This window comes from Dicentrarchus labrax, unplaced genomic scaffold (assembly GCF_905237075.1).
Source record: "Dicentrarchus labrax unplaced genomic scaffold, dlabrax2021, whole genome shotgun sequence".
NCBI lineage: Eukaryota > Metazoa > Chordata > Actinopteri > Moronidae > Dicentrarchus > Dicentrarchus labrax.
Genome location: NW_026136722.1, coordinates 2,179,394 through 2,323,572, shown reverse-complemented (window position 1 = coordinate 2,323,572; position 144,179 = coordinate 2,179,394). Strand labels below are relative to the sequence as shown.

Sequence of the window (144,179 nt, the reverse complement as noted above, 5' to 3'; positions counted from 1 at the left end):
TCCAGTGCCCAGGTTGAGCTCATCAGAAGTCCACTCCTCATTACAGGTTCTCTTCATCCTCCTCCACCAACACCAACAGTGCCTAGACTCCATTGAGGGAGTTTCCTACATAAATCACAGATTCACCAACCCCTTCCAATACAATGACATCATGATGGGGTCTAATTGCCAAAGACTTTTCACATTACCCATCTTTATTGTGCACGTGACGATTAAATATATACGTTGATTTAAATGAAGTCTCTCCTGATTGAAATATAAATGATTCAACGTACAGAGTGGTGACACAGTGGTCAGACACTCACAGATCGTTTTGTATTCCAGAGGAAAGTAAGAAACAAATTATATAAAGGCTAAACCAGTGAGTGCTATAAATAGCTTGGGTTAGAGGGGGGTTTCCTCAGTTGTAACAAATGTTTGTGTGTTTGAGAGAGTGTGCATGTGTACATGAATGTGTGAACATGTGAATATGAGACAGTGATAATGTCAGTGCCAACAAGGTGCCAGCTGTTACTCTGCACCAACCAGAGCAGAGGGGCACAATGAAACCATCATCACACACAAATCCCAATCTATACCACCCCTCTCCCTGCAGAGATAACACTCACTGGAGCTCCTCAGACATCCAGGGCAGAGAGAATAAAACGTGGTTTGTGTGTGTGTGTGTGTGTGTATGTGAAGGTTTATCATCATGTGTAAGACATATGAGCAGGTGTGCTGAACAGTAGAGCGTGAGCAAAATCAGAAAGGCATGAAACATATGGTCACATAATGTGTCCATGTGCACAGTTGACGATTTATGGATTCACTGACAGGACCGTGTGTTATTTGCGTCAGTGCAGAGGCTGCTGGCGCATGATTGATTCACAGGAGCTGTTGTTTATCAGGCCACCACTGAAACCAGTACAGATTTGAGCACGCAGATCATAAGATCGTAAGAAAATTGTCACATTTACAAAGCGTTCCCACCAATTAACATAAGTGTCAAAACAACACTTTGAAAAACACAGCGAGACATCCACATGTTGCGAATCACTGTCTTCTCATAAGCAACCAGCACAAAAGCGTGACTCATGCCGATTAGTTACCAAGGACATGGTGTTTTCAGTCCTGCTGCTTTGTCTATTTGTCTTAGTTATCAAAAAAGTCAAAGATATTGAAAGATTTATAACAAATTTGGTGGAAAGTTACAAGTAATTAGTTATTGGAGCAGGCACACATTTATTTAACTGCTTTTTAAAAATTACATGATGGGGCCATTTCTCCATGCACTTACAAGGATGACTATATTGTGTCATATGTATCCAATGATTGTATTTCACTGGTATGTGTATTTTGATGCAGTGATAGTGTCTTCTGTGTTACTAAAACAGTACACTTTGGTTGGGGTAGGCATAAAGATACTATAATTTAATAAAAAAATAGATAAAAAAATAAAACTACTAACTGTCCCTGTCAACTGCTGCTTAACTGGCTTTCTAAACTTTTTTATCCTAATCAGAATACTTTTCATGACATTACTTTTTGGTAAGTAATGTAATAAAATAGAATTTCTTTAAAAGTAAAGTTTTCCGTTACTGTTCAACCCCGCTTGCCCCCAAGAAAGAGAGAAACTATCATGATGGTTTTAGATTATTTTCTGTAGGCTAGGATTTGTCATACCTTGTGATTCTGTAATGAAATTGAGACTCCAGTGGAAGGCTCTATTGTGAGCTGAATAATGCATGTGGGCTCACTGTGTCACCCTGTGTTTTTAAAACAAACCGAGGACTGCTTGCCCTCCCCCCCTTTGCCCAACTGAGTATAAACACTGTTAGAGCAGACCTGAGGATGAATCATCCAAATCTCGGTCCATTCACTGCAGAGAGAGCACCAAAGGCCTAATGGATTCCTAGTGTCTCTGTCAAGAAGTCGTCATCTTGCTTTACCCAACAGCTGTAGGATTACATGAAAGCTTGCCCCAACAGTTTGTAAAAATAATTTAATTCTATAGGACTGATATTTAATCAGATATACTTTAATAATCCCGTGGGGAAATTACTTGTCAGTGGAACTATGAAATACTTTATTTCTTTGTTTAAAAACACTTTATAAAGGCGTTTACTTCATTATAGCTACAGTAAAGGCCATCCTACATCGCTATATTTATTGTTTATTATAAATACAGATATTGACACATTTTACTCAGATGATACTAGTAAAAAGTACATTGTCCATACTGGATACCCGCTTCAGCCGAGCACTCACTCAACCCTACTATTTACACACATTCACACAAGAGACAGTCTCTTGTACTGTTGATCAATGAACAGTTTAACCGAAAATGTCCAATCTTTTACAAGTTCTCAGCTACACAACAGCACCCACGTTGCCAGTTCCCCTTCCAGGCCTTGCTCAAGAGCACTTCAGCAGTGCAGACTCTTTCCGTCAAGAGGAATTAAGCTCAAACCATCTGGTTGAAGGACTGTCTTCATAATTACTATGCCATTCTGCTGCTGCTGCTGTTACCGTTTTACATTTCACTGTTAATATCACAGTATCGGTTGGACCATCAAACTGTTAAAAAGCTTTTTGTCAGCAGTTTCTGGAGGTTGCAGGACGGTTACGAAGCCCACACAGTCTGGACAGAGGAGCTGAATAATACAGTTACATAAATGCTTCCATATGTACATACTGTGCAGTACACATAATTTAGGGAAATGTTTCTTTCTACATGCTGAAAGCTACTGGACCATTTCACGACATAGAGAAAACACACACACACACACACACACACACACACACACACACCTTTCACTGTAGGTAGCTACAGTAATGGCACATGGCAAAATCAGAGTTTTAAAAAAAAGGGTCAAACTGGTACCAATTTGGCGTATTTTGGTATTTATAGTAACAGGCGAGTTCATTGTTGACAAGATTATCTTTCAGTTCCGATGGGTTGTGTGGTAATCTGACAAACAAAAGATTGTTTTTTCTCTCTCTTTCCTTGCCTCAACTCTGCAGCATCACTGTGGGATTTTTAGGGAGAGCAAATGGGCAGAAGAGGAGAAAAACGGGCAGATGAAGTAAAAGCAATGAAGGGGGGGGAGTATATTGAGAGAAGACACGGCCAACTAAAAGAAGAAGAAACAGAGACAGAGAGCATCCCCGGCCAAATCGGATTGGGGCAGTTTGTCGTCACACAAAGGCTACCGTTTCTTGGCACCACAACAGTAAATGATGTTTGGCAGGCACATCCATACTACTGGCTATCGTTCACACACACACACACACACACACACACACACACACACACACACACACACACACACACACACACACACACAGGCGCCCCTCTTTCCTACCTCACACCAGGCATAAAACCTAAATACTCTCTGCATATGTGCAAATTCATATAAAGTCTAATATCACTTACTCAGTGAATGAGAAAGTGAAATACAATATAGGTGTCATTCATTTCCCTTTTCAGAAAATGAGAAACACACTCTACACACACAAGTAGTGAAATATCTCTCTTGCAATGCCATTACCGCGATTTCCACAAAGCTTCACCGCCACAAAGCCAGCATTTCTGGTGCACACACAACTAGGTTTCACATGCATCAATAATTCAGCCGCATTATCTTTACATGATGATTAATATGATTACATTTACCGCCGCGGTCACATTCGTTCTTCCTTCTATCTTCCTAAATGGCATTAAAATTAGATTATCATACTGAACACACTCTATGGATATGATTTATTTACAGGGTCTGGGCCAGAATGATACCGAAGACAATAAGTGTATGCTTTACTGTGCCACAGCCCAGAGGACGCGTGTGTGTGTGTACACTTTCTGGTTTGTGGAAGACTACCCTTAACATTGTATGTTTTTTTCCATCCTGCATTGGTTCCTCCATTACTCTACATTCAGTCTTCACCCATTCATCCGTCCTTCCCTTCATTTTTCATACTGTTTTCATTCCTCTATATTTACACAACCTTCATCCACTTTCTTACCACCGCAGTGACTTATGCAAGTTGTTTACATTAGCTACCATTTTTTCTCTTTATATTACAAACTTGATACTCCTCCATGGTCTCTCGCCAAGGGTTTTGTTCAATCCCATAGCCACACCTTACTATCTGCCAACTAGATTATTCTTTTTATTTCATCCCATCAAATGTCCTTACCTTTCATCAGTCGATCCCTCCATTTTAGTATTTTTCTTCCACTGTTGTTGTTAAATTGTAAAAAAAAACCTTCCAGAAAATAGCAGCATGTTAATTTGTCTGGTTTTTGAATGACGGAGTGTCTGTATTTGGGTTCTGCTTCCTGTTGCCTGATGTCTCTCCCTCTGTTTCAGTGCCCTTTCTCTAACAAGTAACAGAAAATGAGGGAGGGATAGATGCACAAAGGCCCCCACCCTGATTCACATTGAGATGTTGAGGTCCATGGAACACAGGGCCAAAAGGTGCACACGCCTTTTCTCCATCTTTGAGCCTTTTCCCTCTTTCTCTGGTTTTGGTCTCATCAATCTATCCCGTACTATACTGTCTCACTGCTGTATGTCTGCCCAGTTATACAAAGACTCATTCTAAAATTACTCAATTCTAAAATAACTCAGCTTTGTTTCTGTCCCAAAACATTTCCCCTCTGCCATCATTCCCCCTCTCTTATTCCTATTTCTCTCAGCTAGTTTCATTCCTTCAGGTTCTGTATCCTCCCATCCCTTTCTATTTCAAGACTTTCATTCTGAAATGAGATTCTGCCATCTGAAGAAAACCGACACCAAGAAAAAGAAATTGCATGAATGCAAATGCGCTGCTGAAGTTAGGTGCTGTCTACAAGCATTTGCATATAAAGTAACAACAATGTGGGATTATACTTTTTTTTTAAGAATATTAGACAGTTTTCCGCTGTTGTCATTTTTTCTTCCCAAAATGACACAATTGAAGGCCTCTGCTTGCCCTGTTTTGTAATGTTCAACATTTGTGTTTCCTGGGAGGACACATTTTGCATTGCCAGCATCAGCAACTTATTTCAGTTTGTTCAAAAATAAAACACAGAAAACTGATATTTCTAAGGAGCAGTGATATACACCGCGGCTGCACCACCTACAGAATCTAAGGAACATCGACAGAAAATCTGCATCATAAAGCCCCGGGAATTACTTCACATTAGCACCCACACTGTCTGACTGACAGTTGGTCTATAGGAAGCGCAGTTCAATCCACTGATTCTGTACAGCCAAATCAGTTTACCACACAGCCTGTGAAAACCGTAAGATCTTTGACAGCACTGGAGGAAGTCTCAGGAAGCTATGTTAAAAACTAATATTGTGGCATTTAAAAGACATGGACATTCATCAAGCAGAGGGAGGTTCTAACAAAAGACGGCATCAAGGTTCATTATAGGAAGCAAATGGTCCAGTGTTTTTTGGAGCTTATAAGCTGAACCAAAAGTTAGGATATCTCAAGCTCGGCTGCTCCCACGCTTTGCCAGAGCGCCCCTCGAAGTAACCCACAAACTATTCCCCATCTCTTCTGACATTCTTCTCCTTTGTCAGCTCATTCCTCTGTCCGTTTTCTCCTTCATTCAATCTCTCTCTCCCCCTCTCTCTCCCAGGCCCCAGCCATCTGCTCTGTGTGCCCTGACGTGTGCATGAGCACCCATGAGAAGCCCAGTGGAAGTAATCATCTGTTACCACTCAGGCTTCAACATGTTGTCTGCCCACTGCACATACCTCTTTAGCTCCCTACAAACCCACTGTGTGTGTGTGTGTGTGTGTGTGTGTGTGTGTGTGTGTGTGAGTGTGTATGTGTGTGTGAGAGAGAAAAAGGCCGACCAAGGAAGAAGTTAGACGACTACTATTCTCTTATATAATGGGTATGAACAGTGTTTTTCTCTTTCTTTCTCTGCACCTGATGCCCAACACACACCTATGCTTCCCTGCTGTACCGGAAGGTTACACTCTCTGCTACACTACGTCTCCCACTCATTTATTTTCAGTTCTTTTAGGGCTAATTGCATCAGTCGGATTCTGCTTCATTAGCATGCAGGAGGCCCTTATTAGACCGTTGTCTCCCTTTCTTAATTTCAATTTGCGTCACCGCCATGACTTACAAATGCATTCATCTTGTGTGTAAAGGAACATGGTGGATAAAAAAGAAAGTAACGGTTATTATAATGCAGACAGATGCTGTCATTCAGGGTGGTTAGATGTAGGTTGACAGGTTATTTGTTATCCGTCTGTGTTACTTTGTGGCCTTTAGTCCTGCAGTGTTTCCATCTTTGCCCAACAGGAGAGGAATCTTTTCTCTGAGGACTCGTCTGAAGGCCAGAGTCAGAGGTGATTTCAGATTTTATTCAGACATGAACAATGCTGATGAATTTGAAGCACAGCGGTGCTGCTTTGCAGGAGGGTTCTGCTCGGTACTTGATGGCAACGTGGTTTTAACCCTTATGTGTTTTTAAAAGAGGTAACTTCTGACTGAACTTGAAACTTTGTTTGTTGACAGCTCATTCGTCTGTATGTTAATAAAAGGTGTACTAAAAAATCTATCACATCCATCTCTCCCTTGCTCTCCATCACACACACACACAATCTCACTCACTTTCCTTATACAATCTTTTCCCTTGCCTATTATAACAGGTAATAATGAATGCAACAATAGTAAAAAACAACACATGCACTCTGGCTGAAAGGTAAAAGCAGGAAACCCATAATTTACAGTAGGGCCTCAATCTTCTTATTTCCTTTTGCTGTCATTAAAATATGGATTGCCCCTCCATGGACTGCAGCTGTGGGCGCCTTTACATACAGAGAGAGAGAGAGAGAGAGAGAGAGAGAGAGAGAGAGAGAGCTTCTCTGTGATAGGAGAACTGCGCTCCAACAACGTGACTGCATCCCGAGAACAGGAGAGAGAGAGAGAGGAGGGCGGGGGGTTGAGAAGAGATGTAAATTCATTCGGATCCCCCCGTTACGTTCAATGGAACCAAACAAAATACAAGTGCGACCCCTACCGGTAAAACCGTCGGCCTGATTCCTCCACTCCTGGCCGAGACGCTCCTTACACAGTCAAAGATTTTTTTTAGGGCAAATCCCGTGTTCACTTTCTGTGTCACGTTTCGGGAGGGCGCATACGCAAAGATTTAGCCACGAAAATCTCATTACAACTTTAAAAAAAAAAAAAAAAACACGCATTGTGCTCGCAGAGATCTTCCCTAATGTAACGGGGACTGTTCGTCCTGGTGTGGGATGGAGGAGAGCTGGAGAAGTTGTGGCAACCAGTGGCACCACCAAAAAAAACAAAAAACGCCGCAATATTGTTATCCAAACCCCCCCGGATAAAATCACCAGAAAGCACAACCATCTGATACATTTGCGTGGCGTGGGCTCTGCGTTAAACTCGTCTTCTTTTGGTGGAACCGGCTCCACTACTGCGCGATAACCGAGGGGTGTTTGGCGCATGTGTCCAACTACCAAAGGAGGGCACGTTTCTTTGATTCACCTGTACAGTCAGGTTTATAGGTGTATGGGAATGTATGGCAAAAACGAATGCTAGACGTGTTCAGCTTATTTTCTGAGAGATGTACACAGATGCGCTCTGAAGCAGCCTGCGCTCGGCTCACTGCGCCAGCGTTATAAATTATGAGGGAAATTCTGGTATTTGACGTAAGAGCTGAGAGAAGAGGGGTTTTTCTTTTTGTTTGCTGTCTCTTTTACTGCCTGCTACACGTCGTTTAAATCCCAGTTCGTGTTTTAGAGGTACAGCTGAGCTCTCCGCGGTGTAGGTGCCGCACTTCGGATAAGGGACGCCTGTGGGTAAAAAAAAAAAAAAAAAACCGCACGAGAGAGAGAAAGAGAGAGGGGAGAGAGAGAGAGAGAGGGGGCAGTGACAGAGGCTGTGTGCACGATCATCGCAACCCGAATTCAGACAAAAAATAACAGACACGGCAAAGTACTTACAGCATCTCCCTTGCACAGAGCTCCGAAACAGTGGTGTGAGATGACATTGCAACAGTCCCCTCTCTCCTCTGAGAAACCATACAGCCTTCTGATGGTGATCACACTCACAAACCACGCACAACAGGAGGGGAGAGAAAAAAAAAAAAAAAGAAGAAAGAAAATCACCGAATCTCTGGCGATGAATTATTTCCACCGTGTCCCAAAAAAATAATTAAAAAAAGCTGAATGATATCCCCCGTTTTTTTTTTTTCTTTCACTTCACAGGCGCGCAGCTGCGAATAAAATCACTGTAGTTATAATCCAATCTTCATTGTGTGTGCGCCTACCGCTGCCTCTCCACTGCAATCTCTGCTGGCCCCGCGCATTGTGGGGGCTCAAACCTGCCTCTGTGTGATCACAGCTCCCGGTATCCCGTTATTCCTGTCCCGGGCGAGGAGAGGAAGAGAGGCAGGTGAGCAGCCGCCGGACGCACACATAGACGCACACGCACATTGACTACTACAGTAGAGGCACCGACAGCCTGCAGACCGTGCATGGGACCCGCTCCCAACGTCTCTCTCTCTCTCTCTCTCTCTCTCTCCTCGTCGTGCACGTGTAGGGCTATGTGAGTGTGAGCTACAGTGTCTACGCGTGTGCTGAATGTGCACGCGTGCATGTGATTTCGCGTTTTTGCCTGCGCGCTTCTGCAGAGGCAGGGGCAGCTGGATAGATAGACGGACTGTCGGTCCGTCGGTCTGTCTCTCTCTCTCTCTCTCTCTCTCTCTCTCTCCTGCTCTCTGCGCTATAGCTCCTTCAGGAAGTAGCTCAGTCAAAGAGACACTAATAGGCCTACAGGCAGAGTTGGGCTAAATCACAAATGATTCAGACAACATTTTTTTTTTTTTACTCTCCTTCGTCAGACATTTCACCATCTCCATTCTTCATTTTTTTTGTCAAGAATAACCCTTTCTCTGCCAACAACTGTCTCCCTCCATTCATGCCTTTTGGGATTTGTATAGTCTATCCATCCGGAAAACTGGAGCACAACAGAGCAGATAAGGGGATATAAAAAATATACACCAAGCAGTGGTGCAAGGAAGAATACAATATTAATACCTCCCTCATCCACCACTGTCGAGTTAAAAAAGGAAAATTGGAACACTCACGTACACACGCGGAGGAAACTTTTGGATGTGAATGCATGCAAACTAATGGGTCCATAAAACCAGTCCAACAGTGTTTGGTTATCTAACTGAAATAAACACACAGGGATTGGTGGAGACAAAGGAAATCCTCGTTTCACTGTGCCCTGAAATCCTCAGTCACCTAGACCTGAAGTTTTCTGCGTTGTTGCCCTATAGAAGTTTCTGCCCATTAGTCAAGTGTCAGTCGCAAAGTTACTGATGTAACTTTGGGCACAATGGGTTAACTTGGACTGCTTCCGACCTGGAAACAGGTAGCCTTTAGTTCGCTGCAATTCTCCCTGACTCCTCCTAAATCCCACCATCCTGCTATCATCATTGTGAAATCTCAGAATTCTGAATAACATGCTTTACATATCCGTCCAATGCCTGGCGTGCATGCTAAAGAAGAACTCCAGCGGTTTAGTATGCTTGAGTAACTTTCTCAGACTTTACAGCCCAACCCCCACCCCCTTTTCCCCCAATATAGTAAACTGACATTAATATGTAAGATTAGAGTTCCCCATGAAGTCAATAAAGGGGCAGGGACAGTATTTAAATACATAAGTTAATGAGAAGGAGGAGCTTAGGGTCCCACCTATAGATGTTTGATGGGAGGGGCTTCGTGAAAATATCAGGCCAAATGCCAGATGCCACTTCCACTCAACTTCCCCATTAGAGAAGGTCAGGACCTGTGACACAGATCTATCTATATACCTACCTACCTATCATTCTGCATCTATCCGTTTACTGCATGTAGCATCTCAGCAGGTTCAGCAGTAGTGGATCCCTACTCCTCCATGACTTAGAAGCTGTCATGTGAATTTCCACATCTCTCCCCAGTACAATCTCTCTCCTCCGTGCACTCTCTTCTTCTCTCTGCCCCCCCCCCGCCTCTCTGACGACAGGAGCGCAGAGGAGAGAAAGCATCAGAGAGAGGCAGAGTGAGGAGATGCGAGAGAAAGAGAGAGAGAAAGAGAGGGAGGGGGTGTTACATGCAGTTATACGGGCTTCACAAATGGGTATATAGTCACAATTCACACCTGACTGAGCAAACGACTACCAAGCGACTGGAGAGGCTCAAAGAAAGCAGCGTGTGTCCGTGTGTGAGTGTGTGTGTGTGTGTGCGCTGGACACTGATTCTTTTTCAGTGCAGATGCACTAGAAATCCATGCTATTCACGCGTCTGCGGCTTAAAAAAAAATGCTATTTTAGGATTCGTGATGGAGCGTTGATGCACCACGCAGTCACAATTGCATTTAAGGGGAGTAAACATAACTTTCGGTCTGCCGCCAACCCCAGTTACTGTACAAGAAAGAAATCCAGTGTTCCCTACAAATACAGGCTACATGCACCAACAAATACCACAGCAAACCTGTAAGTAGCAAGGATGTGATAAAATGTCACAGAATGCCATTGTGACATTAAAAATTCCAAAAGGCTCAGTCAGGTTATATGAACTCATTATTGGGTATCAGAAACACGTAACTATTGTGTGATACCACTAAAGATAAGATTACAGTGAAGTGCCGTAGGTTACATAATCTGAATATTAAACAGTCTAGAGCATATATAGGAAAACTTGAAGGATATTAAAATGGGGGATTAGAAATGCTATGTTTTATGAAAGTACTATAAAGCTCAGCAGCAAATACAAATGAAGAACCATACAGTCACTAAAACTCCAATATCACTGCGCATCACAGATATACCGCCCCTCCCCAACAAGAATATAACAACAATATTGTTATGGCATGGCTTAATGTTATGGTATAGATTACTATTCACTGTCATTGTAGTTTATTGTGCAACCTTACCACAGTGCATTGCAGTCTGCATGGTCAGATAATCTACTGCATCCTCTTTCAATATTGATTTGACACATAAATGGAGATGCAATAGCCTACATTTGACCAGTGACCTCTTTGTCATTTTCAGTTATTTGTCAGTAAGCTCGGGGGTGTACAGAATGCAGACTTACTCAAGGGTCACTAGGAGGGACATTTGTAGTTTGTTTTCTTGCAGTGAATTGAGTCTACCACAGTGCACCATTTTAGTTGGTTTATTCTACTGTTTTTGTTCAGTGCCGTGAAAAAAGTTTTAAGGACAATCTAGTCTCTTCTTTGCCGTTTGAACACATTCAGTGAACTTTATCTTCTTTAAAAGATAATGTTAATGACATTTCTGTTTCAGGAGATAACAGGTAGAGTGACAGATAGTAAGCAAAGTGGCAAAGTCAAAAGTCAGATTTTAATCTACAAAGACAGCAGCAAGTGTGTGAAATAGAATATTCAACCACAGATGGTTTGATACAATCAGTGTACACCAACTTCATAATTTTTGCATCCATTTTGTGGTTGCTTGTCCAGGCCAGGGTTGCAGAGGTCAAGAAGAAAAAACCCATAAACACCCTGTAACTTCTACCATAGGTGGAACTGGAAGAGGTCAGGGTGTAGACTTACCAAGACGAGTCAGAAACCGATTTTAACATTATAGATGCAACTTCATCTGTATGCAGACCCCTGGATCGATCTACATTTACCATGAACCAGTTGATGGTCCGAAAGTTATGTAAAGTTTCGAATCAATCAGTTGGCTGAAGCTTTGCTGCTTCGTCTCCACTCTTGTGAAAGCTAAAAGGTCAACGCGAGGGTCTTGCAACAATGTTTGTGAGGTCGGCACATAAACATGTCTGACCACGCTGACGCGATTGACAGTGCACTGTCAATTTTATAAGAAGGAAGGAAAGTTAGACAAATGTCTAGCCATTTGTAAGATCTGTCAGACACCAGTTAAGTGAGATTGCCCACCTCGTGAGACGGCATGGTGACACCTATGCAGGCGATGAGGAGTCTGTAGATACTAACACAGCTAGCTCAAGCAGGAAAACCGCAGACAGATATTAAACACTTTCCAGCTACAACTTAGCCACAACAAAGTATAAGTTAATCTGTCTATTGGAAATGCAATAAACACAAGGACATGTAATTATGAAATGATACATTGTCTTCCTTTTTTTCTCCCATGCCATAAAGAAAAATAAATACTTGGGATTCCCAGGTAATTTATAAAATATCTGTATTTGAATGTTAGAAATGTCACTTTTATAGAACTGGCATATTTGAATTTGAAATGGAAAATTAGTGTCTATATTAAACAAATGTTAAGAAGTGTATCAGATCAAATCTTATCGCATTGAATCACACCTGTATCTAGATACGTATTGGATCATCGTAGCAGGGAGAGATCCACACCCCTAGGAGGAGGGTATGTGAACATCAGCAGATCTGGTCTTTGTACCTGATGTGAAGGTGCTTTCTCCCTCTGACTGTGTTAGCCTCTGCTGTAAACTGCTCCTGTGCAAATCAACGACCATGGTCCACTGAAGCCAGAAGGACAATGTCATATGGCACCCGACGCCTTCATGTTGGACACTTTCCAGACAGTTTGGCTGCACCTTCATGTATATGAATATCACAGACAGGAATAGGGCAGGGCACATCCTTATTTGAGTACATTGCCGAACATACAGTAAATCCATTTGACTGAATGTCAATAAGGCTAATTCAGCTCTCATAATTCCTGCAGCAAGTCCCTCAGGATTACTGCGTTAACACTGTCACACGCTTTGCCACAATTCACAAAACTAACATAGAGGATTGGCTAAATCCCATAAAACCTTAATTAACTGCAAAATTATCAATAACAATTTTAGGAACATAGGAATCTAGCTCAAGTTTAATTATTTTGGTAACTAAAAAAGTCCCTACTCCTTTGGTAGCACTTCCCAGGAGGTTGTTAATGCAGTACACTCCATCAGAGCTGCATGTCAGATTTAAATAGCTTCAGAAACCGCCTTCTCCCAAACTGTTCCAGTGTCGGGGGGGGGGTGCAACACTATGAAGGTCTTTTAGGAGAGACTGTCTGAACATGTACGCTGTTATCCTCATATTCAAACAATATTGCGTCTCCCCTGCCCGTCCTTTGCCTAAAGCACAGGTAAATTCTCAGTGCTGTCTGAATTTCGGTGTGTTTTATTTGGGCTGTTCCAGGCTGAGTTATCGGGGTTGACCGGCAAATGTTCAACCCTCAGTAGAGCGGTTGGCCCTGGTGTCCTCATGCAAGGTACATTTGGTAAGAGGGGGCTTCATGAGCCATCAAAATCTGTGTGCTATTCATAGTGTTGATCTTAAAAAAACAAAACAATTCACCAAGTTTGTGTGAAAAAACGTCCTGTTCTGACTCCTGAATAGACTAAGCTGAATGATCAGAGCAGAGAGTGGGTGGGACTGAAGGTGTCTGCATGTGATTGTGTTTGTGTGTGTGTGTGTATGTGCGTGATGGCTTGGGGATACCATTGGCGGCAGACATGCTGGGCTGGCATGTGTGTCGGAGAGTGTGTCGGGGAGAGTGTGTGTGTGTGTGTGTGTGTGTGTGTGTGTGTGTGACATGCTGGAGGAGGGAGAAGAGGGGTGTTACCAGGTCACCAAACAGCTGTCTGGGAGACAGAATGGCCGCAAGGGGTGTGCAACACACACACACACGCTCACACTAACACTAACACACACACACACACACACACACACACACACACACACACACACACACACACACACACACACACAGGGAGGGAGGGAGGGTAACTCAACCACAAATATGAGACAGACAGACAAGGAAACAGATGCTACAGTATCTAGCGCCCCCAAAGACACACTAATGCAATGTAACATATGGAGATCAATTAGTTATCTTTATACTTCCTGATCTTTTTATTTATAGTATAATTCAGCTTTCCTGTGGTTTTCCAGATGCAGTAATCTGATAATTGAAATCAATTCCTCATTTCTTTCTTTCTTTCTTTCTTTCTTTCTTTCTTTCTTCCCTCTCTCTCTCTCTCTCTCTCTCACTCACTCACTCACTCACTCACTCATTCTCACACACACACACACACACACAGATCTATACAAGTACAGTTATTATCTATGCTTGTACGGTACACATGGCCAAGAGCTTTCCTTGAGCAAACACACACTTGCAATAAGTAGAATCTCACTCTTACGTTGAAGGGTCAAGAGAGAAAAAGAAAAGACAAGGAGGTGACAGAAATTGAGTTCATAGGACTGCAGATAAATTAAGTCAGGGAGTTGTCAGTTGTCAGAGAGAAAAAAACGTAACATGTAGTAAAGAATACATCAGGACACTTGAGTATTTCCTGTTCTAATAACATCTGAAAGCTACGGAAGTGTATTCACTTAAAAAAAAAAAAAACCCTATTTTTTTCTGTTTTTAGTACTTTTTTCCCCCCGTTTTTCAGAGTAATTTTTTTTCTAAATTATCGAGATACTTCGAACTCCCCTGAGAACCTCCAACCTGCAAGTGACTCCCATGGACTTATGGTGACTCCTGCCCGCACATACATGCCCCATCTTCAACTATCTACCGTACCGGGTCAATTTTGCTATGTATATATTGCTATGGCTAGCAGATCTGAATGGGCTTTCCTTCTGAACCGCAAAGTCCTCAGGGGCCTGCGTAGAGTCGACAAACTAATGATAATACCATCTATATGACTTAAAGACAGGACTATCTCCCAGTGTCTTAATCCCAGATCAAAGTATAACTTGATTGAACTAAACAAGCCAGCTATGTTTGTTTCCATTAAATCGAGCTCACAATAAAGGAATGAATGCATCTATCGTTTCAAAGGCTCTCTAAACTCAGAAAAAAATAAGTCCAAAAAACAGAAAAAAAAAATTTATTCAGAAAATCTGAAAAAAATTACTCCGAAAAACAGACAAAAAAAAAAGTTACTCAGAAAAAACACAAATAATTACTCCGAAAAACAAACCAAAAAATAAATTTTCAAGTGAATGCAATACGCTTCCGTAGAAAGCAGCTTTCTCTTTTTGGCATTTTCTATTCCTAAGACTAGAGTTTTCGCCTACAATGTATTGTGATATAAAGTAAATGACTATAAAACCAAAATGAAAAAAGGTTCTTGGATGACAAACCTCCACATTTCAAAATGTGAAATTAACTTAATGTCCCCTTAAATTGATATACAATACTCTGGAAATGAACTCCTGAAATGAACTCCTGAAATAATCAGACTCAGCTACTCATTAGGAATCTCATTACAATGTAATCATTGAAGTGAAACAACTGTTCTTATTCGTTTCATTCAGTAGTGCAAGATGTCAGGTATTCAGCATCCACCCACACCATTCTCTGAACATTTCCAGACTGAGCACCTATAAGCCTCATTAGCTAGCAATAGAATAATATGATGAGATCAGAAATTATTCCGCTTCTCTAAGCGGCATGACTTCATCTTTGCTTGTTACCGCGCCACTGGTTGCATCACGAAATACCACAACTCTTGACCTTTTTCCTGCATTCCAGCATATTCTATGAACTCTGAATATAAAGCCTCTACAAGCCACCTAGCACAAGATTTTGCTATACTAAAAAAATAGGGATGTATAATAATTTTTGGGATGGATACATTATTGGCCGATAATGGAAAATCTATTATTTAAAATAATTGTGATAATTATAGCCGATACATTTTCAGTTAATATTAATAATCATTTATTTGGAATTCTTATGGAAAACAATCGATAGACTTTACGTTCAATGAAAGCCAAAGAATGTTTACAAAAAAAATAAATGAACATTTGTGGCGTTAACAATAATGATGTCAGTTAGAACAGAGCTATGGAATATTAAACCATCCATCTTTGCTCACTACATCTCAGCCTTTCTTACACTCAGGTGTGTCAAAACTTCGAGTTATGAAGTGCTTTTTAAAATGTAAAAATGTAAAATTATCGGTTATCTTATCGGTATCGGACACAGGAAAAAGTTATTCAAACTCACCCAAAACCATCATGGTTAGTCTTTCCACTTTCCCCACAATCACCAACTCTGGTTTGGTCAAAATAAAACCTTAATTCACAGAGTTAAATGTGAAAATATTCTGGTTCTACATGCTGTAGCTGCCTCTCTGATGGCCAACCTCTCATTCCTCTCCCGCTTCACGCCTCTTACACTCCCCCGGTGGCCTGAGCTCCCAGTCAGGACTCAAGAGTTTGCTGCAGAGTTAACTGAGCTGACTAAGGGCCTGTCCTGACGAATACACGGCCTCACCCAATACGATGTTGTTTCGAAAAAAATCTCCGTAAACACGACTTCGTTTCCAGAAATGTCGGCATCCACACGGATTCACTGACAACGACCCAACACGCTGTAGTACATATGCCAGGCCTGTATGTGGCGCTGTGACGCCGCCACACCAATACACTGAAACCGGAAAAGAAGCCATGGAGCATGCGCTGTTTACAAACAAGTAATAGTAGTCCGCCATTGTTGTTGTTGTTATGATGCATGTAGCGGCGGCGGCTGAGGTTAAAGGCTTGAGAGGCGGGGGTAATACGTCATCGTTTCGGAAAAAAATCCGTTTCGCCATCCTGACGACTCCAGGAAATCCGGCGTTTTCAGATTTCCCCCATTTCCAAAAAATACAGTTTTCACACCCCGAAAACGCCGTATCCGTCTGGACGCAAGGCCGATACGATAAAGTATTTATCCGGAATCGAGAAAAAGGTATTCGTGTGGTCAGGCCCTAAGAAAGCAGCTGTTATGACCTGATGTGTGAGTATGAATTTGACAGTTGGAGAGTATTGTGTGAGAAACCCTGCAGAGTTCTTTATATATATATATATATATATATATATATATATATATACCTTTCCTTAATCTCTTAGTGTATAATGTTTATGTGGTTCACAATATTGTGCACCAAGGGCCATAGGTCATGCAGTCCTGAACACAAAGAAAATGCGTCATTTTTTTAAAAGGGTGCTCTGATTGCTCAGCCACCGAAAGGAAAAGAGAGAGAGAGGGACAGATTACCTGGTGAGCACAGTGAATATTTTACAAGCAAGGAGCAGGTAAAACAACAGTTAAGTTTTTGATTGGCGCCATCGTTAACAAGCCTCCTCCACATGTGGTTCACCTGCTGCTGTGAAAACAAAATTGCAGTAAGTGTTTCTTGGGTGTCTTTAGAAAACATGCTGACCAAAAACAGAGCAGACACAGCCAATATTATACATGCAGAGAGTATTTTGAGTTAACATTAAAACACCAAAATATGGTAGAGAATTAAGTAGAATTAAATGGTGAGGTAAAAAATTACCTATAGAAATAAAAATAAATGACCCCCCCCCGCTACAGTTACATGTTACAGTTGCTGTCATTCTGTGGGAAACACTGTATATGTGTTAAGCTCTAAGCTGCTCCCACTAACCAGCGTAGGCTGCAATGGTTTAAGTTGTGTCTCTAAGAGGGAGAGGAATATGTTGCACATGTTGCCTGCCAATAAATAAACAGTTGTCAGTTTATAATTAAATTATCTATTAATCTGAATACTTAATATACAATGTTGTTAACAATAATTAAATAAATAAGGCTACACTATAAACATGAGGCTTCAAATAGACCCAGGGTTCAAAACCCTGATTGGCACATGGATATGGCCAGCACAAGGCTTACCCACCCAACTCTTCACCTGGCCTCCATAGGGGCAGGAGTGCTAAAGCGATCGCTTAAGGAAATTCACTGTCAAGTCAGGGAAGGTGTGGGTGCTGATTTGGAGTGCAGTTTAAAGCAAAAGCCCAGGAGGCACGGCCAAGTCTCTCAGCAGAACTCGCAGAATGATTCATCTCAATGGTACAAGGAGAAGATGACACTACCCTCTGATAGAGCAGCCACAACAGACTGTTACAGTCATACAGTCTCTTGACCAGCCAAGAACCATCACACCAAAACCAAATGTACGCTCTGTAAAGTACGGCCTCATATAGTTGTGTAGTTGTGAGTTATGTACAGCAACACCTTCTCATAGCCCTGTCTTGATGTGAAGCGCATACTAAACATCCAAATGAATGAAAAAAAGCCAGAGAGCATCATGCAATCATAATTCCAATGACATAATTGCAATGACCATAAACTAGATTTCCTAAGAGAGCATTAAGCCAAGTGTCTTTCTGAGCAGGTAAGTGGCTACTCAATTATTTCTATTTTGTATGTGGGAGACCATCTGAAACTGATCACTCAGGGCTGAGAGAAGATATTCTGCAACAAGGGATCACCTTGAACAATGTCCCTGTGGAATATTTTAATTAGTCGTTTCTCTAGGTTTGACTCTTGCATGTATGTGGTTATAAAATAAGGTTTCTGGTTAGTTTCATCACAGAGGATTGTTCAAGAAAAGTTTCCTGTCTCAGACATCAGAACCTCCATATAAGTGTGCAATTTGTAACTGTTAAAATATTGCTGATGCTTATTGTGAGTCTTCATTAAAAGCTACTTTCCACCTTAAAAACTTGCCTAAATGAACTAGTGATGTCCAGCTAAGGGAGGTAAGTCAGAAGTCCAAAAGAATTTATTACTGTGGTACTGAAATATGACCCAAAATGTTCCACATTATCAAAAATAAAACAGAACATGTCTTATACCTTCACAATCTTTTTCAGATGTCCCACAATTGTCCAATTTTTAAATGTTTAAAAGAAAAAATTTAAATAAGCCCTACCAGGGGCACTATAGCACAAAGAGTTTCTCTGTGGCTATCAAATATTCCATGTAGCTGGTCCTATGTAAGCACCAGGTCCTAGCCCCATACTGCAAGCTCAGGTTGCAGTATAATACTCACTGAAAGGCAGTGTATTGTGTTTGCTGCCACACGTTACTACGGCATCTTCAGCAGAGTTAGTCCAGACTGAGAAAAGCTACGTAGTTAGCAGCTAACGCTAACATTTGAGTCAATGTGATTTTCTTCTCGGTGGCGGAAAGAAAATCAAAAGAGAAATCATGTGATCAGGTTTATTACTCTACCTGCGGCTTCCAAAGGTTAAATTATTACAACAATATATACGTAAAATATACTTATTGTGCGGTAAAATGCATTGATGTGTATTTTACATTTTGCGTCTGTAGATGTTTATGGTTAAATTTTACTTTCTATTTTTGACTAATCTACAGCAATGCATCATATTCTACACGCTATTCTGTTTGCACTATTTGAGAATTTACGGTATTATTATTATTTTAGATAATTGTCTATATAATAACATATACCAAGATATATACTAAATAGTGCTATCAGTGCTTAAAAATATTAGCGTCTATGCCTGCCTCCTCCATTCAGCTTTCCTTAACCCATAGTCGATTTTTGTTATATTTCATTGAGTCTTATTTTCCTTTCACTTACCCCCTTCAAGGGGTCAGCGTGAGCTACACAGCACCTTCCCTAGGGCTTCTTCTACTTCAGCAGAGTAGTTGCTTACTACCCAGGACATTCTGGATGCCAAGTTTCTTTTACAGGTTTATAAATGCTGTCCCAACATACAAAGCTGTCATATTACCACCTGACAAAGCTGCCTCACACTGAATCTAAGCAGGTGCTGAAGGAGGAAACTTTTTGAAGAGTGGTATGACCAATCTTGTGGGGCGTTCTGCTGAACAGCCAAATGTGGAGATCCAATTAAAAGCTGATAGCGGATGTTTCATGACACCATAAAGATGGAAAACCTGGCTGGGCTGACAGCAGACTGTTACCAGGTGACTGACTTGTTTGAAGAGTAGATAAGTGAAGGGACATATGGAGATGGGTGTGAGTCTATCTGCAAGGCTGTCTTTTTAAACCAGACTTCAGAGAGAGTATAAGCCAAAAAGAGGGATGTTTCTTTAATGGTCGCAGGCAAAGTCAGTCTTTGAATGCAGCTTTGACCGACTAATTTCAATCGTGCAGGCGCTGTGTTCAAACCAAGAATCTGTCTGTTACAACATCAAAAGGCAGGGTTGTCTGAAATTAACAAAAAGCCTATACTACTGATTTTATTACAAATGGGCAATAAATTCAAATTGAATTTGCAACACAAAATCCATTAACCAGACAAAGACATTAATAAATATTGGCATTTTAAAAGAAAAGCTATTAGCAGGCACTGTGGCGTGTGTCAGAGGAGGAGGGGTGGGAGGCTTTTTGTTTTTTTTTCTGGGAATCTGTCATCTTGACCTTTATTTCTCACAGGAACATATTACAACTGACACTGCTTCACTAACAAACACACATGCGCGCGCGCACACACACACACACACACACACACACACACACACACACACACACACACACACACACACACACACAGCACTTCAGCACCAGAGGTTGGTCAGATTGTTCGACTGTGTATATCATGTTGAGCAGCACCATCTAGTGTTGCATTGAATAAATATGCTGTCATGGATTTACAGTCCTGAGGAAAGATGGTGCAGTAAAACAGGGCTGCAGTTGCTCCTCTCTGTCCAACCACTTCTGTTATAGATACTTATCTTTTCTTATGAAAAATGACTTGACTGATTTTGGTTGCTTTGGGAAAAGCTATTAGAATACAGCTCATGTAATCCCATTGCATTAATGAGAAAAACTGAAGAAACCTGATTGGAGAAAAAGACTCCATATTAAAGACAGATATTAAACTATTCCACTGCAAATTCAGTTGCCCTTGACTTAATACTTTGCATTTTGATGATAAGTAACATCACTGATTTAAAATGATTTATATTCTTCATGGGGCTTTCACCAACTCACAGAATTAACCAGACATTGCCACCTAGTGGTTGTGATATGTTGTTGCAGAACAAAGGCAAGTTTATTTTACATAGGCCAAAAAAACTTAGGGTGCTTAAACTAATTAGGGTGAATATCAGTCGATTACAATCGGTGACCGATTAATTAAGAAACTAAAGGCAATCTTTTCAATCTGTATACGGATGATCTTTCTAAAAAACTAAAAGAGAATAAGACTGGCTGTATGGTGGAGGGTCGTATTATTAACCATCTGATGATAACGGTCCACCTTTCATGCTGTGTTGAGGAACTTTATGTTCAAATGTATGTGTCGGTTAATTGAGTCAAAAAATGCAATCATAACGGCCTACACAAAGTGACACAAGGTACTCTCCTTGTCTTTGGAAGCACTGGAAGAAATGTCTGTATGTGTTCAAATCCCTTTGGACTGGATATTGTTGTCCATGTATTGTATTTTGTTCTTTTTATTTTAATATGGACATATGTGTCTGAAATAAAGTTAAATTGAATTGATAAGCATATGTTGTGGACAGTGATGGAATGTAACTTTCTACATTACTCAAGTACTATAATTAAGTACTGGTACTTGTACTTGAGTATTTTCTTCTGATGCCACTTTCTCCTTCTGCTCCACTGCATTGAAATAAATATGATGTTTTGTTGTAAATGAACTAACTACTGTACCTAACAATATATATTAGAGCTGAAATGATTGGTTGACCAGATGACTGACAGAAAGATGATGAATTATATGTAAAATAGACTTAATTTCATGGTTCTAGTTTCTCAAATGTGAGGATTTACTTTTACTAAATTAATGTTAATAATTATATTTTTAATTTACTCTTAATGTATTCAGCTCAACCAAATACAACAGTGTTTACATTAATGTAATGTTAGTAATAATTTAATATATAGTCATACAAGGACATTTTTCTTGCATTAAGTACTTTTATTTTAATAGGTCTACTTTAAATACATTTTCTTGATTATACTTTTACTTTATTCAATGTGACTTTTAGTAAAGTCACCTTTTAAAAACAGGACATTTACTTCTAATGGGATACTTTATACTAGTTTGCTATTGTTGACAGCCATTTTTTGCATACGAATATGCATGATACTATCCTAAACACATTCAACACAGTATGAGCAAACATAACAAGCGAGTATTGTCAAGTTAGCTAAAAACTCACCCTTTGCGTTGTCTTGGCCAAAGTTAGGTCAGGGTTAACATTAAAACATCCACAAGCCTAAACTGCAGCAACTTATACTTTATGACTCACTGTATTTACAAAGAAAATGCGACTAGTATGATTTACATATACTAAACACTGTGCCATAAAATTAGCAATAACGTGGTTGCTGTGTCTGAGCTTATTTGCTAGCCAACTACCGCTAAAGAAAAACCCAGCACATAGACTGCACCTTACTTTGACGAAACATGTGATTCACCCATTGACAGTATTCACCGAGCGTTTTTATTTGCAATTAACAACAAAACTGTGACAGCATAAGTTGTGCTTTGAGGGGAAATGACAACGTTTTTGGTGTTGGCTTTCATATACTATGCTATTACATACCCACCGAGCTGGAAGCGACGCTCCACCGGAGAGTCGAGGTCTCGCCTATTTTTTACCGCGAACCGCGCGCGTCTCCCCGCATAAGAGCACAGCAATATAACCTGTTAGTAGTTTCACTACAGTTTAAACTTCCGTTTCAAAATAAAAGCACTGCAGTAATATTTTATTTAACACGACTTCACCTGTCAGAGTATTTCCGGAAGTGAGCCGGATGAAGGTCAGCATCTTTCCGCAACACACACACACACTCAGAGGTCAGGGTGCTGATATTGTGCATCCTGTCACAGTGGAAAGGCTCTGCAGCACTAAACGGAATGGAACCTTAATTTAGTGCCATTAGTAACACCTGTGTTTACCCACTATTTCCTGTCAGATGGCTGCTCTGAAATGGGTCTTTTATGACACTGTTATATACAAATATAATGCACATTATGTTGTTTAATTACTGCCTAGCGAATAGCTTAAGTTTCATTGCAATTGTTTTATTAAATTATTTTAATTTAGTATTTGTTATACTGTATTATTTATTATTAAAAAATCAGCTGAGGGTACAAATTGAAGCTTGGGATAAGTTGAAACTTCTATAAGCACTTAATGCACACACATATCAGTTTGTCCTGTAGGTCCTTTTTCCAACCATGAAATCATCATATATATCAAAACATGTAAACCAGAACAGTTTAAGTTTAGTCCTGTCCTTTAGGTCATTTCATTCTTTCTGGTTTCCCATTGGTGGATTTTGTCCCTTGCTGACAAAACATCAGTGTAGAATATCTGATGCTTTTCTGTCATCATCGCCGTTTATCATGCACCTTTTAAAAAAAAAAAAAAAAAAAGATTTCCATACTTGACATCTGCCTTTAAAACTATACTGTGATCTACCCAGTGACACCCAAACACCTCTGTGTGTCTTGTACAACAAGATCAATTAACTTTCATATGTTGTTGTCTAAGATAAAGACAAAATATGATGTGGTTATGCTCACTAATCTATATCTGATATATCATTGGTGTTTCTTTTCCACTGTAGCCTAACCAGTAGTGTATTTTTTGAAGGCAGCACAGATATTGATATTTGAGAGTTTAAAGAATCTGATTTTTTCCAATTCCAGTTTCTTTTTTAGTTATCAACTTATCAGCTGACATACATCAACATATACATACACTTAATATATCTGTAATAACTTAATATTGGCAGATACATGGCCCTGGACTATTTTTTATTGGTCAGGCTCTATAAACAGTAGGTAATAATCATTAAGGGTTAAATGCACAAAACATGGACATAAGAAACAAAGCAGACAACGTGCCAGGAATAAAAAAATCTTGTATTTTTTAATTGACAGGGAAACATCCTTCAGGACAACGGTTGGTCATCACACAATAATCAGCAACAATACAATGTAGAGAGTCCGACTGTGTGTCGAGCCTTTAAACACCTCCCATGTCCCCTCCCTTCTCCCTCTGTTACAGGGAATAATGGGGGGCTTATTATTGCAGACACATTGGCTCTCCTCTGACAGACAGAACACACCTCCTCCCCTCCTTGTAAGGCTTGGGGGGTTTGGGGGTGGGGGTGCCTGGGCCAATCACTGAAGGGTTATAAAAAAAGAAAGAAAGAAAGAAAACACAAGGCTTCCGATTCATCCAAGTTAAGTTCTATCACAGTTTGAACTTTCTGGAGCCTGCTGTTGTGGCGACACTTGTGTTGTGTGAGGAGCATGATCAGCTTCACTGCGAAGCTGGACCAGCTCAGTGTCAAACCATTTTTACTATCCTTGTCCTCTGTTATAGAGCATCAGGGCTGAGGCTACTCCTACATAAAATATACATCAGTTAATTAGTTTCACCAATACCAGAGTTCTACCATGTTTAGAGTATCAGGAGGAAAAGTGAAAAAAGGTTCACCTCAACATTAAATAATGTTGGTTCTGAACAAAATAGAACCAACTAGGTTTCCATTTCTCTCTATAAAACTGTATAAAGAGGATCTCAGTCCTCATACAGTAAATAACCACCCAATATCGCATTGGACAATAAAGAATAGGGTCGTTTAATCAGTATTTTATCAGATACCAATTAATCAGAGCCCAGTGCAATTAGGTAGTCAATCTACAAATGGAAACATCTGAAAATTCAAATATCAAAATCTCTAAAACATCCAGATGATTCTTTCCCAAAAGATTTTTTTTTTTTTCTTAAATCAGAACATGCAATAGTCAAAACTGTTTCCTCAAAAACATGATTTAAATACTGAGATCCAAAGATCTGTAAATCGTAAGAACAATTATGCAGTCACTCTACCAAACTGTGTCGATTAATATGGCAATATGCTGTAGATTGGGGTTGTCTGCACTAAGAGTGAGACAGAAAGAGGCTGTCTTCAGACAACTTAAAACCTCCCATTGCGAACAATCTGTGCAGGAAGAGGACATGAAACAGGACAAAGCAGTTGCACAATGACAGTGTGTTTGAGCACATACTGTATTCAAATGGTTTTAAATCAGGGGGGGCGACCAACTGTGCCATGTACAGGAGGGAGGACAACATCTCAGAACCAAACAGATGTGCTTCTGTATGTCAGAACTGGAAGAAGAGTGCTATCAAAAGATGAACAAGCAGCAACATTTAGAAATTGTAATCTCGTTGTCCAAGAGCTTTTCATTCTGTCTTGCAACCTTCATCGAACTTTGTCTGTCATTTTTTGCCTCACTCTCACCAATCACAGGGTTGCACTGTTGTACACAAAAGGTCAAAAGTGCTGACCGTGTAGAAAAAACAAAGCTAACAGACAAGTTTCTTTCTTTTCTTATGTTTGCCCCCTACATGCATACTGCTTGGGAGATGTAAAGCTGATGAGAATGATAATCTGGATCTCCTTCTTTTCATCACCGACCTCATGTTTAAAAGGGTTTCTGCAGGTATCGGCACTCTCTTACAGCCTTTTAATGCGAGTTTAAGCATGATGTAAGACCGTGTTTTATTTGAAAAATCAGCATAAAAATGATCTGTTCTCTGTGAACGTTTTCTTTTTTATTTAATGCCCACATATTAATAAAATTCAAGCTGGTTGGTTTAATACCATTTCAGAGTTTCACCGACCTCCAGAGAGCCTTTGTCACCTAGTTAATCAATCACAAATGAAAATACCTGTCAAGATAGATACAATTTTCCATTGCACATAAGAATACTGGGCCTGTGGTGACAGCATCAAAGCACTTTGGTTTTCACTCATATCACTGAGGAGTTGTGCATGTTACATGCTGATCAGAAAAAATAAAGACGCCGTCCCAGCCAGCTGCCTTTAAAAGGGGAATAAGTAGTAGCTTACAAGCATGCTTCTTGTGTACCTGTGCCAAACCAGACTGTGCACAAAACAGAATAGAATACATATTGTGCTGTGTCGAAATAAAGGTATATGGCTTGGTAAGAAAACATTCAGCCACTGGAAGGAAAATGCTTGTCATTCTTTGTCATTCACACCTTGGGGGGGGGTTACATGAATCCATCTGTGAATAGGTTAATTTTACATAACTGATATGTAGGCGTGTTGTCTCATGCTTATCTAATATCCAATGCGGTGGGTTAAAAAGAAAATTGAGGAGTGATAAACGGGTTATTGAGTCCTCAGCAGAGATGCATGTCACTCTTTTGCTTACAGTTAACACCATCAGCGGGTGGGCCTGAGCTTTTAGAGAAATCTACACTACCTAACACTGCTTCCAGCCACACCCATGCCACTGCAGCCACACACAGGAGGCAAGTACCTATAGTAGCATGAACACTAGAGATAGAAATACTCTCAATCATCATATAAAAATGGATTTATATCATATATAGTAGTTCTACAGTATGTACGAACACAAGAATGTGGTTGTTTTATGTAGTGTGGATGTTAACTATATTTTTCACAAGTATATATTATTATTGCACTCTGGCTACACATATTTAGTAAGTTAGTTAGTTTGGTTGTCTTTAGATGTACAGAACATTAAGTGGTGTCGGAGCTGATCCAGCTTGAAAACAGCTGTAGAAGGCGGGCTCAGTGATGCCAGGTCATACTTTCTTTTTCAAGAGGATAATACTGAATTTTGTTCATATTGTATATTTTACCATGGCCAGCAGCCCGCAGAAATATTTAGCTGCTGGTTGTTATTTGATAATTTATTTGGACAAATTCATAAACAGTTGCATATAATTTACTCACTACAAGGGCAAACCCCATTTTGTTTCTTTTGGAATAACAGCCACATTTAGATTTGAATTTGTAGAGAGACAGCACACAGGTTTAGCCAGTAGTCTCAGCATATTTACACAAAATCATCAACTGTACTCTCTGCAGAGACATCGCGTGGAAAAACATCTTAAGATGAATTCGGCTTGCATGACTGAGCCCACTTCTTAAGACTGTTATTTAGACATCAAATACATAGAAATCTGAGACTAAGCTACAGAAACACATCACACCCCTGTTCTCGTCTTCCTCTTTTTCAAAATAGAAAAATAAAATCCAACTCCTCAACCTCAGCTAGCCTGTTGAGAGGAGGGTTGATCTCCTTCACTGCTCTCTCTCTCTCTCTCTCGCTCTCTCTCTCTCTCTTTGCATTTTGAAAAGAAACATACATTCACAAGAGGACAACAGAGGAAAAACAAGCAACTTGAAATTCAAATTTGTGTGCAAAAAACATTTTAGATCTCTATAAAAATATGTGCATATGGATAGAGCTATTTTTAATCTCACCAAATACAGTATTTTCCTTTATTTACACTGCACAGATACACAGATAAACATACACTACAGCTCTGCCCTGCTCCCCCTCTCTGTCGATGCAGGCGTAAGAATAACATGGCCGACTTCCATGACAACAGATTTGACAAAACTCGCACATAGGAAAACGCAGACACGCTCACTCACACACACACACTTCTGCTCTGATCAATGTGATCGAGGAGCAGAGGAGGGGCAAGCAGAACTTCTGTAGAAAACCTGAAGTTGCATATCCCACAATTCCCCCCACGCTCGCATTTCACAAACCACTTCCTGTAAAGGTCAGAGGTTATCAGCCAGACGCTGCTTCCTGATTGGCTCGCGTGGGTAGGGACAGTGTGTCAAAAAAACTTTGGCTACGGAGTTAGGTGGCTTTAGTCCTGGTGTGTTATTAGTATAAGTCCCAAACACACCATGTACAGTGGGTACTGTTTGACTGGTACAGCCTCAATGGATCTGCTGTCCCCAAGCTGGGTTTAGGAAAATTGATCCATTGTCTATTATTCTAGGATGGGACTGTACCAGTGTCTCTCTGGAAAGAATAATTAATGTCTGTTCAGTATTCATCTTAACAAAAGCAAAAAATAAAACATAAAAATCCCTCTCCCAGTAAACTTCTTTCTCTCACTTTCTCCCCAGCACCAATCTCTGCTGAGGTCAGCCGAAGCCCCTCTAATCCAACTTCAGAGATTTTGGACCAATTAATTAACTTCCTGAAGGCAATGCTCGATGCTCATTGGGCGGTCCTCCGATTCTTTGCACTGAATCCTGCACTGCTTCCCAGTCTGTTGTCGAAAGGGGATGAGCAGGTGGCTGAATCAGGGTCTGATAGGCCAGCTGACAGGCCGCTCATGTATCTGGACTGTGGTTGGTCAAAGGTGAACTGGGGGAGGGGGATGTAGTCCCCTGTGAGAGGAGAGTGCCTCGCAGCGGGGGAGAGGGAGTGTGTCTGTGAGAAAGGCATTGTGTTTGGGACAAGAGGTGCATGAGGCTGGATAAAGATGTTTGGGCTGATGGGGATGTGTGGGTGTGTAGGTGTGGATGCATGTGGTGGAGTGTATGTCTGCGTGTGCGTTGGAGTAGATGCCCGCGAGGGCGTCAGCGTGTGTGTTGGCGAGTGTGCTTGTAGTGGTACGTGGATAGGTGTGAGCACGGTGTACATCGGGGAGTGCATCTGTGAATCTGCAGAGACGTCTGGTGTGTGTGTGTTTGACTGTATGTGTGCGGTCAAGTCGTAGGACGGTGTCCTGCGTCTCAGCATCATGCTGCAGTCAGCCAGTTTTGGCGGTGAGGCATTTTGGGGGTGTTCCCTCTCTGAGGGCGGGTGGATGGATATACAAGGAGGACTCATCTTCTTCTTTCTGTGGCCGCCCCCGACTGACTGCACCCTCATGGGAAATGCCTGACCACTTTTTTCCGACCGGTGGGCCTCACGTGTGGAGTGTTGGCTGTCACTGGCGTTGACATCCTGTGGAAGGCAGACCTCGATCGAGTGGCGCCGCTGGTCGTCAGGGTGACCTGCAAACAATGATGACGGCTTGTCCAGGAAGCCCTTGTTGTCAACGCTAAAACCCTTCCTGAAGTCACGGTCTTTCAATCCCACCCCAAGCAGACTGAGTGCGCTCCTCGAGGAGGAAGGCGGCAATGGGGGAGGAAGAGGGGAGGAGTCGAGAGAGTGCGGGGTGGTGTACGGGGAGAGGGAGTGGCTGCGGCCGGCCTTCCCTCTGCTCTCCTGCCCGACCCCCTCCTCGTTTCTCCACCTTTGGGCCGAGCTGGTGATGTGATACACCTCCTCATCTGCTGGGTCACAGAAGGAGGCAGCAGAGGGTGGTCTAGGTCTCCGAAGGCTGGGAGGGCGCAGGGGGAGACGGGGGGAGGGAGGTGGAGGGAGAAGAAGCGAGGGGGAAGATGGTGGTGGAGGGAGGGGAGAGGGCGAAGACAGTAGAGGGAACAGAGGAGAGGGAGGAGGGAGTGGGAAGGCAGAAGGGGAGCTGGGTGGAAGAGAGAGGGCTGAGGGAGAGGAGGGAGGAGGAGGAGGCAGGGGAGATGGGGATGAGGTATGAGGAGAGAGGGGAGAAGGGGAGGGGGAAGGCAGTTGGATAGGGTTTGGCCTCTCCTGTTGCTCACAACCCTGAAACTCCACAGAATCCACTTTAACTGCCACCTGCAACATTAAAACACACCATGACACCTTTCATCAGTAAATCTGAATGGATGCTGACATTATAACATGTGAATGTCTGTGTAAGTATGTAGCCAGCTGAAACAGGGTCTCTCACCTGTCTGCGCAGGGCCCGTGGGGAGGGGCTAGGGGTTGGCGGGGCGATGCGGGGAAGGGTGAGGGTGGGAGGTGACCGGGGGTGAACAGGGGAAACGTCTGGTACCTGAAGCAGTGCGCGACTGTCACATGGCTGGGAGTGGACCGATGTCACTGAGCCTGAAGGTACGGATGTAAAGCGTTAAATCACACACATGATACAGTCACGTCGCTCTCATTGCAAACACGTGCATTTTTTCAGAAAACACATGCATATTCAAACACATACACACATACTGACTAATTCCTATCACTTTGGCATGATTACACTTATTATATTTGAGCAGTGTGAAAGTATACTTTCGATAACACTTTATTTTGATAGAATATTTGGATTTGGGACATTCAGTATTCATTCAAGTATTCAACGTTTTTGTTTAGTTTAGTTTTCAAATTTGCTGTCAAAATAAAGTGTTTTCTAAATGAAAAACCATTAGCACATACAGTAGGTTGCTCATCAAAACAGAATAAAGTAAGATAGCAGCTCTGAGCTGACTGTCAGGGATAGTATAGTAGGGATAGGATCATATAAGGCCAGTTGGCTGGATGTAACATTCTGCGTTAGATCCTGGTTACATTAACAGTTCCATGTGACTATATTCAGATAGTCAGGGAGTGCTAAGGTCGTGATAACAAACAGCACTCTAACGTGTGGGGTCCAAAGCAGACACCAAATACAAGTGCGATTGCAAAGAAATGAGGAGAAAGCAACTCCATCATAAATTCAATCTGTGTTTGATAACTGTTTGTGAGACTGTCTGTAACCAGGGTCTTAGGCATTCTGCACACACAGGTCCAGTTCACCTGTGAGTTCAGACGTAATCACAGTAAAACAGGTTAAAACAATGCAGCAAAGTCAGAGTTAGAGTTCATTTTCAGGTGGTACTTTCAGGCCAAGCTGTAAAGCCACACATTATAAATCAGCAACTTTTAATCTTAAAAAGTGAACAATAGACAATGGACCACAGCTGTGTTGACGACATTTTTTATGTATATCGTTTTCTGACTTTGCAGCTTGGCCTTTAAGTTAACCGTCATTCTTTTCAAGTATTCAGCCATTGCAGAGCTGAGCAGATGAGCCTGTGTGAAGGTTGCAGAGATTCACAAGGATCAGCTCATCCACTACAGTCAGTACCTTGGGACAGAGCTGGGCCTGTCCACAGCGTGGCCACAACATGCCATTAGAATCTGACTGCAGATAAAACAGTGCTTGTCAGTGCTTAAAGTCCTCAGCATGTTCATTCTGCTGCTAGCTTGTCTTGTATCTGTCTTTTTTTCTCCTTGTGTTTAAAGACCCAAGCCGGAACTGGAAGGAAAAGCACCACAAATGTCATGCAGTATGAAATTGGTGTGCATTTCCCATTGAACTGAAAATGTTACCTTACAAAGGATGATTTAAAGATGTCGACAAGATCTGTCAACAAAAGAATATTCTAAACTGTGACAAGGTTAATTTTGCCAGTGTGGTAAAGGTTACAAGATCTGTCAGATTGACATGGATCCTTCTCTGCTGACAAACTATGCTGTTGCTCTGAACCAAGTTCGCTCTTGTTCTACCTTCCACTTGATCAGCACTCCTTCAGCTTCCCTGCAGCACTGTGTTCAGTGACCATTTCTCACTGCCAGAGCCTGCACCTGTTCCCTTTCTCTGTCTAAGCTTGAATCTGTGTCTCTGCTGGAGCCCAAATCTGTTTGTCTTTCAGGTTTCTGTCCAGCTTCTATATCTACTGTACTGAATAGTCAAGTTTGAAACCATGTAATGTTAACATTAAAGATAAAAATGTACTTTGTTAGCATTCAACAGCTCTTATGATGTTTCAAATGGCTGAGACTCATGGACTATGATGTAGTTGAATGCTAGCAAAACACACATTTGGTAACTGTGCCTTTAACACTTGATTGGCATAATTAGCATCCTAAAGAGGATTTTGTAGACTTGCATTGAACTGATTGGTTGGCCTCTACCACCATAGTCAGCCTACTTGCGATGCCGTTTTCATATTTTGATCATCTTATGAATCCCAAAGGTGTAATGTATTTTGCAATAAGCTGTGATTCAGTCCCATCTTTTCCAATTTGGAAGTGCAAAGTAAGTAAAAGTAAAAAAAAATTCCGGATTGGGCCTTTAAAAGCACTGTAAACCTCAATTATTTTAACACACATTTGTCTCACATGTACAACTACAACTAAGAACTACTGGGGGACCCAAGAATCCATATAAAGTTCATTAAATCATAGCATTAGCCGACCGTAAGGATTGGTTTTAGTCTGGCACTAGAGACATGCATGCATCAAGAAACAATGTTAGTCCATGTGAAGTTTATTGAAGAGGATTAGCAAACAGTGTTAGAACAATAACAGAGGCTGTCTAATATGTAGAAAGATATAGAAAGAGATAGAGCATCAAAACTCAGTGCTGATCTCATGTACCAATATTCAAATCCTAAACAGATGAGTTACCTGAATGCTGGTGCTGGGGACTGAGATCTACCTCCTCCAAAGGGTTGGGGGCGCTGGCGGGCCGTACAGGTCGGAACATGTAGCTGTCGTTAGGCAGAGAGTGCATCCTGGATACAGACATCTTCCTTGGCGACAGCAGGTCCTGGTCACCGTACTGCACCTCTTCTTCCTATGGGGGGAGACAAAGACCGCACAGATCTAGCACTGACTGTGTCTTTATGCAGTAATCCCACTATTCCAATACACACTGTTATACAATTAATTGATTAAATGAAAAGACATGTTGAGAAACACATGTAGTGAATGCTTCTTTCTTCCATTACATATTGACTAATGAGTACAGTAAAGTTCTTCCTACCTGTCCAGGTGAATGTGGACATGGACCAACATAGGTCCCGCCCACTGAACTGTTGTTAGACGTTGTGCTTAACTTGCGCTGCCTCTCCATAGCCATTTCCAAGGCGATCTCTGCATCCATTTCTGCATCCTCTTTAGCCTCCTGCAAAAGCAGATGAGTTTTTACTTAATGACTACATTTCATAGTATATGTCGATATGCATCAAGTGTAAAAATACACAAATCATGTGGATGTACATATGTCTATATTTTTGCAAGACCATCTTTTGTGGTCTTAGCCCTTCTAGTTACTGTACCTTGTTGCTTTCCTCAAGATGTTTCATCAAAACAGCCACCACCACATTGACCAGCACAAACTGGGCCATGAGCACAAAGGTGACAAAGTAAATCGGAGAGACCAAGGGCAGGTAGGTGAGACACTGACGGTCCTCTTTACGACACTCCCTTAACGTGTCCTTAAAAGACACAGAGAAAGATTCAAAAGGGAAGAGGGACAGAATGGAGATAAATAGAAACAGTAATCACCAGTTATTATAGGTGGATATGCTCAATTGGACAACTACCTGTCCAATACATCACAGGCTACATTAAAAAAAGAAGGAGAAAAAAAAGGACAGTGGGAGTGAACTAGGGTAACAGAGCGTGTGCTGAAAGTGCAGCTGCCGTAACACTTTATACAGTGCAGGTGTAGAACTGATATAACAATAACTGAACAGCTCTCCCCTGTGCACTTGACACAAATAGCCAAATACATAAATGTGAGTTTTTTCCTTGCACAAAGACACATGTTTATGTGTATATGTATGAAAGAAAGAGACATAAATAAATAGATAAGAGAAAAGCAGTAATTCTAAAATGTTGTTTTTTTTAAAGGAACAAAGAAAGGAAAAGGAAGAGAGAGTAAAAAATGGTGGAGGTTGTTTTGCCTTTGAGGACAGCACTGATGGCAACCCTGAACAGTAATCATTGCAGCTAGTGTGGTAAGGGCACACTAGATTAGTTTGTTTAAATAATGATGTCCTTTACAAGCAGCAACATCCTCCCGCTGCTGCCAGTGGCTGAGCCAGGGGTGCAGCTTTATCCCCATCTCAGGATGGGTTTGTGACAAACATTACAGTTTAACATATTCTGAAAAGATTCTATCCCCGATGAATCCACAGAAATTCAGCATTATATCATGACGAATCTGCAAGAAATTAACAACAGTATGCTTGTAATTCATATTATTGTTTTTTTTAACACCAATAAGCAAACAAGGAAAAGTTATTCTTAATATTGTCCCTGTTTACCTGTTTATATCAATTGTATGAAAATGTTAAGGGTGATTATAGCATAGATCACATTTTTTTAATAAAGTACAAGCCAAGATGTGAAAGTGTTGACATTGTTCAGCTCTAAGCCACTTTACTATTTCATAATTGGTTTTGGAGGTCATTGCTCTCTCTGTGCTTATGAGATAATACAGTCATCATTTGTGTGTGTGTGTGTGTGTGTGTGTGTGTGTGTGTGTGTGTGTGTGTGTGTGTGTGTGTGTGTGTGTGTTCATACTTTCATAATCCCATTCCAGTTGTCTCCAGTGGACACTCGAAACAGTGTGAGGAAGGCCATCCCAAAGTTCTCAAAGGTCGCGTGACGACTCAGACCCTCGCATGGGTTGCTGTCATTGCACTCTATTCAACACACAAACACAGAAAGACATTAATTACAATACACTATAGACATGGAATATAATAATAATAATAATAATAATAATAATAATAATACAGGGATAAAAGTGAGTGTAAATTATCATATAAGTGCCTAATGTAGTGAAAGCAGTGTGCACTGAACCCACAAACAGCTGCTAAGCAGTGTGTCCCTATGGACATGACAGAGGAGAGGCGAGGAGATAGCCGTCTTCTGGAGGACAGGGAAAGTCTCTATCAGTCTCAGGGTCAATTTGACAGAAAGCCCTCAGGAGCCTGTTAACAGAATCATAACAGCCACCAGAAGATAGCCTCCTTTGTTTGGAAGCCCAGGTCACATTAGCAGGAAGCTTGAGAGGAACTAGACAGTCCTTGGAGTATTATGTACCTTGTTTCTTATTCTAAGGATTACCAACCAGCAGGAGAAAAATGAGAGGTTTTCAGAACGCCAGTATGGCTCAGAGGAACTGAATAGCATCACTTTCTATAATCATAAATCTAACATACAAGCAGTAGCCATTTTATTAAGAGACAAAACAATAATGCCATAGATTTTTATAAGATATAAAAAGGACAGAGAGAAGGCGCAGGAATATGGGACAGCTTGATATATAGCTAAAAATGTATGTGCTATCATCAGTTCCTTCTTCTCTCCAAGTCTGAGTCATGGCCTACTGGCAAGAGGATGGGGGTGGAAACGAGCATTCATCTGGGCTTTAGGTTTCAAGAGATCAGTAATTTGATTTAGATTCAAACTGAAATAGATACAGTATCAACATGCTCAAACACCTGCTATTGCAACAGTATTAACATTCAAATGCTCATTCCAGCCTCCTTTTTATATTTCCCTTGCCTATGACCTTCTCTTATCTGTTCAGCCTTCTGCAGACTCCATGGTCACAGAGTTCAGACTCCCGGAGTGCCAACATAGAGTGTCACAGAGACTGGGCGAGGTGCAAGGGAAGAAAGGCACAACACACTGTACCCTCCAGTTGTGACAAAGCAAACATTTGTCCAACACAATATGACAATAATAAACATGTGGATGTGAAATAATCTTCCCCAAGCTGTAATGCAATATTCTCACCAATTTTATTTCATCTACCAGCCTGTACCTTAAAAAAGCAATTCACTCCTCCAGCTTTGAAACAGCTTTTAAAGTGAGGCACCGACAGGGAAAAGAAGGCGTTCGGCACATCTAAAATCTTTTGTCAGGAGCTTGACAAAAGCAAAAAATCATAGCGGTAAATGGAGAGGGATTTGTACTTTATAAAACAGGAAAACAGACATCCATTCGTTTCCCCAATGTGTCGAGCAGAAGCATAACAACATTTCACAGAAAGCAACCTCTTCATCACCAAGTTGTTTTCATTCTGTCCTCCCGGATGCTTTCTTTTTTGCTAATCCTCTCCCCTCACACATTGTTGCGGTCTCAGAGAAAATGAGTTAGATGGAGCCGGCCTATTGAGGAAGCAATTCGTAAATAAATGTGATCATGCAAATGTGATCTTTTCTTGTTAGAAACGGGCATCTGATGTGATGTGAGCGGTGGGAGAAAGAGAGACAGCGAGACAGATGGGGGTACAGAGTGAGGAATCAGCAGAGACAGTTCAGGCAGGGAAATTTGCTGTAAGTCGTGACTGTGGTAATAATGAGTAAATTCAAAAACCTTTTCTGCTGCAGCTTGTAGACCGCATGTGTGTGTGTGTGTGTGTGTGTGTGTGTGTGCTTTCTGACAGCACTGTGACTGACCCAGTTTGCCAAAGAGCTCCACTCCCAGCGCAGCGTAGATGAAGAACAGCAGCATGAAGAGGAGACCAAGATTTCCCACCTGGAAGCAATGTGTGTAAATATTACTTGTTTAAAGCTGCAGGCAATAGAAGACATTAAGATTCATTGCATCGTATTCATTCCATTTGACACTAACCTAACCATGCGTTATGATTTCATTCATAATAGAACATATTTACAAAAATGTCTTGCATTGAAGTAAACTTTTTGCTATTGACATATTCTCTAAATAGGCTGACACACATTAACCTAAGACACGTGCATTTATATACAGCACCATGCTTAATTAATTAATTCAGTTTACTCAGCAACTAAACTGATAGACTGTTATTACCTTAGCTGAAATGAACAGGCAGGCATGTTTTCTGTGTTACTTTTTGCCAGTTTTTTTTGCCAGCTTTGACATTTTCTATCAAAAGTCTGACCTGAGTTACTGACAGCAGCTTTCTACTCAGTTCACTAAAAAAGTGAACCTGAAGTGCTCCAGTATTTCTGGGCAGATCCTGTGAACTTCCCTGCACTTCCTATAACTACGTCTGCTTCATACCATCGGAAAGTTCCCAGCATGTTGTCGCTTATCCAGTTCCTTAAAACCTGTTCTTGTGCACTCTGTGCCCTGACGGTTATATGTGCACTCTTGACATTTAGAAAATAGCAGAACAATGGAGTCTGTCACTGCATGTGCATCATAATCTTTGGTGCAGCTGCTCTTTGCCTCCAAGAACTATGCCAGGCAGCAGGAGAGAGACCTGAGGTACTCCCACAACATCCGTGCACATGCACATAAAAGGAGCGTGTTGACTGAATAGAAAAAGCGCATAGAGTAACATCAGGCTGGAAGTCGGCCATCTAGTCTGACTCAGCGCAGCTCTGCGTTTAAGGTCCAATCCATGCAAAAATGCTGTATGAAGTGACCCTCTCTTAGAATCGTTAATTCAACTGACATCTTTGAGGCCACCATGTCCTCAGCTGCACCGTCTACTTTTATTGTGCCTTTAGAGATTAGTAACAAAGCAGATGAGTATTGCTTGTTTGTTGCTGTCAGATGTTCAATGTTAAGACATTGCTAAATAATGCTGTTATTTGTGACGTTTCACCTTTATTATCATGCACATTTAATGATAAAATCATGCACAATGCCGAGCTGTAGAGAGGTAGGAGAGGGCATGTACACAATGAGACGTTTGAGGTTCAGCAAACAAATTTTGTAACATGGACGGATATGACTTGAGTTAAATATTCATCAGCAAGCATAAATCTTTCAGAGAGCTGTCTATTCCAAACAAAACCTTCATATTTAACCCATATTCATAAAAAAGAAAAATCATAAATAAAACAAAATCACTCTTTCGTATCTCGCATTGTGTGTTTACCTGTGGCAGAGCTTGCATGACAGTATCTAGAAGAGCTCTCATCCCTGTGGCCATCTTCAGAAGTTTCAGTACTGCAGAAAGAGAGTGGAGGAGCTAGTTGTTGTTGCTGGTTTCGGTTGGACCTATTTGCTGCAGAATTTACAGTGACATGGCGGAATATGGTACAGCAGGGAGGCACTCAGATTTGTACTGTATCTATTTCTAGAAGCCAGGAAGCATCTGAAAACAATATACAATTTAAAAAATAGGGATATAAAGTGTGTGTGTGTGTGTGTGTGTGTGTGTGTGTGTGTGTGTGTGTGTGTGTGTGTGTGTGTGTTTCTACCTCGTGCTATTCTGAGTACCCTCATGATTCTGATGATGGTAGGATTTATAGGCAGTGCTGCGCTCATTTTCAGCTCCTCCAGGGTGATGCCCATGATGGACAATGCAACTATAGCTATGTCCAGCTGATTCCACCTAAACACACATAAAAACATTGTTCAACATTACCTCGCGTTACCCCAGTTTATTATTGCGAAGTACATGTGCAGCCTGAGTTAACTCAGAGCTGCGGCAGGGCACCCTGAGACAAGGAGCCATCCAAGTATAAAGCTAGGGGGCTAATACACGTACTCATGGAGCAGGAGTTATAATTTCACGCCACATATATTGCAATTAGGAAATAATGGCATTATAGTCCATAAATAACTAGTTCATTTTACAGCATTAGTTTTTGTGCATAATCACATCCCACTGTGGTACCTGTCTTTGAAGAACCTGTGTATGCCGAATGCCGCAAGTTTGAGAATGGCCTCGATGACAAAGATGCAGGTAAACACGTAGTTGCAGTACTTCAGAACCTCCTCTAAATACTGAACATACAGACAGAATTATTTTATAGCATCTCTCATAGCTTTAATTTTGTAAATAAAACAAGGAACATGTTCTGAAAGCTGTGAATAATGAAAATAAATGTAAAAAAAAATCAATCTAAATTCAAGTTTATTTGCAAACAAAGTAAATTCTTATTAGACTATGGGAGTGCTGTGTTAAAAATGAAAGGAGCTTATGGGTACCTTGGTTCCTTCTTCCTCCAGCGAACTATAATATGTGTCTCTGTGTGCAGAAACGTTACCTGCGGCTGATTGTAGTGCTCAATGCTCATGGTGAAGACATTGATGCAGATGATGAAGGTGATGAAGAGGTCCAGGTAGTGGCTGGTACACAGTGTGTGGATGGACAGACGCAGGGGAGAGTAGTCCGCATAGTAAGGTCTCTGCTTGGCCTCTGGAGCACACAAACAAACAAATATATACAAAGACGACAATTTTTCAAACAAAGACAGACAGAGACAGTGCAACTGTGAGTAACTGTGCTCTGAAATTGAAATATTACATGTGTCCAGTGGTGTGCACAGGAAGGTGCAGGGCCAAGGGAGGGGAATTTGCCACTACTGAGGCTACAAAAGTTCCCTTCTTATACTCTTATTCAGCTAATATATGCTTTGCCTTAATGAGATTCTACTATTTTTGGCATCTCAAGCACTACTCTACTAACCCTGGTCACAGTGGCGGTGTCATGTTTTCATTATCACCCCTGCCCCGCAGACAGTCTGTGCACATCACTGCCTGTGTGGTATGTTCAAATAAGAGAGGACATGAGAGTCACGGTGGGCTATATCATTCTTTTCATAATAATCCTTTTCATGATATAAATGGATCACAATTTAAGGCCGTTTATTAGCTCAAATGACTCATTCTTGGATACATATTACTATAACATCTCCTCACCTAGAAGTCACCTGGTTTTGTGTTTGTGTAAGTTATGTCAAGTGCAGCTTGAGGACAGAATGTTTAAGATGCTACACACTGCAACTGAACAGTGCTCACGTAAAAAACACTGTCTTTTTTATAATTTTTTCCCCCCCTGTTGTGGTAACACAAGAAGAAACCAGGTGTAACTAAGAAAGTCTGGTCTGGTATTTGTTGCCAGACAACTACTGCCTTGCGTAACCCTGTATAAGACTAAAAGAAGTGGCAAAATTGTGTATTTCTGGAAAAATCACAATGCTCCTTTAATAGAAGAATTTTTACAAGATTCTTTGCCTCTCCAATAGTTATATTCTTGTCATGGTAGAGAAGTCTCTGCTATGTATCAATAGAGGAGTAAAGGTTTCTATTAAAACCCAGACTACACTCTATACTTTTTGACAGGTGCGTTGCTCCTCCTTAGAAGGGAACGGTGAGACTGCCTTTGAATAGTAAACAGACTTTAAGAGTAGCTGTTATCATGAATAAAGCTCAGCGGTGGACAAAGCTGAGTAATATCCGAGTAATACCTCATTAAGAGGTGCTCGTGTGAATGTTTGGAACTATGTCTGTGCACTCGCATGTCCATATTTGACAACTGATGATTGTATTTGTGTGTGTGCGTGCATTTTAATGTCACCCTCCCAAGTACATCATGCTTACATGCCTTCGATGTAAAGGGTAATGTTTGTGGTTTACAGGGGCTGTGCAGAGTGTGTTCAACAACACATATTTTCCCAAACAGGGTCATTAATGAGTGAAATGTTGAAATGTTTCTAAGTAAGTATTCATTGAATCAATACTTATCTATTTATTAAATCTATCCATATTGCTTTAATTAGTCAATAGTTGCAGAACGTGACTGTGATGTTGAACACACGCTGCAGCCACTCTTCTTTTCAATGACATCAATAGTCATTTTAACCCATCAGATGTCAATAGTCTAAAACTTTTTGCCATTTTTTTTTTTCTTTTTTGATCGATGAGTAGACTCATTGCAAGGCCAAACACTGGAGTTTTTTTTTCTGATTAGATGACATTTGTCTGGACATTTACAGTTTTAGACTATTGAGACGTGTTACAAAGACAGGATGAAAAGAGCGGCGCTCTGCTCACACCATATACTGCCTTCTGGTGTCATTCTGTGATTGATGTGTTTGGTCGTTGGATATAATTTTGTGCTGTGGCCAGATCACGGTGCTCTTACATGTTTCTGTGTCTGCCAATGAAAACCGTGTGCTTCTACTCATTTCTTTTTATCTTTACTTCAGCTCAACATGTTACCACAATAAAAGAACAAGTCCTCACAAAACACTGATTTGTAATGTGAGCATTTGGACTTGTTTTTTGCAATAGGTGGTGTGTTAGAATGTGATTGTATTTTCTACAATCTGTTACTAGGTAACTACCTAAACATTGTCTAAAAGCTCAAGATATTACCCAAGATATTTGCAGATATAGCAGCCAAAACGTCTGCTATGTTTCTGAGTCTGCCAGTCAAAGCATGTTTAGAGGAAATGTCCTTCTTCTACCCGTGTCGAGAGACGCCTCAGGGTGTACATGCACTCGAGGGGAAGGGGGGCACTGGAATTTCACCGATCAAAATTTTGCTAGCAAAATTTCTCGAGACACATGGAGGAAAGGATCAACCTCGATCAGCTTCACATGCAGGAGGTGCTGCGAAAGTTTTTTTCAATAGTACTGAAGCCTACAAAAAAATTTAACATTTAATCTTTCTCATTGTGCATTATGAATGGTAATAAAACAGGGTTTGATATGAAAGAATATAATATAAGCATTTGAAGGAGGAAAAAGAGACTAGTGAGTACTGTATTATTGCTATAGTGATTTTGTACACTACAATGGTGGCAGTTCTGTTTTTAAAAGAGTGAGCAATCTAATTTTTTGATGGATTCATACTAATGTAGAGTTAAGAGGTTGGTTAGGTTGGCCCGGTTTCAGAAGTTTTCCATGCACTGTTAGGCGAGGGTCGGGAAAGGGCTGCAGTCATGCAGTTACATGCGTCAGACTGGCGTAGCCTACGCCTTCTGTCAGTGATCAATCACTGTTTGCGTGAGCTAGCCAGTCTTTCAAACTCTCCCTATTTTTTATGTTAAAGTCTGAATATATTTCCCTGTTTTCTCTCTCTCTCTCTCATTCTCTTTCTCTTTTTTTCAGGCTCTGAAAGCAGGCAGTGCTCAGAAAAATAGACTACCGACCAGCCCCTCCATTCTCCTTACTCCTGCGCTTTTTCTCTATCATTTTGAGCCTCTTCTCTTCTCGTAAGCGGGCCTCCTCCTCTTCCTGGTCTTGCCGGCACTTGTGGAAGTTCTCCACCACCACGCCGACAAACATATTGAGGACGAAGAAGCTGACGATGAGTAGGAAGGAGATGAAGTAGAGCAGCATCCAGGGGTTGTGGTTCCGTACAGGCTGAGAAGAGAGGAGCAGAGTAAAGAGGATTAAGCTTTTTAATAGTTTTTGTCCATGTCTGTATTGCTTAGTAAAGACACAAAACAGCCAGCTCTGACAACTATGTTTAACTCCTTGTGCTTTTGACCTGGTTCGAGCAGGCAAGTGACACAAATCCCGAATGCCAAGCTGCCAGTGCAATGCTTCACAGTCTGTAATCACATACAGTAAGTAGAACAATGTGAATTCTCTGAAAATACTTGGATAACTTTGTGTCAACTTTCCAGAATTCAAAAGGATATTTTCATTGTCTTGATGATATCACAATTAAAAATTTCTAGACACTTGATTTATTATGCAAATTTGACTTTCAGCACATTACACCACAGGCAGTCCTGGATCTGAGGAGAGCCTCATCAACTCGAAGCTTTGAAGTTCCTGCTCTAATCTTCTCTTTCAAGCCTTGCTTTTGCTTGGAATCTGTTATAAAGCCCCACTGTCATTTAACTTTGCTCATTCTTAAACATTAATTTGATTGTTCACTCCCGCTCTGTGGCATTTTAACTCAATGTGTGTTTGACAATTCTACCACTAAGGCAACTTTTAAGGCAGGTATTTGCACACGCTGATGTCTAAGCTTCCAATAGAGATTACAATGTTCCATAACATGCATTATCTATACACAGTAAAAAAGGCCACAGTACACCCATGATTGGAAATGGATCAGGCTTCATGTAGCTCATACCGAGCCATGCACAACTGTTTGAAACCAGTTCGGGATGGCTCGGTACATTCCTCACATCATTACCTGTTGGTCCACTCCCACCGCATCCAGCCCGTCATACATGATGTTGACCCAGCCATCCTTACAGGACAGCACAAACAAAGACATCAGAGCCTAGAAGGGAAACACAGAAAAATAAGTCAAAACACAGGAATTTTCCTGGTCCTAATATTATTACACTAGGAGACTGGTCACAGTATGAACATAGCATCTTGTGCAATGTTAGCCTGTAAGTATCCCTCCCAATGATAATCAGCGGCTGACAGTACAAAATAGATATTATATTTAGTCTTGATAGTAGATTTGATATTGGTTTGAAAATAATGCTTCTAATTATAATATGACTTTTTACTTTTTATAAAATACAGTAAGGAACAGTGATTTTTCAAATTGTCTAAATGTAAAGTAAATAATCACATTCTTAAAGTGATATATGTGTGTATATATCACCTTATAGGTGGATGAACATTTTATACATAAAAACACACATTTCCTACTGTATTTTATTTTCTGTTTCATACTGTACCACTCCTGTCACCATAGACCCCTTCGAGGAGCCTAAGCCACTAATGTATTTACCGCAATCAATACAAAGTTTACTGCTGCTCTGACTCTTGAATTACTTTAAATGAGGCAAAACAAACTTTTTATTAGTAGTGTTCTGCTAGCTAATGTTTTTTCTTAGATTGTGTTTGCCTGGACACTAATCTCCTTCCCTACATCCCACTCCTCCCCTTTCTTACCCTCGGTCCATTAATTCGCACCTGAATAAGGTTGTCAAAGTTGTACTTCCTTCGTATCCAGCGGTAGCTGGCCTGCAGACAGTCAGACTTGTTGGTGATGTTTTTGGTGTCCAGACCCTCACAGTGGTAGAACTTCCCTTTGAACAGCTAGAGAGACAGAGAGAGAGAGGCAGAGATAGAGAGCGAGGTCTGCGGGGCTATTTGGCTGCCATTTACACATTATCTCGATTGCACTGGAGCTTGGGGCTTTTTAAACAACAGACTATTAATGCCAGGAATAAAAGGACGTTTCATGGAGCACATTCTTATCAGAGCTAAAAGCTGACCTGGGGGTCATGTTGTCCCTTTTCACACTTAATCTAATTGTCATTCTTTCAAAACTCACGCTCTTTAGCAACAAAAGCAAACTGTCTTTTGTATGTGCAAGACACATCCCCCCTCAAGAAACAATCACAGATGCAGCCGCTCAACAAGACTGACATTTAAGCTACGAAGGGTAAAAGGCTTTGTCCTCAAGCTTAGAAAAAGCAAATGACTGCAAATACTGCTTTGAGTATCATCAGTGCAGCGTGTGCATTGAATCCTTTCCTACATGTAATGAAATTGTGACTTGTTTAAAGCGAGCACCAGTTTGTGTGTGTTACGCAGTGTGAATGCAAATTACCTGCACTCCCAAGATGCCAAAGACGATAAAGAAGGCGCAGCAGATAAGGACAATATTCCCAATGGGTCTGAGAGAGGTGATGAGTGTCTCCACAACCAGCTTTAGTCCTGGGGCTCGGCTGATCACCCTGGAAGACAGAGTTTGTTAGTACGAGCACATATAGTCCAGTCTACTACAGACACAAATACAAGCAATAGAAATATGAAATAAGATGGGATGCTTCCTGTATGTGTGGTGCTTACATACAGACATACAGTATATATGTCTCCACAGAAACTAATAACCAACACCTACACACACACACACACACACACACACACACACACACACACACACACACACACACACACAAATACTCTATGTACCTTAGTGGGCGTAGTGTCCGTAACAGGCGTAGGACTCTGAGGATCCCCAGGATCCTGTTTCCGCCAGTATAGGCCAGAGAGACCAGAATATCGACCAGAGACACAAACACCAACAAACCATCCAGAACGTTCCAGCTGGACTGGAGGTAGGTCTGCTTCCCAAAGCAGAAACCGAGAGCTACAACCTGTCGAATCCAACCCGAAATTATCAAAACATAACTTAAGCTATAACTACAGAGTTACTGATGCAGAATTAACATTAAAAACATTTACTTAGCGCATACTATAAACCAGTGTTTCCCTAATATCAGTCATGCACAATTCCTAAAATAATTATACTATAAGTTAAGTACTATAAGTCCATAGTGGACAACGCAGAGGAGTGTGTCAGTGGCAGACTGCTGTCCCAATCGAGCTCCACCAACAGACTCCAAAACTCTTTCGTCCCCCTGGCCATCAGACTGTACAACAGCTCTTAGTCAAGGCAGGGAGGACAATAAACAATAGATAATGGACAATTTCTACCTCCATTTGCACTCCATTGCACTCCACTCCATTTGCAGTGTTTACTGTTTGCACTGTTTCCTGTAGCTACTGTGTTATAAGTTTATTATATTTTATTTTTATTTTTAGTTTAATGTACGTTTAATGTATTGAATATGTTTTGTTTTGTATGCTACTGGATACTTGAATTTCCCTCGGGATAAATAAAGTATCTATCTATCTATCTATCTATCTATCTATCTATCTATCTATCTATCTATCTATCTATCTATCTATCTATCTATCTATCTAAGTTAAAAATAAACCACATTTTAGATTCAATATACCTTTTTCCCATGCAATCATAAACCGCTGTAAACTCTCAACAGCAGTAAAAGCTCTGGATGATTCACCACACTGATGGAAATAAAACTGTGATGTTTACCTTAATGGCCATCTCTGCCAGGAAGATCACAGTGAAAACGTAGTTGGACACACTCAGAAACACTCGCTCCTAAAGAAGAGAGTGAAACAAGAATATATATGTATATATATATATATATATATATATATATATATATATATATATATATATAAATGTAACTGTTGCGTACTAGACATTTTGTATTCATAACAGAACATGTTCTCTCTAAACGGAGCAAGTACCAGCTGCTTTATACAATTAGCCTGTTATTTTAAGGGAGTCATGTATTGTATCTGTGTGCCTACAGTTTGCCCACTGAGGTAAATCAGCCCCAAAAGCCTCCAGTCAGTTTTATGTGCAGGGAACTTTTCTATTGGGTCTTGTTTCACATTTCAGCACTAAGTAACCAGTGTAAATCAGTGAAAGGTTTCTCTAGATATTTCTGTGAAATGGACAGGACAAAAAGATCTTTCAGGCAACCAAAACAGTTTCACATGGTGAGCCTATAAAAGCAGGTATTCATTTGAAAGCTCAGTAAATTATGAAATAACTGAATCCACTGGTTACAACTGAATAAAAGATTCTGTTTTGGGTTTACTGTTTTATATTTACCTGTAAATAACTCCACTTCAGTGTAGAAAGTTGCATTCAGGAATAAGGAAGTGTTTTAAGACTGAAAAGCATTTAGACACCTTGTACAGTAAGGGTGTGTGTGTGTGTGTGTGTGTGTGTGTGTGTGTGTGTGTGTGTGTGTGTGTGTGTGTGTGTGTGTGTGCGTGTGTGCGTGTGTGTCTGTCTGTCTTACCGTGCTGTGAGGCTGTATATCAGGTCTTTCCAGGGCAATGGTGATGCAGTTGAGGAAGATGAAAACCAGAACCACATGGTCGAACAATTTGTGAGAGATCACACTTTGGCACCACACACGGCACCTAAACACACAAAAGCGCAGAGTCATCTATTACATGTCTACGGTTGGTTAAAGGTATTGACCAAACAATTAGTGGTGAGAAAGCAGTAAAGATAAGAAAGATAAATGGGAAAGGGGAACCACGATAATTATGTAAAAAAGAGGAAAGAGGGAGTAAGAAATCCAACTGAAACTAGAACCATACAGATTAATGTTGACATTTTAAATATATGTGTGCATATGTGTGTGTGTGTGTATGTGTGTGTGTGTGTGTGAGACTCACATGTTGTCTGGAGAGAACAAATACAGCGTCCAGTCTTCATGCTCTTTGCACCAGTGGGGTTTCATGTTACGGAGCCGTTTTTTGATCCAGTGGCACATAGAACTCTGCAGAGGTGAGAGATCAAACATGCACATTATCGCCAATGGCAACTGTGGAAATCATCAATATATATTGTTACCAACATTTTTATTGTCAGCGGTGAAATCATTACCTTTATTACACCATCAGCACCAAAGCTACAGTCATTACCATCATAATCATGCTGTCATTGGTCTACTCGAGGTAAAACACAGTATTACTGTGTAATGGGTCATTTTTACCCATTTTAGGCTGGCGGTTCTAGTGTTAAACACCTTTTTAAAAACTACTTAGATATTACATACACAATATGGAAGCCTCAGCTGTGTGGAGTACATGTGTTTCCCTATTTTTAAAAACAGATTTTATTAAATATTATCAAATGCATTTTGCATTTAAAACAACAGCCGTACTATGAGAAATTTACTTTCCCAATTAACAATAACACCACAAAAAGCGTTCAAAAACAATACTTAGTTTAATCTGAGTTTCCACAGAGTTGCTGATGTTAGCACTTTAAATCTATGGGGGCACAATAAACAAGCGTTTTCTTGCATAAGTAGAGATGGTGGTAACTGGACCACAACAGGCAGACTCCCAGCTTAGCTAGTAGAAAGTGTTTGTGAAACTCATTAAAGTTTCTAATAAAACAAACATTAGAGAGCTTAGGTGTGCAGCTTCTGTACTTCAGGATTCTAATTAAAAACAGCCCAAAGTCAAGCCTCTCAAACATCGCTTATTTGGCAGACTGCCGCTGGTGCGATTGTGTGCGCATCCCTGCGTGTCTTTCCGTGTGTGTGTGTGTGTGTGTATGTGAGTGTCCAAGTGTGAGTGTGTGTTTAAACTGGATAAAAAGAACCTGCTGCTCATGGATATCCTTGTTGCTGAAATCCATAATCCTTGACATAGACACACATGGAGAACCACGTGGATATACACGTCTCAGCTGGCATGTCACACGCACACACCGATGCATGCTCTTGCTTGTGCACATGCAACACACACATCCACGTACGTGCATACACTGGTAGAGGGTCTGTTTTGCCTCCCATATTCAGTGTGTCCAGGGAGAGGCCTTTTGTTCTGGAGAATTTCATGGCTGTATAAACTCAACTGGAAGGCAATAAAACCATCAAGACCGTCGCAGCAGAGGTCATCCAAAACCACCGTGAAGTACACCCTTCTCCACTTCAAACACTCTTAATGTACAACCACACTGACTGCACATACACCAGTTGTTTTGTACCCACTGAGAAAACAATTACTGGCCCTAGCAAATCAATTACAGCATGACAATTAGTGTCTCTCTAGGTCTTGCAGTGTGAACACAAGAGGAAAAAGGGCAAAGAAAACAAAAACAAATTGGCTAAGTACAAAAAAGAGAAAAAAGAGAAAAAAGTGAAATAAACTGTGTAAACAGAGTCACAGAGGGCAGATTAGGAGATTAAGAATGTACACAAGAGAGCTAAACCACGGAGGCTCAAATGCTTAGCAAACGTGTCACCAGGCTTATAAAACCCTACCCAATTTCTCTCTCAGGTTATTTTGAAAGTTACGACTCATGACAACTTACGTCATCATCCATGTCGTCCTCAGGCGAGGAGTCGTCCTTGGGGTCAGAGTTCACGTTCGGATCATAGGTCTGGGTCCTCCCGTTACAGTCGCCATACTCCATCACTATGGAAGGGCAGAGCGTGGACGCCTGCAGCAGCTCCAGGGTCTCCGGCCGTAGTCTGTTGTTCCCCCCGGCCTCGTCCCTGTCCTCACCACTATCTTCCTCTTCCCCACCCTCCCCAGACAACAGGCTCTCTCTCTCCCCGCTCGTGTCTCGCCTTTTGAGGCTCGGCGCCCTTCCCAGGCTGTTCCAGCTGGAGCGTCGGCTTCCCCATGAGCGGGGAGGAAGAGGGGAGCGCCGTCCGGGACTTGAGAGGCTCTTCAGAGACAGGAAACAGAGGGAGAGCAAAGTGTAAGGCTATGACAGTATGTGTGTCTGTGCAAGAGTTGCTTCGAAAGTGCTACCTGGCGATGGTAAAAAAGTAATTATCAAAAGTTAGTGATGATATTATGATGATGTGAGTTTGATAGAAAGTTTCAGGATTGTTCCTAGAATCAGAGACAAAGGGCTTCTGTCTTGAGATATTTTCCCCAGGGGTGGAGTTATTTTCCATAATTCCAAAATGTTCTTACTATTCACATGCTAGTTGACTACAGGATAAAATGTTATGCCCATATGCTCACCTTCATTGAATATTTCAGGTTCAAAAGATCGTTCCTTCCCTCTGAGCTAACACCAACTAATGATTGTCTATATATTACCAGATATTGCTTCAGGCATCCATGATTTCCTTGTAGAATAAACTCTACCTGGGATTTAGCACCTTGACTCTATCTCTGTGTCTTAAACATAGGCCTACTCTATAAATAAAACTGCCTTAGCTTGCTTTGCATTGGGCGTCCCACTATAGACAGTTATGTAGACTGGAAACTGAATTAATATGGTATGGTGAAGCTGCAAAATTTGGATTACTACTCAAAAAAATATGATAAAAAGTCGTTTAAAAATAGGACTGTGAAATGTGCTGCTTCTCAGTCCTCTGAGCAGAATTTAGGGAATTAAGAAGTCCTTCATGGTAGCGGATCTGACTGATTTCTGGGTCACCCGTAGATTGAAACATTTAAAGCCTGTGATTAACTCCAATGTTACCTCCTGGGAAATGAGTCATTGGTTCTTCAGGCCCTTTGTGGTCCTCCATTTGGGACCACTGGGTCTGTTTATTGTCTCATATGCGTTATATCCAAGCTTTGTATTTGCCTCCTTCTTATAGTAAATCTTTCCTAACTTAACCTTTAACTTTTCTAATAGAAGTTCATTTTGGAATGTTACACTTCTCACACTGTGCATATTATTAAAATACCTTAAATATACTGTTTATGGCACCTGCATTTATTAATGACTACTTGCTGGTTTGTGAATGGACAGTTTTAGGATCCCTTTCGTATGATAAAGTGTTTGATATAACTCACCAGGGAATGCTGGTCATAGGCTAAGGGTTCCATGGAGGTGGAGCTTCCACGGCGAGACTCTGTATGACCAGTTCCTGCCTCACAGAAGCCCAGTCCCCCTTCGCCATATTGAGGCACACCCTCTCTGTATATGAGCTCCTCTCCAAGGATGGACTCAGGTCCCAGAGAGCTCTTCGGAGTGGGCATGGGTGTGGCTGCAGTGCGCATGATTATAGGAGGAGCCATCGAGCCACGAGGGTCAACGTGACCGTTGGCTGTCATCATGAGAGAGTACATTTTTAGCTCTGTGGAGGAGAAATAAAGTCGTTATTATCATTTACTCATTTAGTTATTTATTCACACAATTTGAACTGAAGGTCATTTAACCTACCAGTGTCTCTGAGCTGCTCAACCTTCTCGTCCTCCTCAAAGTTGTCTGATTTCTTCTCATCATCTGACTCCGACCGATTAGCATCGCCCTACAACACACATGCAAATAAGCATTTTTTTTTCTATATTTATTTCCCTTTTTTTCCAATTACGGCACAGAGTGCAAGCACATCAGCACGCTGCATTTACTGCACAGAGAATATTTTTGTGGTTGAAGGCTCACTGTGCTCTTGGGGTGCACATGATAACAGGGTTGGATGGAGAAGAATTGATGGTCTAAAATAATCAATGGGCGTGTTCGGGACTGGTTATAATCTTCATTCTCTCGTCCCCTTTAAAAAGCAGTGGTGCCTTGCATGATTGTGACAGTTTGGTAATTGAGAGTCCGAACCTGCTCCATTGGGAGTTAATTAACAGCAAGAGAAGGCCCTCATGCGGCGTTCACACAGTTGTGCATGAGAGATGCTGTTACAAATTAGACATCTTTACTCTGTTCCCCTGGCATTAGTGCCCAAATTGTAATAAAAAAAATGATGTGCAGTTACATGTGTCTACCAGCTGGAGAATGTATAACTAAACACAAATGATGAGTTTTGGAGAGCTTTGTTTATTGTAATTTTGGAAAAGTCTATGAGGGAGTGCTTTCATCAACTTGTGTGATGACTAAAGCACAATAAATGAGTGCACCATATGCAGTGTTGACCAGATGCCAGCCGGGACGCGGTGATAGATCCAAACACTGTGAATCTTGACAGCCGAATTGCACTGCGCCACTACAGTCCCTCCCCGAAGTACCAAAAAGGTTAGAACATGCTTTGCGCAGTACAACCACAAAACCTAGAGCCCTGTATCTCAAAGAACACTTTATTTGAAAGAAAAAATTAAAAATAAGACAATAAAAGAAGTCTTTTTTTATTCATATTCTGCATTCAGCACTATAAAGTTTAATAATTATCATTAATTAAAAGGCACTAATTAAATATTGTATAAAAACAGTTGTTCTCACCTCAGCCTGGAAGCCCTCAACCAAGATGGCCACAAGTAAATTGAAGAGCACATAGTTGCCAAATGTCATGAGAGCAACAAAGTAGAGAGCCGCCCATGGAGAGGTGGAGGCCATGCCATTATACAACACCACATTCCAGTCCTCCTGTGTAAGAATCTAAAGATTGAATGAAACACAGACAGATTTAGGCATAAATAAGGAAGGAGTGGAGGGGAAGAGATGGGTGGAGGCGAAAATAGACAAGGATGGAGGTCACGTTTAGAGATGTAGATTTGAAAAACAAGAAAAAGAGTAAAGGTCCATAGACATGAAGACTTGGAGAAAAGGAAGGAAAAGGCTCTGAGGTTAAAGAAAAGAAGACACAGAAAGAGAGAGGAAGAAAGACACAGATGGAAAGGCAGGACAGGAAATGGAACAATATTAGCCGATCCAGGTTCAACATGCTTTATAAAACCCAGTAGTGAGCTACTTTTATTGCCATCCTGCCACAATACTTCAACTTCATACACATAGGATTACTATGAGTTGATGTGCAAAGTGTATGTGGGCGTGTGTAAGTGTGTGTGTGTGTTTGTGTTCGCCTAAATCAATGTGAGGGATGAAAGCATTTAAAAGTAGGACGGTGTTCATGATGCAGCATGAAAGCTCACTCCGTCTCCACCCACTCATAAAACGCTGTGGCAGGAAGGGAATTCACTGTGCTGTCTGTATGAATGCACACATGCATGTGTGCACAGATTTGTGTGTACTGTAGCTACTCCCCAGAACACTATAGTAAGTATATAGTGTGTGTAATGCCTTCACATGACAGTCAGTTCTGGGTAAAATGCTTTTTCAGCATCTTACTCCTACACACACACACACACACACACACACACATCGAAGGGAGACAGTCCACTGCATTCTGTGTTCTACCTTTCTGCTGACGCATCCAGTATAGAAAAGAGGACAATCTATCTGGAGCGATTGAACAATATCTCCACATAAGGAGAGCAAAAAATAGAAATAATAGTGAAAGGTATGGTGTGGATAAGCAGAATTTCTCATTTCCCAGCTTTTGACTAATGAGCAGGACTTGGCAGTTACACGCACACAACTACACACATACACATCAGAGTTTTACATTTTGATTTGGGATGGCCAAGAAGCACACACAAAATGTACACTAACAAACTGCCCAGCTTAGCTTCCACAAATATACTGTGTGAAGGATGGACATTTTTGTCTGTCTATCATACATTTCCACCTACGCCAGTACGTCACTCTGTGGTGATAAGAACCATGTCTGAGCTCTTGTTTTGAAAAGAAGCAAGTAACATATCTGTCTCACTGCAGGAACGTTTTTCAGATGACGCGTGCATGACTGGCAGCCTAATAGTTAAGCTGTACAGGTTTACGTACAAGCAACACCTGTCAACTGTAACAAGTCTTAATTACCATGTTTCATTTAGGGCTGCAGAATATGGTAAAAAAAAAAAAAAAAGTGATATTGCAATTACTTTGACAGATATTATGATGCGCTATGATTAACGATTAATGGGAATGATCATTTTTGATTGCAATTTTCATTTTCACTGAAAAAAACTGTGAAAGTCACGATGACGTGACATTGCTATGTTTTGTCACCCAATTTATCTTTATAAAAAGGTAAAATGTGTATAATTAACTATTTTCATGAACAAATCAGAAGCTTTATATCATCAATAAGAATACAAAAAGCAGTTGAACCTGCTGTTAGACAGACCAAAAATTAATAAAGCAATTATTATTGATAACATGTGTATAGCTGAGTGAAATCTTATATTAAGTCAGCATCAGTACAGTCTTGGAAAAGTAAGAAAACTAAGAAAAAGCTGAAGAAGCAAGAGTCAATCTGTTGAAAACTCACCTGGAATACAGTGACGATGGCCCAGAGTAGAGAGTCAAAGTTTTTACGGTCGGGGATGGTGTCTCCATTCTCTGTCTGAAGGCTGAATTTACAGCCAAACAGATGCATACCCAGTATACTGTAGAAAATAAAAGAATGCAGTCATGATCATTTCAACGTATGCATTGTGTGTGTGTGTGTGTGTGTGTGTGTGTGTGTGTGTGTGTGTGTGTGTGTGTTTGTGCATGTGGTGTGTGTGCATACCTGAAGGTGAAGATGAAAAGCATCAGCAGCATGCAGAATGTGGCCACATTGTCCATGGTCTTCATCAGCACCACCAGTTGTCTCCTCAGGGCAGGCAGGAAGCGAACCAGCTTCAGAACCCGCAGCAGTCGAAATGTTCGCAGGACTGACAACCCGCCGTCTGCTTGACCGATTATCTCCCACACACTGAGAACCACAAACAACCAAATTTGTATTAAAACACTATTAAACCGAGTAACATAACCTCGCATATCAAAAAGTCCCCTGATCCAATCTGAGCTTTATAGAACTCAGTGACAGCCACACAGCAAACTTCGACTATGACAGGAACAAGAATCTGCTGTGGCAGCAAGCAAAGCTCCTCCTGTGTGATCCATAACAAGTGTGTCAATCTTAGCTATTGTAAAGATAGATGCAGCGGCTGTGAACATTTGACACTTGAAACCCAATGACTGACAAGCTGGAGAAAAAAATAAGAAAAGGGAGCGGCTCAAAATCTGGGTTTAGCAGTTGTCTAGTTTGTGAAATCTGCATTGATTGGAGGCATGTCTTTACATTGGGTTTTTGCTTTGTAATAAAATGGATTGATTACCTGATAATAACAATGATGCTATCGAATATGTTGTATGGGTTCCTGATGTATCCAAACAAGCCAAAGGCCAGCAGCATGAAGCCCATCTCCAGGACAAACATGCTGGTGAAAACGATGTTACTGATCTCCAACACATCGGTCAACTCCTCAGGCTGGGGGGGAGAGAAAAGGGAGACAGAAAAGAAGAGGTAGAGTAGAAAGGAAAGAAGGAAGGAATGAAGAAAGAAAAAAAGAAAGAACAAGTCAGTTAATATCTCCACTCTATTATGCTACAGTTGTAAAACCCTTTTGGTATTAGTGCCCTGAGCCGAGACATGATCAATCAAGTTCAGAGCTGCAGTCAGGCCCAATCAATCAAATGGGACCAACAGCACCAATCCATCACTGCTGATCTACTCCACTTACCTCACAGTACAGTCACTGATCCAGCAAGATGTAAACCAAGGCCCCCTCATAAAGCATGTACTCAAGTTTTGCGCTCTGGTAAACACATTATGGGGCCAAATATTTAACTTTGCTTTATGGAAACGGTTTGCTGGAGCTGCATCAGGGAGCTAAAGGTGCTGATTCGGATCAAAAGTTGTGACTTGGGGTTCTAGCCTATAGCTTGCTTTAATGAAACTTGTTATTTCAGGCACACTTGAGTTTATATAGTGTGTTTCTCACCTGGTCATGTAATTTATTTAATGGTCCATGGTCCATTAAACGGCAATAAAGGAAGTTTGATGCTTGTCTACAAGGCTAAAAAAACAATCAAATTTGCAAAAGCTTTTTAATCGGATGATCTCCTGTAATAAACACAATGCTCTCTGATATTCCCCTCTTTCACTTTTTCTAGCTTGTATCATGATTCAGTGCTGACAAGCTTTGCACATTCACAATTAATTAATAATTATGATCCCCAGACAACTGAATCACTCTAAACCATAAATTCTCAGCTCTATAGTGAGCCTTGTAGTTTGCAAACCCCTTCAGCTTGTGACTTTTATTCTCATGTTACGCATGGCAGGCTCATTAAAACTAATTGTGATTCTTTTCATGTGGGGATCAACAAGCAACAGCCCCAAAAGCCCCCGGCGTATAAAAGCAGGCGGACCATAATGTGGACTAATAAACACACTGACAAGATTTATAAAATCCCAGATGTCCTGCTCCTACCGGAGAGAGGAGTTAACCTTCAGCCTGGGTTACTCTGCACTATCAGCACCCTGCAGAAACATCCAGTGTTGTTTGTGTGTTTCATGTTGTTGGAAATTTTAGAAAATGTTGTTGCATATAAATATTTTTAGTATATCTTTGATGAAGCTGGAATCAAGGAGACAGATATATAATAGCATTTCTTTCATTAAAATCACAGCTATTACAACCAATTCAAGCTAAGTGATCACAGATAGAGGGCGCCATACTACACAGCACTCATCACCTCACCTCACTCCACCCCAAGCACATAGAAACGGAACACAGATCCTCCTGAGAATAAGTAAACTACAAACTTTTTACCGCCACCTTTCAAGACGAGATGGGGGGGGTGGGGGGTTCCTATTGAAAAGATCAATGATGCAAAGCACGTACATTCATTTAAGTACAGCGCTTAAGTACATTTTTGATGTTCTTTACTTGAGTATTTCAAATTCAAGCTATTTTACACTTCTACTCTTATATATTACTTTTACTTTTTAAATTACAATTTTCTATACAAAACATAGTTTCTATAATGTATAACCTACCCGACTGGTTATATACCACTACTTCTGTACATTTACTTTGATAACATTTTGCTTGCAGAACCTATACTAGTATTTTAATAGTGTAATACTTTTTCTACCACTGGAAAAGATGCATTTTGAGTGTCACTTTCAGGATCCTGGATCTCACTGCAAGAGAAAGATAGGGCACATGGCTTTTTCTATCTTTTTCAATTTCAAGCATATTTGAGCATTTGTTGTTAGCATAATATATCACTGTATGATTAGCTGCAATGATAAGTGGTTCCATTTTATGCTGTAATTGCTGCAGACAAAACACAAACAGCCATTTGGACATTCTGAAACAGAGCCTGTCTAATCCATTTCTTTACTGACCTTAGCAACTGCAGGAGAAGTGTGTCTGGTTGATTGCCAATCCACTGATCCATTACTCACATTACAGCACTAGTTTGACGCTAGCTGAAATGTTTACTGCTACAGCTTATATAACCTTGACCTCACTGTCAATATGAACTGGGTTGCTGTATGCGGAGTACACCTACAGTGCCGTACACGGTTGTCTAATCTAAAGCACACAACATCTCTCTTTTTGTATCTTTACTATTTTCGGCTGATGAGCTTTTGAGTTAATTGGGACAGTCGTGAAGCTTGAAAACTGAAGCAGAAACGCCTATGCAAAAATAAAAGGACGCAGAAGTAATGTCAGGGGACTCAAGTACAGCTTTTGGTGTGCTGCATGGTGTTGAAAACAATGCCATATTTTCTTTTAAAAGAGCTGGGCAGACAATAGAAAGACTATAGCTGTTAGTAGACCTGGCTGTTTGTTCAAAATGTCTTTCACTGTCCAGCCAGCACATAAAAACTTTAAAGTACTTCAACAAAGCTTTGAAAGAGTTTTCAGCCAGCTATTCTATCGTAAGCAGTGACAATAGAGTAGACTCACATACATTATTATTTAACAGAGGACTACTGGCATTTTTCATTACCTTTTGGCCCACTGTCTACACACCAGCCAAATGAAAGAGCATACTGCAGACTTGCAGGGTAATCATTTCCATCCAATGCTGCAAGGCAGTTTTTGTGCCTGATAGGATTACAAATGTATCTTCACTTACTGCTTTACAGTGTGTTGAGTGGGGAGAGTATAGTATGACATTGTAAGATAAAACAATACAAAGTTAAATATGGTAATAGCTGAAGGTATGGTGGCTCTGAGAGCTCAACTCATTGCAACTTTAAGTTATATATACAAAATGGACTTGCCACCAGGATGTGGCACTAGAGCAACAGCATCTCAGACCAAAAGAATGGGACAGAAACACACTAAAATTCACCAAAACTGACTTTATTATTCTTTCCACAGTCTTTGTAACAATCACCAATACCGGTTTTGTCAAAATAAATGATACAATTAATTGAGTTAGATGTAATGGCCCTAACGTAAGCTAACATTATTGCTTGGGAACAAATGTGTCCGTGCACTTAAAGTGCTTGTTTTTGCCATTGACAGGCACAGGTTGTCATTCTAAGTGTCTTTTGTGACAGACTTTTTGCTTCATCAGAAACAGTCGCTCACCACTAGAATCTATAGACAAAAATGGTAACTAATTTTTCTTGCATATCATTATAACATCATAACTTCATTCAAAGTGGATGGAAACAAAATAAAGAATTGCCTTTTAATTGTTCCAACAATTACCAACTTTAGTTTGGACTAGATAAATCCTTAATACACCAAAGTAGATGAGAGTCGCTCTACACAGCTGCACATGGAGTAGACCAGCTTTGAAAACAAACCACAGATCGGCCTCAAAAGCAGCACAGGGGGAGGGAATATGACGTAATTTTCTGCTCAGGATGCCATGACTCCACTCCATCCTCACCAATTGTACAACACCTATGCAGCATTTAGAAAACAACACTGCAAATAAAACACAACCAAATACAAAAATGCTGCAAGTAGCAAAGGCAACAACAGAAAGTGTTTCCAGAGGACACGATAAAGTGTTGAACAGGGCCAGGACATGCTTGTCGTTACCATGGTTTGTAACACATGAAGTTACTGAAGTTGGCTATCCATACATGGTGTTGGAAAATGAGCTAAGAGGTTTTTTTTTTGGTGGGACAAGAAGTGCACCCCAGCAGTGTCCTGGCATGTTCATTACATTTCAGTGTCTCCTGGAAATAGTTTCATTGACGTTGTTGTCTTTTCTCTATTTGCAGCATTTTTTCTAACTGCTCTGCATGTGTTGTCAAATTGGTGAAGATATTTTCTTAATTTGCTTGTGTTTTGTCTATTTGCTCTCTGGGCCACCGTATGAACAGCTCAAAGCAGAGAGCTAAAAAGGTCAATGAGCTTGCAAAAGCATACATCGGTGTCTCCTCTGGTTCTGTGTTTTTATGTTTGATGTAATTCTGGTGTCCGTTCTATCTGATGGCAACATTGTGGACAACAAGATGGAGGGAAGAAAAAGTTGAAGAGCTGGTAAAATTTAAAGATTAGAGAGAGGCAGGTTTTTTTTAACGTTAATCCTACCGACTGGGGAACCTGCAGACCCAGAGGTATATTTTTGTCCTATAACACAGGTGCTTTATTCTATCATTCCAATTTTTTCATAACTCAAGTCAATTCGTTCTCAATTACTTCATATCAATGTTGTTTCTTTCTAAAAGTCAATTAGTGCCTTTTGAAAAAACTAATGTACTGGGATCCTAATGTATTGCACGTCTGTTTTTAGGGAGACGGACAGATTTCCTAATGTGCTCTCACATACACAGTATGCAAAATAACTGCCACTTTTTCTAAAATAATCCAGATTGACACGAATTACATAACTAACTATGTTTTGAGAAGAAATAAGTTAACATTTTCCTATGATGGTTGTTTCTTATGGTAGTTTATTATTGGGGTCTCCAGGGACCCCAGTCAGTAGTATTTGTATGTTAAATATGTTGGTAGGAAGAGGTCTTGCAGCCAGCAATACAAATGCTGGTGGGAAAACTGAAAAGAAAAACTCTTCCATCTATTAATAAATCCCAACGAAGTGCCCTTGAGCTGTCAACTTTAGCCTGTGACGCATTTTATTTTATAGTAGCAGTTCTAGATTGCCACGATCATTAGTAACTAAGTGGTTTGAAATAATTAGAAGCTCTTAACCATATGTCAATATATTTTATGTATTCTACTATAGTCCCATGAGCATTCTGAACTATTACTTTAGACGTTGCTTTCCACTACCATCATTATGTTTGACTGACCAGGTGATCAATCAGAATGAAATACTGTGTCAGTGCCTGCAAGAAGACATTTCCAGTGAGTGTTTACGTATTTGAATACAGCTCTGCATATGACCTTGGCCTTAAGAATATGAGAAACAAAAGCACAACAGAGAATGTAGCTTCTCTGGCAGAGCAGGGTAGAGGAATGGCCTAGACTATAAAGCAGGACACTCACATCAATAAAAACAATCCTGAAAAACACAGAATCTAATAATGTGGACCAAATCATACTGTGTATGTATATATTTATATATATAAATATATAATCAATATACAATACATATATAAAAGGGGCATTAATCGTAGTATAGTTGGAGCAATGAACCATTAAACAAAAACCAAAGGAAAGTTATGCATAAATCATGCATAACACAAAATCTACCTTTAAGCTTATCTACACTGTGCATTCCTTTATGTTTGGGGGTTTAGCGTCCGTGCTGTCATTTGTGAGTGATTACGTTTGTGTCACTCATTATTAAATTACGAAACATCATATATATATATAAAAAAGTCATACATCCTTTCATATCATTATGTTTAGACTACCGTAACTATCTTTTTGCTTAGACTCCCACTCAGCAACTCATAGTTTATCACCCCAATTTAGCATCATTACATCCTTTCATATCATTATGTTAATAGATTACTAGGCCATCAAGGGTTTCAGATTACATTAAAAACATATAACACTTACCAGGCCCTTAGACTCAACCAACTCAGAGTAAAACAAATGTGGCTTTGTGTTTACTATACATTTTTTTTTTTTTTTTTTTTTTTTTTTTTTATTTCCCTTTTCAAAAGTCAGAGTCAAGCTTTTATGTTGTAGTTAAGGCCAACTAATGACACTAAAGGACAGTTACAATCAGATCTGAGTTGCCAGACAATGTGGTTATATTCACGTATCAGTTCACATGTGGGCTTCCTTCCATGCATATTCGATTCCAGCAATCGATTTCCAATCTAGAATTAGTATAAACAACATAGCTAAAACAATCATCAAACATCTCCCAATTTCTCTAAACCTCTCTCTACACACACACACACACACACACACACACACACACACACACACACACCCAACACACACACACACTGTCTACACTATGCCTCCCACGTTCGTACACCTCTTCACACGCACATATACACTCATAGTCTCATAAAGTTTGGCTAGGTGTCACATAAGGGGGATGATGAGTACTGAAGGGAGGAGGAACTCTTACATAACACTGTGTGTGTGTGTGTGTGTGTGTGTGTGTGTGTGTGTGTGTGTGTGTGTGTGTGTGTGTGTGTGTGTGTGTGTGTGTGCTATTGGCCCAATAAGGCCATGGCTCTCCCAGTTGCTCCTTATGTTTATACCACAAAGATAGAAACACACACACATCCCCTGGAGAGGGAATTAGAGATGGAGAATGGGAAAGGAGGGAATGGACTGTGTGCATGCACCAGAATCTTCTCTTTGGGTTATTCATCCATTTGCTGTACTGCTGGGAAAGGCAAAGGTTGTGTGCGTGTGTGTGCATAGAAAATACACTAACTTGGGTGTAACGATGAATGTGTGTATGCAGCCACACACATTTTGAGTGTGTGACAGTGGAGCAAGGGAACGGGGAGCTATATTATTAGGCGGATACTTCCCAGATGTTGGCCACACAGGGTAAACTAGAAACATAATCCTGGAGTGTGTGTGATAGTGCCTTCAAGTGTATTTGTGTCTAAGAAAAGAGGGAAAGAGAGGGTACTGCTCCTCCTCCTCCAACCCCCCCAGTCTACCCCGCCTCCTCCCGTCACTATAGTCTCATTTCCTCTCATTTGGACTCTCTAGACAACCAAATGCCATTTATTTTTGCACACAAATGTCGTGTCTGACAGCCAGCAGTTCTCATCAAACTACTTGTTTCTTTTTGAAGGTCAGTCAGAGCCCTTTTAGTTTTTTGAGCCATCGATCTGAGCTGTTCAGGGCTTTCATTTTCCCTACATCTTATTATTCTTACCTGCTCGTGGTACTCTATCCCCATGCTGAGAGTATTGATGAGGATAGCGATCATGATCCCTCGGTTGAAGTATTTACTTTCTACAATCCTCTTCAGTTTTTCCCTGAAGCCTACCCAGGCCCGAACCACTCCGTTTTTGTACTCCACGACCCCCCGCCGTCTGCTGCGACCTCGCCTACATCTCAGATCCCCACTCTAGAGGAAAGATGGGTTTCATTCAGTAATGACTGTAGAAAATCTACAAAATAATCAGTAAAAACAGCTATAAATGATAGTATTTTTATATCAACAGTGTTAAGACTTTTGTCATGTGTCAAGACTTTCAAATGCAAATCATAAAAAATATAATTAGACAATATAAAAATATATATTGTCTTGTTTTTAACTGATATAACACTTTCACCAGTGATGAGTTTTTATTTAATCATCACCACCATCATTTATGCAATTTCACCACTTCCACAACCTGTCAGCCTCACTGTTTACCATCATCATTAGTGCACCCCCGTTCATTCTGACCTGGGGGAAGTCTTGCAGTCCGTCAGCCTCTCCCCTGCCTCCCTCCAGGTCTCCCAGTTCCAGCTCCAAGGTCTCCAGGCTGCGGGCACACAGAGGGCAGCTAAGCAGCTCCAAGAGCAGAGGGCTGGGCACCACGCCTGCCAGCTGGTACAGCAGCCGCTGGCGTCCTAAACGGGGGAAACGGGCGGAGACGGTCAGACATTGCAAAGGGTGTTCTTTCCAGTTGTCCTTGTGTGCTGTCTCTTTAGCTTTACTGAGCAAGACAAACACGTAAGAGGTTAGCCATTGACCTGCTGAACAATTTTACAACCTGAAAGCAAACATTCAATTGGGCTATGGTGTCATATCGTCATAGTATTTATAATTATATTTCAATATATAATATTATTTTTCAAGTTTTAGCACATCAAAGATTATATTTATATCTTTACTACAGAAGAGCACTGTCCTTTACTACACCATTGTTGATTGATCTGCAGTTCTAGTGTCTTTTTAGGAAACTGTAAATATTAAGTGTAGTGTATGTCTTCTTCAACAACCTCCACCAACAAGGTACTGTAAGTAAGAAAGACAAAATACAAAGTCTGCAAAGCACTGGCTGCTGCTTGTTTAGCATATTGCTGTGAGCACCGGATAATTGAAGGTGACTCAGATGTGTGGATCAACATTTTTATCAGCTTCTCCCCACTCTCATTTCAATTATGGTGGCCGCACAGTCAGAACGCAATATTCAGAGAGATTTTAGCAGACAAAATCAACCCAAGGGAATAATAGAGATGGGTGTGGTTGGGGGTAGGATTTTGAAAAGAAAGAAGGACATGTCTTCCTTATTCCCAGCAGAAATGGGACATACACACCTTGGGTGTATGTTCTTGGTTGAACAAATTTCTCCCACAATGTAGTTTTATGTCAACTAAAAATATTTGTGTTTGCATCAAAGTAAGACAGCCCCATACCAACAAACAGCAATGCACTGTGTTCTGACACCTTTCTATCAGAACCAGTATTAATTGTTTGAGCAGTTTGAGCTACAGTAGCTCGTCTGTTGGATAGGACCACACGGGCCAGCCTTCACTCCCCACGTGCATCAATGAGCCTTGGCCCCCCCCCATGACCCTGTTTCTGGTTCTTTTCCTTCCTTGGACCACTTTTGATCAGTACTGACCTCTTCAGACTGGGAACACCCCACAAGAGCTGCAGTTTTGGAGATGCTCTGACCCAGTCGTCTAGCCATCACAATTTGGCCCTTGTCAAAGTCGCTCAAATCCTCACACTGCCTATTTTTCCTGCTTCTAAAACATCAACTTTGAGGACAAAATGTTCACTTGCTGCCTGATATATCCCACTCACTGACAGGTGTCATGATAATGACATAATCAGTGTTGTTCATTTTATGGCTGATCTGTGTATAAAAAAAAAAGTTATTTAAAAAATAATTAAAAGACAGAAACAAATACAGTGAGACATTATGATATAATACAAAAAGATGAAGCTGGAAAAATGTAACGCAAGCAAAATTTTGCAAGCACCGCTGCATGGATGTCCTATCTCAGTTGAGAGCCAAAACAAGCTGGTTTCTGCAGTGAGTACTGTGAGCTCACCCACAGTACTGTACGAGTTCCTGGCTGACTCCTCTCACCCTCTGTTCTCTGTCTACATCCTCTTTAAATCAGTATGCAGCAACTGCAAAGCTTAGCTGAAAACTAACAGAAGCAAAACCTTATTCCTGGAAACATCAGCACCTCAAAAGCAGCTTCAACAGCACAGGATTTTGTTTACAACTCTATCTAATACATCAAGCTATGAAAAAGGGTTATCAGAGCTGTCATCATCGTCTTCTCTAATCTCCTGAATTTCGCTGTGTCTTTTATTCTTTTGACTCTCGACAGACTGTTTGAATATCTGTCTGGCAAAAAGTTTCATATCAGTACCTTATTTTACATTAGGTTGGAGTAGATTACAGATTTGAGAGCCCCAAACTTTTAAATATTTCCAAAGACACTGGTGTATAAAGTATTTTTAAACCAAAAACATTGTTCAGTAATCCCATTAAGTAAAACAGTCTAGCCGAGATTAAGTCATCTGGCAAAATTGAAAGCAAACATTTAGAAACTACAGATCTAGAAATGTTTGACAGCGACTGCAGACGTGTACTCGTTGACATTGTAACTTTCAGTCAACTGCAAGCTATTAAATCACCGTCCATTAAAGTCAATCTGAAACATGTGATCTTCAACACACGTTAGTAGTTGAGGCAAAGTGTTACTCTCACTCTCTGAAGGAATCATTTCAACTGTGAGCAGATCTTTTTTGTATTTATCACGTGTCACACAGTAACTCTTCACTCCAGCAAGGAGCTAATTCATGTGCGCTTAATTATGTTTGGAGTGTCAGCAGTCATTAAGTGTGTAAATGTGCGTGCGTCCTAACGCAGTTTTGTGTTATCTCCTCTTTCTCTCTGCCTCGTGTGCTCCCCCCAGTATATCCCTCCTTTTTTCCCTCCCTCTCCCTCCGCTCATTTCTCTCTTTTAACTAATTTATTTTTCTCTCTGTCTCCCTCTCCCAGCCTTTCCCTCTGGATCTGAGTCTTTCATAATTCATTCCTCTCTTCCTAACTCTACCCATTTCTTCTCTCATCTTCCGCCTTTTTTAAAATAACATTGTATACCTGTGCTTTTCTTTGTTACTGTACACTGCCTACTTTTCCTCACTCTGCCACTCCCTCCCCACACCATGTTGATTCCCTCAATCCTCCCCTTTATCCACCTCTCTGCACTGATGACTGTAACACTTGAGACATGGATTTCCTGTCAAGACTCTCTAAGTGCTGCTTGAGACGCACACACACATAGCAGATGTAGCCAGAGGCTACTTCAGGTCAAACTTGGGAAGGGTACAGAGGTATTTGCTAAGAGAAAGAGCAAGAAATGAAGATGAAAACAGGAGACGAATGTGTGACGACAAAAACATAATGGAGCCCAAGGGAGATCCAGAGCATCAAGCACAGATTGTCAAGGGGAATTAAAGGACAGTGAAACACATTAGAAACAGAAATATAGTAAAGGGAAATGGCAAAAAATAAAAAAATAAATCATAATTACTGTTCCACTATGAAGATTAACAGGATAATTAAGTTAGTTAAGCATTTAAACAAAGGGCATGTTTGATGGCTTATTCGTTTGGTTGTTATGTGACCCAGGCTGTTATACAACTCCTTATGTAGACTCAGGCTCCACTTGGTAGCCTAAATTGCAATTTTCTGGGTGGAAAAAAATCTTGTTAACCAGTAAACCCAAACTCCAGATTTAAAAAAAGTCCCATAGAAGCCTACATCATCTACATCCATGTGTCTGTGGTATCTGGATGTAACGAGTGTATGTGTGTGTGTCCTCTTACTGTGCTGTCCCATGAGCTGGTAGAGCTTGTTCAATGTCTCTGTGTGTTCAGATGTTGGGTGGTTGGGTGGGTGCTGCTCTGGACTGTGCCCACACTGCTGGGAGTGGGGGGGTGGCGTCTTACTGCTGTAGCTGCACACAAACGACGGTAGAATGGTCGGATAGTTCATCCCCCCATTCAGTCGCCCCAGCAATGCCCCCATGCCCTGAGTGACAACGGACGGGTTGCCGCCGCTCCCACTATTTCCGGTTGTGCTTCCTCTCCGGACAGGAAGCGACTTCATCTCCAGCTCCTCCCCTCCTCCGACCCCATCTTCTCCGTCCATGTGCTCGCCGGTTGCCACGCTGATGGTGTGCTGTCCCCCGTTGCTGAGGCGACAGTGCTGGTGCTGATGGTGCTGCAGGAGGTTATGGATCGGTCTCAACCACAATGCGCTACCCGGGCCTAAGCCTCCGCAGCCCCTGCTGGAACCGTGGCCATGTCCATTACCCCCTCCGTTACTGCCTCCCCCACTGCCATTAGGATTCACCTTTTTACGCCTTTTACTGAAAGGACCAGAGACATGAATTATGATAAATAACTGAAATGGATAGAGAAGGTATTATTGCCAGGTTTATATAAAGATGCATCCCTAGGATCAATTTTGGGGGCTGTGTGCAATGTAATTCTGTGTGATCCAAAATTACCAAAGCACACTCACACCATTATTAAGTGCTCGTAACAAAACACATTTTAGTTTCCCCAAATGACTCATACAGTGTTGCAAATAGACACAGGAGGACCAGCGAGGAATATGAACTTCTAGGGATCGCCATGATTAATTTAACTTGGGGGAAAAGTGTGATTATAATCTCAATAAAGGGAATATTTCCAGATATTTTTTCATCCTCATTATATTACAGAAAATCTGTGACTCCAACACAGGTCCTTAATGTTTAACATCTCAGGGACTAATGCGTTTGGTTGTTTTTCCTGTTATTACTGAACAATATTGCAAAATGTTATGTCTACAGAGAAATCCTAAGTCTTTGTAGCCCTTGGTAATATGTTGACTTAATTTAATATCATCGATATTTGACAGGATATCCCTGGACAAAAAAAGTCATATCTAACCTGTGCCATCCAGAGTATATCCTCTGCAGCCTGCGTGTTAGCTTTCGATAAAGGTGACTGATGTAGCGTAGCATCTCCTCGTAGCATGAGCCCGGTTCGCTGTAACTGGCGAGCGTGGAGTCGTTGGACATGTAGCGAGCGCGCTGCTCCCTCATCAGGGCATTCTCCCGTTGCTTTGTCTCAGAAAACTGGGTGGCGATGACCACGAGGCACAAGTTGATCATGAAGAAAGAGCCCACCTGGTTGGGAAGGTAAAGGACAGCTAGAGTTATAAAATGGCAGCGATGCAGCTTTATAATGATACACTGGAGGAGCAGTTGTGTTAACAGTCATTCCACAAACCTTCTCTGTTATGCACAAGTGAAATCTTTCACCTTGCTGTTAAGACAGAAAATCAACACCGTGGCTACTTCATCAATATTTTATCCCTCTTCATCCCACCTCAATGTGTTAAAAGTGTAATAAAACACTGTGTCAACAAGAAGCTGTATTAGGTGTTATATATTATTAAGATGCAGCCAGTTTGGTTAGATCCTCGGATGATAAAACTGACTTTGTTTTTATCATTACTTACAAATTCTGATTTAAATTGGCAGGAAGTTAGAAATATCTGTCAAATCTATAAAGAAATGTCTATTTAACATGCCATAACTGTGTGTTACTGAAAGAGTAAGAGGAAACTAAATGAGCACTTTCTCCATCTTTTCTTTTTATTCTCATCTTAATTTCTGTCTCATTCACTTTCTATACGAATAATTTTGTTTTTCTTTCTCTTGTTCCTTCTCTCTCTCACCCTTTCTTCTCCTTCCCCATTTTTTTTCTCTCTCCCACTGAAAACATAATAAGCACTTCTACATCAAACAACAGGCAGGGAGCTCATACAGCATTGTAAAAGATAGTCGAATCTAGGGCCTTTGAAAACCCCGCAACAGCATGATAAGAGTGAAATTATACACAATAAGAAGTCTGCGAGGTTCAGACAGTTATTCTTTAAGCAGAGTTCAGTGGTTTACTTCAGAAAGGTTATTCTGGGTTTTCCAAAGCAGGACTGAAATTCAAGTACACAAAAATATCTTTCAGGAGCAACACGTCATACATATGCATATCTGTTGAGCATTCAAACCACAGACTGCAGTCTGTGTAGAGCATATGAAGCAGGGCAGGATTAAAGAAATGTGTGTTTTGCAGCTATTTTGGTGCTTGCTTTTTGAGTCCTAGCAACACATTCAAATATCAGGAAAGGTTAATTAAAGCAAAAATACAAGGAAGTACTTACGATAATGAGCAGTATAAAATATATAAAATTGTAGAAGGAGTGAGCATCCATGACATAGTACATGATATCTACCCATCCTTCCAGTGTGATGACCTGGTGGTGGAGAGAAAAAGACAGAGAGGGAGACACTGTATTATAATGAACTGGGAAGTAGAAAAACATTCCTCCATTGCTTTTTCTTCAAAAACATATGACAAACACACCCACGCATGCACGCACAAAACTGTGCACACAGACGCACACAGACACCCAATGAACACAGCAGTCAGACGCAGTACATTTCCAATTCTGTTTTTAATGGCTGCTCCTCAGAAGAAGGCCTGTGGTGTCCCTCAAACTTCTTATACATGTGCGGGTGTGTGAGTGTGTGTGAGTGTGTCAGGGGACTGACACAGCTCTTTCATGTGGCCACTATGCTAATGAGCAGTTGAGAAGCAGAGGCCTGAAAGCGGTGGCTCAGCTCAGCCAAGCTGATAATACACTCACACCTCAACATTTACACCTCAGCTGGCATAACACATTACAGCTGCCAGCGCACACGCAACAATGGCACGAGCAAACACACTCAGAGCAACCGTCCAAACACACATGCCAACAGGCACGTGCATGCATACTTGTGTATTCATAAAGAATCCTACACAAACCTCCCATAAACAGACACCACAAATGTATATTTATGCACACACACCCAGAGGAGACTAATTTGCTCTCTGCTTGAATGCTCTCCTTGCACCAGATTAACAAAATAGCTGAGGATTCTCATTTCTGAGCTAAAACATACCTGTACTTTCTTTCTACAGAGTGCAGCCATCCAACCAAACACTAGCCAAACTAATAAAACTGTCCCTCAGACATACAATTAATCAAGACTAGGAATTTTGGTGTATATCAACAATAAAAGTACATAGTTTCTTTATCAAAACGGAAGAAAGGACCATCAACTCTTGAGCAGCATGTGCTGACACTGAGCCCCTCTATAGGAAAGGACAGGACAGGCTGTTCTTTCTGAGGAGGCTCAGGTCCTTCATGACGGGACATCACAGAACTTGTGGTGCAAACAAGCTGGTGAGGAAGGCCAGATCGGTGGTGGGGATGGATCTGGACAGTGAGGAGGCTGTGACTGAGAAGAGGATGAGAGGGAAGCTGAAAGCCATCATGGACAACCCCTCTCATCCTCTCTACACTGAGCTGAGGCAGCTCAGGAGCACTTTCAGCCACAGACTGATCCAGCCTCGAGCCTCTTAGCAATTTGGAGGCTCATTTGTACCATCAGCCATCAGACTCCACAACGCCACAGCCCCCAGTACCTCCCAGCTCCACTGATTAAGACTGCTTAACCTTAACCTGCTATGCACAACTTTTTGCACAAACTTTACCTCGTAATAATTGCACATGTACAGTTAGTTAGACACTGTTTTGCACACCATTCTACCGCATACTGCATATAGTGTATATTATAGTCTTTATATTTTCTATCATATCTTTATAATATTTTTCTTTTACTACTCTCTCTTTGTATTTTTACACTTCTTTACTTTGTGCACTACATTTCCCCTGTGCTGCTGTGTCAACTTCAATTTCTCCCACAGGGTATCAATAAAGGGACATCTTATCTTATCTTATCTTATGCGTTCCTATAAATCTTCATCTTGTGTCAAGCCATGTTGTGAAAGTCAATGATATGCATTGCAGTAAAGAGAAGTGTTTCAGCTGACGTAGGTGATTTAAGACCTGAGCAAATCACTCGCTGACCCCCTGGTCACCCCCAGCTTCTGCTCCCGACCCACCTTGAAGATCAGAGATAGCTAACAAAGCATTGAGTCCTGTAATTGATGATAATGACATATATGTGGAGCAAAGAGCACGTCCTCAGCTGTCACTGGGGAATGACTTAACCAGCACATTGTTCTTGCACCCTAATGGAAAGTGTGGGAGAACAGCTCTCTCTCTCTCTCTCTCTCTCTCTCTCTCTCTGTGTGTGTGTGTGTGTGTGTGTGTGTGTGTACATGGTCAATAGTCATTAACCTGTAGGTAGCTGTTAACATTGGCTTGATAACCTTAAGATGACTTCACTTCTCCAGTCATTCTTATCTCTCCACTCTACCTCTTTATGTGCATCTTCCCTTCTTCTCTCTCACTTTTTCCTCTCTTCTTTTTACCTGTTTTATCATTCCTTCACTCTAAGCTCTTATCTTCTCTTTTTGCGCTCCTTGCAGCATTGACAAAGGTCAGTCCATTCCCGTGTTCTTAAACCATGGGTCACAACTGGGTTTGAGTGACGTCCTGCCATTCTATCGACCCTTTTTGCTCTATATTCCAATAAAAGTTGAGCAAGCCTCAGTCAGAACCTCGGTCAACTTTCCCCTTTCCTCTACTTAGATATGCTATGTGCTAGGCTTGATACTGAAAAGACACTCAGATCAAACTGTCAAACTAGGAAGTGCTGATCATATGAATCAACTACTGTTTAGCTGTAATACAAGAATGTGTGTGACCAGGCGAGACGCCATTGTTTCCTGCTATGGATGAGTTGAAACTGCACAGCCAATGAGAGCAGCTCAACTCACAGTACGTCACCTCCGCTGGCTCCAGACCATAATGACAACCATAATGCCAAACTCAAGGCTTCAGAATGGTCCTCCACAAACCAATGGGTAACATCATGATAGGTTCACAATTGGTTGTTACTATTAAATTCTAGTAAGAGGCCTGAAGTCAAGAAAAAACAAACAAATAAACTAGTATTAAATGACCCAAAACAAATTTGGTATTTCCGTTTCCAAACTTGAAGATACTTGAATCAATGAGTAGGCCTAACCAAGACGGGAAGCCTTCATGCTATATTTGGTGCATGGCCAAACCCTGGGTGGGAACCAATCAAGCCACAGGCATGGCTGTGGTGAGTACTCAATGTGACATGTTAACAGCTTGTTGTACTCTGCAGGAGTCCCTGGGTAACCCTGAATTAACTCAATTTGGAACCATGGGCTGAAATGTTTTCAAAACCCTGCGCTGAGATGTATAATTCATATTCTTTAGATTTACAGATACTGAGGGAATACAGCTGTAGACTGGGATAACAAGCTAAGAAAGAATTTAACATTCAACATAGTGGGTTTTTTTTCAACATACCACTTTTTTTTTCTGTCACACTTTATTTTACTCAATGTCTTATTCTGTTTCCATTCACCTGTCAGCAAATAGGCTATAAAATGTTTAGAGGTTTAGGCAAGGTGATAAATGAGTTGTCTATGTGATCACTGTATGCATGTGAATAAACCAATGACTAATGCCTACAACTTTTCAAGAGTCAAGGAAATGTATTCATCATTATACAACACAAGGCTGTATATTGAAATGAAAGTTTGTAGTTCCTTCATGCTTGCACACATACACACACACACACACAGATCATAAAAGAAAAAAATGAACATAATCACATTTTTAAAGCCTCTGACTGAAAACTGAGACCAAACACACACACACACACACACACACACACACACACACACACACACACACACACACACACACACGACAGTTGTGTGTACTTAAGAGGGATTAGTATGTGTGTTTTTTTGTATGTGTGTGTTTGGGTATGTGTATCTGGGGTAATTCATAGGTAAGACCCTCTTTGAGAAAGTCATGTTGTGCAAGTCAAAGTCTATTAGACACAGAGTCAGATCTATCAGCAGGTTCTGGACAGATCTATTAAAAGGCCTGGAATTCATATCACAACAGCACAGACAGTGTTAGCACAAAGACTGTGATGGGGAAAAGCCTGCTGCGGCTCCTGGGGGAGCAGGAATCAGCAAGAGGGGAAAAGAAAAATATATTTTCACAACCTGTGAGTAGAGAGAAATGGCTTTCAGGTCATGATACATGCACTCTGATGGCTCCAGTGGAGGAATTTCTTAAAGGATGACTTTGAAATGTCAACACACCTTGCTGATTTTGTGCATACAAAAAGCCAATTTTTCACCACACTCCACTCAATTCAACTCTTTAAACTAAAATCTCCCACAAACAGTAATACATTCTCTGTGTTTTAGCTTCCTCATTCAAATCAGCACATATATCCCTTCTTACCTGGAATATGGCTATCCAGGCATAGCCAATGTTGTCAAAGTTGACAGCTCCCTTGTGAGGGTTGATGTCTCCGGGGCGACACACATTATAGTACTGATTCCAGTTAACACAGCCGTTAACACCCACCACAGGGGCCGATCCAATCAGAGCTGAATTTTGGTGGGAAGCAGCCAATGAGCACTCTGCACCGCCCTCGGTGTAGGCCGGCACATCGTGGCAGCGCAGCATCCCATTCTCGCGGGCAGCCGAGCAGATAAATGGGCTGTCTTCACCTTCCTCGGACATGTAGTAAAGACTTATGGACAAGTTGTACATCCTGGATGGAAAAGGAATAACAAAAACAAATAGCTATTTAGTTATATTACACTGTTTATGGATACATTTAGCTTCAGGATATATCATGACCTTTTTTTGTGTTTGTTTTAAAGATGTTTTGCTTGTATGTTTTTGCTGCAAGTTCTATAGTAGGTTATATTAGCAATATACTGTAGATACACTAAAAACGCACTGATGTCCAACTGTGACGAATGAATCAGTCTCCCACTACAGGAAAATAGAATTTACAGTAATTTGTGATCATAAGCAGGACAGTGGTTTATTCTTTAAGTTATACTGATTTGTAATCATTCAGAAATGGTTTAGTGTGTGCCTAAGGGTTTGAAAGTGCTTTTATAGAAAAGAGAAATACACATATCCTCCCTAGGACCTTGACTGCAACAGATACAAATCATTTGGCTTTCCGGGAAAATAACAAAATATTGCTTGCACCTCTTGCACTGACTTTCTATTGATTGTATTGTACCCATATGCAGAATCAGATTATCCTTTGTGCTATAGGTGAGCTCCCACAACAGTGTTATCAATGAGGGTGGACATATCATTGATCTTATGAAATCGGCACACATCCAATCACAGATGTTATCTTTGAATTTGCCACAAAACACCTCCAGCAACAACGACCAACTACTCCCACACTATTTTCACACTGTATCAAGACTGTGTGTTCTCTTCTTCCACAGCATCTCAATGATTTCCACTCTAATCATAAATCCTCTGAACAACAGACTAATGGGGTAGATTAACCTTCTGTCTTTAAATTGCTCAGTTGCTCAAAAATCAAAATGAAGCTTCAACCATTAAGGCAAAATGTGTTAAACATCTTCAGTGGAAGCTGTGGACAGTGTAACTGCTCACTTCTATCTTAGCTTACATGAAGTTACTACTTAGGTATGGCTGATTTCCTTTCGTCCTCATTGTAGCCAAAACTGCAGTTTGTTAAGGGCTTGGGAAGTAGCTTTTGCAGCTTGTAATCCCCAGAAACAAATCTCTAACATCTAATCTTTTAATTTTAATCTTTTTGTTTTGATCAAAACCGTCACTACCCAGTTAATTCTCTTCACACATTCACTTCACAGAGGGGAATTCACAGTTACGCTCAATCTCATTTTGGCCACAACATCCACTCCTCCTCCATTTGTGCATTCACATGTAGGCTTTGCCAAATCAAGAGCTATCCCAGAGTGGAAGTGGACTACCAATCCCTCCAACAATGAGTCTGCATTGGTGTTTATTGCTGGAAACCAAAACTAGAGGAATAGAAACTCTCTCTTGCTACTTAGTGAAATATGATTTTGTTCATACAACATTCTCCCTATACTGTCTTTTCATGGTGAGTTTAGACTTAGAATATCTATGAATATGTAGGAAGTAGAATGAAAAAAGCCACTTTGTCCCTTAATTTATTCAACTAATAAATACAGTTTACACACTTTAATTAAAAAATGAAAATATTATACACTTAATAGCACATCTGTATGCGTACTATTTTGCATTTAAAGTGAAACAGCACATAATAACTCAAAAAATGAGTGAGCAAGGCATCTATCTGTATCCATGGTGACAGCTGTTTCATGGTAGAAAATGCTGAGTGCATCCCACAGTTTACCTGCTTATTTATACCCTCCTCTTTAAAGTGGAGAGTCCTCCATAACAGTGAGTGGGCCTTTATGCGGAGTGACATTCACTCTTGAACTACTAGTGGGGAGGGACCAGTTTGGGAAAGGATCATCTTACTCTCTGCCAGAGTGTCTAGTGGTTGACTCCCATTATGTTCCAGCCATTCCTGTCCTTTTTTCCCCTGTAATCTGAGTCATACTGTATAAAACATGTTAGTGTCCTTATGATGTCTAAAAACTAACGGTAGAAAGAGATAATGCATGAGGCTGAGTGTGTGCACATAGTATACTGCAGTATAGTCAGGATTCATATTGTACTGGAGGTCAGACAGTCATTTGTTCTGTGAGAGAAAACACAGCATCCTTGGCTATGAAATATTAAGTCGCTGTTCTCTTTCTGTCTTTCTCTCTTACACACAGCAAGGATTCAGCAACATGAACTCTGGTACAATTTGTACCATTACATCAAAAACAGAATTAGTTCAAGGATGTTGAAGGGACATTTTTGGCTTCCTGCGGTTGTGGACATTGAAGCAGTCTTTCTTTCTCTTTCGTATAATTTCAGGGCCCGCGGCTGAATTGGTGACTCTGATGCCTGTTCATGTGTTTGTCTTCTTAGGGAGATAGTGGTTGTTTGTCTGTTGCTCTTGTCTTGTAAGACATATCTTGTCCTATTTACCACAAATAAGATACATCTGGGAGAACAGGCTTATTTAATGTTTTCATAATGTGCGCATTGTAAAAGGAAATGCAGCTTTGTCATGTCATGTTTACCAAGTTTGCACCTTGTCAGAGTTTTTGGGTCAGTCACAATGTAATTTGCCAATTTGTCAACCAGGATACATGTTAAATCTATTTTGTAATGTTAACATTTCATTCCCAAGAGAGAGAGTGAAATGTTTCCTTCCGTTTAGTAATTTTCATGGATTTTACATCCAAGGTAGTTATCATGTTTGGCCTGTTCAATTATCCTGTCCACAAATTTAAATTATTTTTTCTGTGTTTGCCTTTTCTGGACATTTATAATTTAGTTTTCTTTGGGTTCACAGTCACATCCCACAAGCCTACGTTTGAAAAAATGTACTGTAATCTGTTCAACCTTTACTTTATCTTCATCTTACGACAGGAGAATCACATCATCTGCAAAGAGGAAGAGCTTAATTTTTTCATGTAGGTGTTTTAGAACTGGTGCATTGGAATGTACTCATTACTAAGTTAATAACTTATATAATTTTAGTTTATGTTAAATAACAACCTCATCCCCCTTCACATTTCTATCTTTTTCTTCCTCTCATTGCTTCTCCTTGTATGTGTGTGAGGCCATACGGTGGTTTTTATCCTGAGGGCGTGATGCAGTTTGCGTACTCGAGCAAGTAACATTCTGTATTCTTGCTACAGGCAACAGCTGACTGTTACACCCTATGACAACTCAACACAAACTCTAACAAGAGAGAGCAAAAGAGAGAAGCAGAGAGAGAGAAAATTGAAGAAACAGAAGGAGAGGGAAGAAAGAAAGATCATTTTTGAGTTAAGTGAGCTGAGCATATTTGAAGATTTCATGTGTGAATGCTGGAGGCAGTGCTGGTCACCATATGTATGTGGAAAACAGCACTTGCAAAGCATGGTGGATTTTTTCTGTTTGGGGGAAATTAAAAATTGACTGCAACTTCTAATTCTACAGATGGAGCTTGTATTTTCCACTTATCTCTGTTTTGTTTCTACTCAAGTAAAGAGACCTTGAATCAGATCCTATTCTCGCCAAAGTGCTTCTTCCCTCAAATCTAATATAGATTTGACCACAGTCTTGAAGAGGCAATTTCTTGGAGCCATTTGTGCTACTTTCAGCCCAGAAGAAAAGGATCGAATGCAAATACTTTTTCACAAGACCAAATTCCTTACGTTCTGATGTCCTCTCCCAGGAAGCAGCGGTTGCGCAGTAGCCCCGCCCACAGCTGGACTCCAACAATGCCGAAGATGAAAAACACAAAGAAACAGAGGAGGAGGACATTACCCAGCATGGGTAGGGTGTCCAACAGCAGTGTCACCAAGATGCGCATACCTAAATAGTGGGACACAAAAAGAAATTAGAAGTCAGAAAGTTTTACTCAACAGTTTTTTTATGCGTAAGCATATACATACACGTTTAAAGTTCACATACATGATTGACAGATGAGTTTTGCATGCGGTGCAGCAGCTAGCCTTTTACTGACCCCCTAGTTATAGTACACCCTGACCACCTCTATTGATCTTGTGAGCATGGAACCCACAACTTCTTCCCCACAGCCAATATAATTACAAGTGATGACAATACTGAAAGTGACAGTTTGACGTTATTTTATCCTCTGGGAATTTGAACTCACAGCTTCCCCGTGGCTAGTATTATCTAACCACACACATTCAGCATCCATCTCCAGTTGTCAGATGTGTTTAGCGTCAGCAGAGTTAGGGATCTACTCCCTGAGGTCCTCACAATGTGTTCTGGCCCCTTTTCACTTTTATCGCAGCCTTGTCACATTGACCACACATACGGTATGGCAATTCCATACTTTTTCTGCTGCTTTTGACAGTGGCAATGATATTTAAACTCTCGGTCTGTTTTTTGTAAAGTATGTGACAGCCAGGCAGGTCTAATGAGATGTGATCATGGTTTAGGGGTGGAATAGAAACCAGAAAATCATACTTCTGGTCTGTTAACTAATTTAATATCCATTTTCAATCATTGTCTGATCACCGATCTGTCTCTTACTATCTTGTGTTGTGACTGAGATGTTCAACTTTTAACATACCAGCCTTTTTATATCTCTCAACTGGGTATTCTCTTTTGCTCTTTACAGTTTCTCACAAAATAGAGGTTACACAGAGGGGCAAAATAAGAAAACCTTACACAGACTCTAATGATGCACAATTTTCATCATAAAACTGAAGAAGAGCAGAGTATGTCTGTGTGCATGCTTGAGGTAGACAGCAATACTCTAGAGACACTACAACATTGTTGTCTATTAAACTCACTGAGTAAACAGCACACAGATGCCTTACTATAGAGGCATCTGTGTGCAGTGAAATCTGCTCATCAAACACAAACATTTGACAGCATCGACATCCCCTAAGCAGAATACTAATGGTTTCTCCATACACCATTTTGGGCATGCAGGCATGATTTATTATATATGCAATATGCTAAATTCTTTGGTTAGAACAGTACAGAAAGAGGTTAAAAAAAACACAAATACATTTAAAACTAGATTGGCGTTGCGTTCACTCCCAGAGTATAACGCTCTTTGTTAAAGGTAGGTTTAATTAAACTAATGCAATCGAATGGGGCACAAGTGGCAGAGCATTAGAAAAAAGAATGGCCATATATCTAGCAAGTCATGCCACTGGGATAAGTTATGTTTCCTCAGGCCGGAATGTCTGAAAAAAAAGAAGAAAAAAAAAAGCTTTCATACTGCCAGGCAATACACCTTACTTTAGCCAGCAGGAAATTGATTGGAATTGAATGTTGTTGAGAACAGACAAAGAAAAAGATTTTAAATATAAGAAAACTGAATAATCCTCAAATATGTCAAAATGTTTTTTACCCTTTGAGATGTTGTGGAGGATTGTTGACTGAGGTCTTAATCTATGATAAGATCTTGTAATAAATTGCTTATTAGATTAGATCTGAGAGTAATTAAATATTTTTATGTAAATTGTCATTGGTACTGCAGGAATTTAATCCAGTTATAGCAGAATATGTGCAATGAACCTTTGGGGTGGTATCTGTGAATAAGCATGGGAGCTGTAGCTGTAGTTGTATGCTGAGTATATTTTAATTGCACAAGTGCAACAACATGTGCAATGTGTAAGGTCTTGGGCGCACAGTGTGTGTGGGCGTCTCCAAGCACACCTGCTATTCTGCTTCCTGTGTAACAGCGCAGGGTGAAGTGGAATATAGATCAGAGGGTGTGGTGAGTAATAAGAACACTCTCCTTTACACCACTGACCTCTTCCCCCTGAAACAGCTGTGCCAATCACATGACAACAGCAGCTCAACAAATGGAAAGACATTTCTTCAGGAAATCAAATTGTTGTCATATTATTATCATATTCTACAATGATGATAGAGATAAAAAGCAAAAAGTGTTGATGAAGACGTTTATATGACCACCTCAATCCAGCATTGTTTCACTTTTATTTATACTGTATAAATGGTCAAATAATATCAGAAAATGTGACATAGCAGCATCCGCACTGTTTCTTATTTCCAAAATAAAACATGAAATGCTACTTTTAGTTAAAAGAACATTGAACAGGAGGCAATGACACACAGGATTACTGAGCCCCTGTAATCAGAGTTATAGCTGATGTTTGTAGAGGTGTGTGGGGTTAGTTTGTAGCAGCCTGGTGGCACTTCCCAAATCGCATGACGCAGATTCATCAACATATCCGTCCTGCTGCCTTCGTATGTCTGCAGGGATTTAATGAACTAAAGGAGGAGCTTTTCGTACAGTGCAAAGCAGCTGTGCACAGCTGTACTGTTAGAATAATTGATATTCATTATAAATGCAGACTGACTTACCAGTGTTTCCACTTTAAATTGTTGGTGTAGATTTAAACTTATCTACTAGTTGGAGAGAACTTAATTAAAATGGTTTATTTACATTTTAAGAATTATTCCTCATTTCTGTGCATTCGCTCTGTGCTGGTTGCTGCACCGCCATAAAAATAGGACCCAGGGAGTGCTGCTCACTGTATCTAGGCTACAGCACAAAAACACATTTAACATCTGTCTAACAATGGATACTTCCCATCCACTTAAGCAGCAAGACAAACAGAGAGACAGAGTAATAGCAGAATGGTTAGAGACAAACAGAGACACTGAGTAATAACTGTTTAACCTGGCTATTAGCCTGGCTTACAAACACTCAAAAGAGAAGAAAAGATGAGATGGACTGGAAGAGATTAAAAAAACAGAGAGGAAAAATTAAGTAAGCTGGTGTTAAACATCTTCATGGTGCCTCTGACTGTGTATACATGTGAGTATATGAGTCTGTGGGCTTTGGAGTATGTTTGTATCTGTCTGTTTCTACACTGACCTTCAGTTTCCAGCCCCAAGTAATACCTCTCACTGTCACCCTCATTGCAATTCTCTCCCTCTTTCTTCTCTCCATCTTCCTCCCTATGTCAGGCCCTCCAGGGAGCAACTGGAAACTTGTTACAATAATATAAGTTTCACTTCACCTTATCCATTGCTGTAAAGATTGTTTCTCAGGGCTACTGTTAGCTTAGCGATAAGGTTAATGTTACATTTTCAGTCCTCACAGAGGTAGAACAAAACGATAAATGTGTGTGCGTGTGTGTCCCTGTGTATGAGACAGTTTGTGATGATAGCTTGAGAGAAACAGACAACCTGCCATGCTTTATGATTGTGTTTGGGTTTTCTGCAGTGCCCACAGCACCCACACACACCCACACACACACACACACACACACACACACACACACACACACACACACACACACGCACACACACACACACACACTCACACAAACTGAAACCCACCCACACACACTTGTACAAACGTCTAAGGTCATCATTTACATAGGAGAATGTTAGGTCAACGTCTGTCACATGCTAAAAACTGTCTTATTCTGGGACAATGGGGTCACCATTCAAATAGACACAGACACAGTCTTTACAATGCAGCCAGACAGCAAGCAGACATCTATTACCCTTACAATATACTTAGTCAATATAGTGCAAATGCCATCCATGCACCAATAATACTCCCATGGGTTCTCCAATGTCGTAAGAATAGATTTTTTTAAAAATAAATTGTGTTCTATGAACAATAACATCAGTTTAACCAGTAAAACAAATTCAACAGGTTGATATGAGACTGTAACAGCTGTGTGTGTACCACAAGAAAGAAAGAAATGTTTAAAACACCGCCTATAAACCTTTTTAAGAGAGGTGTATTGATCAAAACGGCTACCGATACTGGCAGCCTGAACCTGAAAAACAGCTTGGCCGTCTGCCTAATGTACGCTGGTTAATAATCTTGTACGTTGTTATGACACCATTGTCTAGTGATCTTCTTTAACTGCAGATTCATGGCCACTTCTGTCATAGAGCTTTTAGGAAAATGACAAACTATGTGTAAGGTCTCACATTTAGCACTGGCGCGGTACTGTACAACCTCTGGAAATGAGATCAAAGCAAACATCAAGTCCTCGATCACTGGTCAACTTACAGACACCAAAATATTACGTTTTGTGCATGTACTTTTGCTTTTCTACCACTCAGTGCAAACTTGTTGAATGATAACAGGTGGCTAACATTACACAGCACGCTTTCACAGTAATCTTAGTGGAAGTGCTTCTAACATAGAGAGTTTTGTCTAGAACAGTGGAAAAATCGTGCAATATTTCTTTTCAAAACCTTTTCTGTATGGCTATAAATGAATGTATGCAGGGGCGGATCTAGAGAAATATTCATGGGATAGCAGAAGGTCGCATGGACACTTTAAGGCGTAGCAGAAATATATGCTGATTTCATTGTAAATAATCACATATATATATATTTTCTTATAAAAATATTACAAATACAAATGTATTACAATACAATTATAATAAATATTACATTATTGTAGCACATTGGTAAGCATTGAACAGACATATCTAAAAGTGGCATTTGAAATTTTTTTTTCTCCAAAAAAAGAACTTAAGCCTATCACTTTCTCTGTCTTAAATTTCAAAGCATTTGCCACCAAACTGGGGTGGCAGGGCATTTTCTAGCCACCCATCTAGATCCGCCCCTCCATTGGCAGCTAGAATACTAGAATAAAACCACCAAGGCTTTGGGTAACAAGTTCAATGAACCACTGTGGTGTTATCATTGAGCAAAAGAGCATTTTGCTGTGGGTGGATAAATTGTGCTCCTCGCTAATTGAGGAAGGTAAACCACCATGGCATTTACGAAATAAGCATCGCTGTAAAGGTTAAAACGTGGACTTACTTGGTACTCTGTTGATGGCCCGGAGTGGCCTGAGTACTCGGACGGTGCGGATGGCTGACAGACTGGCATTATGGCCATCCAAAGAATACTCCATCACCCTGAAGACACAGACAGAGAAAGACAGGAGGAGAGAGTTTTCCTTCATATTCTGTACATACACACACACACACACACACAGATTGATCTACACGAAGCAACAACAAGAAAACTAACACCAAAAATATAATAATGCTCATAATGGCAGCTACCCACATAATTACCGTACATGTGACATTTAATTACATAGAGTCAGAAGCTCTTTTTCCTCTGTACAGTCTATATAGCAGCACCCAAACATCATTAATGTGACAAGTAGGCAGAGAGAGACAGTTATGGTCTGTGATTGTGCTGGCTGTGTGGAGGAAGTGTGTGTGGTCATACTGGTTCAGCCCTTGGAGCGTGGGAGCATCTAAAGGAATGTCTACTGCTGATTGGGTCCTGCCCTCGCCTCAACTTACAGAATATAGTGTTTCCAGCCTTTTAGTCTGGGTGTGTAGCTGACAGCAAGAGACGCTCCAGTCTCCAAATTATAAGTCTTGGGTACCTACAAGTGCATTTTGAGGCAGCTCAGGTTGCTAAATATTGCACTGAATATCTCTTATCTTGAAAGAAGTGGAGGTTAACTTTTTAACTCTTTCATGTTCTCCCCTCCTGTCTTTGTTTACTTTCAGTAGGATCAGTTCAGAGGCTTTTTATCAACCTAAAGGCGTTCTATAAGGTGCCATTAAACACACAACAAATGGTTCGACTGCAGCATTGTAGAGTGGCGAGGCCTGGATGCTGCACATATCCACACTAGGGCTGAAACAGAGACATAGAGAAAAGGCAGCACGTCTACGTAAAGGACACTTCTATTTTGAGCATGACAGGACATTGTGAGGACACACAAACAGACACGGAAACACACCCACAGGCACCAACACATGCACCTGTATCATGTTAACCAAATTCCCTCCTGAGGCAGAAACCGGTGTGTGTCAAGTCAAGCTTATTCATGTAGCCCTTTTAATACGACAGGCATAGACTCAATGTGCTTCAAAATAAAAAGCAATTAAATTTATTCATTAATTTAAAAAATGGCAAATATCATACTTGACAAAAACATATAGGATAAGAACATAAGGTGGTATTATTGTATTATTATTATTATTATTAAAAACGGAATAATGATAATAATACTTCCAAAATAAAAATGTTACTCATTATCCACACACTTTAAACCTAAACTAAAAGCTTGTGAAAAATATATATTTTTTAAACTATTTGTGCATGCTTGTTTATGTGAGACTGCATTTGTGCTTGTCTGAGTGTTATTTCAAATGAAATGTTATTTTATTGTAAGCAGACTGCTATTGTCTAGCATGAGTGAAAAAGCATTGTGGGATACTAACCCTGCCATGACGATGACAAAGTCAAGCTGGTTCCATTTGTCACCAAGGTAACAATTGGGGCCAAAAATTCCCAGAGCCACCATCTTGATGGCCATTTCCACAGCGAAGAAAGCAAAGATACAGTCGTCCAATACCTGAGGAAACATGTTTAAAAATACAAACATACACACAGAAAATTAATGTTTAACACTGACAACAATAACAACAAGAGGAAATTGACTTCTTGTCAAGAGAAAAAGGTCAGGTTCTTGTTAAGTTTCCTCATCAATATGGAGACACACTTTGAAAGAAGCTGCAGAAGTGCCAGTGGAGGTTGTCTGAAAAGAAAGTCTTGTCTCCATTAGTTAGTTTCATCCCAGCAGGGAATAGCTCTGGCTTGGCATGGTTATGGCTGTGTCGCAATTAATTAGACATCTACCGCGGTAAAAAGAACGTCTGTATTTGAATATAATGAGCACATCTCGCTGCGCCAAGAATCAACATTACTCCATGTTGAAACAAATGAGACAAGAGAATGAATGAAAGACATTTTCATTACCATTTATTTTAGAATTGGGTTTCTTCATTATTGTTATTTCTCTTCCAGTCTCTTCACAACAACTTAAAGCAGAATGTGAAAGCAATCTCTGGTGTAAAATAATCATTTTATTTACAAGTTTTGAGCAGAAGTCTTTTACATCTCTTAAAAATGGCCCTATGAGTAATGTTACTTATTCACTAGCACCCTGACTTAGATGGTTAAGTAAAAATCAAAACATGGCACATGACTTTACAGTGACAGGTGCTTATGTAAAAAGAACCTCAAACACGTCACCAAGGTAATTAACACATTTTCCCATGCCATTACTAACAAATAAAAACATATTTAGTGCCCACTTTACCCATGCCCCGGCACAGTTAACTAGCCTTATTTAAATCTGGTGTTACAAACAGTACTGAGGCAAAAAACTGAGAATGTTAGTCATGTGTTTTCATGGAGGAAACACAGATGCTCATGGACCCAGTTACAAGGGTGAGGGCGTTACACTCACCTGAAGGATGCGGCACCACTCTGACTGGCAGGCGACGTCTTCACAGGGCTGGAACATCCCCAGAGTCACACAGTTGAGCAGGATCACCAGCATGGACACATGCTCGAACCACGTGCAGGAAGAGGTTAAGGCCAAAACAAACGCGATTTCATTTTTAGGTCACTCCAACACAGGGTGTAGGATTACATACTTAACATGCTAAAAAGAACAAACAGCTTATTGTGTATATAGCACTGTTCATTCAAGGGGAGATACAGTGTGCTTCACAGATGACGACTATATTCTGTCTGCTTTTAAATTACATTATTGTTGCATCCTCATAGCAGGGGACAGTTTTTCCTGTAACACTTGTAACCACAGGTGCATTCGTGGCAGACATGATCAGGTCCAAACCACACGCAGGAGCAACATTGGTCCAAATAGACCTGTCGGGGGACCTGGCCGTCAGAGAGTCGACACAAGGAACAGAACGCTTCCTTTCCTGCACATCTACATCATATCTACATCACCTAGTGGACTGAAAAAGAAAAGCCATAGTGTTAGTTTTCACTATTTCTGCCTGAAATGTGTATCCATCTTGAGTCCCTAATTGTTCCTCTGAATGAGCAGGCTCTAGGCACGCTTGAGGGCAACTGGACGGAGGTCATTCACTAGACTCGACTTAAAATTGGTTATGGCTCAACAATCAGGAAAGACAGTCCAGAGATTCCAGAGTTCCAGTCAATAAAAGACCAAGATATAATATAAGATTCTAAGATATAGAAGCATACGTAAGAGGCAATGAATCCTAGACAGAAATCAACCATGATCCAGTATGTGAGTAAACAAACACCCCGCCAACACACTGGAACCGGATGCCAATAAGAGTTTTGTGTGAGCCTAATGCACATAATAGCTTTAATAATGACCCAGTGGGCCTGGCTGTTAATCTGCTTAAAGGCCTTTTCACAATTCTTCAATAAACATTTTAATGGGTCCATGTCTACTGCACATCCTGTTGCATCATTTCCTAATATATATCAGTGACAGGATGAAGTTCTACACGTTTGTTCAGTATATTTTTTATTTGTGTGTGTGTCTCAAGATTTGTTTTGTGAAAAACCTCGGAGTCCTACTTTCTTGTGACAGGGAGGAAGCACAATTTCAAGGGTACACAAATGTCACCTCTGACCTGCCTGAAATAGCACTTGTGAGTAATCCTTTGTTGATTTCCTTTTTCTTGTGTTATCCTTTCTTTGTGCTTTTTTGACTAGCATTGAGCTTATCTATTTAGGACAAAACAGTGCAGAGGGCACATTCAACAGAGGATTTTATTTCTTTCTTTCGCTTATTTTAGTTCCTTTTCCATCCACATCATAAGCGCTCCAAATGTAATCTATCTATAAAGAATGGAGTCTTAAAAGTGTGGCCCATTGGTGCCTCGACAGACATTTGATGGAGATTTCTTTTTTATCTTTCCGGGTTTGTTTAGGAATTCCTTTGACATAGACGTAGAGCGTAGCGACAGGAACTAAAATTACACCCTCGTTTGACAAATCTGAAAAAGCCTTGGTTGGCACGAAAATCCTAACTTTCACCTTATTTGATTATTTTGCCACCAAAACAGAAAGAAATCTGGTAGAGATGTACAGGGGTACTGCCATGTATAACAAAGAGATACTCATTACTGACACCAGCTACACATGGGATGCTAACAAATTCATAAACCCATCATTGTAGCACTGACAACATGCTGCAGCATTAGGCGATGCCATAAATCAAACCAGTCTACGTAAACTAATGAATGTTAACTAATGAAATATATATGGAAAGTATATCACAGTGCTTCTGCAGTTGCAATATCAACACAAGAAAAAATAAAAGACCAAGTAATCAAAGAGTACAAAGAGAGCATGAGTGAGAGACAGAGATTGGAAGAGGGAAAATGACAAAGAGAACAAGAGCAGGGAATACTGTAGCTTTAAATCATGTCTCCTCAGGTAGAAAAAAAAAAGACACTGATGCTGCTGTTTCTCTACTTCAGTTTGGCTTTTGTCCCACACACATGCAGTGTTTTGGTGTGTGCACTGAGTTGTGGTATTGAAGTATTCCCAGGGTGAAGTACTGTTCTAATTAGGAAGGGAGTAAAAGCGGAAAACAAATGGTGACCACTGCCTTCTCCATTACACACACACAGACTTACATACAAACTTACAAAGTACACACGAAGGCAGGCAAATTACATGAAGTATACATCACACACACACACACACACACACACACACACACACACACACACACACACACACACACGCACACACACAATAGAGCAATTGGCACTCAATGCTGTGACCAGGGGCCAAGATAGAAGTTTGTATCAGCAACTTAGAACTTGTTTTCTCTCTAGTTTCCTATAGCAATGGGTACAACCTATAACTTAGCCTATACTGTACTAATAACTGCAAGTTTTCCGGTGAGCTAAATGCCCACAAGGCTCATCACCATGGTGCATAATGCATAGCACACAATGTTAATATTGAACTTCTTAGAACATGTCTTTAGCAAGAAACCCACGAGAAAACCATAAGACTGTGCTTCTGGAGGCAATACTTCCCTTGTGATCAGTAATGGAGATAAAAAGGGTCTGTATACAGTACAATGCCATACAACTATACACTGAGAATACAATTCAACAGTCTGTAGTTCCTGTAGATATGAATAGAAACATCTGTAAGGGAAGGGAACATTGAACACACAATTCTCAGGGTAATGAAGAGTCATGTGTAGATCTAAGGGGGATATAACAAAAAAACTATATCTCAATGCATAAGGCTTCCTACATCCTGTGGGTTCAACAGCAAATGTTGAAATGATCATCAGGTTATGCATGGAGTGGGTTTGATGGTATCTGACCTTTTATTTCATGTCAACTACTGACTAGAGACCAACATCAAGTGTTTAAGTCCATCTCAAGACATTTTAAGAATATTTGGACAGGGAATAACAACAGCAAACACTCCTTTGAAAATGAATTGGTTAAATTGAAGCAGTCTGCAGCAGCAATCCACTGGCAATTTCCTGCATTTTAGAACAAATATGTATTAAAAATAGCCTACTCTCTTTGCTCTGCTCCCGCCAACACATCATCTGTATGCCGGCCCATTTGCACGTCTGACAGAGGATTTCCTGAGCCCTGGCTAACACTACTCACCTATGTCAGGCCGCTTAATTAACCAAACCTGACAAGTCTGCAATGAGCTCTGCCAAAATGCCACATGTCTTTATTCTCCCTGCTGAGAAATGCTTCCCTTTTGTCCACCGTGAGGGAAGTGAAAGATCTTGACCTCCTAAAATATACTATTACATATCTAGATCAATTAAAGCTTAACTATGTTATTTTAAATGCATCTTATGTCTGTCCAGGGCTGCATAAACCTCACAATGCTCATGCTTCTTGTGTGTATATCTCCTGTTTCTCACAAGTTGGTGCGATGATATTGTGATACTAAGAGAAACTGTCTGCTATATTTCCAAAGAAAAATGGTGTCTGCCAAGCTCCCATTGCTACAGCACGCAGCAGCTGGATATTACAGTCAACAGAAGCAGTCCTACTGTGGGAGGCAGGAAGAATGCAAACCCTGCCGCTTATCCTCTGGAGACACATTGAAAAAGAATGAGAGGGAGAAATAAACCAGGGGCAACTGAGATGTTAACATTTTGGAGGGTACAACATGTGTGAGTTATGAGTGGTATGTTAAAGGGGAAGTCCAGTTCAGAGGCCATGTTCACACAGGGAGCGTTGCATTATAGGCAGTAATTCTGCAGAAGCAATAACAGCTCTGAGGCATTATGGCTGTCGCCTGTGTTGTATCTACCCAGTCGACAAATGAGTTAGATGTGTATTTAGCTATTATATCAGTGTAAAACATGTATTGAAGTGCCCTCAGGGGAGTAGCAGCAAAACAATGTCAATATAATTGTGTTAAGTTACAATGTGTTGTGGGTATTAATGCCAAACAAAAAACAAATTTTTCAATCACATAGGAAATGCCTCGGGCCAGTCTGTCACTATACATGCTTCAAACAGACACACACACTAAGCCAACAACCTAAGGTTGATCCTTCCTTCAAAGATGAAAGATTCAGTAATCTGCAGCAGAATTAAAATGAGAGATCTGAATATTCAGAGAATTTCTCTCTCTCCTTCTCTTGTTGCTCTGTGCCTCCCTCTGCTCGGCTCTCTCTAATTCCACTTTAATCTCCACAGTCAACACCTCCTGAGCCCCCTTCTGTCTTCAGCTCTCCCACACACACGTACACACAAACACACAGTTGCATGCATGCATAGGCACACACACACAAGTCCTCCAAGTCAAGCCTGACTGTCGCTGCATAGAGAGCACGGCGTACACACTGGTTTGCGGTAAACAGAAAAACGACAAAGATCACAGTGTTTTTCAAAAATTTGTTTGGCTTCTGCCTCTCTCATACACACACACACACAACCACACACACACACACACAAGCTTGAATTCAGAAGTATAGTTATGTTTTCCCTATGTTGCTATGAGCAAGATCAAATATAGTGTACATTGGCAGAGACAAATCCAGCCTTGGCACACAACGCTGCTGGGTTCACTTCTTAAAGTCGACCTATGCCTCAGCAATAAAAGGTCTGTGTCTTGTCACACTGGATTTGGTGAATTATGAGTATTCATAAGTCTATCATGGGCGATAGTTCCATGTTACCATTTATCACCATCATCATTATCATTATTATTAATTTTTTCATAGTCCCCATGAGTTTTTTACCCAGTATGGTTATTTTGACCCAGTGTTAGACACAACATGATTAAGTTTTACCTTAAAACTTGTAAATTTAAAAAGAGCTAACCATACCATGTTTGTGTAAGTAACCCCACAGTAGGGTCACAACAATCTATTGCCTTGGATAGGGTAAAGTTGGGTAAAGTTAAAAGTTATTCGTAATTCGATAAATTTTGACCCAGTGACTTTTAGCGTGTACTAACTTTTTTGACTGGACAAAGCCTTGTTGTATGTTATTTTCTCAGGATGATTTTCCTCCACACACGGTAGTTTACTCTTATTTTCAGCATTAGCATTTTCTGTTGGCTGCTTACTGTGTAACATAAAAAAATGGCCTACACAGCAAGAGATAGATTCATTTACAAAACAAAGCACCCTTCAATCAGAACAAGGGTGCCCAAACTACTTTTTATTGACTTAGTTTAGGGTTCTATAAATTATCTTTACACCTATAAGCAGAGTGTTCTATCAGTGAGCACAAAATCTTTCACTAGATCAATTTGCTGTCTTGCTCAAGGGCAAGAGTAAATTACTTTATATTGTGTGCATTCAGACGAGCGAGATCGAAAGAGACGTCAGATTGCAAAGGTACTGCTAGAGACAAAGGAGAAACAAAGTATGGAAGATACATGGAGATCAGTTACATTCATCTGTTACTGTATAATGGGTGCTGGATGAGTCAGTGTTTATCTTTAGCATCTGCTGTACAAATATGTAACAATACGAGCCTTCCAAGGTAAACAAGACACAAATATCACAATGCAATATGAAGCATTTGTAAAAGCCTGTTAAATTTGTACCACACTCTGTCATAGCAAAGTCTCACACCTACAGCGACTGTGATAACACTTACACACATTCATTAAGTGAATATACACACACATACAAATGCATAGTACTTGTATACACATGTACACTCATGGTGAAGCATGGTTTTGCAGGTCGTGTTTTTCCTTCTTTTTCAACTGGACATGAAAAGCACAGCAGCACTGCACCTTGACATGCTCAATAGGGGCTTTAGTAGCATTGTGCTCACACACACACACACACACACACACACACACACACATATATTTAGACACAAGAAATGGCTGCTGATGCAAGACGACAACAATTCCTCAACACAACCTTTTAGGCATACATGGATGCACAAAAGCATGAATACACTGGAGAGGCCTCACAGCACACACACACACACACACACAATGTCAAGCCCACTCCAGTTGAGCTGTCAGGTCGGTGCCAGTGCATGCAGAGAGAGCAGAGAGGGGAGGAAGGAGGGTGCAGTAAACAATAACGGAGCACTGGAGCACTAGAGACCAAGAATTGTCCACTTGTCTCCTATCAGAGCAGTTTTCCCACAGTCACTGATAGAAAATGAGAAAAACTAATTTCATGAAATCAAGACCATGTCATTGGATGTTTTGTCTCTTTACATGTCCCCCCCCGCCTCTCAGGGTTAAAGAGGAGCTATACAGTCTCAGCTCAGTAGCAGAACTGATCCCTATCTGCTCCACGGCTTAGTGCACTTTGTTCTGCGATAAACTACAATATCTCTTTTGCTTCAACATCAGCACAGTTTGGATGAGCACAGATTGGCATTTAATGGCAGCACCTTTGCGTCTCTCCTTTTATTTTATTTTTTCGCACTACAGAAGCCAGTAAAACCAGCAGCTTCTCTGGAGGAATCAAGCTTTAAAAAATTTCCTGTGCAGATGTCATTGGTCACAGTTAGTGGTCACGATTCACAGCCTCATGGCTCCCGCCTGAAGCTTATCGGCTGTCGCTCTCTCGTGTCAGGTGAAATCTCTCAGCCAAGCAGATGAATTTCAACCTGTCTGTTTTGCTTCATACGCCTCAGTTCCCTGAATTCTGAGCTAAAGGAGGTAATTAGTGTGAGTGTGAGAGGTTCAGATCACTGACCAGTCACACAGCGCTAAACTCTGCCATGGAGACAGATGGTTTGGGGGAAGCAAATCTATGCATCCATACACACAAAGACAGAGAAATGGAGACTGAAATGTCCGCAGCACTGAAGCACATTCTTGGTTTGCGAGTTAATGGAGCTCTCAGAGTAACTCTTAATAGATCTCAGTGGAAGAGAAAGCAGGAAATGGAGAGATGAGAAGAAACCGCATCCGTATGTGAGAGAGTTGAAATCGGTAACATATTTGGATGTAAACAGCTTTTCCAGTAAGTTTTCAGCGAGTGAGTCATGTGACTTAAGCTTGTATAAATGCTTGTATTACTCCCAATACAAGCAGCTATACTTTCTGACAATTTTTAGGTACAGTTGTTAAGAGCAATTCTTTTCTTGTTTGGTCTTCATACAAACAGTTGACTCGCACACATGCTCATACTTTAAGTCCCACACGTGCTAAACAGTGATTCATCAATGAAACTGAGCCCAACTTTGTCTTTTGCCTGTTTATGTCTATGCAGTCAAGTGTTAACAGACATTACTTTTAATTACTCCAATGTGTATGATTTATTTCGTTTTCAAGTATAACATCTGCAAGATTTTTAATCTCAAAAGAGTGCAAGAATATTCATCTCAATCCTGCAGAAAACAAGGTTAACTCTGCCTTTCCCCCTCCCTGTTCCCCTCCTCAATACCGTTTTCACCCCACCCCTCCCTGCTCACTTCCTTGACTCTCACCTTCACCCCTTCTCTCTCTCTTTTCCCTCACTGCCACCTTCATTTCTCCACATAATCCACCCTTTTAGCCTTTCACCTCCCTCTTTATATCTCAGCCTCCCCCTCCATGTAGGTTTTCTTCCATCCTCTTTTGCAATCCATTTCTTTGACCCCCCCCCCCCTTCTTCATGCTCCAGTCCATCCCTCTTTCATTAGAGGAGAGCAAACTCAATCCCATCACATGTAATAACCTAATCACACTCTCTACTCAGGTCGATCAGTAGGGCAGTGTGTGTGTGTGTGTGTGTGTGTCGTCAGTATGACAACAAGCGCATCTGTGTATGTATTTGTGTTGCCTGTTATGATGAGCATATATACCAATTTAAGCTGCAGTGTCCTTTGTCCTTTCTATATCTGCTTCGTATATTATTACTTTGTACCAGCTGGTTTTAGATGTAATTTACTTACTGCCAAAGGCCAAAATACTGCACATAGGGAGGAGGATGGTGAAGGGTTGGGTGCACAAAGCACAGGATTTTAACACAACAGTGGCCGGGATTCATGCCCTGCCTGTTCGGTTTAGGCTACCTGGTTACGGTTAGGAAAAGATAGTGTTTTTTTGTCAAATATAAGAAAAATCGATATATAAATCAGCATTTACCTGTTCAATATTCATCCACGGTCTTTCTCTAACCATAACCAAGTGCTTTTAACTGTCCCAACCATAAAAACATAAACCATGCTCTAGGAGTGGATATTGTAGGGAAAATACATCTTTCTTTGCAGATAAGTTCAGCATTAGCATTTTCTGTTGGCATTGAACAGTGTGCAGATGTTTTCTATATAAATGTTGATGCAGTTGTATATGACAAAGTAGGAACAAAATGATCTCTATATGGTTTGAAATTGCTGTCAAACCCGACCCTCTTGGATAAATGACTTATTACAGTCAGTCAATCTGTATCATCACTTCTTTTAGATTTTGGGTAATGCTGCTTTTCCAATACGGCTTGTAAAGTAGTATTAAAGTCAATTGTATTCATGTAGCACACAAAATGACAATATTGCCTCAAAGGGCTTTGAAATTTGCACAGCATATTACACCCTCTATCCTTCAATTCAGATACAAAAAACTTAAAAAAAAACTCAGGAAGAGTGGGGGGATGCCATATGTACAGAGCACATACATACAGAGAACACAAACAGTAAAACAAATAAACTATTGAGATATAAAATGACAATATATGGTAGATTCACACCTGAAATATATCACGTTATCACACTATGATACAAATAATCACATTAAAGCTGCAGGGGGTAAATAAAAATAAACAAAAATTCTAAAAGTTACCTACATTATTTCAATTTCCTAGTCTTACATAGTCTTATTTTGGCCATATGTTCTATCTCCAACATGCTGCTCTAATGTTTTGGTTTTAATTGAATTGTCAAAGAAAATGTATATCTTGATATTACCTTGATTTTATATTTAAAAAATCCTTATTTGCCTATAATTCAAATGTGCTTCTGCATTAGAAGCGTCACGTATGACAATATCTAAACACCTTTCACTGATTTGTTGGTGAGCACATCTCAGAGGAACTCATTTCTGCTCCAACCGAGCAGCAGCTCTGAAGAGCACTGCTGGGTTCAGAGCTTCTCCAACTGCTGGCATTGCCCTACAGACCATCAGAGGCTGTTTGTCCTCCTTTGTTCATCACTCCATTCACCGTTAATGAGCTCTGTTCCCCCTCTGCTGTCCTTCCTTCCTTTTTTACCCTCTATCGCTCATCTCCAAACTTTTGCTGTGAATCTCTGCTCTTCTCCCCCCGTCATGTTTGTCTTTTCCGCCCTTTTTCTCTCATCGCTCTTTCCATCTCTTTTTCTCTTTCTCTTCGCCTCCTAGTGATCCGTCTCACTCTGTCGATGTGGCAGTGGAGTGCTTCCAATCCAGATTCTGAGCCGTGTTTGATTGGGATAATTGTTCATTTATTTCACCATCTGTCACAGAAGACAGACACGTGCACACACACACACACACACTCGCCCGCTACCATTATCTCAAACATAAAAAAACCCAGCTCCCCCGTGCTGTGATCACTGCTTTAAGGATTTTGCCAACAGAATGACTACTTGCAGAGTCGCATGCGTCCAGTGTGTCTCCTGTGTGAGTGTGTTGTGTGTGTGTGTGTGTGTGTGTGTGTGTGTGTATGTGTGAACTCCAGATCGGCTCATCTCAGTGAAGTCCCTGAAGACGTCACGATTCGAAAACAGAAACTCATAAATCAGCCTGTGCCTGAACTCGCTCCTCTCTCCCTTGTCTCCTCGTTCCCCCTTTCATCTCTCTGTCCCTGCATCCCTCCATCCCTCCATCCCTCCATCCCTCCTCCTACTCCTCCGACACCCCTGAGAGGAGGCTGAGGCAGCAGTGACGCAGTTACACCAGGATTCCCTCTGTCTTTCTGTTATAGTCTCTCTGCTGCATGCACTGTCATCTCCCACTTACTTTCATTGCCTTTTTAATCATCTGTGCTGATGGCACTCCATTGTGAGATGTTTTCTAAGCAACTTTACATCAACCATCAGCATCTACTATATTAAATTCTGTTCTATTTCTATTTTAAACAGTCCAGTGTGACAAAACAGAAACACTTCAGACTGTTCAGTGTTTATTCTCTGCAGTACTGCAACATTCACATGATGTACTGGACTGAAACACTTTAACATACATCACACCTAAACAAAAGGCATCCCAAGGTGAGATTCTCTCTCCTATGGCATCCATCCCATCATGTGCATGTGTAGTGTGTGTGTCCACGCAGCTGTATGTATGTGAGTGCGTGTCACAGTGTGTCAAAGAGGAAAAAGGGAGAAGAGAAAGAGAGAGGGAGAGAGACAGGGAGCCCTAAATAGAGCAGCTGCATCTGGTGGGGCCTGGCCTTAAACCTCAACTCACACACACACACACACACACACACACACACACACACACACACACACAGACACACACCAACTAATGTGCCTGAAGTGGTTCAACCGTTCAGCTCGACCTTGAGGTATTGGCTTCTCTACATGTATTAGCACAGTACCACACAGGCAGTCGCACACAAACATTGGCAAGCTGATATCACATCAGGATAACACGGGTAATATTCTATATTTTTCCAGACCAAAACTAACAATGGTTCGACCCAACCAACACGTATTGTTTGTGTAACCTGAGGGCCTGACTTATTCCTCTGTGCCATGGAGCGGTATTTTTCTCCAAAAACAATTAAAAACACATCAGTGAGCTTCATTAGAATAAACATGGGCACTGTTCAATGCAAGATTTCCAACACATATTAGCCCACAGCTGAAAAAAAATCCCCAATAAATGCACTATTTATTCCAGTTTGAGTAACGTTTGCAAAAAAGTACGGCCCCATAGTGTTTGGGAAATTACTTAAAGAGACACTCCAGCAATTTACTACTGTACTTCCATGAAGTTGGGGGCTTTATATAGATATACTTAAAAAATGATGCTTAAGCTCCAAAAACACTGAACCTTACATTTCCCGTGATGTAACACAATGTCATCTTTGTTTAGACCATCCCTGCCTGGTAAACACCCACGTCTTTGAACCTCCAGGACGCTGCTTTGTAACACAGGCTTTCTGATATGAATTTGAAGTCTCAAGGCCAAGCTGAGATAGCAGCTGATGACATCACTATGACATCATCAGAGTTATTTTCAGAGACTCCAGACCTCCAGAGACGCGGAAGATATTATACAACAAGTCACCTGATCTTCACGTGTAAAATCTGCAAAGTGCCCTTTTAACCTTTTTTTTTTTTTAAAAAATGAAACTATATGTTTGTGACCCAATTTTAAACACTTGGGCTACATCTAGGTTTGGGGCTGAGTGCCACAGACAGGATATGGAAGTCAGAAAGCACTGAGAGACAGACAAGCAATGTTGGTGTGGATATTTTAATGGAAGGAAGCTATAGCATAACTGTAGCCTCATCTTATGAAATAAGGACTCTGTTACATAAACAGTTGTGTAAAGTCCTGTATAAATGATATTGTCAGTGTATTTTAATGCTGACAACACGCGTACCGTGGAAGACTGTCAGACATAAACATCCTGACTGATTATAGCGATTAGGAGGGCCACTTTTATCATGCATGTTCTCTCTCTCTGTCTCTCTGACACAGTTTCGACAGGATTCTGGTTGCTTAGTAACCGACCGCAGTCCAAGGATTCCAGAGAACTGTCCACAGAGAGATGGAGGGAGGAGAGTTAGGGACAGGAAGGTGGAGTGTTTTGTGTCTTTTGTCTGCATGTTGGCCACCGTGTTTACATTTTTCTTTGATTGTTTCCCCTGTATTTTCTCCTCTTTCACAGTCTTTTTCCTCCACTCCAGCCTCCCATGTGCTCTCTCCTCCTCCTCCTACTCCTTTCCCTAAACGAGTCTCACGCTCCATATTGTCAAGGGAGGCGGGGGGGGGATCACCTCCCTCCCGTTTCCCTTCTTTTTTCTCTCCTCTCCCCGCCTCTGCATGCCAAATACTTATCAACAATACATGTCATATAATCCAAGTATAATCCATTACATGTGAGCTACATCTTCACGTACACACAAACGAAAGCCCCTCTCCTAATGTATTCTTCCAATAATCCTGTTAAACTGTTATGTTAAACTTCCAAAGGACAATTCATCACAGCCACCTCATTCTTTCGTCTCAATCTTTCCCAAAACAAAATGGCCCAAAGGCTTGGTCGGTCCGTAATATATTGAAAACGAGCTCCTGCAAATGTCCAGTTAATGTGCGGCAGTGTTTCAGGGCTCTGGTCAAGTGTTTGTGTTGGAGGCTCCTCAGGGGAACATAGTGCTGACCCCACAGTATCGTTTTTTACTGCTTTGGTGTGTTTTATAGATCAGTCCTGCTGACTACTTCAGTGTTTGCCGGGTTACAAGAAAAATATATAGTAGTTATAGAGTCCTACTGTACCTGCAGATGTTATTTAGGATTGTATTAAACTCGATAGCAACCAAATGACAGTGAGGGTACAGCTTTCCAAAACTGATGACATAACTTAGTAATGATCAAAAAAAAGAAAAAGTACATCTTATGTAAACCAAGCTACTCCAGCAGCAAAATGGAACTTTGTATAAAATAGAAGCTACTGTCTTTATAATTGGCATCGGATTAGTAACACTGCGAGCAGAAGCAGTCATTGCATGTGGAAAATCAGAAATGTAAAAGGAACCTGAAGAATTTAAAATCTATTCCAGAAATGTATCACCTGGGGAAGTAAATGAATTACGTGATCCAAAGACGGAGGAGAGAAATATCAGATGGTGAGTTAAAAACTACGGCAGAATATGTGAAATATGTGATCTTTGCTTGGAAATGTTTCCAGGGGGTTTTAATGGACTGCAAACAAATGAGACGGTGAACTACTGTACAGATACCTACTGTACATGAAGCAATCAATGGCAATGATTGCATGGGTCACTGCAAGCGGTGGCAGGTTCTTCTGTTCTTCTGCAGGATATTCTACATTCAGAGAAAATGTTATGACCAGTGGATGTCAAACTGGCTTTAAGGGGACTGATCTTTATTACGTCGTTCTGTATAGACTTCTACAGTTCTATACATCACTGGATTAGTCTCCCATCATGCATCTGTTTTGGATTACTATTTTTAAATGCAGTCTTAGCTCTTTAAAAAGAGAAAATATATCACTGAAATATAATCCTTTGCATAATGAAACATCTAAAAAGAAGAAAAATTAGATTTGCTTTAGTTTTTTGCCTAAGAAACAACGGGATGACATACATAAATCATAGAAAATAAGCAAAAAAACTTCTGTTTGTCCTCATTTACTGCAATGATGTGACACCCCGCATCAGATGATCATTACACATACAGGCCCCATTACAGGAACCGAATCAAAAGGTCAAAGCCTATTGGTTGAATTTCTATCTCCCACCAGATGGCCATATGCCCTGCCCTGCCTGGCAGCATATGGACATCTGGCGCAAAACCAAGGCATGAGTTGCACACACTCATACCCACACACATATGCTTACACATCTACTGTATATGAACATGTTTATAAAGGTAAACATGCATGCACCTCTCACATAAACAAATGCACAACATATGGACCCATTAGTAAATTCAAACAAACATACCAGGTACCAACCCCCCCCCGGATACACACACACACACACACACACATCTTGACACAACACCGAGATTGTTTTTAACAATCTGTGTGAAAATGCATTCAAATATCCTCTGCTGCTTCTGTGTGTACACCTCTATGCGTGTACATCTTGTGTACGTCCATGCGAGCCCTCAATATGAACCGGTGTGTTTCTACGAGTGTGTGTGTGTGGCCATGTGCATGAGTGTGTAGCCATGTGTGTGCAGTGAATCTTGGCAGCTTTTTCTATGAGCTTACCTGATTCATGTGCAGGCTATAGCCTCTGATGGCCGGGCACATTATCTTCAAGGGTAACTATTATATAAGCCTCAGCTCAGGTTTTTATTTCATTGCTTTGCTACAGTAGTGCTGAAGATAATCACTGTGGAACATTATACACTAAAAGCAAATTAGCATTAACTACATGTTTGGCAGTTCGCCAATACTTTAATGTAAAATTACTTAAGAAGAAAGCCATGAAGGTGGTGTATTAATTTTATTTATATATTTTTATTTTTTATATAGATGTTGCAGCCCAAGTGTGTCAATGAAGATTAGAAAGGGGTAAAAGAAAATAAAAGCATTAAGTTTTTTTTCACCGATGTATACAGTTAATTTTCAGTTAAACCAGACAGTTACTGCCTTCAAGAGAGGATGTACTTCTCATTAGATAGTGAGAAACTGTTGAAAAAGACATGTTTTGATTGGGGTTGATAATATTGAGAGTGTATTTGCAGTTAATTAATTGAAAAGACTTTGGTCGACAGAAATCCGATGGACAATGAAAGGAATACAGTGTACAGCAGAGACTCAAGAGACTCACTTTCCTTGCTCAGCTTCATTTGTGCAAGTGTGGAAATCAACCTTGCAAACCTCTGGCCATAATTCCACTTCTTGGACCAGACCAGTATTGACTGAATGGTAGTAATAAAGTACTGAGTCGTCTGTCAAAGTAAGCACTTTATTACTACTATCTAATGAATGGAGATACAATATGTGACCGACTTCAGTCAAAAAGCTAACATAAAAGAATACATTTTTGCCAAACAGAATGTTCATACCCCGACAGGTAGTGGGTGTTAAGATTTTAATAATATGTGCACATGAACTATTAGAATTTTACATTATGATTTAGTAATTTGGACGAATTCTTGTGTGCAATTCATGCCCAAAATGCTGCATGTGCATGCTATTCAGCTGCGGCCTTCGAGTACTAGCATCTTCTTTATTGCAGTTAATGCACTGGTTTTACTGGCTTCTCAACAAGCACTTCACCAGTTTTCAATTACTGAAAACAGAGAGGGTTGATACTTCCACTCCTAATGCATTTCCACTGTGGTTTAGCAGGTATGCAGTATAAGGCAGTACTTCTGCAACAGCTGCAATTTAACTAACTGACTCATGCATTTAAACAGTTAAATTACTGAAATAAGCATTCATCACTGAATACCGCACAAACACAAACAAATTTATTGACTCCCAATAAGCTGATGGTATAAAAACATTAGATTAAAATTGATTAGCAACACAGATTCAGTTAAAGAAAGTAAATACAAAATTACTAGGCGCTATTAAAAGAGTGCCAGAATCCAACAGTGCAATATAGAGTTCTGGCAATCTCTTCATAGCCATTACAACGAAGACGCTGAGTACGACAATAAACACTTAACAGGACTCCACTCTGGCCATTAAAAGTACAATGATGGTCACGAACAGTATATTTAGTTCATATAGTCATGCTTTTTTTGTGTACTGCAGCTGAGTCATAATTGAAAATATCCCACACTCAGTTTGACACGACTGTGTGTCATACCAGTGAAACAATATGCAACCACCGATCGCATCTCTGTGTGTGTGTGTGTGTGTGTGTGTGTGTGTGTGTGTGTTTGTGCAGACTGCGTATGTGTGCAGCCCTCCACCTTCACCTCTCCTGAAGAAGATACAATTCCTCAGGCTTAATGAAGTTTATCACAAGCCTCATTGAGAGGGGTATTCCAGCAGAAAAAATGACATTAGTCTTCCCTTCATTAAACTTTTCAGTCTCGGGAGAAAGATCAAGAATAAAAGGCGGATTGATAAAAAGACTGACAGGAAACCAGAAGAGACCGGAGGAAAGAAGGAAAGACGGTCCAACCAAGACTGAGTGCTTCCAACATGCTAACACTGTAATGCTGTGTCTCTCTCTCTCACACAAACACACACACACACACACACACACACACACACACACACACACACACACACACACACACACACACACACACACACACGCTGACCGCAGTTTGGCACACTCTACAAAATTTTCTGCTTATTGCCTCAGAGCTGTAAAATAACTCCTCTTCACTGCGCTCATCCCCAGCACAGCCAGCCATGCACAAACATAAACAAACAAACACACACACCTACACACACACACAGACCGCCAAAATCTGACATCTGACAGATTGGTGAATGTGTTGTTTCCCTGCTTTCTTTCATTTAAAGGCTAAATCTGCGGCACAGAGACGCAACAACTTCCTTCCTCCAAAGCACCTCTTTTACCAAGTGCCAGACGGAGAGCGGGAGGAAGAGCGCCGGACTGCAACGATGAGACAGAGAGGCACAAAATGGAGATCAGTGACGGCGAAGGGCAAAACTCGAGAGAAACAGTAATTGGATTTGTTTCCATATTTTCAGGTCGCGTTACCATAGGAACCACATTTCCTTGTAGCACATCCTCCAGCACACAGACTCTTTTTTTTCTGCAGAGTCCAAGGTTTTGCTCTCCCCAATCAAGGGGGTGTTGGATTACAGAAAAATGTTGATCACAGTCCACAGGGAGTGGAGGAGGAAACTGGAGCACACGGCTCATCCTGTAATTGTTATTTATTAGGTGCAATTAATGCAATTAAAGAACAAGTGAGCGCCAGTTTCCTCATGGGCTGATTTTGATCTACAATGACCTGCCCCTCTGAGAGCACAGGTCTACAGGCTGCAGTGCAAGATGTAGCACTGTATGATGACTGAGCCTTCCTGTATTTACTGTACAAAACAAATGTTGTTGTCAGCTAATAATGTTTTTTTCCTTTTTTCTCTTGAGTAAAGGAGACAAAAACATGACTTGAATTGAAACAATATCTTTGTGAAAGGAAGCAACAAAGTTAACTGGATATTGGGTATATGTTTTAAAATTCACCTCCACCCAAAACATGTATTTTACTTGTATGAGGGTGTTTTATTGTGTACAATAATGTATTAGCAGTTTGACATGAGGGCTGTTTTCCACCTGTTGAACGGGTAAGGACTCATCTTAAATGACTTTAAGACGTCTTCGATACAAGCTGATTTTGTGACATCACATCTGGTCTGGAGGCGAGTTGTGGTTCAATACGCAGCTAATAATAAAGTGTGATGTGTTAATCTGAAGCCACTAGTGCACAAACACTGAGAATGGATTTTTCTGTGAAATATGACACACCTTGCATCCAGCAGTTAAACTTGAAATGGAACAATATTTGCATATTCATAGATTCTGGATTTTTTTGTTTTTTTCAATGAAAGAGTTTTACCAAGGTTACAGAACTGTTTTGTGGGAAAAAAAAAACATTTATCGAAAATAAAAAATAAATTCCAAGCAGAATATTTTTATGTTTTTAAATTTGTCTGGCACTAGTACTAGAGTTATTCTTACTTCAATAAAATACCATCAATAATCTACATTCCACAACATCGGATGCCCGAGGAGGAAAAAAAATGTCCAAACTTTGGATGTATTGCACATGATAACGATAAGCTATGGTATCATTGACTGTAAACAGTACTTTTGAGTTAAACTGAGTGCAAGAAGTGCAAGAATAGAACTAGGGCTGACCCCAATGCTTCAAAGCTTGGACTGTTGCCATGGTAATCAATATCAAGATCAGTATTTGAATGCTTTGTTTTTTTGTTTTGTTTTTAAGCCTGATCCCACAGTGTTGTCCCACATACTGGGGGCGGCTGTAGTTCAGGAGGTAGATCAGGTCAATCAGAAGGTTGGCGGTTCGATCCCCAGCTCTTCCTGCTGCAAATTGTCCTCAATACTAAACCCCAAATTGCTCCAAATGGTGTTGATGAATGTGTCTGAATGTTAGTTTCATCTATCACTGTATGAATGTAGCATGTAGTGGTCGGAAGACTAGAAAGGTGCTCTATAAGTACAGTCCATTTACAATACACATACTGTGGATTTGGGACTAGACTGGGCAGGCAACCCATGTTTATTAACAGCGGCCTATTTTATCATTTTGCAAAGAGACAGAGACAGAGAAAAGTTATCTGGTAATATATTAAAAGACTTGGCCATGGTGGATATTTTACAAGCACGGACAAGGTAAAGCATTTGGTACCGTGTTGGTTTTGATCGTTTCGATAGGATCATCATTAACAATAAGCCTCCTATCTTCCACATGCAGCTCATCTGCTGTTCACAGAATCGTGGGTGAAAAATCCAAAACGTGAGTTCTGTTTTTTGGGTAACCTTATGAGACTGAGTCAGCAGATTAAAGTAGTTTATGAGTAAACACTAGCAAAACGCTTGCTTTGCATCACTGTATTATTAACCCCCTAACACTATAGAAGTGTACATATTTGATTTTTACTTATATTCCCTGGACTTTGGAGACACAGTAGTTCAAAATGTAAAAGAACAATCGATTGACATAGTTGGAGTAATCTGATAGATTTTATTTATCAAGAGTGAACTGTCTGTACCTCTGACCTCTCTGGATAACCTCTAACATTCAACCATGTTTAGCACAGACGGAGATGCAGAGCCATGCATGGATGACTACACACCCAGCCAGAGGTCCTCAACCTTTTTACAGCACAGCCACAGGAGAGTGGGCAGGATATTTCACTGTGTTTTATTATTAGCTGAGACAGCGGGAGACACAGGAGACTGGCTTTGGTGGGATTACATCCAAAGAAAGGGGAGGTTTATATGCACATCCAAACTCTCCTCACAGCGTGAAAACAACAGTAAGTGTAAACAAAGAGGGGAAAGAATATCTTGATCTGTCGCTGCTCCAAAATGTGAATTTTATCACATTAACAGGTGACAGCTAATGTTTAGACAAAACAGTTGAAACATCCTGTTATATAAAGGGTGAACAATATAACAGGCTGCCTTACATTTTACATTTATCCAAATGGACCTTTGTAAAGCCTGTAAGTGTTTCTACTGTTGTTATATACACCACATAGTCATTCCATTATATTAAATACTGACCCAAAATAAAATATGAACCCTGTACCACAAATTGAGCAGAACTTTTAATTAAGCTTTTTAACTGAAGCACCTAAATATTAATAATAATTAATTAATTAATACATTAAGATTTTACTCCCATTACATCCTGAAGTTGCAGGCTTAATTTGGGTAAACCCTTTATTACCAAAAGACACAATCTGACATAATCTCACTTAATCTTTTTAATTGCCTTTGTAGAAACTGAATCTGGATGTTTGATTACAGGGACAGTACATTAGAGTTGTTGTTCTTGTCCTAGGATACACTGCAATGTTTGTCACTCAACAGCAAAAGGTTCTGTAGGTTTTACCCCTCACAACACCGTGACTTCATCAGTGCTGCACCGCATTACACATAATATTTTATATCAGATTTTAAAAGGAGAAATAAAAGGTAGAGCCGTGCCCCTGATCTGCTAAAAAATGAATGTCCCCCTGACTGAACCCTATCATCTCAGCTTTAGAGATATTTCACCCTGAGCAGTGACTCAACATTTTCCAGGGTCAGGGAAAATAAATAATTTCATATCTCATCCGTGCTCAAGGCTCACTGGCCCACAGTAATCAGTAAACAATAGTAAAACAGTATTTACTGTAACCATGGCAACAGTGGACAACAAGGGATGCACCTGGGGCAGGTACCACAGATTACCATAGCAACCGGTCAATGAGGAGGTTATCACAGGAAGTACAGGGGTTAATATTAACTCGTGTAAATACGATACACACACAGAGATTGAGAGAACGTGTCCATGTGAGTTTCCTCATGCACTGAGTTCATAACCAGAGTGAACGGATTAAATGCAGCCACATCACAAACATCCCAATATACTGTATATTAACAAACACACTATAATCCTACTAAAAATTACCATGGAAACAGAGCTTACATGGACTGCAAGAATGAACAGAAAGGAGGAAAAGACATTTCAGTATCACAGCCTAAAAATTGTTCTTTCCTCCTTTTTTCAAATTAAGATACATGTATATATTTTAATAGCAAGTAACTCAAGATATTCAAGAATAATTGTCTCAGATAAAGCCATAATACAGCTGTATATGTAAATGTGTTGTTGTCTCATTGAGCATTATTACTGATTTTTGTTCTAATGTGGTTTAGTTAATTAGGGTCATTCAATAAAGAGCTTCTTTTCACCATCAGAGGAGAAACTGATTATCGTTAGGCAGGTAAGTAGTGTTAGTCCGGTCTGCTGTAACCTTTAATTCAAACATCACTAACATTTAATTGTTTTTTTTCCACCTCTTTCCACCATCATATATGTGTATAAGAAGGCTGTATGTAATTTGATACAACTGTGGTGCCATAAAGTCTACTTTTGTGATGCCTATAATGCGTGCTGTTAGTTAAATGTTGTTTTAGCATGAGGTCACAGTTAGAGATGATGTTGCACTGGACTGCATTATATTGAAATGTAGTTCTGATATTGTATCCCCATCATGTATGCAAAAACACCTTTAACCACGACCGAACTGTTGTATTGAAATTCAATAGATTGTACAGGTGTACCTAATAAAGTGGCCGCCCTGTATATTTTCATTATTATATTTCTTTATTATCATATTTCATCCTTTATAATATAAGGACTATACATTCAGTTCCAGTAACAGGCAGAAATAAATAGCTGCTTTTGAGGTGAATGAGAATTGGCAATATGTCAATAATGTTCAGCTGTAACTCCAGAGCAGCAATTTGTGTTTATTACACAAAAAATCAGTGTATGTGTGTGAGTTTGTGTGTGTATGTTTAACAGCTGAAGGATTAGCAGTGTAAACAGGATTTTCCTACAGCCTAGTAAAACAACTGATCATTTTGGCCCAACAAGTAGAAGCCAACATACATACACACACACACACACACACACACACACACACACCGATAATCAAATATTACCCCAAACATAAATGATTTCCATGGACAAGGTACAAGCTGTCACCTGCAGCAGCTCTACTACACTGCATGATGCCTCTCTCTCTCTCTCTCTCTCTCTCTCACGCGCACGCACGCACACACGCACACACACACACACACACACACACACACACACACACACACACACACACACACACACACACACACACACACACAATAACAGCAATTGATTGTTAAAAAGCCAAGAACAGCAGTGGTGATTGTTAAAACGTAAACTATTTGCAAACTGCAATGATAAAACACACACACAGGATTTGTTCCTCTTCTATTTTTCCTTCCTATCCTTCATCTTCCATCTCTCAACCCTTCGTACCTACTTCCTTTTCTTCCCCTCTTCTATTTATCTTGATATGATTTTTCCATCACCTCACCCTTCACTACCTCTTTCCCGCGTTCTTTCACTCCCACATCAGAGTTAAACGAGGTAGGTAGTGTTTCCTCCCGCGGGAGAGCGGCGCAGTGATGCTTTAGTGTGGCAAATAGAAAGTGACAATGCATTCATTACTTATGCCCACACTCTTCCTTCCTCTCACTCCGGCTCCTCTAACACACGCAGTCCACCTCTCGTCTCCCTGCAAGGTGCATACGCTGAACAAGCTCTCTAATCAAGGGCAACAGAAAAGTGGACCATTTTATCAGGTTTCCAAATAACTTTGGACCAATCCACAACTACACAATAGTCTGTTGCATATAATGCCTATGCACAGAAACACATGGACAAAGTCAGACACAGCTTGGTTTACTGAACCAAATGTTATTTTGTTACAGTGAGTGGCGAGGTAAACTAATATCAGCCTTTATTTTCTAACATGCTAATGTCTTGACAGTGACTTCAGGTTCAAAATGGACGTTTATAGCTGACTCTCCTATAGTTTTAAGTGGGAAATGGATAAAGGAGGTGTTTAAATGTACAATTTACTTTAAAGTTTCTGTACAGCTTCACTGCCCTTATACTGAATGCAAAACATTCGGAAATCCTCACCTTTTTGTAACTTTTAGACTTAAAAAGACAGAAGTGGAACCTTAATCTGCCCAAATACACACCTGACTCTAAATCATACTGCAGCCTTTAATTCCCCAGATGTGTGTTTCATTGAACAGTTAGTCAGTGATTAAAAGTACCTTTTATTCACTCCTATGTTACGCAATCACAGATTCTTGCTCAACCAGAAGTGCTTTTGAGTGCATAAAAAAATATATGCAAATGGTTTTGAAAAGCAAAAGCAATTTCCCCCCAAGTTACACGCAGAAGAAATGGCTTGGGCACCCGGTTAGCTCAGTGGGTAGAGCTGGTGACCCATGTACTGAGGCTCAGTCCTTGCTGCAGTGGCCCAGGGTTCAAATCCGACCTGCGGCCCTTTGCTGTGTGTCATCCCCTCTCTCAGCCCCGCGTTCCTGTCTATCTTTAGCTGTGTCTATCATAAAGGCAATAAAAAGTCCCAAAAATACTTAAAAAAAAAAGAAATGGCTTCTCTCCTCAGTTCAGCTGTCAGTAGGAAATGACCTGGTGACCAACTGATAGAAATAAATTTTTGTTTTTACTACGTCCTGGAGATTCTACCGTGTCAAAGAATGTTGACTCTTTACTAATACAAAGAATGTCCGAAATTTGCAGCAGGACTGGTCAGTCAGGAATGTTGGAAAAATGGCTGCCATCGCTCAGGACACTGTAATATACAGACAGACCTGATACAGAGTCCTGACTTAAACTCAAAATATAGACAGTACCTTTCATATTTTATACTGATTCAAGACAAAATCCAAAATCTAATTGGCTGTTTGCACATAGTGACATCATTCTTACGCAATGGCTGAATGCCAAGTTTGGGACATTTTCTGTCACATACATGGGTCGTACATACATGTTATACAACCTGTGCACAGCTTTTCGTCTTCACACCCCAACACTTTATCTGCCACATATGCACTCACTACCACACGTCCTTATGGTATTGTTTACAGAGTAATACAGAGAAAACATGATACATCTGAGTATTGGTTTTGCTTTATTTTCACAGGTTGCTAAAATATTGTTGACTGCTCTGCCTCTGAGATGAGACAACACCAGACTGCACTGCTGCACCAAATCTGTCAGTAAAACAAGCCAACGGTGTGTAAACTATAAGTGTGTTTTTGAGTGTTACTGTATGTTATAGTGTCTGTTCTATCTATGTTGGGGTCCATGCACATGGATGCATACGTGCTGTTTTATCTACAAAGAAAGATTGACTAAGAGGCAGGTAAATGTCACTGATTTCGTAGCCAACTGCGTCTCAAGTTGCGGTTTCCATAGAAACAGATAAAGTATGTACAGTAGCCTCTCTATCTGTGTGAATGAGCCATACCATAATACTCCAAATGGGTGTGGGTGGACAGGCACCAACTGCAGGAGTCTTTTCACAGTGTAGCACAGAGCTCTGTCTGCATATTGCTGCTTTCAGAAGACAAGAACAGCTTCTTTCCAAAATGTTTTTTGTTTTTTTTTGGGTTGAAACATAATGGAAAGAATACACCAGAGATGTTCTTGTACTGAAGCTGCAGATAGCCGGCATTAACAGACGATGCTCTGTATTTTTATGTTTTTCTTTTTCATGATCAGAAATAGAAATGTTAAATGTTTCCCTCATAAAAAAAAAAATGTGCCCACGATGGAAAATATACTGAAACAACATTTTGACCATCATAACTTTCCACAGAAAGACAACTATTTTGGGATCCCGAGACATTTGAAGTAGATTGATCCCATACAGCCATTAACTGTTTTTTGTGTCACTATACTATCTTCTCATGCAAGACAACAGCAATAGAAAGACGTCAACTAGAGCACCTTTTTTTTGTTGGTTTTGGTCTTTTTATGGGATTTGCCGAAAGCAATAAAAACACAAAACAGCACCAGTCATATTCTTTAATTTAGAATAAATGTTCCTAACAGCATGTAGTTGTTGGCTCACTAATGAACTCTAAATGTAGATCAGGAGCTAGCAAGACTTCCCCCCACCATTACACTGCTGCTTGATGTAATTTCCTGTCACAGCCAGAGATACTGCCGGTAGATATACAGCACAATTATTTGCTAATCTATCAGTTAAACTGTTGGACAAACACAAAAGGAAATTAATGAAGATTAATTAAAGAAGAACAATGAATCAATGACAATCAGTAGCCATACCCAAATTATAATTTATTACAATATGCCCACTGGCCTAAGATGCTACTTTAAGTGGTTATAATTTACTTATAAATAATAAGAGATTCATTAACTGTACGAATGAAATAAACATATAAATGCAGTGGTAGTGAAAGGCTATTGCTACCAAGTTTATCTCTACTAACTCAAAATGGACGTTTATAGCTGACTCTCCTATAGTTTTAATTGGGAAAAACTTCAATAGACACTTGTGGTGATAAAGTAGTAGTACTTTCTAAGTAGTTAATCAAGTTTCGGTCCAGTTAAGCATGATACTGTAATCCAAGCTGAACACAAACCCCCAAACGAAGGTTTGATGGCAATGAGGACACAGAATTTGACCTCTGCAGACAGTCAGCAATTACTCTAGTTTGGAATCATAAGGAAAAAATGAGGGCAAACCACAGTGATGGTCAAGTGATTACTTTTGTAAGTAAGTAAGTTCTTCATTCTTGATTGGCATCTTCCTGCTTATCTTTAAATAAAAGGACTACATTAAAATGCTCAAACCCCTTTCGAGCTCTCTCAGGTTGTGATGACAAGTTTTAAAGAAAACTGGCTACTTGTGAGTCCATGTGACTTCTGTTTAAAAGGCCTGCTTGCAGCTTGGCAGAGTGAACCTAAATAAAGCAGCTATAAAATGCAATAAAGTAAACTTTTTTGCTCCAGAAAACTCCAAAGAAAACACTGTTGGTGTGAAGAGATGAATCATTTCAGACACCAATAGAGGTCCAGAGTGTAACATTTAGGAGGATAACCAATGTTTTTCTCAAGTTTTGTTGCCATCGTAGTTTCTCCAACACGCTTTGAATGTGAAAGTGAGGCGAGGGGGTTGTAATGTGCAACTTCATCGCTAAATGCCACTTAATCTTACATGCTGGTCCTCTAAATTAAACCTGCTCCTCTATACAGCGATATTACATCGGTGTCAGCGTAGAGATTTATGCAGCCCAGTGCAGTCCACGTTATTTAAGCCCTACGGGAAGCTAATTGACCATAAAAGCTCCCCTTGACTAAGGTTGCGCTGACCGGAGACCTTAGATGAGTCTTTGACCAGTGTAGCTATGTGCTCAGCAGGGAATGTGTGGGCAGATGTTATTTCCCATACACTGATTCAATCTTCTGTCATCCTGATGTAGACTGGCATATTATCATATATATATATATATATATATATATATATATATATATATGTAACGACCCTCCACTGGAACCCAAATCAGTGCTCAAGCCTTACCCCACATCACTAAACATTTATGCTTAAGACAGCATTAAGATGAACCCTATTAACAATCAACCAGTTCATACAAATGACTTTGCATCACTGTCCTCACTCAGACTTTACTCTCGGATTTTGCAAGATAAAAGGCGTGACTGTGTTAAGAATGAGCACACAAACACCACACATACACCCCGCATACATATTGTACACACACCACACATATTTTCACATTTCTTTATATGTTGGCACTTTTATACAGTCCCCCCAGTTGTATAAAAATCTGGCGAAGTCATTAGAACTGGCTGGCATCTTCTCCAGCGATGCATTTACTGTGGCTATCAGCACTACTTGTTTAAACATCTTTTTGCACATTCTAGTTAACACAGTTTATATAAAGGGTCAGTCAATGGACTTGGCCAATCAAGAACATTCAACTGTTTGTTTATATAAACTAATGAAAACAATACAGGATATTTAAGGTACTTTTTCAAACCCGATAAAGATACATCAGCTAATATTAATTTTTCCCCACAAATGCATTACATAAAAAAAATAGGGGTCGATTATAAAAAAGTAACACTTAAAGTTGTTTTTTTATATAAAATTGTAACCATAATACATGCTCAAACATATGTTATCTTGTGTGTAGCATGAAGGAACTGCACACTTTAATTTCGTTATACAGTCATGTTATATTATAATAAATACATTTCCTTGATCCCTTGGTATACAGCATATACTAGCTCTATTAAAACACCTTGTCTGTACAGATGTAGCTGCCTAGAATTGCTGGCTGGTCCCTGACAGGCCCTTGAATGGAATGAATGGAAATATGGTTCTTTCCATTCACGGCTTGTGCCTATGTTTAGGATTATTGTCGTACTGCATTGAGCTATACTATTATAGTGTATAAAAGAAGAAACAAATCCTACACAGTTCACTCTGGTATCGCTGTGAATGCTTCCACCCTTAAAGCTAAAAGTCAGCACTTTCACCTCATAGTTATTGTTCTATTCCCAATCCATTTGACTGGAGTACAGAGCCAAAACAGCACAAAATCTATCTCTGCACTGCTGCTGTCCTCTCCTGTGTCTTTAACCTCCTCTCTGCCTTTTTCCATCTCTTTTCTCTTTCATTCTGCTCTCAGGCAGCCTTCCTCCCCAATCCACCTTCTCCCTTCTCCTATCCATCCTTATCGCTCTCCTCCTGTCTAGGAGCTGTCACATGCTTGAGGAAACTGAACAGAACACTACGGCCCTACTTGACAGCCTCCTGCTGTATGTGACGTGTGTATACGTGCATAGAGGTGTGTGTGTGTGTGTGTGTGTGTGTGTGTTCTATGTGTGTATGAGGAGAGAGATTATTGGTGGTGTGTACAGTGGAGCATGTCGGTACACAACCACCAGGCTGGATGATTCCTTTTTTTGTTTGGTCATGTGGGAATACATACACACACAAAGAGACATGTACACACGAACTACAGTGTGTTAAGATGTAAACACAAACATGTAGACAACTGTCAGGTCTAGGTGTGTGTGTGTGCATGTGTGTTATCAGAGTGTGTGGAGACATTAGTCCATTAGCTGGATCACACTTTTTACAAATAGAGCTTAAAAACCAACTTTGATCCAGTTGAATACAACAGGATTAGCCTAAAGCCTTTATACACACAGACACTCACTTTGTTCCTCACACACTCTCACTTACTCGCTCTCGCTCACACACGTAGCCGGAAAACGAAAACACTCATCATCCACATAATTAGTCTCTTTTATTTAACCTATACTGAGCCAGTCCGATTTAGGCAGGCAAAGTAGTATTTGTCTAAGGTGTACTTTTACTTTGCCTGTGCCTGTGCAGTATGCGGGTGACAACAACAGACTTTGCACACACGTCCGGCACTTTAATTGGAGGAAGCACACCCACACAGACCTCTTACTGTATTGGCCCATATATAAGATGACCCTGATTATAAGAAAAGCTCAAACCAGTGATTTTGTAAAAGATAAATACAGAACACTTTAAAGCTTTGGCTACAACGTAACATGTAACATACGCAGACCATTCATGGAGCAGATGTACTGCAGAATGTATCTTTTTACTGGCTACGGCGTAGGGTTGTGTAATTGATGCAGGAAGCAGGGGGGCCGAGGCATCGCCACCCTCTAAAAGCAGGCATTATAAAAACCATTCATTGATTTTAAAAAAAGTGTGTGAGAGAGAGGGAGCGTGTGAATAGTGTCAACGTGATAAAAACTTTCTTTGATCATGAATCCTAACTCTACTACTCTGTGGTTTACCAGTGACATGTACAAAGTCTCTGTTAACAGTGACTTGTGCTCAGTTTTTGAACCAGCACAAGTAACATAATATATATAATCCAATATAATTTTGTGTATGTTGTGTATGTTTATGTATGTTTATTCCATGTGTGATCATGGCAGTGATGCCAGCGAGGCAGGTTGCAGAGATTAATGTCTGATTCTCACCACGTCCTGTCATTTACAACAGCTTGCATGTATTAGGGCCTTCAATTTCCGCTGATTAACGGCCATCTGAAGGTGGCAGGTATGCGTTCCATCTGTAGTCTCCAATTGGAGTGTGATGAAGCATGACCAAATCCACTGCGGTTACCTGACTAAATCCTGCTCCAGCAGCACCAGGCTGTTGCTCTGTGTAGGAACACTTGACTGCATTCCACTTGTGTCCACTCCAGAAACTATTTAAACTATTATTTATTTGTTATTCATATACTTTACATTGCTTTAATATTGTTGCTGTTCACCGGTAGCAGTGTATTTCCGTGACTTCTCTGCACACCAAATTTCCTTCGAGATAATAATAAAGTTGAAGTTTAAAAAGGTGATTTGAGAAATTTTCATATAAAAACAAATACATTTTGCAACTTTGGATTATTAATATATCATCATAGAGCTATAGTGTATACCAAACTCATGCACATGCTCAGTGTGTGGTTACTCTTTCACAGGAAGTGTGATGTGTTTTACAGCAACAACAGGAACAGCAATATACACCACAAGTGACAGTCTCTTTCTTCCTCCCACTATCAGCTCCCTCTCTCCACCCTCCTCTCCTCCCTCCCTCCCTCCCTCCGTCCTGACCTCCTTCATCCATTTCTCTCCCCATGATTTCCCTCCCTCCTTCTCTCCGCCCAGTGAAGTTAAAGGTCAGTCCTGTCTCTGCCTTGAAGATAAATCAGCTCCCATCACGTCACTGTGTGAACATCTTTTTGCCTAAAACAGAATATATATGTATAAATATATATATGTATACACACACACACACACACACACACACACACACACACACACACACACACACACACAGACCCCCTGACAGGAGCAGTATTCACTGTAGGGCTGCATAAAAACAAGAAACATTGCACTGAACATGATAAAGGAAGTCATTTGCCATAGCCCTCCCGGCTCACATGAACATAGGTACACACACACACACACACACACACACAGACAGACAGACAGAGGTAGTTGTTTAAAGCTCTAGCAGTACAAAGAGTTTTAATGTCACATTTATCTTCTCTGTCACAGGCACTTATTGCTGAATAAACTAGATTGCTTTTCCTCTCTCTCTATGTTGATCGCTCTCTCCCTGCAGAGTGAATAAAGGACACACTGCGTTTTATGGCGCCAAAAATTATCGCTGTGCCCATTACTTTAAAAGTTACAATGAGTGTTGCAGCTAGTGCTGGGGAATCATTTGAACGTAACATACTGGGCACTGACTTGGTCTGCAGTGTCACAGCAATATATACGTCCTCCCCCATAAAGACTGAAAACATTAACAAGGGTGAAAGAGATGGAGGCAGGGTGGGGAGGCTTGGCAGGAGCAGGATATATACTGTATGTAGAGAGAAAGAGGAAGATGTGCGCATGGAGAGGTTTAATGTGGTTTTGATTGAATAATGGAAGGCAGCATGTTCTCCTCTCTGAGTTACTGTGCACTAGTAGAACCAGATATGTCCCTGCTGCTTCCACACTACATTAACAGCTGTGTGTGTGTGTGTGTGTGTGTGTGTGTGTGTGTGTGTGTGTGTGTGTGTGTGTGTGTGTGTGTGTTGGCCCTCGGCGTGTATTTTATGGTCAGAAAGAGATGAGGCACAGATTGATACTCTCTCCTGACGGCGCTCATTCAACCTTCAAAACCCATTACTTCTCTACTCTCTCACCATCTCTCTCTTCAGTGTCTCTCCCTCTTCCTCCTTACCCGACCTCAACTCATTCTTAATGTAATTAACCTGACTGCACTCCGTCTGCTGTGTTTATTTACCCTGACTGCACTCGTTCTCTCTTCATCTGTTTCTCTTCCTTTATTTCTGTCTTCTTTTATATGTTCTCTTTCATCCTTAAAATCTGGACTCTTCCTTCCCAACTCCCCTAACTCTCGCTCCTTTTTTTTATTTTCCTCCTTGAAGATGTCTGATTTTGTATTTCCACCTTAATGTCTCCTTCTTTGCCTGCTTAACTTGTCAAACAAGCAGATTCATCCCAATGCATATCAATTCCCAAGCATATTAGTGTTGTCACTGTTGTTATTACTTTACGTGCACTAATATAATTAACATTTCCTTGGACACTTCCTGGAAAGGAACTAAATACAGGGAAAATAGAGACCTATGGTCCTATGACAGTAAGCAATAAATTACACCAAATGCGTAGTTGTGTATGAACAGGTGTTGAGTTCCTTTAAAGAACAAAAATGCTAAAATCATACTAATTGAAAAGAAATGTGATAAACTCAATATATGGTAATTACTGCAAACTCTATTTTACACGTGTGTTGAATTGTTTTGAAGATTTTTGTGTGTTCAACTTGCTCTGCAATGACTAAAAGATGTTAAACTGGCAATTAATTGGAAATACAGTAATTGGAAGTGCATCACTTCTGAAAGTTTTAAGGTTTTCCACGAAGGCTGCTACTGGTTTCCAAAAATGTATGGTATAAAAATTTACTTATAGGGACTTGAAAAGGATGGTAATCTGTACCAGTGAACATCTTCTCTGCATTGATTGTTATCAAATCTATGTTGTTTTTATGTGTTAGTACCACAGAATCATTTATGCAGTCTGTGCAACTACGTTCAACCTTTTAAAGCAATAGAACCTGCTTTGGGAAATGGTCAGCAGTAATATAAAATAAACTTTGTAAACTAAATGAAACATGCAATACTGGAACGGTCCTTTCTTCTGTATACTTCTATTGGCTAGGTTTGTGTTTTGTGACACTTTAACTGACTCCATGAGGGAAACACTTTTAATTTTCACTCTCTCCTAGCTGGTAGGGAGTCACTCATTTGTTCAGGGATACTGTTGAAGGTGCTAAAGACAAAAAGATTTCAGCTACCAATAGAAGCCAGCTTTTGTGCTAAAATGATTTATGAAATAAAAAAAATAATCTAAAACTCTTGACTGAAGACAAACTAATGTATTCCAATAAATTGCATATTACAAATATTGCATTATAATCAGACTCTCCATAAACAATGTAATTAATTCAAGTGTAAATTGTTCAGTATTACAGTAAATATGCAATCACAACAAGTATATCATAGCCATTATATCAGCAGTGGATGACTGGACAGAATTCAATTTTTATTAAAAGGCCAATTATCAGCCAAGATAATACACCAGTAGGTGTGCAGAGATAGCAGCACAGAGAGCCAAATTTACAACCTATGCTGACAGTATTTCAGTTCAAACTGACAGATTTAAAGGCCAGCCGGGAGACTCTTAAATGAGTCTACAAATATTGGCTTATTCCAGACGCTCCCTAATATTCTCTGTCTTTTAAGTCGTTCTCTACTACAGTATTTCGAAATCCTTATTTCTGTCAGTTTCATATAGTGCTCATACTCCTTCTTTACATAGTCCTCATCTCCCTTAAATCAAATGTCATCGAACCCAATTCGCTGCCCTGTATGCTCCCTTTCTCTCTTGTCGTGTGCATCTGTGCGTGTGTGTGATTTAGGAGTCACTTACAGAGGCCCTCCATTACTCCTAATGATAGGAGCTGCAAGAGGCCTGTCATTCCATTAACCTCATCAGCAGTGTTCTCTCTCTCTTTCTGTAACACACACACACACACACACACACACACACACACACACACTACACACACACACACACATACACACACACACACACACACACACACAATACACAAGAGTGATGTCCACATGCATGTGCACACAAGCTTGCATTTACAGAAATAATGATCTGCAGTCCGGTCATCTGTGATTGATGAGGGTGAACTCTTCCACATGAGGTCAAAAGACAAGAGAGAGACACTACGCACACACACAAACAAAAATGGCACCACAAAATCCAACAAAAAACAGCTCTTACTCCTCAACTTCAATTTTTCATTTCCTCTTAAGTAGCTTTAAGTCTGGATGATCTTATCTGACAGGATCATATATTCTGTATCAACTTGTTCCAGCTCTACACTGAAGCTATATGATGCTTATACTGAGTGAACTATTCATATCTTTCATATTTTTTTCATGGCTGCACCACTCCATCAAACAGAAATGCTCATGCACCATTTTATACACATTTTTACGAATTACATGTCACATATTTGGTATTTAGCTTGAATTTAAAATAATCTTCGGTGAGTTTGTTTGGCTGGCTGAGTCTGCATTGACTGATCCACCTGTGGATCATTTGGATGCTAAGATGTTAACACGCTTCAAAAATAGCAAAAGGTTTCTTCTTTGACTCACAGCTTTGATGGCATTTGATGATTCAACATACAGAAATCCACTGCAAAAGAAGCAGATACAAACTGACAGTAGCCTTAAGAGGTCAGAATGCAACGCAACCACATGACATGTTATGTTTTGAGTGACATGCATGACTCACTCTTCCTCCACCTTTGTCTATAACACACAGCTGAATGCAACAAGTACTCAACTGAATCTTAACCTTCAACCGCCCACTTGATGAAATCAGAAAAAGACCCTCAGTTAGCAAAATAGTTGAAATATTCTAAACTCAAGCGTAGACATAAAAGGCACAAATGTCCTAACCTGTAGAACATCTGCTGCTATACAAGTTGCCACAAACATATTTAAACATAAAAATACAGATGGTGTTTGTCATTATAATAAATGGCTTCAGTCCTACAGTACGGTGCTCTGGCAACACAGAGTCAAGACCTGACGGGATAAACTCAAAACCTATTTTTACTGAACGTCATCTTCTCGTGTGTGACCCACTCCAGGGGCCATACTGTTTTTACAATCAGCTCTGCAATCTAATTCTTTATCTAAACGAGCTTCGAGGAGCTATTATCCATAAATCTGGAGTTATCCATCTTTTATTGTTTCTCATGTCCTCCTCTGCTTTGATTCCCAGCCTGGCCCCACCCTTTTTGTCTCTCGCTTTCTCTCTATCTGTCCATCTTGCAATTGTCTGTGTGTGTTTTGTGTGCCTGTCTTGCATTAGCTCTTGACATTTTTATGTTTCTGCATGCCTGGGTGCTTCTGTATATCTGTGAGCACATAACTGCATAAGTGTGTGTTCTGTGTGTGTGTGTGTGTGTGTGTGTGTGTGTGTGTGTGTGTGTGTGTGTGTGTGTGTGTGTGTGTGCCCCCCAAGGCAGGGCTCCAGATGGCCTTAAAACAATGAACAATCTCTCTGACCCTCTCATTATTCTCTTAGATTCAATTAGCAGCTGATCAAACCAAGCGGGAGAAGCTGTTCACTTCTAGAGGCTTAGTAAATCACCCTAGTGACCAAACACACACACAAAATCAGAGCCAATATAACACACAAATATAAAAAACCACACACACCTCACGCAGAAAGTATGAGTTTCAGTGTATGCTGGTGCATCACAGCTGAGACACACACACAAGTTATTTTTAAAATCCAGTATATCTCATAGCTGTTTGCAGTTAAAGACAGAGTGAAACATCTCTTGGCTTTGTGCTCTACTGCAGTCTGTCTCTACAGCAGGAAACTCAGTCCTCCTCCTCCTCTTGCCCTCTTCCTCTTCTCCTTTCATCTCTTTTTTGGTCTTCTTTTCATCCACCTTATTTTCATTGCTTCTCCGTCTACATCTTCCGCCTGTCTTCTTCTCTCCATTCCCCTCTTTTGTTACAGCGGCTTCTTTTTCATTCTCTTTCTTCTCTCCCTCTGTGCGCGTGCTATTTGCTCTGTAGTCTGTAGTGTTTGAAGTTCTTTCCTCTTCTCTCTTTCCCGTTCTCTCAACAGTTCTCATCCTCCCCTCTTCAGTGGATCATCTCCTGCTGCAGTCTTATTAGTTGTGGTTACATGGAGCCTGTCCGTCCACTAACAAACTCAATTACAGCCCAATCAGAGTAAGAATGAAACAAAATAAAAATGCCCATTGGGGTTAATTTCATTAAATTTAATATCTGACTGACAGATGACAATTTATTATGTAACTCTCCTATTATTTTCTATTTTCAGAACATCTTTCTGCACATGGTCGGCCACTTGACTAAAGTCAAAGAGGTTTCCTTGGGAGGGCATTTTCACCATCTAACAATCTAAAATTTGCTAATTAGCACTTCGAAGGGCCAGTGTGTAACATTTAGGAGGATCTATTGAACTGAGGGCGTTTCGATCAGTAACTGCATCGCTACGTGCCACTAAATCATCAACTTTAACGAAAAGTACAACTAAAGCTAATTTAAAGTTTGGCAGATATTCGGTCATAAAAAGTATTGGAAAGAGTTATAACAATTCATCCAGTGGAGGGACATGATGAATGTGTGTATCATATGTAATGGCACTCCATCCAATAGTGGTTGACACATTTTACTCAAGACCACAACCTCTTGGTGGCACTCCATGCGGAGTCAGGGGATCGCCAAAGTGAGCTAGATAACCCTTACCTTCTGGGAATGTCTGATATTCACAAGAATCCATCCAATAGTTGTCTCTCCCTCACTGAACCTGGGGTCTGTTCAAGGTTTTTATACCCTTGCCCCTGTCGCCAAGTACTTGCTCATAGTGGGAATTGTTGGGTAAGGAGTTCGGTCTAGTCCTGCTCTATATGAAAAATGTCTTGAGATGACAACATTTTAAATTTGCGCCCTACAAATAAAACTGAATTGAAATTGAATTGCTGAGCTATTTCAATCAAGTCCAGTGTGTTCAAAATGGGCCGACTGACTGATGGAACAACACTGCCATCCGTAGAGCCACACTACTAGTGGGCTGAAAAGCTTTGAAAAGCTTTGTATGGTGCTGCGTGCAAGCATTGCATTAAAAATATTTTAGCTGAAGTCAGAAATACTGCATACTACACACTCTGTGCTTTAAACAGGCATCAAGTGGAACACCAAACAGTGCAGTTTCTTGACATTATGTGGAAGAAGCACAACGTTCTCAAATGAAAATCTCAGTGCACAAAAAATGCTAAATGTTTGACATGAGTTCGACTCATACAGAGGTTGACATGGATACATTAACCTTCATATCAGCAGTGTTAAATACAATCTAAACTCTAACGCTGAGCAACATAATTTGATGTATGGACGTTTGAGTATGGCATGGCAAGTAAGCTATTTTTGTTCCCTGTGTGAGCAGTTCATCCGAGGGAATGATATCATGTTGTGAAAACAAAGTAAATAAGCTACAAATATTTTTTTCATAAACACTAAACCACATTTTCTAGACAATTTCTGCGTAAAATCTGTCCATGAGTCCATCCATCCCTTCTTTCAGCCCAAGCCCTGGATGACGGTTCCCTCTTCAGATAAGTGTGTACTTCAAACGAGTACAGACACAAAGCTAGGTGGGCTAGGATGAGTGTAAAATTAGCAGCTATCCACGCTGGGCTGTTAATGCCACATCCCTCCTCCCACGGCCAACATTGTTTTATCCATCTCAATGGGTTAGTATCAAATGCTTGAACAAAGGCAGACACATTTTGAGGTGGAGGTCATTTTCTACTAGCGCCAAATCCCAGCATACTAAAGTTATATCACCGCTCATTGCACACGGCTTGGTTTTAAAAGTAAAAAATTCATAATGCGTTTCCTCTCCTCCCTGCTGACATCATTACGGCCAAAGTTTTCTCCCACTCTCAAATGGCTTTATGCTTTCTTGTTGCTTCTCCTCTCTTTCTCTCTCTCTCTCTCTCTCTCTCTCTCTCTCTCTCTCTCTTTCTCTCTCTCTATCTCTCTCTGCTATAACACAGGAAGCAGGATTGCCTCTAAACAATAACACTCTCAAATGTGTTAGCACACACACATTCACAGCATCGACTCCACCTGATAGCAATCATTCAGAAAAACATTAGATGCTTGTAAGCGTATACACACACTCTCTTTCTTTCTATCTCTCTCTCTCTCACACACAGCATAGCTCACCATGTTACCAAATTAGGAAATAATATGCAAGGTCGCACAAACATCATGTTCTTCTCAGTCGGGAAAAAACACACTCTCACACACACAGACACTCACAGGTGGTTGGTGCTTCCAGGCTAACAGACATATTTAGTTTTTGTTATAAACTGTTACATCCAATATATCTATTTATTAATCAACTGCAGTCTAAATATCTAGTTTAATATAATATATTGTTGCGCTCTAATTTGTAGCACTGATGCTGATACATCAGGATCTCATTATTGGATCAGACGTGGCGTTTTCAAGCTTAAACCGCTTAAACTATGATGCTGGAGAGGAGTCCCCAAGTGTGGAAACGATTAATGGGGAGGAAGAGCGAAAGAAATCTCACTAATAGAGAAAATTTCTGTTTACATTAGCTGCTGTCCCAAGTGTCATTATAGTATTTACAGCAGGTGTTCAGCGTTAATGCAGCCAAATGCAACAGTAAGGTATAATCGTAGCAAATCCACTTATCAAATCCCTTATCAAATCTAATTAGGTGTAGCTTTCAACCTGTGAGTAACTGCAGTTGCAAATAACTAAAACTCAAAGATTTTAGAATTTAGATCTGTAATCACCTACACAGAAGTTGCGCAGCTAAAGATGCGAACATTTTAATGAATATGTATGATTACAAGTGCTGCCTACTTACTTTTACACCCTTTTAAAATATCAATATACTGCATAAAAGTTAGTTAGTAACTGGAAGATTCTGCTGAAATTGATATCACTTTGATCATGAGTTGCTCTTGTTGGAACGACAAAATCACTGCTCACACGCAGTCGTTTTACAGTGTGATGCGATCTCTGGCTGTGTGACACCGGCTTGCAGTGAGCACATTAACCACACGACTGTCAAAAGTTTCAATTTAGGCTTTACGGAATTAAAGTTAATTAGCTGTAGGATATCTAGATCTAATCTGCCATGTTTGTTATTGTAACCAGCAAAAGCGACAGTCTGGGCCTTCTACCTGTTTTCATTCCTAGTTCCTCAAATACTGATGCAAGTGGTGTTCAGTTGGTTGCAATCTGCAACTTCACCGCTAGATGCCTTAGAGAATAACACAGAAATAATCTGTACTAATATTAACAGTGACAGAGAGCCGCAGCAGGCACAGCAGGGTGGTGTGGTGAGTTGGAAAACAGAATAACATAACGGAAGCTGAGTGAAAACCCTGTGCTGAGGTGTCACTGAGAAAGTCTCTGACGTTGACACAGATTATACACACTGTTATACTCCACTGTTATATGCCCTGTGCACCTTGTGATAGAGTCCAGGATAAGCTGGAGATTTCATTACAGGTGAGTGAAAACATTAATTTCTAGTCTCTAACACTAGTTTACCACTCTTTCCATCTACTGCAAGTGTGCTGATCTGTAGCTGATAGCAAAAAGACAAAACTCTCTTTGAACAATCAATATGGCATGAAAAAATGTGACTTTTGATATTTCTTTTCCTCTAATCATCTCATAGGCTGCAATCACTGACTTTCTCCAACTGATTTCACTGCCCCTAACATCACTGGCGGGTGTGTCACCAAGTTTTATGATAGAGGTGGGTGTGTTTCTCAGGAGACTGAGGATGAGACATTTTGCCGGGTCTACATTTTGTTTACTTTTCAATTAAATATTGGGCTTTCAAAGATGTTTTTTCTCCGCATCAACGGCTGATGTAGTGGAGGATAACAGGCCAATATGGACTTCAGCTTCGCCCTCCTGAGCTGGGCTGACAGATGACGCTCCTATCAGAAACACACACCAGCACCAAAACACTTCCTCCCTCCCTCTCTCTCTCTCTCTCTCTCTCACACACACACACACACACTCACACAGTGCCGCTCAATCCGTCGCAATCTGATCTGTTCGTTAGTACAGCATCTCGTTAAGTCTTCGCGCCTGACGCTAGGCTAGCCAAACGGAGGGCCTGTCCAGCGTCCATCGCCATGCCGAAACAAGGCCGCCAAACTGGAACAAACCAGATCAGAGCTCGGTGCGTGGGAGGTCTGTCACACACACTCATGTTAGCGCTCTTCTGCCTGCAGTGCGCTACGGCATACAAACACACACACACACACACACACACACACACATTGGAACTCCTAGCAGAGTGCTATTAGACACACAGTGACACACATGGAGACACAAATGCCAACTACCGCACAGGCTCATGACAACTGTCGTCCTGCTGCATTATGCATGAACACCCACAGACGTGCAATACAAATGCACATATACACACACACCAACCACACACACACAAACTATCACACCATAGAGGAACGACTGATGCCTCTTAATTACATCTTTACTTTGGGTTTTTAAGGTGAAACACTGATTCGTTCTCCTTGCTGGGTTAATTGCAGGTTAAACTGACTGAACAATGTTGTTCCAGAAAGTTTGCCATTTTCAGTCTGCCTCTAAATGGCTGGTGGGAAATAGCTGATGCAGTTCCCCCAATTAGCTGTCTGCAAGCTGCACACGTTCACCACTGGAGGAACCTCATGGATGCAGAATGCAACTCACACCGTATTTATTTATCTATTCTCTTAGCTGCCCTCGAAAAAAAGAAAGAGAAAAAGAGTAAATAAGAACACAATCTTTCATCAAAATGTTGGTTGCATCCTTTCCTAATAGCCACCAACTTTTAATGGGTAAATGAATGAATGAGCAAAGGAATAAATTAATAAACAGTATGTGAGTGAGTCACTGTCTGGATACATGGGGTGCTTTGCAATTGCACTCAATTCAATGTCAGAGCAATTTTGTCTGCCAGTTTTGACTCATGTCTCCAGCATCAGAGAGCATCAAACATAAAAGAAGAGTTCACAGTAAAATCTTGATATTTACCACTTGCACAAGATTGATTTTAAAACCTCACTGAAGTTATAAAATGATACAGTAAGCTTAACTTTATTGATTCCCTGCAGGGTACAGGGTTGTTACAGCAGCAGAAACAGAGCTGTGCATGTGTAAGAGCAAAAGAGGCTGAAACATATTACAGATTATGGCAGTTATTTGTGTGACAGCTTCATTTCCCATAGGCTTCCTCCTGTGTTTTTATAGCTGACCGTGTTCCCCAGTTTTATGTCACTGACCTCTGACCTGCACATTTATCACAGGAGAGAGTACCGGTGCATACAAAAGTGATTACACTGCTACAGGAGTATAATCTATAGATGAGTAGTGCAGATGCAGACAAAAAATTCCATGCAGGTGCTTTTAGATGATGGGTAAACTAAATCAGCAGATTTTAAAGCATTATGCTTTAAGTGATGTGTTGCCAAGAATCCTGCCTCACTCCGAAGTCTACCTTTGATATTTCTGCAAAGAGTCTGATAAAGTGTCGTCAAGTGTAACAATTATATTAATAGCTATTCTGCAGTCGAAGTGAATAAACAGGAATCGGTAAATTCCAGATACAAAGATAAAGAACATGGCAAACCCACAATCACACCACCTTTCTCTTTGCAGAGGAAGAATTCAAGTGGCTTTGTTGTTTTATTAGAGGCTGCTGGCTCGCCTGAGATAAACTAAGATGTCTTAGTTCAACCACATTTATATTTAACACTTGCGTTGAAAAGTAAGCAGCGTTATGAGGTGTCTCTGTTTCAGTGTTTTGCTCTGTGACGTAGGGCTCTTTGCTCTCCAGACAAGTATATAACAGCGCCATTATATAGCCACTCCAGCTAAAATCAGGCTGTTTAACACACACCAGGCTGTCTGCACTTCAGCTGGGTCAGCTGCTTCATGACGACCTTTCATCGCACACAGAGGCAATGTGTGTGTGTATGCGTGTGTGTGTGTGTGTGTGTGTGTGTGTGTGTGTGTGTGTGTGTGTGTGTGTGTGTGTGTGTGTGTGTGTGTCAAGGAAAATGCAGTGTGTGTGGTGCAGTTTCCATGTGTGTCTGAACTGTGATAATGGAGGTCCATTAGGAAGCAGATGGGGACCAGGAAGAGCAACGTTCCTTCATTACAACCTAATGGACATTAAGCAGAAGGCTGCCACACACACACAAACACACACACACAGTCAGCAGCAAATAAGAAATGCTTTTGATAAGGCTACCATTCTTCCGAGAGACAATTAATGATCATCTGAACTGTCTTAGGAAGATTAATCTATCCGCACTGATCCACTGCCTGTGTGCGTAAATGTGTGTGTGTGTGTGTGTGTGTGTGTGTGTGTGTGTGTGTGTGTGTGTGTGTGTGTGTGTGTGTAACCTCTATGAGCTGAGAAAAACAATGCCAAGTTCAGAGAACAATAGATCATTTACATGGAGGACAGCTCATTGGGTTTTGGTTTAATCATTCTGATGTGGAGAAGTCTAAATCCTGGTTTACAATAGATCCCACTTTCACCCGACTGCCTTTGAATGAACTGTTCCTGAGCCCCGCCTCTTTCCCCTCAGTGCTTCACCGACACACTGACTGCACCGAGCTCCACTTTTTACAGATGCTAAAATTACCATTTAGCGGCTCTACACCTGTCCACCATTGATTAGTGCTGGAAGTATTAGTAGTGAATGAGGGGGTTAGGGTTAGAGTTAGTTAGTGATTTCAGGCACATCTAAAGTAGAAAGCTTCTACCTGCACCGATTTGCTCCGATTAGACACTGAATATGTGAATGATATCAATTTAAAAGCAATCTGAAAGTTGTTTCAATGTAACTTTTCACTGTACATGAAAACAAAAAAAAAAAACATTTGTGCTCTTTTGGGTTACTTTTAAAAATTGGGTACCTGCTGCACTTTGCTGTAGGTTCATTGCTTGCTTTGTTAACACTATGTTAATAGGCCAGTCCGTTGCTGTTCTTGTAACATGACAGTGAGAAATCGACCCTTGGGATTAAAACAATTTCCAACTATGACATAATAAGAGAAAACTCTATTTGCCGATATTAATATTTATTTAATTGAAGCTGGTAATTTTATCGAAATGGCATTTAGATGTAATAAAACCGATATCTTTTAAGCTTGACTGAGACAATAGGATTCCCCATTGTGACAGTCTGATTAATATTCGTGTCGGTGTGCAGAACTTTGACACAGACGGTAGTGAGCTGAAACTGAAGCTGTGACTGAAGGAAATATTATAAATTAACACATTTTAATATCATACCCTCATAAACTCTCTCTCTTCTTCTATGACTCACACTGCAGCTGCAAAGTGTCCCAATTATTTTTTTTCTTCTCGCTACTAATGTGCAGTGTAAAATATTTCTTAAGGCAGGAAGGATATTGGACGTACACCTTGCATTTCACGCTGTGAATTACATAATTACTGGATAATACAACAGTAAAAGACACTAGAGTAAAATGAACTTTGTGTGGTCAGAAGCCTAAATCCAATCAAGCGACAAGGCAAGCATACATGACGTCTCCTCTTACTCTGAACGTCTCTTTGTGAGTTCACTGTCAGTTCAATTTGGTGTGGGTTACGTCCTGGAACAAACATGAAGTCACCCCAAAAAAATCTGATATGAGCAGCGATTCTGTGCATGAGCATGAAGGCCAGGTCAACTCCTTTTCTCCTTTTCTTTGTTTGATTTAGTCGGGCGGGTGCTGCATAACTCCACCAGTGTGTCTCCAACGGCGACTATTACAAAGTGAGGCAGAGTTCAGCCTCAGCTATTCAAAACCAAACCCGTCAGAAGCTTTTCAAAGCTCTGTGTAGATTCAGCAGCTCCCCTGTCATGCAGTAAAATATCTCACTGCCTTTTTAGCTACTTCCAAAGCGGTTCCAATATCCTTTCAAATGTTACCTTTACTGTATGACACCACACACACTGAAATCCACCCACAGCCTTAATTTACCCTTTATTTCCCCTCCCCCCTTTGTTCTGTCTCACAGCGGACACACTCTTTCTATAAAATGATCATAAATAATATAGTTATTGACTCAGCACTCAAACATGGACACTCACATACACGTTGCAGATCGACACCCCCCCTCCCCAATGCTCCAATGTGCAGCAGTGCTGTTCTGTTGCCTGGTAACCAGGTAGAGTTTCTAGTAAGAGCCTATTCGCCGAGAGAATCCCACTGTCCTAGACTTCTCCCCCTACCTCTCTTGCACACTCTCTCTCTTACTCTCTCTCTCACACGCACAAACACACAGAGAGAGAGAGACACACACACACACACACACACACACACACACACACATACACACATACACACACACACACACTCAAATTGCAACACACATTTTTGCCGTTTGAAGTTGCTTTCATTAAACTCTGCACATGCACTTCAAATTTAGCCAGCACTTTTCTTCACCATCAATCTTCAATCACCACTCTGCTGTAAAACTAGGTTGCTGTGACTCCTTTTCTTCGCACTACACTTATCTACACACTTATGCAGTCTGTCTACCTCTCTGTAACGCACACATACTTACTCCCATGCATACAGGCCCATTTTTGTAGACAAAGTGGAGACACGTGCTGCAAAGCCAAGAGAGGAAAAGAACCAGAGAGAAGAGGCTGCAGTTTTCAGGTCTCTACGGAGATGTAGTTAAGTATGAGGCTATATCCATTATACACTGCTGCTGTAAAAGCACCTCTTATACTTACACACACAAATACACATGAGCATGGAGACACACATTTGGCACAAGAAGCAGTCTGAAAACAAACAAAGTCATGTTTACTCTTTACATTTAATTGCAAAAATATAAACTATTGATGACCTCCTAAAGGAAAGGACTATAAAATCACTCAGTACATTTGTAAGTAAAACTGTTTTTTTATATTTATATTCCTTTTCTTTGCTTTGAAGTGTATTAAGGCGCCATTGTGTGCAGCAGAGAAGGAAACTGAGAGAAAAAGGATTGTTCTCCATTCGTATTGAAGGAGACCTAGGCTGAAACAAAGTTACATATACATACAAAAACATTGCAGTGATATGATCTCCATCTTGCTTTCTCACTCGCTCACACACACACACTCTGTGCTGTGCTGTCCGCATTGCCATGACAACCTAGTGCTGGATGCTGATGGGTTTCCCAGATCTTTTATTTATTCATCTATCTCCGCATTACTCTTTCATACTACCACACACATACACGGATGTGAATCCTTACACATGTGTGCATCCATGCATGCTCTCTCACCGCACTTCCTAACATACATAAGCCCTCATTTACGAGCTAGTTTGATCATCAGAGTTTGGATCACAGAAGAAATCTGTATCCGCCACTGGTCCGTCTGCAGAAATGTGTGCCTGCATGTATTCAGATTGGTGTGAGCAATTTTGTTGCCTCCAAAACATTTCTGTGTGAAATGAAAAGCTGTCCATACAAAGTAGGCCATAACAAATGGTGTGTGTCTGCCTATATTTGTGTGTGTGCTTGTGTCTGCGTGTGTTTCTGTCATTCCAGCCATCTTTCAGACAGTAATGTGATCATCAGCAATGTGAGGGCTGCTGTGTTATTCATGTGGAGCTTGACTGTGGGGAAACGGCTCAGAACAGCAGGAACACACATTTAGTACAAACACACACACACACACACACACACACACACACAGCAATAACACCGAAAAGCTCATTAGGAACAGCAGTGGAGCTACTAAACAGCAAACGTAACAAGGCAATATGACCTAAAAAACATAACTGAATACTAAACATCCCTGTTGAAGACAGGATGAAGAGAAGGAGCTCCAGCCGTCTGTGAGGGTCCACTGACGATCCCAACCCCAGCACGATGTGCGGTCCCCTGGGGGGCCCTGTGCTGACCTCCCCCTCCCAGCTCCTCCTCCAGGAAAAGAAACACATTATCGCCTTTCGGGTTATAGCTCGCGTCTTGAGGATCCCTCCAGGTGTACATGTGCAAGTGTGTGTGTCAGTGTGCTGTTTGACAGCACTATGAGCTACAGTGGTCCCTCTGAATCTGTGGTGGTTCAGTTTTCAATTATACCCGCTGATTCTCTCTCTTTCCACCTCTTATATTTTATAGCCGGGATAAATCCACTTTTACCGAACTCTATTCCCATCCAGCTCAACCCATTGGCTAACATCATGCACCAACACACACACACACACACACACACACACACACACACACACACACACACACACACACACACACACACACACACACTCATGCCTATAAATCAATACAGCCTGGCAGTCAGTTCCTGTCAAATGCTGAGACACTGAGAGGAATGATGACTGAAAGAAACACCCTGACAAAAGCTTCCCATGATCAAAAAACATCCCTTTGCCTAGCATGAGTGTGTGTATGAATGCAAATGCATATTTCATACTGCAGTACACTGAAGAAAAACATGCAACTGATCCCTGCCTTCAACACAACAAAAAAATACTAAAATGTTTTCTTTTTAATCTTCAAGTGCCACAAGGGCTTTGGTGCATTTGCAGTCGGGACCCGCACACTTTTTAGCAGCGAGAAAAAGACAAAGGAATGAGAGGAGAAAGAAGGAGAAACAAAAGAAAGAGCGCACATCATTGAGCTGCAGCTTTTTCGGAGAGAGAGACAAGACGGGGGAGGGGGAGGAGGGGTTGGTTGAGAGAGTAGTTGTGTCTTGAGGACGAGAAAGCCACTGCATCTTCACTGCAGCAAACATCAACAAAAGACAATAAAAAGCACAACAGAGCCGGAGAGGGCAGAGAGGTACGTGTTCGTCCCTCACACTTGCGATTGGCTGAACAGTGTGTGTCAAACAGGAGCACCGTGGTAAAGCGCACACAGTGTGCAGAACAGATTGGATTTAAATGTCCAATTTCTGTCCTTTTCACTTCTCGCCTTGTTCCTGTTCGTCTTGTAGAGCTCTCCTCTTCCATCATCCCTCTCTCTGTCTTGATCCCCCTCTTTATCCCCTTTCATCCTTTCCTTCTCTCCTTGTTCTTGTCTGGACTTTTAACTCCCACCTTTTTCCAACATCCTGCTCTCTACCTCCTGTCCTCTCTCTTTGACCTCACCCGTCTGTTTTCTATCCCGGACATCATTTGCTTCCTCTTTTCCTCCATTTCTTGACTTTTGTTTTTCTTTAGTGTGATCCATCCATCCTTGTCTCTCCTTCTCCTCTCCTAAATTCTTTGTCTCGTCAGTCCTCTCTTTTCACCCTTGTGTCAGCTTTGCCTGACACCTACCTACCACCTGCTGCACTCTCTCACTCACTCACACTCATTTCCCGTCATTATTTTGAGTCTACTGTGAATTTTGACTGCGAGAAGCTGCATCACGTTTCCTGTATGGAATTCCATGATGAGAGTGACAGAGCAGGTTTTGGGTGGTGGGCTGATACATGGAAACACAGAAAACACTTCTAGACCATCATCAACACGATGCGTAGCCATGGCAACAGCTGCCAAACAGCCCTCCCACGGTAAAGGAGAGCCAATCAGTGTGGCACTGCCACTACAGGGATCTTGACTGACAGCTCTGTGAGTGAAAATACATACTGGGCAGACAGAACTGGGATACGGTTTGTATCTCTCTCTATATCTACAGAAAGAAACTAAGAACTCATTCACTTTCTCCCAATCACTTTCTCTCTGCCGTCACCGTTTTTTACCGTCTAATTGTTTTGTCTAATATCACACACTGGAGTCAAATGTTACAAACGCTTGATAAAAGCAATAATAAAGTGTGAAATGGCTAACCAGCTATACTTGAATTGATAGTATCAGGACACTCGTCCTCCTGGTAAAGCTCATCACTGACAGGTGGAAAGAAGCGTCTGGCAGCACCATGTGTCACAGAGGTGACACATGTCTGTCCGCAGCTCTCCCCGGGCCAACTGTGCAGTTAACAGTGACAGGGACTGCAGTGAAAAGGGATCCGGACGTTCGAAACTGAGAGAGAAAATTCACAACACATTTAAACACTAATAAAAGCCCAGGACAGAAATGACCTCTTTAACTGTGTTTAGACAGTAGAGGGATGTTCAAGAACTCAATAGTCTACTCCTTAACAGATTAACCCCCTTACCCTGAACACCAGAAGCCATCAGCTTCACTCAGATTGACCTTTAACCTTTGACACCTCAGACTCATCAGTATGCTCTGATGAACTACGACCTGGCTGGCTGGCAGAAAGCACACGGATGTCGACTATACTTATGGGCAGAGATTTTGTCCCACATTTTTACCCTTTACGTAACATTAGTCAACTTTAAAGATGCTGGTAGATGGATTTTGTTTCCTTCAGACAGAGCCATTGCAATAATGAATTGTTAGTTGCAGCCCTACTGTAAAGTTATTTAACATCCTAGAAAGGTAGGCCAGAAATCTTTTTTCACTTATCTGCTGCTGCATCACATGGCTTGGCTATATTCTACTGCATGCTTCTCTGCAATGGTCTGAGAAGCCACACATCAGAGGGGGCTTAAAGTCACATTGGTTTCGGACTGGAGCTTGGGCTGGGGCTGGGTTAGGGCTTGAACACCTCAGGCCAGGGCCAGGCTAAGGCTGGAGTTTGTGGCCCATGCAGGGCTCTACCCTGGCCATATCCATAATTTCACAGAGAGCAGCTATCATCTTGCCAGCAGCTCAAACACACCAAAATTGAAACACACACACACACACACACACACACACACACACACACACACACACACACACTGTCTGAAGTGCTTTGTGGAGTCAGACGTTTAGAGCCCAAGGCAGGAGAGGGTCACTGCCTAAATACATGGTGTGTGTGAATGCATGTACCGTTGAGTATACACATACGCACTCCTGTATGTGAGAGCACACCCTGCGTTTACACACACAAAAGTCAGCGCTATTAGTTCCAGATCATTTTGCAAAGCAGCCTGTAAACAGTGAGCTTGGGGATAAACAAAGATCCTACTGTACTGGAAGTAATCCCACAACACACAACTTAACACCCTGTGGTCACATGCACCTACCCAGTCTCACACACACACACACACACACACACACACACACACACACACACACACACACACACACACACACACACAAAGACTCAAAAATGCACAAACTAGCTTGTACACACCCATAGACAGAAATATAAAAAAACAACTGGAGGGCCAATAAACAGTATTACACAGAAATGCATATTTGGTTACTTATTATGCTTGCCTACATAAAGCAATTTATAATGATCTTTGCGAGGCTGGCTAGCATTAAGAAGTTAATTGTAATAGGGTCATATGAGTTTCCGTGCAAAAGAACTGCTTTTTTGATTACTTACTATAAGCAAATAATATTTTAAACATGTTTTCTACACGCCCTTAAAAAAAACAAAAATGTAAGAATAAGTAAATAAAAGTAGGAATCTAATGACAGGTGAAAGTCTACTTGACAGAAATCTGTGCTACAGTTGCACAAAATTAGGAACAGGCCATTATAAATGTCAGGAAAATGTGGATTCAGCTCAAACTTTTATTTTTAAAAGGTACATAGTTAAGGTATTATATTTTCTACTTCTTCTGTGTTTCCTAAAGTGATGTTAGTATGTTGTAATGTAAAATGTGTAGTATTTTATCTAAATCTGCTAGCTTTGTTTGCTCATTTCATTCTGGATTTTTACAGATGTTGGACGCAATATTTACCCCAAGTTTACACTTTAAACAAGTGTAAAGATAATCAAATGATATCTTTATGTCTTGAGCGAAAGCTGTATTTATTTTTATGCAGAAATCTGCTAATTAGATGAGAAGTTTGTAGAGGCATCTGTGCAGGAGGGCTGCTGCATAGCTTGCAGCGCTATTATTGTTGATCTACTGTTGACACCATGTTGGCTGGCGGGGAGAATTTTGTTACTTTTCACACAACCAGAGAGAGCATTTATGCAAGAGAGAGCCCGTAAATGCTTTGCTTCCCTAAAATTGAAGGTCTGTAGGTTTACGCACGGCTGCTTTTTGTTGTAGTATTGCCTTGTGCGCTAAGTGCTAAAATAACGTCCCTGGAAGTTTAGTCCTCCATTACAGAAAACAAGAGAGTTAGACTGACTACACATATACTAAACACATACTACCACACACACTGTGCAGGGTGTGCCAAGATTTCATACGTCAGAGAGACAGGATCCCTCTGTCTACACCTCATGACCCCCAATCTGCTGTTATCATGAGCACAGGCCAAATAAAATGAGTCACCAAACACACACACACACACACACACACACACACACACACACACACACACACACACACACACACACACACACAGACGCACTGCTCAATATAAATACAGCGAGATGAGCCTTGAGACTGGCAGAAACGGAGAGAAATGCACAGAAGCTTGTCTGTGTGCTTATACAAACACACACACACACACACAAACACACCTCAGGATGCCTGTCTGAGTGGCAGCAGGAGAAGGACAACCTGCTGACATCAAGGCCAACTCTCTTTATCCTTCATACTGCAGCAATGGAGTCATTTTAAGACATGAACACACACACACTAAGAGAAAGAGACCTTTGAAATGGCATCCCTGTGGGAGTTAGAGGAAGTGGACAATTCAAACTTCTTGCCCTGAAGACAGAGCTTATTATGGGTCATTTTATCACTGCTGTACCGTACGTTGTTAAAGCCACCCCCCTCCACTCAACCCCCACAGCAAACAGTGAGGCCTCTTATCATCCTGAAGTCAACACTTATCCCAGGCTATAATTTAATGAGATTCTTCATGCTGGAGATTTTAACTAGGATTGGCTGTCCCCCGTGTCGCACAGCTTAGACTCTGTCTCCAATTTCATACAACTGCTCAATAGTCCAACCCACCAACACCTCATGTAAGGGTTAAACAAACCCCTCTGATCCTTCAAATAAGACAGCACCAACTGCTGTTCTGTGTGTACATGAGTGTGTCTTTGCGCAACCTCATCTGTATTCATTTATGAAGGAAGTACAAGAGGCCCTCTCAACATGTTTAGAGTATAGGATGACTAATGGAGACAGATAGCATGATGAATCCACTCATCTGTAATGGATTAACCTCGTCTGGCCCCCCGAATCTGATCTAATCAGCCTGAATCAGCTTGTTATTCTATCGCACCATCTAACCAGCGACTCATAAACATTCGGTGTTGTGACAGCATCGGAGGAGGTATTAGCACTGAGAAGTCGATTAAGGTATAATGGACTGCACTACATTATCTACTGGATAGAGTCCTTCTTAGGACTTTCTTAAAGGACCACACACAGCTGGTTTTAGCATGTTTTAGCCTGTGGACTACCAACTGTTTTTCAATAGTGCTAAACAAGCAACCATTGGTTTTCTATTTATCATGTCAGAAGTAAACTAGTGATAATCAAGTGTCAATTAATCTGTAAAATAAATTGTGAAAATCCAAAGTTTCCAGGGCTGTAGGTAATGCCTTTAGATTTCTTGTTTTGTCCAAACCACAGTTCAAACCATCATATATGACTAAAGCTAGAAATCTTCACAATTGATGATATCTGACAGTCAAATACAAAAAAGCACTTATATAAGCTATGATGTGTGACACAAACAAGGAGCAAAGACATATTTATTAGTATCATTATTATAAAGCAGCTGACTGCCTCAAAGTTTGAATACATCAACGGCAAAATATCTCAACATTGACCCACAAATACAAAGAACCACTAAAGCTTCCTTATTGAAAAGTGTTGCTTTCATCTTAAGGTAGTCATCGGTCTTTGTGTCTAGGGTTTAAAATGAAAGACAATTTAAAGAAAAATGCACACCAGTTTCATCTTTTCTTTGCATTATATGGCAGATGAGTCAAATGCAAAGCAGTAAAAAAAATAAATAACTTCAATAGCTTGCTGCCTTTGCACATCCTAAGATGTTCATGTACAGGCAAGAAAGAAGGTCAGCTGATTGATAATGATGAGCAGAACAAACACGATGAATGAGAATCGTTGTTTATTACTGTCACATGCGAGAAAAACAGATTGGATTTTTTGCAGCAGCCAGAGATGGACTGTGAGGTGTCAGAATTGTATACAATACAATATTGTTCACAACAGTTTGATGTCTGGTTTGTCCAGTCTGCAGCATGTGAGCTAAAGGTTCAGCTGTAAAAAAAAAATTGTGTTTCAAGAAATGAAAATAAAAGACAGGCAAGCCATTTAACTTTCTTTATCTCTCTGTCTCTCCTCTCCAGACTCACACTCTATCCAATGTGTGCATGCCTTTGTGTGGTTGAGTGGCAGAGCATTTAAGCTGTGAATAATATTTACATAGACCACTGTGGACCACCAACTCTGCAATGCTTACACAGTGGGTCCTGCACACACACACACACACACACACACACACACACACACACACACACACACACACACACACACACACACTCAAAGACACAGGAATAAAACACAGAGAGCTGTCCAGAGAGATCAGCTCTTGTGACATAACCAGGTTCCAATCTTAAACAAGCAGTTGCAATGTAAGGCCAAGCATGTGATAGTGTGTGCCTTATTCATTAGCCATGCTATTTTGGTGCAGACAGTCCTCACTGTCAACAAACAATAACACATCTTTTACCATCAGCACCATCACAAATTCCATTAGTACACAAGGAAGGAAGGAAAAGCACATGTGCTGACCATAGGAGCATCTGAGTGTACCACAGCAGCCACTGCAGTATATCCCTGCTACAGTGCTGTGAACAAAACAGACATAATGTAATGCAACGTTAACATCTGCCAAACAGCAGGCTGCCAAGCCATATGTCCGATGTGTCTAAGCCTGCATGTCCAACTGGATAATGTTGGATCCTTTTTAGACTTTACCCAGCTCCTGTCCTCTTCTGCTTGCTCTAATTCGCTTTTATTTCAAACAAAATTCCTATAGGCTGTAACTTCATCTTCATCTTCTCAAAGGATTTACATGCATGTGCGTGGAACATGTAAATGTTAAAACCAGGGTTTACTCAAAATCTTCTTTGGTCTGGAACAATACCTCACATGAAACATGTGAAATGCTTTGCTTTCACATGAAAACGTGTGAAAAGGGGTTCAAAAAAGGCAATTCAAGAATTCTGTGTCCAAACTTTATAAAGATAAAGATAGATATGGATTAAATTTCTAAATATACCCTCAGTTCTAACGTGGATGCGGCATGAAAAGAAATAGACTTGGCCACAATCCCTGCCACTTTATGCTGTATTCATTTAAAAACAGCCAACAAGATGTGTATTTGTATGATTTCCAAAATGCCTGCGCAGGTCTGCCAATTCTATTCCCTTTAAATGATTTTCTAACTTCGATTGCAACTGCTCTTACTACAGGGGCAGTCTCCCTGAATTGTGTAATATTTTAATATCACCAAGTACCTCTGTTCTGTAAGAGAGTATATCTTACATTTCCGTGTCTGGGTTCTTTAGCAGCCACAATGAGCAATACGGATATAACACTGTGGTATTATTCCCCAAAGGGAAATTCCCTTTTGAAAACAGAAACTTTGAAGTTGGTAGAGATGCTTACTGCATAGGGATAGCTGATGGAATAGATGATTGGTTGACATAGCAGTCTGCACCCAGTTTTAAGATAGAGAAAGAAACCATGCCTTTCATTAAGGTCATCAATAAAAGAGTCTCCTCATCAGCCAAACCTCAAAATACACGGAAACATTTTACACATTCTGATGTGTTTTATTTAGTCTGTGGAAACAGATGTAAAGTGTCTTCTGTGGCTCTGGAGGAAGCTTTTTTCTGATTACATCATCAGGGTTACCTTGAGCTGGAGATTTACATTTTTTGACAGAAAACCTGTATTATAAACTGGGACCTTTCTTTTTATTTTGGCTTTTAATTTGGAGTAATGTTATAGCTTTAGTTTTTAGGTTTTAATTAGTGATTCTTTTTTTTTTTATTTATGTTTAAAAAATAACATAATATATATTAAATAATTTGATGTTGAAAGACTATTTGGTTGTATTTGTAGTATCTGCTTTATATATATATATATATATATATATATATAAAGCAGATATTAGCTTATTACAGTTATATCCATTTCAGATTTTTTTTAACTCCTAAATATCTATTTCGCACTGGCGTCAAAAATTGGAAACACACCAAAACCGATACCAGTATTGGGTCAGATAATGTCCACATGTACTCGTAACTGTAATCATGTACTCATCACTATAATTTCCCTTCGGGGATAAATAAAGTATTCCATCTATCTATGAAACTACTCTGATACCATATACTACACCACTTTACGGCAGCATGAAGTTTACATACTCGTTAGTTGAGAAGGTAGGCGGAGGAGAGGCAATTTAAGCAGTTTGAAATATTTTAAGCAACTTTTACAACACAACAGTGAGTGAGGAACATCTGATGAAAATAAAATGTGTTTTCAAAGTGATTATTAGAACTGTAAGAGCATTCTTAAATACTCATATTGGTACTTGTGTCGGCAAGTACCCAAATGTAAGTACTTGTGTGTGGTCTGAAATAAAGTGGTATTGGTGCATCCCTATCAAAAATCTAGTAGCAGTTGGGCTTTAATCTTTCTCTAGTAAGTCCCCCAAATGTATACAAGTAAAGAATAAATAACTGGACTACCCCTTTAATGTTGGAAGTAAACTTCCCTGTCCCCTGTTTTCCTAACCTCCATTAACATTGAAAAAGTCTTAATGTATCCTCTGATATACCCAACCTTCCCCAATTCTGTGGGCAAAAGGTTACATGTCCGATATGTTAGGTCTCTCAGATACTCTTTTCATACAGGAGATGTACATAACATTTAATCTTGTTCCATCCCTGATAGGAACAGCAGTTCACCAAAGCCAGGTAGCATCAGATCCATATTCTACCCTCGCAAGAAGGATCATTAAGGAAAGTTGGCAGGCCGCGAATTGACCCATTCAGACAGCCCATCCACGTAGGTTTGACCCACGTCACTGTGTCTGTCTGAATTGGGTATGAATCATCAACTCCCCTTCTTAGAACTGGCAATCTTTTGGGAGAAGACGTAAATCCATCTATACATGCAGCTCCATACTCATGAAACAACTGTGCCTATCTAACTATTTATCTATCTGTCTCCATTTCCTCTTTTCCTTAAAACACCATGTCAAGATTCGCCTCCAAAAAGATACACTTCCACCTCCAGGCTGTGACCGCCATAGGCTTGTACAAACACACACACACACACACACACACACACACACACACACACACACACACACACACACACACACAAAAGATACCAAAACACCATGCAGGGCTGGATGCAGCCATTCAGCCACCATCTATACTAGCTATAACCTCCCCTCCCCACAATCCTAGAAGCCAAATGGAAGATAAGAGGAGAAAGAACAAGTTTGCATTTTATAATTTTGCTTGTGTCTTTATACTCTCAGTACCCGGATTAGATTCCAGGTACACAGGAATGTACTCAGCAAATAAATATGACTCGGGTCCTGATTTTGTTTTTACACCACCCACCTCCCCCGCATAAGCAATGAAAAAACATTGCAGTGGTTCATCTTCAAGTTCTTTTCATAGTGCTTGGATTTGGGTGCACATTATGTTCTTTTTTTGTCCGTGCTCCAGTGTGTTAAGACATCCCACAGATGAAAATTATCCAGGCAGGATGTTCAGCTGAGGGGTAATAATAGAAACCAAAACAGAAATGAGCAGCTGAAAACTGATTTCATTTGGACTATTTGGCATCCCTGCATTAAATTAAAATGAATGATTTTTTAGCACAAAATGGCTGCCAGAACAATGTTAGCAGAGGGATACTGAACGCTCAAAGATAGCATTTAACCTGTACAAATGACTAATACTCAAACATACAGGGCAGGTTACTCTGAAATAATCAAGCACACCAAAACCAGAATTAAAGTAATCCCAGAAACAATGCAAGGAAAAGGTTAAGACATTCATTCATACATAATCAGCAGAAGGATGTTACCAAACGTGACCAGAAAAGAGCACGATTCCCTGAGTTGAAAGTCCCAGCAGACTCTGAAAACATCAATATGGACAGAGAGCTCTCAATTACATTAATGACAATGATGCCTCAATGCAAACATGCGCTGTGCAAGCACATAAAAGATGTGTCCCAATTTTGCTTGAATATGTATCTGGATCTACTTTTTTTTTTTTTTAAAAGGGCCACAGGTCGGACTCAAACCCATGGTTGCTGCAACGAGGACTCAACCTTGCTACATAGGGTGCCAGCTCTACCAGGTGGGCTACCAGACAAACCATCCAAATCTCAAGCCAATGCAGGAGAGAAACTCAGCGAAAGTAATACCGACTCTTTTCTCAATAAACACGAGCTCAAGACAACGGTGGTAGGACCTGTTAGTCTTACAAATACAGCCACACACTTCATTAGTAATCCCATATGCCCAAACAACGGTATCCTAAGGAGGTTTAACCACAGTGGTTGGACAAATGACCTATCAAATTTCACCAGTGTGGAGCCACCGTGTGCTTGTTTAGTCTCAAAGGAATAAGCAAGTTGCCACTTTCATATAGCTAGCATCAAGCCTTTAGGAAGCAGCAACAGCTGACTAAACCATCAAGTTTTGACGTGTGTTTTGACGTGTGTTTTGGGCTGAAAAGCAGATTAATCACATACCTTTTAACCAAGCGATGTGCATAAGCTTGGCAATAGTCAACACATACGGGAGTGAGGACATATTTGGTCTTACCAGGTGTCACACTGAGTTAGGTTTCCAGCATATGAAAGGATATGGGTTACAGACGACGCGAAGACACCAGTTGCGAGGCCTTGTTGTTTGCTTTAAGCAGAAGAAGGCCACGGGGGCCAGGGCCGGGTAGGGCTGCTGCTCCTCCTCCTCAGAGACACAGTCTGGATCACGAATAGGAGCCCTGATACGAACTCCCAATGTTGGTCCAACTTCCACTTCCAGCTCCGGTTCCTGGTCTTCATGCTCCTGAACCTCAGCACTCCATTCTCCTCCACTACTGCCCCTCCTCTTCCTCTCCACCTCCTCCTCCTCTTCCTCCTCGTCATGGCTTCCTCCAGGGTCAACATCCTGACCCGGGTCGTCCTTCCTGTAGGGCGTCGGTATAGCGAGCCTCACCTGCTCCTGCACCTCCTCCTGCTCCTGCCCCTCCGGGCACTCTGCGTACTGAAAGCGCGCTCTCCCCTCGCCATCAGTCATGATAGAGCATCAGGCAGAGCCACTCTGAAGGGAGGTCAGAGGAAGAGAGGTTAGAGAGAGGTGGAAAGCGGGAAGGGGAGGGAAGATGGACGGCAGAGACGGAGGTATGGAGGGACGGACATTTGCAGAAGATGCAGAGAAACAGTGACAGAAAAGGAAGAGGGCGAAAGACAGATCAACTCAGCAAAGAGCAACTGGAGACAAATCACGCAATGAGCCAAATAAACACTCAGACCATTTCCTCCTCCGATCCCTCAGCAGCAAAAGTACCTGCTTCCAATCAATCCAGACACAGATTTTCGATATTCGTTTACTAATCTGGCAGCGCCTGAGGCTTTTCACAAGCATTTATTTCAAAAAGCTCTTTGTCAACACTTCTTTTTCTGTGTGTGTCTCTCTCCACTTAAAAATGAACTATCCCTATGATAGAATGATCCCACAAAACGAAAAAATCCCTGTTGGAACATCTCAATAAATGATATGATGATATATGAGATAAATGAATACAGCAAACTCACTATCATTACTATTACTATTATTGGCTGTTTCAGTGACTCCATATAGTTGGAAACACAAAAAAATGCCCATTACAATAAAGTAATAAACTTCACAGTGTTATATTGTGATATTATGGGAATAGTGGGGATTTATTTTTCTCCTCGCTCTTCCTGTTGCTATGTGATTGAACAGATGGACTGCTCTGTCTCTGGTCTACTAGAGGATTTTAGCCCACACCACGCAATGGTGGGCAGGGAATGCGCAAAAAGAAGAAAAAAAACACACACAAAAACTGCCACACTAATCCTGATTATTATAATAAGTGGAATAACATCGAGGGAAAAACATTAGTCTTCATAATCCAGCTAACAGACTTTTTCTCTTTTAAGGGCTTTATTAATGGGCTTTGTGGTCCATCGTTTTGCCGTTTTATGAGAAAAGCGCATCTGAAGGCAGTTGTATGCGCTCCTCAAGGGATTGTGTGACAAAGGGGGGAAAAATGTCAAACATGCTCTCCTCAGAATAGCTGCTGAAAAGTACAAAGAGAATTTAAAAAAAAAACCCGGCTGAGGGAATGGAGCGCCCATCACCTGTGTGTTTTTTGTTTAATAAAAAGTGGACTCAATTCTGGACGCGATCGATATTAAAACATCACAGGCAAACAACAACAACTTTATTCTTTTTAAATACCTTATCGAGACGGAATCGGAAGTTCCCATAAGCATGATCCGTGACTTTCCGTGTTTCTAGCGCACCCAGCCTTTCTCAGCAACCCGGAGCTTTCCTTCCTTTCTTTCCTCTCTTCTGTCTCCCCCAACAACAACAAAAAAAACCCCTCCTCACTTCTATTGTTTTTCACAGATCAAAAGGTAATCCGAAAGCCGTTTTAAAAAAAATAAAAATCACTGGAAGTAACCAAAGAATCACTTGAAGTGGTCTTCATTTGCGCGTTCGGTTAAACGGGAACCTCTATCCACATCCATGCATCCATCCATCCGTCCATCCTCGCTGAGGTGGTGGTTACGCAGCGTGGAGCGGAGATGCGCGCAGGAGGGTTCGGACCGTGTGGGTCGCCTTGCTTTGAAGCTCCGTGGATGATCTGACACGGAAAAAACTTGGCCCAGGACCCGGGAGCCCTGACACGTGACGTGATGCCCGGCTATAGGGACGTAGCGCGCGGTGGGAGACACACGCGCGCGCGCGAAAAAGCCACTGAGAGCCAATCTGGGCGCGCACGCCCCGCGATGTTTCATGCATCACTACTGCATGTCAGCAGCAGATAATGGGAAGGGTATGAATCATATATTAGCCCATACCTTGCGTGGGTGTAAGGGACGGGAACACGAGGAACCATTATTATTATTATCATTATTATTATTATTATTTCCATGATATTCCTTCAAAATGTAGCCGACAGTAACATTAAGTGCTTCTGTATAAAAACATTACATTGTAGAAAGGGAGCTAAAGTAAGTGAGGTTAATTGTGTCTATAGGTCATTTCCTATGTTTTCAGTGATATATAGGCTACATACATATTTCCCCGGAGGTTAACAGTATTTGTTGGGCTAAATAGATGGCTTTGCGTTTTTCAACTACACCTTGGATGTGTGTCACAGACAGGGGTCAAAGTAATGTATGTCTGCAAGGAGATTTTGAGCAGTGGCCACAGTTGTAATTGCAGGACACTTGGGCAAAAACACTCTTTCCCCATACACAAAAAGAAACTGCTAATGAAGAATACCTTTTTTTTTTTTTTGAGCGCCATACACTCAAAATGATTTTGTGACAAAGCTTTGTTATGCCATGCTGCTATGCTAAAATATTTAGGCAATAAAATAATAGATCCATGCCCACTGCTGATCTGCATGGTTAGACGAGCCACTTACGGAACAATATTCATCTGATTTTATTTTATATCACCAGATCTGGGTTAGTCAGATCCAGTCTGGATCCTTAATCTGCTCAGGAACCAGGCTGCTGTGCCAGTGGACTCCAATCTGGACCAGAGCTGCATATCCGTTCTGGGTGTTATGATACTGCCAGAGCTGAGCAGGTCCAAAGTCAGTTTATGCTCTATATCTGGGATTCATATGTGAAGGGGGTCAGCAGGAGGTCACCTGGCAAGCCAGAAAAGGATAGTATGGGCCAAAAACCACAGACGCCTAAGGAAGTCTGAAAACGTTTTAGGCACATGTATCCAGCGAGCAACTTGAATATTTATTTTGGCAAGATTTTAAAAAAATGAGAGAAAACGCACAAAAACATCTGCGTGCAAGCCTCTACGTCACTAGAGGCTTGCAGGCAGACATTAAAAAAGAATTGGAAAGCCACACACAGAATACAATGTTTCAAAATGTTTATTTATGAATTTACTGATCAATATCATCATTCATATAGTCATGGTTCAGTAGCTGTACGCAACCAGGCAACTGCTGCTTCTGTGCCGCGTCAACGTCTTTATAGACGATTTGATTTGACGATCAATTCAAGCTCCCATGCAGCCTGGGTGATCCATCACAAATACATACACTATATTTAATGAAGAGTGTTTTAGTGTGATAAAGGGAGAGAGAGGCAGAAAAGCAGAGAGTGGAAGAGGCCGCGTGTTGGACGGAGGTTTTATGGTGGGGAGGGGAGAGTTGAGTGCCATTCTGTAAGGGCCAACCTGCTGACAGCAACACCATGAGACGGATCTGCCAGAAACTTGACATTAATTGACATCAGGAATAGTGGAGACTGAAAGAAAAGCTCCCGACTGGAATCAAATCCCTCAGGGTTCGTTTAGATCTGACAGCTGATAGGATGAGAATCCCATCAGTCAAACACCATGGTCACAGGAAAAGTTGCATGTCTTTCCGACGCAGCAAGTCTGTGGCAGATTGTGGCAGGGAAGTCATCCATGTGTTCCTGGTGGATCGCTCACCCTGGCACTCCAGACGAACACAGGAAAACCAATAAAACTGTTTTAAACTACCAGTGCTGCTTTTGTTCCCACTGGAATCTAAGGAGAGGGAACGGTGGAAGACTCCAGCTAAAAGTCACTGCACAGAAGAAATATGAGCCCACATAGCCACTCATTTAAAACATGAATACATTAGGTAGTCCGAGTTAACTTACTGAAGCAAAATAACTATATATTTTACATTTTTATCAATAAATAATAAAAAGATCAAATAACTGAATTCTTATGAGATAGTGTGTCTTAATAACAGCTCACAAATGTAATCACAAGGTTCATGTTTTTATTTTGGATAATGCCACTCACCCTTTCCTGAGCATAATGCAACAAAGTTAGCATTAACCCTGCTCAGGGAGGGAAGGGACAGAGTGAATGAATTGCTGTTAGTGCTCATATCTCCTAATGGACAAGTAGACTAGCAGGCCAATCTCCCAACAACCTGACGTAATCCTTTAATTTTTGTGTGTTTACATACATAGGGATATGAAACATAATCTATACAGTCCCTGTCCATGTGTCTGGAGCATTCTAGTTTGGTTGTTCATATAACAATAGTGATTTATTAAACCTGGTACAGGATAGAACCTCAAAATAAGAATTGCGTGTTTTTATAACCTTAGAATGAGTAGTTTATACATACAGTCTGCCATGTTTCTCCTACACTGCGAGCTGTATTCAGTTGGTTGCAATCTGCCACTTCACTGCTAGATGCAACTAAAGCCTACAGACTGGTCTTTTAATCATGAACATGTAGTAAATTATGATACAATTCAACAAGTTTTGCATCTGGAGATCAGAAACCTGCTTTATCCAACTGAAAGAAACACATATTATATACTGTAGCAGTCAGGCACATAATGTTTTTGTGCTCCAATGACTTATTCTACTTTCTTGTCGTAATTAAAGCCAAAGGCTAAGTAGTAATGTTAGCTGAATCAGATCAGATATGCAACTTTAGGGCTTCCCAAGCCAAGCCCATCTCCCCTAATTTGAAATGGCAGTACTCAGTTCCTTAAACACTTTGTTAAGACACCAAATGGCTCTAAACCCGAAATCCATTAAATGCCCACATAACAATGCCGCAGTCAAGATCTTCAGGATGATGGACTCTCTGCCGGGTTAGAAAAAGTTTAGTAAACCAACCTTTTGGCAGCTGTGCTCTTTGATTAATGCAGCATGTTACAATAAGATTTGTTGTAACCATGCTGCCACTAACTCGGTCTTTTATTGAACAGGATTGCCCTGAAGCAATCTTGCACCGTTCACAGATCACTCTAAAGCATCAGCTACGCTGGAACAAACTGCATAAAAGCTGGGCTCGTGGATGTGAGTCTGCTGCCAACCTTCTCGTCGCACAAGGCTAAGCAGATCAAAATAATAATTTGCCAAAAGGTTGATGTTCTCCTTCCCTTGGCAGTGGAGCCGTGTCCCCGAAAGCCAATTAAGGAATCGTTTGAAGTAGTGAAACTGAAGGGACAATGGAGTCACTCACAGGTTTTGCTCAGAAGGGGTGAACAATCTGTTAGAAAGGAAGACAGTCTGTATTTTGATGGTCATGTAGTATAACTAAAGCGATGGTCTCCTTCTAATTTTAGTTCATGTAGCAGTGACTAATACAAACGGTATGCTTGAGCCCTCAGCCACGCTGAATCATGCTTTCCCGTTATCTGCCTGTGGAATTGGACATTATCTAAAGTAATACCCATCAGGACGAGTTGCGGAAGTAATTACAGGACTTAAATGCCCTGTGTGTGTTTGTGTGCGTGCATTCACTCTCAACTGTGTGCAGCGAGCTGACCGAGAGCTCCACGCACCCCTCTGACACCTGTCTCTCTCCCACCTGTCTGCCCCCCGCACCAACCTCCCACCCCTCCTTCATCATGTTCGGAGTTGGTGCTCATATCCTCATTACCATAGGCTTGGCCCCAAAATGTCTCCCATGAGGCTCTTGCTCATGTTGGCTCCAGTTTCACTCCACTCTCAGCTGTGTGTACAAAGCCTGAAAGCCTGGTATGAATTTGCTCAAGGCATCTCTTACTAAATTGTTGTCGCTATACCAACCCTCAGCAGCACTTTCTGCCTCAGGAAGGAAAAGTATCTGATTTTCTCTGCTCGCCTCTCTTTTCTTACACAACAAAGTCACTCCTGAACTTGCAACTTAACTGCGGACTCCAAAACACTTACATGTACACAATACCTTTGGTCACAAATTCCACAAGGGGACAAATACAAGGGTTATAGCTTTATAAAAGAAAACATCTCTCTTCACACACTGTTTTTAATTAATTTATACTATGCATGCAGTATTGCCACCAGTATAAATCAGTAGGAACGTGTGTGCTTCCCACAGATATTCAATAGTCCTCCGTCAGCCTGCACTCTCTGCCTTCCACTCCCTGGCTTTCCCAACCACTTCCCCATCCCCCCATCCCATCATCATCCATCCTCCCCTCCACTCTGACTCCCACGCTTTCATCATCCAGCCTTTTCTTCCTGCTTTTCTCATCTACTTCTCATCAGCGACCATCACTTGATCTGACTATACAGTGGAAGAAAGGGGGGAAGCCATTGGACACGCACAAAGTAATGGGTTTCTATTTCAAATTCTATATGAATCTGAAAAACAAGGATCCGATCAGACATAGACACTGATGAGATGAGAATTAAATTTTTTTCTTAAACATTGCACACTGTAGTTTGGAAAAAATAATTTTCACATAATGAATGGATAGGTGTGTCACGTTTGGTTTCCGTTTCGTAAGATATTAGGAAATGTAGAATGCATTACATAACGGTGTGAGAAGCGACACACAAAGAAAAACTTCTTTGACAGAAGCTTAAAGGATAATCATGTCTACGTCCTGCCCGCATTGTTGATTGACAAGTGATCTCTTGAGATGTGCAGGCCAGAAACACAAGAAAGACATCAAAGACGTCTCCAAAGTAATGAAGAAAAACAACTAAGTCGACGAATACTTCTCCATTTCAGCATTATCTTGGTTCCTTTCCGCTCCATCTCACCTTGTACTTTGATCCATCTTAGTTCAATGTATCTATATCTGTCCCTCCCTGTCTCTAGGGGGCTGCGGTCTTCTCAATAGGCCTGCTGACGTATGTGAGTAGGGGGAGACCCTGCTTTTCTTTCTTTAAGGGGCTTCCCCCTAGCAGCAGCACGGGCATTTCAATACTGTACATGTGCAGACACAAGTGTGCGTCATGAGTGTATTGCACAAAGCCACTGAAATATGCATTATTCTCGATATATTATTGAAATCAAGCTAAGAAAAGTACCGAGATATACAAAGAAAGTGAAAGAGAGGCTGGCATGGTTATAAAGAGGGAGAAAAGAAAGAAAGAGACTTTTTGGGGGAAATGTTTTTTATCCCTCTTTCTAGCTGTGTGCCAAAGTAATCATTCTAATTAGGGTATGGGAGAGGGAAAAATATCTATGCATTCATAAACACAACAGGAGCAGAGGAAACAGTTACATAATCACACACAAACACCAGCAGACCGCTTTATGCACACACACACACACACACACACACACACACACACACACAGCAGTATGGAGCAGCATCACAGACAACTTTAGAAGTAAATCTGTCTGTGGTACAGAGTGCACTCATCCATGCAGCTCAATCATACATGTTGACACGTGAAAGACACCTGTGTGCGTTTGTGAGGCATAAAAGCTTCTCATCTGCATATAGCCTGAGTACAAGCTTCGTCTGTTGACTCATCTGCATTCACTTGCATGTAAAGATGTGTTATCTTTAAGCAGGTGTGTGTGTGTGTGTGTGTGTGTGTGTGTGTGTGTGTGTGTGTGTGTGTGTGTGTAATGTGTGTTTGTGGTGCTGGAAGCTTGGTGATGTAATGACTACCTGAAGGGCTACTTTAGCTGGTGAGCTTCTGCAGCTGGGCAGCTAAACGGTAAAATAACATCTAGCTGCGTGAGAGTGCTAGCCAGCCATAACAACTCTCCAAGCTTCAAGCTAGTTTGGTTGCTAACAGG

General features: G+C 40.8%; 1 protein-coding gene across 4 annotated transcripts; it reads right to left on the bottom strand.

The window, feature by feature from the left end:
* Positions 1-23,661: 23,661 nt before the first annotated feature.
* On the bottom strand, positions 23,662-138,405 carry cacna1ha (calcium channel, voltage-dependent, T type, alpha 1H subunit a). Of its 4 annotated transcripts, none has more exons than XM_051387857.1 (38): positions 137,894-138,404; positions 136,273-136,729; positions 81,940-82,052; positions 80,909-81,042; positions 79,479-79,576; positions 74,381-74,540; positions 70,527-70,842; positions 66,438-66,530; positions 65,162-65,400; positions 64,049-64,593; positions 60,620-60,819; positions 60,134-60,328; positions 53,158-53,309; positions 52,566-52,751; positions 52,323-52,440; positions 50,435-50,590; positions 49,430-49,517; positions 49,060-49,343; positions 47,609-47,968; positions 45,958-46,061; positions 45,573-45,696; positions 44,789-44,857; positions 43,861-44,045; positions 43,496-43,622; positions 42,853-42,978; positions 42,113-42,202; positions 41,112-41,325; positions 38,220-38,371; positions 37,847-37,956; positions 37,428-37,561; positions 37,103-37,173; positions 35,691-35,769; positions 33,802-33,923; positions 32,550-32,708; positions 32,255-32,395; positions 31,897-32,065; positions 29,399-29,556; positions 23,662-29,283 (listed from the first exon to the last, which is right to left on the bottom strand). In XM_051387857.1, the coding sequence occupies exons 2-38, from the start codon at positions 136,703-136,705 to the stop codon at positions 27,853-27,855; spliced, it is 7,635 nt and encodes a 2,544-aa protein (XP_051243817.1). In that variant the 5' UTR covers positions 136,706-136,729; positions 137,894-138,404; the 3' UTR covers positions 23,662-27,852. The 4 variants fall into 4 exon arrangements, with proteins under 4 accessions (XP_051243817.1, XP_051243818.1, XP_051243819.1 ...); XM_051387858.1 differs by having other exon boundaries at positions 41,133-41,325; XM_051387859.1 differs by having other exon boundaries at positions 60,653-60,819.
* Positions 138,406-144,179: the final 5,774 nt, after the last annotated feature.

Coding starts and splice junctions, on each gene's coding strand:
- cacna1ha (XM_051387857.1), bottom strand. CDS start 136,705: ATGACTGATGGCGAGGGGAGAGCGCGCTTTCAGTACGCAGAGTGCCCG. Junction 45,697..45,957: donor TTGTTCTCTCCAGACAACAT/GTGAGTCTCACA, acceptor TTGTGTGTTTAG/GTGCCGTGTGTGGTGCCAAA. Junction 44,858..45,572: donor ATATACAGCCTCACAGCACG/GTAAGACAGACA, acceptor TCTCTTCTTTAG/GAGCGAGTGTTTCTGAGTGT.